Source organism: Crocodylus siamensis, chromosome 10, assembly GCF_052110815.1.
Source record: "Crocodylus siamensis isolate JL-2025a chromosome 10, ASM5211081v1, whole genome shotgun sequence".
Taxonomy (NCBI): domain Eukaryota; kingdom Metazoa; phylum Chordata; order Crocodylia; family Crocodylidae; genus Crocodylus; species Crocodylus siamensis.
Window position 1 is genome coordinate 47,062,876 of NC_143404.1, and position 144,179 is coordinate 47,207,054.

Consider the following 144,179-nt stretch of genomic DNA (forward strand, 5'->3'; position numbering starts at 1 on the left):
GGAGGGAGGGGGAAGGAGGGGGTCTGTTTGATGTGAGGGAAATAAAGACTTGGGCTGTGTGTAGACAAAATGAGAGGCATGTGCACGCAACACTAAATGCTAAATGCTTTTGCACCACTTTAATGGTGTTGGTTTTTGCATGTCTCAGCAGCATAATGTGCCTTAAATGACTTGGCATGCAGCAAATTAAAACTCCTTCAAGGAGCCAGCATGCTGCCTCTAGAGCCATGGAACAAAGCAGTGGGCTCCGTGAAGCTAAGGGGCTCTGGAGGAACCCATGCAGGAAGCCTGGCAGCATCCCGGGAAAGCAGGCTTCGCCCAAGAAAAGCAGCAAGCCTGATCTTTTTTTCCACCCCCCTGGAGCTTGGCTGCCTGCCTGAGCTGTGCGGGGGCCCGGTGCTTCCCTCTGGCTGCAGTACCTGCTGGGACTGCCCAAGCCAGGTGCCTGCAGGTGCGTGCTGCCTGTGGGGGGTCTACTGCTGCCACAGAGGGAAGCACTAGCTCCCCCCACAGTGCAGGGACCGCTCCACCCATCAGCAGCTTGCCCTCCCCTCCCTGCCAGAGAGGCAGGTAAGTCAGCAGGGTGTGTGCACAACATGGGGGTTTAATCAGCCCTAAATTGAAGAGGTGTTTTTTACAACCCACTGCTTCAATTTAGCGCCTTCATTTTGTCTACACGCACCCTTGTTCTTCTGACATGTGCTGCAGTGAGGGTGGTGCAGGGGGTGGGCAGGTGAGGTTGGGGGTCCATGGGCAGTAGTGCAGGTGAGCTAGAGTGGGGAGCACAAGAGAAGGTGGTCAGCCAGGGCCTCCTGCATCCAGTGCCCTGGCCTCCACTGGTGGGTGTGCAGCTGTCCTGGGACTTGGGCAGGGGGGCCTGCTGGGGCCAGCAATGCCAGCACCATGGCAAGCAGGAGCATGGGGCACTGGTTATTACTTTCAGGGGCAGGGGCTGAAGCGATCACGGTGCAGGGAGGCAGAGTGGGCAAGGAGAGACCTGCCGCATGCTGCCTCTGCTTGGCGTGCTGCTCCTGGGCAAGGAAGGGGCTTGCCAGAGAGCAGAGAGCGGGGCTGGCTTTTGAAGATGGTTGCTGGGTACCGGCAGCTGCAGATGGAACCTAGAGCTCCCCCTGCTAGTGGTAGGGGCCCATTGCAGGGCTTGGTGCAAATATGTCTAATCTCTGCATGTGCTGATGCCATCTTGAAAACCCTTACACTTGAGTAGCTTACACCAGAGTAAACATAGGCCAGAGTCAGTGCATGTGTAGATGTGATCAGTTAGTCTCAACCTGTACTTTCATCATCCAATAAGCAGTATAGGATTCTGCCCTGAGAGCTCAGAAAGAAATGCTCAATTCCATAGGCACTGAAGGCCCACAAACTTATATAAAAAGCCTTGCCCAATCTAACAGAATTTCCCAATAGACAGCTATAACTGTTTTGCAGAAATAATATAAAAAACTACAGAATTGACTGAAGAATGGGATAGAGTCTAACAATTTCCCCCCATCATATTGACGTTGACCACAGGGATGTCATTTTCTGTTGAGCTTTTAGTTGGTTAAAAAATCAAAAAAAGGTATGGAAGAAATTTTAATTCCTATGAAAGTCTCTAGTAGTTTCCCATAAGGGAAAGCATTTTCCTGTATAAGAATTTCTATAGGAGAATAAGCCCCTAACTTTGGAACTTGTATATTAGGGGAAAATTCCTTCCTGATCCATGCAGGTGGCAAGCTGAAGCCCTGAAATATGAGATTTTATTATAGTCCTTGTCTTACTGTATTCCATGTCAGTGTATGAGCAAAGTGAGGGTAATGCTTGTAATCTTGTCTCTACATGGTCCGTGAAGGAAGGGGATGAACCAGAGGGAACGCATTTACAGATTCCAAGGGCAGAAGATAAACCCTAGTTAAGGATCTTGGATAAGTTTACAGAGGGAATAGGATCACAGAAAGGGGAGTTCTAGCTTTCTAGTTAGGATGTATGTTGCATGGAGTTGTATTTGTGGTCCCCTTATTGCAGCACAGAGTAGATGGTACCTTGTTATCCCAGGCTTCCGGGCTTTGCTGGTCAAAATGTAGGGTCAGGAAGGAATTTTTTTCCCCATCCTGTTACTATATGTTTAGTTGGCGGTGATCCTGTCTTGGGCAAGGGTGGACTAGATGACTTCCCAAAGTCCATTCCAGTCCTACTTTTATATGACTCTTTGACTATATGACTCTCCAGCCCCTTCCCTTCCCCTCTGCACACAGAAGCCAACATTTTTTTCCTAGATGCTGGGTTAAATCAAATCTTCTAGAAAATCTCTCAAATCCTGTCTTAAAGACTCCAGGTGAAGGTGTCTTATATCAAGGTTGAATTTATTTAACTGCCAGCCTTGGGATTTAACTATGCCTTTGTCAGCACAGTTGAAAATCCCCTCACTGTGTATGAATAGCCTATAAGCAATGATGAAGTAACATTTCAAATGCTCTTTGAAAAAGTTTCTCTTTGATAAATTGAGCTCACTTTGTGAAGTTTATTTTTCAACAATTAGATCATTTTCTTGCCCCTCCTTTGAATTCTTTCTGATGCCTGTCTTGCACATGGACACCAGACTTGAGCAAGGTAAATGTAACCAGGTGGCAGGGATGGATCCAAGGTGGTGGGGGGAGAGGGTGTAGTGGTGCAGTTGCATCCTCCTTTGATCCCTTGTTCATCCAATGTTTAAAACCAACTGCCTGACAGTGGCACCAGCATTTCTAGTCAGGCAGTGCTCGGGGTGTCACTTGACTTTATGGCTTATTATTTTACAGTAATCTACCTGATCCCTCCTAAACTCTTCATTCCACCCAGGTTAATGACCCTCTCTTCTTTTTAATGTGCATGATGTTCTACCATTCAAGCTATCCCTTGTTCTGTAATTCTGCTCTTAGCTGCTCCTGGGAATGAAACTCCTTGTCTACAGTCCTGCAGACAATTTTTAACTCATTCCAATTAAGTTATATTTGTTTTTGTTTCAATCTTAAATTGACTAATACAGACCTAGGTCCCTGGCATATTAGTAAAGCTTCAAGTTTATTTTTAACTAGAGAAAAATATCTCTTGTTTTATAGGTGACAATGCACCTGACCATCTGCATCCCACTTTTCAAAATTCTAGATCAGCTTATGCCAGGCAGTTCTACTCATTATTGACATGTAGTCAACTGTTAAATTTTAGGTCAGTGATTAGATTTTCTTCATTGGAGTGAGGCCCAATATGGAGTTATCTTGTGTTGACTGCAAGCTTTTTAGTTTTAAGAAATGCTTATGTGTGATTTTTAGAAAATCTAAAGGGGGTTTTCTGCTGGCTGAATGAGATGTTAATCAAAGTCTCCAAGGTTGAAGTCACCCATGAAAACACTGCTTTTCCCCATACATGTTCTGGGCTGATGTGTGGCAGCCAATCACACTGCTGCCCCAGTAGTTCGCTGCCCTGGGACATGGAGCTGTTCCTGTTCCCTGACAGGCCAGGCTTGACTTTTGAACCAATTATGAATCTGAAAGCCATTTTCTGTTACTATCCTCCTACCCAAATGGATGTCCATTGGGATATCTTTAAAGGGAGGGCTACACAGCAGTACAAAATTTGCTTTACTTATCTTTCCTTATGCTCCACTGGTTTTTGTTCCTGAATACTATGGCTAGTGTTGTCTGATACAAATGTTGAACTATTCTTAAGCCTGTAGAAATGAGGGATTAGGGATCTATCTGATTGGATGGGGTTGATTTACATTTTTGATCCAAGAGGATCAAAAGTAGGTCCATATGCAAACAGATATGGGAACAAATTTACTAGTTAGTGTTCTTTTCCTTCAATCTTTATGCTGTTGGATGTGTACTAGAAGGTGTCCACAACACTGCTTCAGGTGTGGAGGCTCATCTGAGCTTGAAAGACATAGGTGTGCTCCAGGGTGGAGGGGTGGGTGCTTTAATTAGAGTGGCTCCGAGAGCTGCTATAATTAAAGTGCCTGCAGCATCACATGTATCCAGCATCTCATGCTTCAAAATGGTGGTGGGGGTTGCTTATTCAATGAGCTTTAGTTCAAGCATCCTTGCCACCATTTTGAAATGCAGGGGTGCTCAATATATATGATGTTGAGGCTGTGGGAGTGCACTAATTAGATGTTCCAGCAGACTCGCAGAAGACTCGATTAATTGAGTCTGCTCTATCATGTGTATAGATGATCCATGTGCCAACTTCATCTTTAGTGTAACAGCCTGGTGTCCAACACACAGTGGAGACATAGGCAGTAGAGCAGGCAGTGGCACACGTTCTCCCATGGCTGTTTCTACTGCCCATTCAACCCCTCCCTGACCTCTTGCTTGCTAGATGCACTATGGGACATGGGACTGTGCTGGGCTTTTGAGGCCAGGCAGGGGCTGCACATTGCTGTCAAAACAGGATCTAATAAGCTCCATCTCCATTTGGAATAGGCAGAATTCAAGCAAATCATTCCCATGTATGAATGTTTTTTGATCTGACTTAGCCCTGAGCCCAGTGATTAACCAGGGCTCTGGTGTTCCCAGAGTGGAGTTGACTATTAAAATATCAGAGTGTTGGCTACAAAGGACCAACTCACAGGATCATTATGAAATTCTAGTTTATTAGATGAATGCAAAAGTCAGATCATAAACCTTGGGGCTGATGCCCTCAAAAACACAAACATTCACATGCACACACACACTCACAGTAGCTAGCTATGAACACTAAGCACTGATATCAAGATATACCTATTCCCAAGTGCTGGAGTCCACCGTTGATGGCCAGTTGAGGCTTCTTTCAGTGGAATGTTGCTTCAGAACGGGGTTGCCAGCTGGTCCTTCTGGCTGAGTAGGCAGGGTGCTGGTCAGGTCAAAGAGGGCGCCATTGGGGGTCATTCTTCACTGCCTTTTATCCCTCTCTGGGAGACTTTGGTGACTTCTCAGTTTTCGGGCTTACCCGGTCCAGGGGTCATTGATCTCGTAGGACGTCCCCTTTGGTGGTTGCCAGATGGCAGCTGTCAGCCCCAGAGGTCATGTCCGCAGGTATGTGCAGTCTTGGGAGTCTGTTGATGAAATTTGATTAATTCACTGCTATGATGAATAGGGCTCTGGGAGTGGTTGACTGGGGTGGGTATTCAGTCTCAAGAGTAAGTCTTCTGCATTGATTAGTTCAAACTGGGACTTCTGTACCTTTAACAGTGAAGTTTTAGGGAGTTCCTGGCTCTGTATTGATCCTTTTCTCTTGTTAGTCTGTGGTTTCATGGGTGTTAATTGCTGCTCATTAACTTGTTATCCTGGCTAGCTATTGTGTTAAGCAGTCAATCATAATTCATTCAAGGACCTGCTCAATACAGAGAAGCCACTGTTTGATTCCCACCCTTGCTAACATTGTTACATGGTACAACTTTTAAACTTAAAGTACATTTGTTAAAAAGTTAAAAAGCATATAATACAAAACATAAAAGGGTAAAATGCCATGACACATACAACAAATAGACCAATTTTATACCCATAAAAGCATCTACAAACTATATTTTTATTACAAGTACACCTTATATTCTATAAAAATAATAATACAATAGAAGAAGAGGGAGGAAGGAAGAAAACTGAAAGCATCCCCAAAAGGGGACATATGCTGCAAAAGGGGCTTTTGCCATATGGAGGGCCTTCACATTGAGGAGGGGAGGGGCAGGCAAAAAAAAAAGGTTTCTTGTTACAAGAGGACCCTCAGAAGATATTTTGCCATCACTGGATTGGACCAGAATGCCAAGGTATCTATTATGCTTGAGGGGACAAGGAACATGAAAAGGTTAAGAGGTTTGGTCTGGATGCTTTGCTGACACAAACACAGCTGAACCCGTGTGGTCCAAGAATTGGGATGGGAAGTTCTCTGGCTTTTATTCTTTGTGCATTTTTTTCCTTCCTAGACTGCTACTTCTGGGGTCAAATTAATGGAGGGTCTGGTCTTTGATGCTTTATTAGCCAGTCAGAAACCTAAAAACAAGACTTAGCTTTACTTGGGACTCAAAACTGAGGTCAATTAGGTGACTTCAAACATTACAAACACACATTCCACAAGATAGAGGAGAAAGAAAGTGAATAACTTTTCCAAATTTTAACAAAATGTTTTGGTTCAATTCAGGGGAAAATGTTCGAGTCAGTTCTTACCTTGTCATTGGAGATTTGCAATCTACTCCAGTAATCAGATTGTACTATAACAGTCACAGTAACTGTGTGCTATTTGTTACCTTCTCGTGGAATATTGCCAGGGAGAAAAGGTATGGTTTAAGTAGAGTGTGTGTCCAGGAGAAGTTGAAACAGTTGATGTATATTTATCCCAGTACAGTGCTGCCTACTACACAGAATGTTCCATCTGTTTCCCTGACTTAGAATTAGTTTTTGATGGATTGGTGAAAAAAGAAAGGCCCCAAATCTACAATACTGTGAGATGTAGAGCATGGAGTGGAGTTGATTTAACATGCTTTGGACTTGCTAAGAGATTATTTGCTATGTGATGATAAAGCCCATTCCATTGCTGGAAATGGTGGACTTGGGAAGATTTGTCACTTTCCCAAAAGCAGACCTAGAAAATTTTCCTGGCATAAAAATAAGGGTATAAAACAAAGCAAAAGCCTTACAGCTTTCTAGGAGTGAGGGGTATTTCTCTTTGTTATTACTCTTCATTGCCATTCTTTCTGATCTCAATGGACAATTTGCTTGGCAAGGTCAGCTGCTATCTCCCTCTCCTTGTCAGATGTACAAGTGAAGTGAAAGTAAAGTTGCTTCCAGTGTGTTCAATGGCATTCAGAGGAACCCAGGCTCCAAGAAAGGCTAGAGGATAACCAAGGGGGAATCATGGCTGGATCAGACCCCAGCAAGGAGGCTAGGGAGAAGAACAGGACTCTGAAGTTGTATATGCTGACCCCCAGAATGCCAGTGTTGTCAGCTGCATGTAACCAATTCTTGGCAATATACAAAACAAAGCTACTGATTAAATCTGAAACTTGTTACACATAGATTTTTTCCCAATTCTAACTGAGTCCCCACCTGACTGTGTAGACATCAATGCCACAGTCGCCTAGCTTTCTGACACTGTCTCCCACCCCATTCTCATTAAAAAGCTAGGCAACTGTGGCATTGATGTCTACACAGTCAGGTGGGTCGCAGATTGGCTGAGGGGCCGCACCCAGAGAGTGGTGGTGGATGGGTCATATTTGACCTTGAGGGATGTGGGCAGTGGAGTCCCCTCAGGGCTCAGTCCTCAGGCCTGCACTATTCAATGTCTTTATTAGCAACTTGGATGAGGGGTGAAAAGCATCCTGTTTAAATTCACTGACAATACCAAGATTTGGGGCAAGGTGGGCATGCTAGAAGGGAGGGACAGGATACAGCTGGACCTGGACAGGTTATAGGTGTGGGCGAATGTGAATAGAATGGGATTCAATACTGACAAGTGCAGGGCTTAGGCAGCATACCTAAGCATACCTATAGGCTGGGGAACTCCCTTCTTGAAAGCACAATGGAAGAAAGAGATCTTGGAGTCATTATCGATTCCAAAATGAACCTGGGGTGCCAATGTGAGGACGCAGTCAGTAAGGCCAACTGCATCTTGTCATGCATCCACAGATGCATCACAAGTAGGGCCAAGGAGGTGATCCTCCCCCTCTATGTGACACTGGTCAAGTCACAGCTGGAGTACTTCATCTAGTTCTGGGTGCCATGCTTTAAGAGAGATGTGGCCAACATCAAGAGGGTTCAGAGGAGGGCCACTCACATGATTCGGGGACAGCAGGGCAGACCCTATGAGGAGAGGCTATGGGACCTGAACCTGTTTAGCCTTCACAAGAGAAGGCTGAGAGGGAACCTGGTGGCTATCTATAAACTTACCAGGGGGACTAGGAGACCCTGTTCCTCCAAGCACCTCCTGGAGTAACAAGGAATAACAGCCATAAGTTGTTTGAGAGTAGGTTTAGGCCGGACATTAGAAGGCACTGGCAAGTGGTGCTGGCTCCTACCTTGGGGGTCTTTAAGGGTGTCTTGTACTCCTCCTGATTGTAGTGCCATAACACAAATAATATGTAGTTAATATGTAGTTAATATGGCTAGGATCTGGAACCAACTTCCAAAGGAAGTGGTGCTGGCTCCTACGTTGGGGGTCTTTAAGGGTGTCTTGTACTCCTCCTGATTGTAGTGCCATAAGCACAAAGTCTCTCACCCAGTCACCCCCCTTACTAGAAAGGGGCACGAAAAAACAACATACCATCTGACGTCAACAATGATGGGGGGAGAGAAAGGGTGAAAGCTTTAAAAACCGTGCCCAGCCCAAACCCGGCCATTTTAGGACTCAATCAAACAATCCTGTCTGTCGTGGTCTGGCCAACCGTGACACTGCTTGTCCGCCACTGAATTTCCCGGCTTGACCCTTCCCCTGCGCATTGATCCGATTTACGATCCGTCGATGAAAAGAGAATTAGCAGTCTGCTTGTAACTTAAATAGCTGAAACAGAAAGTGTTTAATCAAGCTGCTGTGCCTACGAGTCTCCATCATCGGCGTGTAAGTAAACAAAAATAAAAGCTTCTTTACTACAACTCATAAATTTTGTACCCTAGCTTGCGGTCAACAGACTCCGTGACCCATAGCTAGAGAAAATCTTACTCCTTCTCTTAAAGGCAAAACAAACCTCTACACAGTGCCTCAGGTTTGAACTCTGCAGCGCACGACAAAGGGGAGGCTTGACAGTTACCTAGCTGGGGTCATATGAGCCCAGTATTCTCTCCTGCCCAGGGCAGGAGGTCAGACTTGTAGATCTACTTAGGTCCCTTCTGACCCTACATCTATGAATCTATGAGTTCCTTGTCCTCACTGAGCATTTATACATGTGCTCTGGGAGTGGAGGGAGAGGGGGCACTTTAATTAGAGTGACTCTAAGGGTGCCTATACATGTACAGAGAAGCTGCTCCAACATGCTGTAATTTCAGCACATCAGAGCATGATAATTACTGTGCTCCAGACTCCAGCATCTCATGTATTAGCATCCCCATGCTGAAAAATTCTGGCAGGGATGCTTTAATTAAAGCTTGTCAAATGAGCTTTATTTAAAGTGCTGCTCTAATTAAAATGCCTGGAACGTCTCATGTATCAGCACCTCTGCACTGAAAAATGCTGGCAGGGGAACTTTAACTAAAGATTGTCAAAGGAGTTTTATTTAAAGCACCCCTGCCACCATTTTTCAGCCTGGGCATGCTAATATACAAGATGCTGAAGTCTGCGGGAGTGCAGTAATTCCCATGTTCCTGGAGCATGCATATAAATGCCCTGAGAACCACTCTAATTAAAGTGCCTGGACTGTCTCATATATTAGCATTCCCGTGCTAAAAAATGGTGGCAGGGTGCTTTAATTAAAGCTTGTCAAATGAGCTTTAGTTAAAGCACCCCGTCATCATTTTTCAGTGCAGGGGTCCTAATGTAAAAGATATTGGAATCTGCTGGAGGGCAGTAATTACCATGTTCTAGCAGACTCAATTAATCAAGTAATTACAGCACATCAGAGCAGCCTCACTACATGTGTATAGGTGCTCATAAAGAATTACTTACATGTCGAGGGTAGGGCTGTTCAGAAATTTGTTGATTAGAAGAAAAAACTGAAAATAGAGGGTTTGATTAAATGAATATTTTTGCATAAATGTGTCAGCTTTCCTTGACTTTTATTTTATTTCTATTAAAAAAAAGAATAAGAAAATAAAAAATCAGACATTATTTTCAATTATGTCCAACATTCACCTTTCACACTCCAGCCAGATTTGATGCAGACCAAGCAAAAAAAATCTGGAAGCATCTTTTTAATGAAGAAGGCAGATTTCCACCCAAGAGCTTCCCCTTGCTTAATAAAATACTGAAGTAATTCTGTTCCAACTTTAAAAACAAAACAACCCATTTGACCTGAGATGAAGCAGTGGATTAATACTGGCCGAGAGCTTCCATCATAGCAATTCAAAGACTAATGTTTCACTGGCATGTATTTCTGCTTCAAATCCTGACTGTCATGCTGATATGGCAGCCACTGGGTTTTGAACAAATTCTACAGCTGATTTTGTCCCAAGGTGTCCCAAAGCCCATAGCAATGACACATTTCTTCCTCTGCCTTCAGTAGAAGAAGCCAACTTTTCAGCTACCACAATTACCTCATGAATATTCATACAAAGATTCAAAGGCCTGTTCCTGATATACACCAATTTCCTGTTCCTGTTCCTGTGCTTGTTGTAAATTCAGGATGGATTCTCTAAGGGCAGCCTATGGTGGTGTGAAAGTCCAAGTCAGAAAATGGAAGGGTTGCCTTTGGGATATAACCATGCGGGTAGTCACAGGTCAGATTAAAAACCATTCACACACAGGAAGGACTTGCTAGAATTCTGCCTATCCCAAATGAAGCTGCAGCTTGTTAGACCTTGTTCTGATAGCCCTGTGCTTCATAGGCAGAGTAATACCCAGACTTGGTGGGCAATGGCCCAGGGCCCTTCAGGAAATGCCACCATACCGTACGAGAGGCAGGCAGTCCAGCATGCATATGTGCATATGCAGGCCTGCTTCAGGCACACTGGTGGCCAGAAGCCAAGCAGAGAGCAGGAACAGGGAGCAGCTGCACAGCCCAGCAGAGAGGAACTCTCTGTGCATGGTGGTAAGTCTGGGCAGGGGAGCACACTGAAGCCCCCGCAGTGAGGGAATGGGCTGGGACAGGGCTGGAGCCATGGCATTACCCAGCTCCAACCAGGGCAGTGCATGCCTGGGGCAGGGAGGAGGACTGAGGCACTGGCAGGCAGGCAGTCCAGGAGTTCTGGAAAGTGTGAGGAGGGGCAGCTCCCTGTTGCTTTGTGCACCTCAGGCCAAGGGAGGCACGAAGGGGGGAAGTGCGTTCCCCATATTTGTGCATGGGGCAGAGGCAGGATGCCTTTAAAGCCTAAATTTAGGGCCCTGTGTTTTTTAAAAAATGTACATCTACATTTTTTTTAAACACAAAGCACTAAATTTAGGCTTTAAAAGCTCTGGGTAGCTAGGTAAGTGGCCTGAAGATTTTTCAAGTATGCCAAGCGGCCCATTCATGGAGCAGCCTAGCTTCAGATATGGAGCTTTTAACATAACATAATTTGCCCAACTGCCGGGCAGGGTAGGGAGGGGACCCAGGGCTCTGGCAAAGGCAGGAGGCAAACAGACCAGAACAAACTTTGCTCCAAACCCCACACCCACCCACAGCCCCCACAACTTCACAAATAACCACCCCTCCCCCCCACACACTTTAAAAATAGCCTCTCATGATTTACATACCAAATCTCTTGATTTTTAAGTGTTTGTCTCAAGATTTTTGACAGGGTGGGGTTGGAAATACTGCACTGATTTTATGTCCCTCCCCAACCTGATTGACATTTGGCATAGGTACATATTATACAGTTTTATAAGCTGCTGAGGGGGGCAGCTGTAGCCCCCCCCGGCACGGATGTTACCGGCTCTGATCAGCTGAGACTCCGGCACCCAGGAATTGCACCCGGGTCTCGGCCTCGGTGCTGCAGGGAGAAGAGAGTCAGTATTGCATCCTGGTGCCCAGACCCTATGGGGGGGGGGGTCCTGGACCTGCTCGAGGTTCACTAGGGACATGGAGGAGGTGGCCTGCTGTGGGGAGCATGGGGTAAGGACATTACCTGTACTGGCAGCTGGTGCCCTTGCTGAGCTGGCAGAGGCCTTCTTACCTGTCAACTTACTCCCTTGCGAGGTCAGTTGTTCTCATTCTCCTGCCACGTCTTGTTGTTATTGCTGGGATACAGTCCTTGCTGATGCTTCATGGGATCTTTCTCTGCTGATTTCTTCATGGGGCTCCAGCCTCCCCTTTACCCCACCCTTACCACATCCGTGGCTTGAATGGCTATCATTGTTAGGAGTCTCTCCCTTTACGGATGATCTCTTCTCACCCATGTCTCTCGCTGGCAGAGGAGAGTTGCTCCTATCCTGGCGGCTCTTCTTAAATTGCCTGAGGTCTCGGCCCCACATCCTGATGACTATGCTTATCACAGTGTGGCCTTAAAAACGTTTCTTTACACATTAACTGAAAACGCAATATAAAGTTCTACCATCCAGCCTTCCCTGAGATAGGCTCTGAGGTAATATATTCTTGTCATGGCTTCTACAGTCTTGCCCCTTAGGATGAATCACTGCCAATTAGCCAGTCTGATTCCCATCCCTGGTCAGCCACTGGACTGCCTCCAGGTCTCACCCTGTCTGTTCTTGCATCGCTGCCTGACTCCTGTCCCTACTCAGCCCTGAGAGGTACCTCTGAGTCCCAGTGTTGCCAATATTGATTTGGCCTTAAACACTTCCAGTATTCTCTGCTGGGTTGCTCTGTTCCTTCTTGTGATTCAATCTTTGCTGAGGCTCACAATGGGCTTAGTGCCCGGAGCGAGCCGTGCACATCTTCCTGGCCCCACCCCCCTCTGGCAGGTTTCTTCACTGCAAGCTGTATCTCTCCCCAGTTGTGTGCTGGCACCCTCCTCTCACCCATTTCTCCTGGGGCATATCTCCAACTCTACCCTCCTTCTGAGTCACTCTGAGCTTCCGCTTCCTGGCTCCCCACCTCCTCTCAAGGTTACTTGCTGCTTCTCCCCTTCTCCCCTGTCCTTGCCATTGCTAGTTCCCCAGTCCCACCTCCTCCCAGGCCCTGCCCCATTTTTCCCCTAACCCAGAGGTTCAGGCAGTTGCAAAACTGCTGTGCCAGAGATTGTTGTGTTGGTGTTGGTGCCTCTCTATCTGCTGGGTAAGGAGACAGAAAGGAAAAAAACCTTAGTTTCATAGTTTGTAGGGTCGGAAGAGACCTGAGCAGATCATCTAGTCCGACCCCCTGCCATGGCAGGAAAGAGTACTGGGGTCAAATGACCCCAGCAAGATGTTCATCTAACCTCCTCTTAAACACCCCCAGGGTAGGAGCCTGCACCACTTCTCTTGGAAGCTGGTTCCAGACCCTAGCCACCCTGACTGTGAAGTAGCGCCTCCTGATATCTAACCTAAACCTGCCCTCTGCCAGCTTGGGACCGTTATTCCTGGGCACTCCTGGCGGTGCTCGGGGAAACAGTGACTTCCCCAATGCCTGCTGATCCCCCCTGACTAGTTTATAACAGGCCACAAGATCCCCCCTCAGCCTTCTCTTTTGGAGGCTGAACAGGTTCAGGTCCCGCAGCCTCTCCTCATAGGGCCTGCCCTGTTGTCCCCTGATCATAGAAGCGGCCCTCCTCTGGACCCTCTCGATGCCGTCGACATCTCTCTTGAAGTGCGGCGCCCAGAACTGGATGCAGTACTCCAGCTGCGGCCTGACCAATGCCGCATAGAGGGGAAGGATCACCTCCTTGGACCTGCTCGAGATGCATCTGTGGATGCATGCTAAGGTGCGGTTGGCTTTCCTGACTGCCTCCCCACACTGCCAGCCCATGTTCATCTTGGAGTCAATGATGACCCCCAGATCCCTTTCCGCCTCCGTGCTGACAAGAGGGGAGTTCCCCAACCTGTAGGTATGGTGCCGGTTGTTCCTCCCGAGGTGCATCACCTTGCACTTGTCTGTGTTGAAACCCATCCTATTCTCATCCGCCCACCCTTGTAACCTGTCTAGGTCAGATTGTAGCCTGTTGCATCCTTCTAATGTTCCCACGTCCCCCCACATCTTAGTGTCATCAGCAAATTTGAACAGGGTGCTTTTTACCCCCTCGTCCAAATTGCTGATGAAGATGTTGAACAGTGCGGGCCTGAGGACCGAGCCCTGAGGAACCCCACTGCCCACGTCCTTCCAGGTTGAGAAGGACCCATCCACTACCACCCTCTGGGTGCGGCCCTCCAGCCAGTTGGCGACCCATTTGACTGTGTGGGTGTCTACACCACAGCCCCCCAGTTTCTTAATGAGAACAGGGTGAGAGACAGTGTCAAAAGCCTTCTGGAAGTCCAGGAAGACTATATCCACTGCTACCCCTGCATCTAGTCATCTGGTGATCTGATCATAAAAGGCCACCAGGTTGTTTGTTGTCTCTTCCCCTCTCACAACATCTGATACCAACAGGTGTACAACCTACTTTTGTTGGTTGTAACCCTCCTAAAATTGCATTCCTGCAGAACAGTTTGCCAAAGACTGGCTTTTTTCATACCTGAGAGATTTCTGACCATCCTTCATATCCCTCACCATTTTTAATTTCTTTTTTTTTTGCCTGATAAAGGATGTGTGTGTCTGAAAGACTGCAAATAATAACTTTTTTGAGACTATTTAGTTGGTCTAATAAAAGACATTGCTTCTACCCAAAGACTCCAGCTACAGGTCAACAACCCCCTCCCTCCACCTTCCTGGATCATCCAGAAAGAGCACAAAACACTTGCAGATGCTCCCTTTGTTAGAACAATGGGTGTTTGTACCCAAAAGCTTGCAAAAAAGAATTTTTTCAACTATTTCAGTTGGTCTAATAGAAGATAGCTTATAGTGGTGGTTTCACCAGTCTGAATGCATTTGCTATGTACTGAGCTCCAAGGAAAATAGAGAATGCCTTCTGGCTAGTTTGAGTCTTCTTTCAAGATGGCTTATCCCAGGAGCCAATATGCAAGAATGCCAATCTGTGAAAAAGCCACAAGATAATGGGTGAGAAGCAGGTAGGGGTGGAAGTAGGGAAATATTGACCTGCAGCTGGAGTCTTTGGCTAGAGGCACTATCTTTTATATTTAATATTTCAGAAATCATTTTAAAAAATTGAGATGTATTGTGTAGGCCTACTGCCTTATTTTAATTACAAGAATCTTGAACGGTATGCTTAGACTCATATTTGAGACTATCAGTATAGCCTGTATTTTTCTTGTAGTAGTTTACTGTAGTGTAGGTATAATGTGAAATGTGTATTTTAAAAAAATAGTCAAGCAAGAGTATACATAACCACTAAACTAAAATATCATTCCTTTCATGTTATTATATATTTATGGTGATCCCATGCATCTGAGTAATTTTCCTAAGGCAGTTTTTTTATTCAGCGGGGTTGGAGCAGGGCCAGCCGCAGCTGTATTGCTGGGCTGGAGAGGACGGAACCTCCAGGACCCCTGTGCCCACCCCACTAGGCCCTGCACAGCTGGAGTGGGGTGGGGTGGGGCATGGGACAGAGCCACGGCTCATCTGGGGAGCATGCGGAGGGTTGGTGGCTCCTGCTGCTGCAATCATTCTGGGGACCATGGGTGGTGCAGCTGCTCCCCCAACTGTAGCCTCCCTCCCAGCGTACCATGCTCCTCCACCAGGAAGAGCCCAGCACAGCCCCAGCCCCAGCCACAGCTGAAGCCTTCCCTGCCCCACACAGATTGGGGGCATGCACCCACTATGCCTCCTGGAGTGCATGTAGTAGCAGGAGCCCCTGGAGGAGCCACAGTCCCATTCCGCTGGTTGGTCAGTGCCTGCCCCACCCCTGCTGCAGCTGCTGGAAGCCTTTGGCCAGGATTCTTTGCAGCCTACTGCTGCCCCACATTTGGGGAGGGCTAAGCCCCATTAGCACCCCCCCTTCTGCCACCTATGCCCATAGTGCATCTGGCAAGTGGGAGTTGGGGGTGGGGGGGAATGGGGCAATAGTAGCAGCCCTGGGAGAGCCTGTGCCACTGCCTGCTTCACTATCTATGGTCACAGCAGAACAGCAGCAGCAGCAACTGCCATTCAAGTGAAGAATCCTCTCCCCGTCCTCCTGCCCCTCCCATGGTCCCATTGCTCTCCAGTGGTCAGCACCCCCACCCTGCTCCATTCTGAGAAGTTTTTTATGCTTCTGCATATAAGACCCTTAACCTCAGTTCCACTTTGGAATTTCCAGACATCAAATAATGGAGCCTCTCAATGCAAGTTTAAAGAAAAAGGATGTACATGGCAGAACCAAGGGAAACCGAGACACAAAAGTGAAGGGGTTGGTTCACAGTCAAAAAGTGAATGGGAAACAAGCCAGGAGAAGAGCTGAGTGCATATTTTTGGTTGAGGGGTGTATTTGGTAGCTGTGTTTTTCTGAGATAAAAAGAAAGGCAGAACTCTTTTCTCTTTGATGTGTAGGTAAGGCAGGATTCCTTCCCTGGTGGTTTCAGATGGCAGAAAGGTAGGGAGGTGTAACATTTTTTCTTGTTGTTCAACAATGAAGTTTAAATCCAAAATCAGCAAAAAGTCAGCATCTTCCCTTGTTTCAGGGATGTATTTGGTAGCCATGCTGGTCTGAGACAAAAAGATATGCAAAACTCTAGCATTCTTGGTTCAGAGATGACACCTTGTATTAGACCAACTAAGAAATGACACCACCAGGGAAGGAATCCTGCTTTATCTGCACATCAAGGAGCAACTCACAAAGACATTCTCATGGACCCAGAGGAACAGACTTCTACTTTCAGCTTCTTCTGTACAAAAATGAAGTTTATTTTCTACCTATGGGGAGTTTTTACTATCTTTAAATTTCCCTAAGCCTGAGGAAGGGCACATGCACCTGAAAGCTTGCAGAATTTTTTTTTTTAATTTCTTAATTGGTCTAATAAAAGGTATCATCTCTGAACCAAGAGTTCTAGAGTTTTGCATTTCTTTTTGCTTGAAACTTTTTTGGACATAAAATGCAGATACTGCATTTCACAGCAGTGATACTGAAACATTCTGAAATTTTATCTTGGTTTTGCTAAATTAGTATTAAAAATTTAAGTAATTTCAACAAGTTAAAATATTGCCAGCCAACAGTTTCTCAGCAGCAATGCTTCATTTTCTGAGTTGAAATGTTTTGACTTGAGATTACGAATTTTCTTCATAATCCAAGGCTGTGACAGAACTCCAACTGGTTACTAGTACCAAGGATAATAAAAAGTCCTTTTTTAGATATGTGGGGAGCCAGAGGAAAAGCAAGGGCAACATTGGACCCCCACTGAACCAGATGGGACAGCTGATGACCAATGCCCAGGAAAAAGCCAGCCTACAAAATGGGTACTTCGCATCAGTCTTTCACCAGTCCCATGGGACACCCCTGTCCACTGTGGGACAGGAAGGCCTAGGTGATGGAGATTCCTTTCCCTCCATCAATTCTGACCTCATAAAGGAACACTTTGAGAATCTGGATACCTTCAAGTCAGCCGGCCTTGACAATCTGCACCCCAGGGTACTCAAGGAGCTAGCGAGCATCATAGCCCAGACTCTGGCATGGATTTTTAAAAACTCTTGGTGCTCTGGTGTAGTGCCTGAAGACTGGAAGAAGGCCAATGTGGTGCGTATCTTCAAGAAAGGGAGGAAAGTGGATCCGGCTAACTACAGGCCCATCAGCCTGACTTCTATCTCGGGAAGGTCTTAGGAAAGATGTCCCACAGTTGGACATCAACATGGATGGTTGTTCCTCTGGGTAGCGGAGCATTTGCTGCTGTCACATCCAGCGCATCACAAGCTATGTTTCCCCAGTGCTGACATTCATTGGGTCATGCCCATGACAGCAGTTTAATTGCATTGCCATTTGAAAAGCAGCTTTCCTCTAGGTTCAGGTAGGAAATGCTGCTGGGATGATGGGGGTGGGGGCGGTGGGTCAGGAAATGCTATTTTATAGTAAATGTCCAAGTGTTGCCATATCTATCTAGGGATTTCTTGAGTCTAAAAAGGTTGAGAGCCACTGCTATACACCAAGCAAAGTTCTTCCCCTTCTGATCTTAGGGCTAGGGAAAGAAGTTACACATAAATTAGTTTAAGTGATCAGAAACTGTTTTAAACCATTAACAGAACATAAGTTCAATCCACATAAACCAGTTTCAAAACAGCTGAAACTGGTTTAAAATAAACCTGGTTTAATGTAGTATCAGACTTAACTGATTTGGGACAAACCAGTTTATGAAACTTCTGTTCCAGACCCCTTCCTGGTTTAAGTTAAATCAGAGTTTCCCAGCATCCCAGGATGCTTTTCAGCCCTGGGCTGGGCTGTCTGCTCTAGAGAGCAGGGCTGGCTCCACCCCTCTCCTCCCCAGCCAGAGCAATATCACTGCTCCAGCTAGCTGAGAAGGGGGTGGGGAACTACAGCTGGGGTCTGCCTGGCAGGGGCAGAGCAGTGTCTCTCAGGCTTCCCCCTGCCTGCCTGCCTCCCACCACTTGCTGCCACCTTCCTCCCCTCTCCTACAGCATGGACCCCAGTGGCATGGACCCCAGCCAGCATCTGGCCATGCCACCCCCATATTAGCTAATACTGAGAAGTGTTTATATGTGTGTATCTTCAATTTCACAGGAATGGAGGCAGACAGAACAGTGTCTGATTAGGCCTTTCTGGAACTAACCATCAGGTCAGCTGGGCATATTTGTCAGCCAGCCAGGGCTGCAGCTCTTCCTCCTTTCTTCCTGAGGAGAAGCCATAGTGGCTTGCAAATGGCTCGCAGATGCCTGCACCCTGCAGGTAAGAAGAGCTTGAACTAATGAGAGAGATGCTTTTGTTTTCTTTTGTTGTCAACAAGTTGTGTTGATAGACCAATAAGCTTTGTGTTCTGATAAGCTCCCTGCTGGTTTGCTTCAGAGTCATCAGGGTGCAGGCATCCCCTAACTGCATCTCCTACCCTGAAACCCTTATATCAAATGAAGCTTCACTATGCAGCGATTAATGCTAGTGATTTTTTCTAGGCGTCAATTACTGAGCCTGGTTAGAGCGCAGCTTCCTGGTCCCATAATCTGTTAATGCTCAACAGGGGACAGAGAGAGGTGTGAGAAGTTTCCTGGTTTGCAATGAATGGGACCTGTCAGTGGTGTCAGTGTGCGATTTAGGCAAATATGAAGCATTAGCCAGCAGGATAAGAAGGTGGCAGTAGATCTGCCTGTAGCAAACAAGTTTACACTGTCACAATGTCCTCATCAACTCTTTGGGAAGTGGCTGTGCACACCCCAAAGAACAAGACAGCAGAGGCACTTCTGAGAGGCTTCAGTGGCACTCATTTCCTGTCTACAACTGCAGACAGTATGAAGAAGCAGGGAGAGGGATATTGAAATGCTCATCCAGTGTCATCAACAGATGCATGCACTCCACATAAGCAGCTCCTCCTTCCCTCCACTTTGCTTCAGAGTTCTGGCTGGGGACCAGGGCCTGCCAACTCTCCCTGCCCTTTGAGTGGCAAGTAGCAAAGGCTGCTTCCTCCTCCTCCAGGCACACCCCGGCTGTGGACTGCGCAAGCTAGGGTGGGGGTTTAAACCTGTCCCTAACCATAGCAGCCTGTTAGGGCCTGGCTATGCCCCTCCTCAGCTCAGCACTGTGGAAGACAAGGGACTCTGATGCCCCCCAGCTTCTAGTCTGAGCCAATGCAAGCATATGCCTGCATTTCCTTTATCAAAAGTGAACATCTATCCACTTGCAAATCAGTTCAGTCTGTGCAGTTTAGACTGACTTGCAAAGATTTAATCAATTCAGGCTCAGGCTTGTTAAATGTCTGTACTTAGCTTAGAAGTGCCAGAGATGCCATGAAGTCCACTAGAGACTGTGGACAATGTCTGACCACCAACAATGGCTGACGTGCACTGGCAGAGCTATATAGGGAGAGCCTCCAGACTGGGAGAACAAGGAATGTTTCAGGTGGCATTGAACTGCATTGACAGGGTTACAGAAATCCTGGGACTGAAATAGTGTAGGGCCTTCAGGTCAGAACTGAAGATAGGGCCCCAAACTGAGTAACGCCTGATTCAACCTAGTGGTTTTTATCTGTCACTTACAATTGCTAAAATTTTCCTTCCATCAAAAATGCACTTTATATGTATTGAAGCAGCTGAATCGCTGGCCTAATTCTTTTGCATCTTCACCCCTCCCAAATCATACTACATGTCTTTACCCCTTGCAGATATACAGCTGTGAGGGGACTAAAGCATGTAAGTCAGGATACATGTGTTACATAGAGAAGTGGTGGATAGATAAATAAATGGAGAGAAGATGGCAATGAAAAAATTGTTTGCAATTGACTGTTTAATGACTTCATAAAGTTATCAACTTGCTGGCAGCTCCTGGCAGTTTATTTTAAAAAGAGAAACTTTAATATTTAGCCCCAAACTCAGCAGCACTAGAAACTCCAAACTCAATAAGCTGCAGAGGGACTGAAAATAAGTTTAGTTTGAATTAAATCGGACCTTCTCGTGTAACATAACCCCCCCCAGTTTCTTTTTTTTCCTCTTTCTTTCTCTTATATAGCTAGCTAGCTAGCTAGATATGCATTCCCTCCCCTCCCCCAACTATTTCTGACTTTTCCTCTCTCTCTCTATTCCCTATAGACAAGCATAAGGGAGCTCAGACTTAGGATAAGCTTTAACATTTTTATTTTAGTAGCAAGTTTTTGGTTTTGGATATCCACTGTTTTATATGGTATAAAAATAGGTTTGTATAAAAATAGGTTTGTATAATATACAAATATAATTGTACAATATACAAACCTAATATTGTATAAAATTAGTTTTGTATTGATTTTTACTGTTGTATATTGTATTATTATCATTTTCATATTGATTTTTATTGTTTCATATGGATATTGTATGGTTTAGGCCTGTATGTGTAAGTGGACTAAAGTAACGACAAGTTTCCATTTTGTATGTCAAATCTTCATCTTCTATCCTCTGCCTGGGCATCCTCTGTGTTGCAACTGTATGATTCATGTACCCCTCCCATGTAAATTGCTTCCTGGATGAATGAGAGTGATTGGGAATGATTGCAATACAATGGTAGCAGGGCTCTACTGAATGGCCTGTAATGACTGGGCCATCACCTTGCATCGATTCATCTGGGAACCATGGACCTCACCCAGGAACAGAGACAAGAACCCAGCATTTGAAAGACAAAAGACCCCGCAGAACCAGCAACTCTACCATTGTACCCTACCATTACAGACACCCGAAACTGCACATCCCTGCATGGAGCACGCATGCTCAGTATGCCAGGGGCTGACCCTTGCCTGGGCAAGCCTCCTGTCACTAACGTCACACAAGGTCTGCCCCTATAAAAAGAGGCAGTGAAGATAGACCCAGCAGGAATGTCATTTCCTTCCAGACCAGACCAGCTTCATGTCACCTATCCACCCCAGAGGCCCTGCTGGCAAGCCCTCTGGACAACACTGAACTGAAGGAGACCCTGACTGGCCATCGAGGATCAACGTCCAGCCTGGGATAGGTAGATATTACCTGCACACCTCCTCCTATAATTTGGACTCTCTTTATCTCTGTCTGTCTCTCTCCTCCTGGACTTTAGTGGACTTCAGCCCCTGTACCAGGCCTCTCTAACCCCTGCTGCCATTGTGTGTGTGTGTGCGCATGCAAGGAAACCAGTAAGACATTGTGTCACCATCTCCCCTGTTCAATAAAACCACTGTCATTTGCAAACCCGAGTTGGGTCATGTTTTACTTAATTCCAGTCCCTTCCCTATATTAAATTACAGTCTCATTCTCTCTCTCTCTCAGCTCCAGCCCCCCCTTTTGCTAGTTTCCTGATCTCCTCCCAATTCCGTCTCCTCTTTTCTGCCACCTCTCAGCCTCTCCTTGATTTCCTGCTGTGCCTGCTGCCTTTCAGCCTTCCGTGCCATCTACTGCCTTTTCCCTGTGACTTTCTGCTGCCTCTCTCTGTTTTTCTGTTGCCCCTGCCGCCTTTCAGTCTCTCCACCGCTTTTCCTGTGCTTTTCTCCTCTCCCTGTGCTCCCCACACTCCTACTGCCTTTTCCCCGTGACTTTCTGCTGCCTTTTTCTACTTTCCCACTGTCCTGCTGCCTTTCAGTCTCTCCTGCAGCTTTTCCTGTGATTTTCTTCTGTCTGTCTCTCTGTTTTCAGGCTTCCTTCACCTTTTGTACTCCTCCCCCCCCATGCAGCTTACCAGCTCCTCATAGCTGTCCTGCAGTTTTCTCCAGCAGCTGGAGCCTTTCTCTAGCTCCCAGAACCTACTGCCGCTCCCTGCAGCTTCTCTAGCTGCCCCAGAGCCATCCTCTGGCTCCCCACACCCAGAGCCCCTCTTCAACACCCACACTTTCCCTTAGTCCTATTTTCCCTCTCCCCACCTACCTTTTCAGCTCCCCTGTAGCTCTGGCTCTGGTCCCAGCCTCTGTGCCAGCATCGGTTTTTGTTCTGCAGGCTTTGGGCATTGTATTTTAATCAATTAAGATCAATTAACCTAAAGTTACTCCCTAGCCTCAGTTCTTCAGCCCAGGTCCCTCTAGTCTACTGGTTCTAATCCAGTCCCGGTAACTTTCACTCCCAGCAACTTTCACTCCCTACACTTCTACTTTCTTACCTTAACCTTTCCCCAGGAATCCCAAGTACGCCAAGCACATACATACATACATACACACACATCACAACACCCAACTTAGGAACTCACCTGTGTGTATGTGTAGGTGGGTGGTATGTGTGTGAATTAGTGAATACACATATATATACATATATAGATATCATTGTGTGTGTGTGGTATATGAATTAATAATCCACATATGTGTATTGGATGTGCAGGTGTTGGTAACTGATTCTCTCTAAATTTGGTGTGTGTACTGTGTAAGGGCTTAAACTGGTGATAGGTGTGCATGAACCTAGACTGGTTATTTTGGATGTGTGTGTATCTGAGTTGCTAGTGTGAGTGTGTATGCCTAGTGGGGGTGTATGCACCTAGGGAGTGTATGTATGCTTAATTGATTTTCATGTGTGCATGTGCAATTGTACATCACACCCTCCTGTCTAACAGCACAATACTGACATCCTGAGCATTGGCCTGACCCCTCAGGGCAACACTCCTGCACCTTTCCCTTTCTCTAAATATTTGATAACTTGTTATCCCAGAATCTCAATGGTAGGGTAATGTTCTGCTGTCCTGTATAAACCATAACTCAGGTATCTAAATTAAGGCTGGAGAGTTCTATTGTAACTCAAAAAGAATACAAATTTGGTTTGACCTGGACCCAGCATTCTTTTCTTGTCCTATAAAAAAATACTGCTGCAGCCTTTGTAGCAGGAGTGGGCAATTATTTTGGCTGGAGGGCTGCTTAATGAGTCTTGGTGAGCTGTCCAGCCACATGGGTATCCCCACTCCTTGACAGTTGCCCTGCCCCCTAGTTGCCATAATGGGACCAGAAGTCCTGTCCCTTGCCCCCCAAAAATACTTATTTTGGGATGGGGGTTTGCCATCTTAGAACTAGAAAAAAAACAACCAAATCATACACTAAAAGTGGAACACCTACTAAAACATATTTTATTTTTATTATAAAAATAGTTGTCATTGTGATACGGCAACAAGTCTACCCCATCACAGAACTCTGGGGGAGTGAAGGGAAACAGAGAACTTATCTTGGCAATGAGCCCAAGGAGAGAAAGGGGCAGGGATACCTGGATGGAGGAGAGAAGGACATGGATGGAAACAAAAACAAAGAGCTGCGTGCATGGGGAGAGCAAGGGGAGAGTGCTGGCTGCCAGAGATGCAGGAAACAGCTGGAAGGATTTAAAGGGGAATGGAGCCCGGAATTAGATCCTGAAAGAAGACAAAATAAACCCAGAGGAAATATGGATAGATTATAAGAGAGAGACAAAAGATGAAAGAGAGAAGGGAACAGAAGGAGAGTCCTAGAGAGAGACTTACCTGGGAAGCTGATGTGAGGTGATGATGGAGACCTCCAAGTTGGTGAGTCCAGTACCAGGGGATGTCTGGTTCCTTCCCAGGGACCTAAAAGAGAAAGAAATAAGAGTGGATGAGGATTAAGAAAAGGAAGAGGACCCCACATTTTGATATCAGTAGAAAATACAAAGTGGCACAGGATTGCCATCTGTTTGGGACACAAGCGGAGGAGAATGGGGCAAGCAACCAAAGAAGTGAGAGTTCCCAAAGAGTGTTACCTCTCAGCTCCGTGTTCTTGGGGAACCCTGACACAGGACGCAGACTGTCTGACTTACAAAGAATCTCCCCCCTTCCCCTCCTCTACCTAAACAAAAACTGATTAAGATTAGAAACACACCTAAAACCCTCCAGATAAGGGTGACAAGAGTGAAACAACTGCCCTAGGTCTCATTTGCATCCGAGATGGAACCAGATGACAACACATTTACATGGGAGATGGAGAATAGAAAGCCCGAAGCAGAGACTGGAGTGAATTCTGGGATCAGAGAAGCAGGGGAGCACTGCATGATGGGGAATCTGTGCTCCAAATGCTAATCAATCCACGCACCCAGATCAGCATTTATCAGACCAGTTCTAATCTGGATTTACAAAGGACTTCCTCCCCCCTACCCCACACCTTGAAGCAGAAGTAAAGTTTAATAGGCATCTCAGGCCATACATTCCCCGGTCCCACTATGGGAGGCCTATGTAAACTTAATTGGCTAAAACTCAGTTGCCAGGTTAGGGAATGCTGAGGCAAGAGACCGAGTCAGAGCGGGTATGGGCAACATTTGAACAATGGTCAAGGGTTCATCACAGCATACAGCCCATTGGAGCCCTGACCACAAGTGTTGTCATACGTTTCCCGGGATGACTGGTGGAAGTCCCCCACCCTGCAAAGGTTATGAACACTCCGATAATTACTTTAAGTCTGTTAAAAGACTATAGTAAGATATGGAAAAGTCTCGCTAAGTTGAGGCTTGTTCACAGCAAGTAAAAATCCAAAACTCTGATGCTGCAAGCTATCTATTGTTTCTGAAGAAACCAGGAGATATCCTATCTGCTATCCATAGGAATTTCAAGCTGGCTCCCAAGTGTCTGGTTACTCCCTAACCTTATGTGTTTCCTGATTATCAAGCAGTTTCCTGAGATGTTCCAAACCAGATAACCCCTTGTTAATAGAAAAGATAATTATTTACACTATTAAGAATGCTTGAAAGAAGCTGAACTAAGGGTATAAAAATCTGTAAAAAAAGCAGCAATGTGTGTGCTGACACCATCCACTGTTCTTCCTGAGATGCTGAAGGAAACAGATCATCTCCCTTCAAGGATCATGCTATGAGCTTTACCTTCCATCAAACAACCTGAGTGCCTTGGACTGGTGAGATACCAGTGCTCTCTTTCTCTTTTCTCTTTTCTCTCTAGGCATACAATTCTGAACCTGAACTGTATTAGTTAAGCTTGAGCTAAGTTTCCCCAAATACTTAGTGAAACCAGGGTAATACTGTAGCTGTTTGTGTTTGTTTTTCCTTTGCATGTCTATTACTACTAGTGCCATTATATATTTTATCTACTTAGCAATAAATAACTTTTATAGTCAAACTGGTAGTAACTGGGTATATTTTCTTTCTCTACTTCTCTTTCCCCATTTGCTCTGCAGCAATGCTTCTTTTACCTAAGCTAAAGATCCCTGTGAAGCCCCAGAAATACTGTGGGGTCTGCTCATCAAAAAGGCTAAAGATTAGGACGTGCTGAGTTTGAAACACATAAGGGGATCAGCTTGTACAGGCTGATTGACCCAGTTTGACTCAGACGTGCCCTAATGAACTGAATGCTGGCCCATGAGGGTGTCAGCTGGACACCCAGCCAGATTCAGAGGTATTCCGTTTAACCGTGTGCTTGTGTCTGACTGCAGTTTATTGTTGCTCCGATGAACTGATTCTTGGCATATGAGGATATCAGCCTGTCCATGCTGATCAAACCAGCCGTGTCAGACGTGTCACGTTAATCTGTGTGTTTGTGTGTGTGTGACTGATTTGATGACTTGAGGAACCCAGCCCCATTGAAACTGAGTCCTGCAAGATAGCTCTATTGGGGGTGAGGACTTGCAGAAGGGAGAGATACAGCTCTGTATAGAAACACAAGTAATACAAGCAGCACATTGACATAATTACCAAGACCCTAGAAATGTATCCATAATAAATGAGCACACCCCAAAGTAATGGGAAATCTTGTAACAAGAGAGAGTGAATCCAAGATGCTAGTTGTCTAAGAGAGACATAATAACTGTACGTAAGAGTTATTTGGCTGAATCGCAGACACGATATCTTCTTCGTCTCTCAGAACTTTGTTTATTTCCCTACCTTATTACATCAAAGTCATGGCAGGAAAGAAATAAAGGAAATTAAACAGTTCATATTAAAAAAAGAGACTGTGATTTATTTTCTGGGTATAGCTCAACTGGCACAGTCACGATTTGTGGTTGTGTACTGTATATAGAAGGGATTGCATAGTAACTAAAGATAAAGCCTCTTTTATATTGTGTGTGTGAGGTTTGGGGTGTGTGTATATGGTGGGGCTTGGGGGAGCGTATGTATGGTGTGGGGTGTATGGGTGTATGGTGGAGAATGTGGGGGTGTGTGGGGGCATAGGATATGTTGAGGTGTGTGTATATGTTGGTGGGAGTTATGGGGGGAAGGGTGTGGGTGTGTGAAGGAGGGTGGGAGGCATGGGGACTTCCCACACACTCCCTGATATGGCTTGCAGCCCCCAATTGTTGTCAGCAGCAGCAGACAGGGGTCCTTAGGGAGCTTGTGCCTGCTGTGGGTGCTAGCATCTGGTGGGGCACAGCTCCAGCCGGTGCTGAGCATAGTGGATGCGGAGCGCAGCCTACCCAGCCACCTCTATCATGTGGGAGAAGCCCTGTGCAGGGAAGCAGGGGATGGGGCTCTCTCCATTCCCAGCAGAGTCTGTGGACCTGCACAGCAGGGGGCAGGGAAGGCAGCTGGCTCAGCATAGCACTTCCCCAAGTGCAGGAGCTGTAGGCACGTGGCCCTCATGATACAGGCAGCAGCAGGAGCCAGCTGGGAACTGCAAGGGCGGGGCTGGCTCCTGCTTTGTTCTGTGGTCCTGGTGTTGCAGCTGGGAAACGTGGTGTGACATGGAGCCAGCTGGGCCAGCTGGGCATCTTCTGGCATCTTACGGTTCCTGGCTACAATGCCAGGACTGCATAATGCAGCAGGAGCCAGCCTGGCCCTCGCAGTTCCCAGCTGGATCCTGCTGCCACCACCCCTGACCTTCAGTGGCAGTGGGAGGGCCCCGCACTCGTACCCACCCACTATCACTTTCCCCCCTGGGGCCTGCCACTTCTACCTTTCCCCTACTGCTTCCCTTTCTTCCCCACCCGGCACCTCTACTACCTCCCTGCCTGCCCACCCACTGCTCCCCACTCCCTGCCAGCCCCTCAGGCAGCGTGCAGTTCCTAGCTACATATCTAGGACCACACAGTGCAGCAGGAGCCAGCTGAGACCTGTGTGGTGCCAGCTGGGCTGGGCTGGCTCCTGCTGCACCGGCTATCCTCTCCTTCCCTCTACCCGTTCTTATCTGAGTCTCCACTCTTGGGTGGAGGGAGGTGGGAAACAGCCTCAGGGTTGCCAGACCAGATGCCTCTGCTAGGCAGAAGCTTCTGGCTTGGGGGCTGGGGGGGTAGGGCCAGGTGGGCCTTGCTGCTGCTGTGGCTAGGGCCTGCCAGCATCTCCTCCTGGGTCCTGCGGCTGCTGGTGCCTTGTCATCTTTGACAGGCAGCCACGGGAAGGTAACTAATTTTCTAATGTTTTAGGGGCTCTGCAGGTAAGACAGAATGGCCTGGTGGGCTGGATCTGGCCTACAGGCCATATTTTGCCCACCCCTGCTTTGTAATGTGGCAAGGCTCCCTGTCTTTCTACTGGTAGAACGTAGTGACGAATGTCAGGTGTTGGAACAACAATAGGGAGGCTGACTTAAGCATTGCAGGGAGATAATGCTAATTTTTCACAAGGTGGCAGGATTACTTAGTGATTAGATTGAGACTGGCTATTTTACATATACACCAGAGTGCATCAGGAGGAGGAAGCTGGATTGAATGGAGCAGAGTTACACCAGCATAAAACTAACATAGATGTTAGAGCAGTATCCAGATCCTGGGAGTGTAGGACTCTTGACAGGAACATTCTTCTGGTGTCACCCATGTGGAACCAGTGGGATTACTCCAGGTATTTACTCAACAACTCTGACACTCACCTGTAGGGTGACTCTGGTTAAATCTATAAAGTGGAGCCAAAAATGCCTGCCTCCCAGGGCATTGATTTTTTTGCTTCAAATGCAAGTACAATGGAGGTGAACCCTTCTTTTACTCCCACTAGTTTTACACTGATGTAAATCTGCAAGTTTCTCAAGAATCATTGTTGATTTATGCTGCTGTTGTAATAAGAGTAGACTCAAGAGTCTGTTACATAGATTCTAGTGTACATCCCTACTGTAAATTCAGATGAAGTCCATGAATTATGCTCCCTTTATTCTTATACTGAGCTAGCAGAGATCTGAATCTGGCCCAGTGGCCACATGAGAACAGGGCTTGAGTAAATTTTCTACTTTGTTTTGTTCTTTTCTTATCCTCAGTTGCATGCCCTCTCCCTCTGATTAAGATGGATCATTTTCTTTGTCAGTTATCTACTGTGCATAAATTAAATCACTTTTAATATAATTTAATCTTTTTAGAGTTCTACTGTATTGCTTGTTATTATTGTTAATCTTCCTGGTCTTTGCTCATCTAATTATCTTATTCTGTACTTCACCCTCTAGGCTTTGCAGAACCTTTGGAAACAGGGATTTTATGGTATGCCTCAGTGTAAGAGGGGAAAGTGGGGACACTGACTGCTTTTCTTTGGGAGTCAGATGCTCAGCCTTGTCCCTCTGGTGGCTGTGAGAGTGGCCTGTCCAGAATGGGAGAGCTTCTGATTTGAATGCATGTTGCTATATTTAAGAAAAAATCAGCACCCTGGCCATGGGGATTGCTGGTGTTCACATTGCCCTGGTTAGAAAAACAGCAATTGTTTGTTGATTGATTTTGCCATCTTGCTGCAGTTCCAAGGAGCAGTTGTGGGTCACAATTTATTATGATTAATTCAGGAGCAATATACATAATTGCATTTATGGAGTGCTTTTTTTCAAAGCATCTCAAAGTGCTTTATAAGGGCTAGGCAGGCTCACAACCCTCTGAGGAAGTCCCTACTATAATCAGCCCTTTTTTTTTTTTTACAGCTCAGGCATAGAGACACACAAGGAGACAGATACTAGTAGCTTGTTTATCTTTGGAACACCAAGCTCCCATGGTTATCTGAATAATAAAGGCAGTGGTCACATAGCTGGCAGGCAGCCATACTTGTTTCTGAGGCTGCAGTCTGAGCACATTTTCTCCTGCATACTGTGACCCCCCATTTTGGCACCTGTCTTTTACTTGACCATTAGATTCCATTGCAGTACACTCAGACTTCATTTCCTAGCCTGATTTTTGCTTTCATTTACATCAGTCATCAATTACATCTGTTCTTTTACCCTGCTGAAGTTGCCAAGCTCTGACTGAGAGCAGGATTTGGCTCTGCCTGGTGCTTTGCTGAAGCCCAAATGCAGCCTGTAATCTGTAATCAGTTTTCTCCGATGCACTCCTTGTAAGCTAGCCTGTTAGGAGGCCATTACATCTATTCCATTACCTTTTGTATATGGGCTAGTATCTCTATTCTGATAACATTATGGTCATTTAGACTATAAATGGGATGGTCATTTAGACTATAAATGGGTATTTACGCAGCATGCTGAATTTGCTCTTGATTGCTAAATGGATAGTTTGTTGAGCTCTTAATAAGCACAAGGAAACAAGACTGCTCCCACTAGGAACAGCGACAAGCTCTGTTGTTGTCAGGTGTGCCTGGCACTGGGTGTAACCCATTGGTTAGGTCTTTTGTTAACAGTCTGTGAGCATATTACTATGATACCCCAATTTATCTGGCAATTATTTTTCCTGTTGTCATTTGCTATAGCTGATGAACCACCAAGGTTTCTTTAAACCCTCCTCCCAGATGCTTTAGTAAGTACCAAGTTAAACTAGCATCAGCAAGAAGTGTAATCCTGGGCATGACACTACCTGTGCCCTCACCTGAATAATGGGATCCTGAGGTACCCGGTAGCCAGTGGCCCCACTCAGCTCCCTGGGTAGCTGCTGCAGGGTCCCCAAGCAGAGAGCCCCCCTTACAATCAAACAACCTTGTAGACCATTATTAAACTATTTACAAGATTTAATTATGTAGCAGCATTAAAAATGGATCCACCTGCAGAGGGACAGAGTGCAGAGAGACAGAGTTTGTCTCACAAGGGACACCGTTTATCTTGAGGGTGAGTAAAGCTGTTTTGCAGATAGGCCTCTTGGAAGTGGGAGGGGTGATGTAACCCCAGCAGGGTTTGAATGAGACACGTTAGCAAAAGCCCAGGAAAAGTCCTGGCCTGGGATTGATTGGGAGGCATGGTTAAAAGAGGGGAACAGTTTTCTTGGGGGGGGGGGGGGCAGTGAGAGACAGGCTGGAGACCAGAGAACGGCTCTCCCAAGGCCGCCCCTCCGAGACCCCCTGGCAGAGCCCTGCAGAAGTAGCAGCAGAGGCTGCACTGAGAGTGCTGCACTGTGTCCATTCTCCCTCCCTTCCCCTCCAAGCCTTCAGGGGCAGGACAAGGGCGGAGCTGCCTGTGAGGAGACTCTGAGCCTGGGAAGACCCTTCTCAAGCCCCTATGTGGCTGGGTGAGCACAGAAGGGGAGGGGGATGCAGGGCCAGGGGGGAAACTGCTTGAGACTGCCCTGGTTTTTCCTCTGAGTGAGGCGGCCCTGGGGATGGGCTAGACCTCAGAGGGTTGTTTCAGCCCCGCATAGGCATAGGATAGTTTAAGGGACAGCATTTTTGCCAGCGGGGGGGGGCTTCTCATCCTTCTTTTGGTTTGGTATCAAGGGGGGAACTCTCGTTATATCAGAACAATGGATAAGTTGTTCCCTGAATGGCATTTTCAGCAGGTCGAATGCGACATTGAATATGTGAATATTATGTAATACCTGACACTGTATTGGTATTAATTTTTGTGATGCTTCAGGTGGGATCCTGGTTTCACAATGTGTTTAATAGTGCCTGGTTTTTTTTTCCCTCTGATAAAATGGCTAAAGGGCTCCAACAGTGGGTGAGGGAACTTGGAATTATATAAGAAGCAAGTTAAATGATTTCTACATGGGGGTGTTCAGTAAGTCAAAAGTGGTATTGTTTCTTCTGTGAATGTTATGCAATTTTGTGAAAGTGAGTATGTATCAACCTTGTGAAACCTCAAGTGGGTTTGGTTTCCTTGTTGCTTTTCTTCATGTGTTTGATAGTGTCAGTTTTTCTAATAAAATGTTTCAAAAAAAAAAAAAAGGCCCTGGGGAGGGGCAGGCTCAGGTGCTAGGAGGAGCCCTGGGCTAGAGGCACAGACTGCTCCAGCCACCAGAAGCCCCCGGCCGGGCTTAGGGAGGGGCTGCATTTGTCAGGTGCTGTGAGGCTGTGCTGGGCAGGGGGAACTTCATAGTTTCATAGTTTCATAGTAGCTAGAGTCGGAAGGGACCTAGGTAGATCATCTAGTCCGACCCCCTGCCTTAGCAGGAAAGAGCACCGGGGTCAGATGACCCCGGCAAGGTGCTCATCTAACTTCCTTTTAAAAATCCCCAGGCTAGGAGCCTGCACCACTTCCCCTGGAAGCTGGTTCCAGGCCCTAGCCACCCTGACTGTGAAGTAGCGCCTCCTAATATCTAATCTAAACTTACCCTCCGCCAGTTTGTGACCGTTATTCCTGGTCACTCCTGGCAGCGCACGGGGGAACAGGGACTCCCCCAATACCTGCTGATCCCCCCTGACCAGTTTGTAGCAGGCCACAAGGTCCCCCCTTAGCCTTCTCTTGTGGAGGCTAAACAGGTTCAGGTCCCGTAGCCTATCCTCATAAGGCCTGCCCTGCTGACCCCTGATCATACGAGTGGCCCTCCTCTGAACTCTTTCCATATTGTCCACGTCCCTCTTGAAGTGTGGCGCCCAGAACTGGACGCAGTACTCCAGCTGCGGCCTGACCAGTGCCGCATAGAGGGGGAGGATCACCTCCCTGGACCTGCTCGAGATGCATCTGTGGATGCATGACAGGGTACGATTGGCCTTCTTGACTGCCTCCCCACACTGCCGGCCCATGTTCATCGTGGAGTCAATGACGACTCCAAGATCCTTTTCCGTCTCCGTGCTGGCAAGAGGGGAGTTCCCCAACCTGTAAGTGTGGTGCCGGTTCTTCCTCCCCATGTGCAACACCTTGCACTTATCAGTGTTAAACCCCATCCTATTCTCATCCGCCCACCGTTGCAACCTGTCAAGGTCAGCTTGTAGCCTATTGCACCCTTCTAGTGCACCCACATCTTAGTATCATCAGCAAACTTGAACAGGGTGCTTTCTACCCCCTCATCCAAGTCACTGATGAAGATGTTGAACAGTGCGGGCCCGAGGACCGAGCCCTGCGGAACCCCACTGCCCACATCCTTCCAGGTCGAGAAGAACCCATCCACTACCACCCTCTGGGTGCGGCCCTCCAACCAGTTGGCGACCCATTTGACCGTGTGGGCATCGACACCACAGTCTCCCAGCTTTTTGATGAGGACAGGGTGAGAGACAGTGTCGAAAGCCTTCCGGAAGTCCAAAAAGACTACATCCACAGCAACCCCTGCGTCTAATGATTTGGTGACCTGATCGTAAAAGGCCACCAGGTTGGTCTGACAAGACCTGCCACTGATAAACCCATGTTGGTTGCCCCTGAGCATGCATTCCCCCGCAAGGCCCTCCTGGATGTGTGCCAGGATAATTTTTTCAAAGAGCTTACCCGGGATTGAGGTCAGACTAACTGGCCTGTAATTTCCCGGGTCCTCTTTTTTTCCCTTTTTGAAGATAGGGACCACATTGGCCCTCTTCCAGTCCTCCGGCAACTCGCCAGAGCACCACGAGTGCTCATAGAGCCGTGCCAGGGGTCCCGCAATGACCTCAGCCAGTTCCTGTAGAACCCTAGGGTGAAGATCGTCCGGACCAGCGGACTTGAACTGTTACAACCTAAAGCCCAGACACTGCTCTTGGCTGAGCCAGGGGAGGGGTCTGGGCAGGAATCAGTTCTCTTGCAGGGACCGCAGGGGAGGAACCACTGCCTGCTGCACTGAGACCCTTGGAGCTCTTGCAAGAGACACCAGCACCAGGGACTGCCCACAGATCCTGTGCCAGGGGCACAGGTGCAGTCCTGCTCCCTGAGACACCCTGCAAAGGTCTGTCTAAATAAGTTCTTGATGGTTTATTAGTTGGAGTATCAATGTATTTATTTATTGGTTCCTTATTTATCATGGGTAATCTGTATACCTTCCCCTACTGTAATGTGTATCCAAGAAGCATTAACCCTTAAGCCATCATCACCAGGCCTGTTCCCAGTGAATATCGCGCTCTTGTTCCCCACAGGTGCTGCCTCCAGTACAACTTGATGAGACTCTTGATGTGTTCTTAGCTGAGGTAGTACCCTTCCCCCATCAGGAGAAACCACCCAGCATGGGCCCCATAATGGGGTCCACGGGGTCCTCAGGCTCCAACTGACGTCAGGCAACCCCAGTACCTAGGCCTAGCCCTTCGGAATAGCCCTCCTCAGACTCACTATTGGGCTTGTGCCAGTGGCCTCATGGCTTTCCTGCTTTGCATGACGAATCCACCTCCATGTGGTACTTCTCTGTGGAGACTCATGAACCCCTTCTCTTGCCAATGGGGTTCCCACCAACTCCCCTACCAGAAGGAGCAAGTTCCAGTGCACAGTCTTTTCTGGGGCAAAGCACTAGGTGTTGGCTCCACTGATCCTTCTGTTTGTTCCTCCGGGTACCTTACATATTAAAGAGAGTGTAGCTAAACCACTCTGGCTGAGGGTCCCCTTGTAGGTGATAGGGAGTTGTCTGTGATTTCTGGATGCCAGCCATCTGGAAAATTTCTCTTAATAGGTGACTTTCAAAGTCTCAGTCGTGATCTGAGTGCTCAGGAAGCCATACACCACAAAGTACTTTTCCCATAGAACCTTTGCCACAGTTGTGGTCCTTTGGTCCCTGGTGGGTTAGGCCTGGGCATAGCTGGCAAAATGATCTGTACATTGATGATGTTTTTGCAATCAGTTTCAATAGTTAGAAAGTCAACACACACCAACTCCTAGGGCTTTGAATTTCAGATGGTGTGTAGGTAAGCTATTCTAGTCGGTAGAATTTTCTACTGCACACAGCACGCACAAGTTTCACATTTCCTTCAGACATTTCTGGCCATCCCAGGCCAATAAAATTGGTCCCAAACCAATGATAGTATTCACTCGACCCCAAGATACCTGCAATGCTCTCAGTTCCAGTGCCTGGTATTCATGGGGTACCACTAGTTGCTTTTGAGTGCTCCCATCAGGGGCAGTTACTACTCAGTACAGCACTCCTTCTATGACCTTTAGTCAGGGTAATTTACGAAGGAGGTTATGGCCACCAAGTGTTTTAAGCTTGAATTGCTTTGACAGGTTCCTCCCTTTACTTTTTTCTAAAATTTCTTATACGTCAGAGTCTGCTTCTTGAACTCACTGCCATCTCACAGCATTGAGTTGTAGCAGCAGCAATTGATCTAGAGTCACAAAACCCACTGTGGCCCATGGGACATCGTCTGGTGGCAGGCCCAGCACTTCTGCTGCATATTCGGTAGACTCTCTGCCATAGACATTCTTCTTTCCTCTAAACCACAGATGCTCTGCACCTCATCCACTGTTACCATTTCTCCTACCTGCTTATGGGGTTGTCACAATAAGACATCAGCAGCTATGTGTTTCTTCCCAGCTCTATAATGCATGCTGAAGAAGTAGCTGGCCAAGCTGTTACCCAGCAGTACCCTGTTGCATCCAGCTTGGCAATTGTGAGCGCATAAGTTAGTGGATAGTTATCAGTCCAAACTTCAAACTGGGTTCCATACAGATAGTCCTTGAATTTGTCAATCATCACCCACTTGAGTACAAGAAACTCTAGCTTATGTGTTGGGTACTGTCTACTAGACCTTGGCTAGCAGAAGCAATGGGTTTTAACTTTCCTTGGTGCTCTTGGTATAGCACAGCCCACAACCCCTCAAGGCTGGCATCCATATGCAATACAAATGGCCACTGTGGGTCTGCACATATTAATACCAGGACATGCGTCAAACTCTGGATGAGGGCCCTGAAAGCCCACTCACACTTCTCATCCCATCACGGTCCAAATAACTCTAATGGGCCCTGTCAACCCAGGGACCTGCCTGTTCTTCCTTTAGGCGAAGCTCCTTTGCCATGGATCTGGCTCTTTTTCATCTGTTAGCCCTGAGTGAGGTCATTTAGGGGTTTTGCCAATCTGGCATAGTTCTGAACAAATCATCTCTTTTTCAGTAAACCCCAAGAATCACTTAAGTCCCTGCAAGATTTTTGGCTTTGGCCATGTTGTCATGGCAGTGATCCTATTGGGGTCTGTACTGACTTCCTCCTGGGACATTATATGTCCAATATCATTCACTGAAGTCTGGGAAAATTGGTACTTGTCTGGGGTAAGCTTAAGCCCAGCATCTTGCAATCCATCCAGGATTGTTAACAGTTGTTCTTCATGCTCCTCTAACGTCTTCCCAAATACTATGAGGTCATCCAGGTATACCAATACGTGGGTCATGTTCATGTCTCCCACTACTGCTGAAATGTAGTAGTGGCACCAGAGATTAACTGCTGAAATGTAGCAGGGGCACCAGAGTCCCCAGGGGCATCCGCTGCTACTTCTGCAGGGCAGCCCTTCCTATTCCTTCAGGTGGGCCCATTTTTAATGCTGCTAGAGAAGCAACAAGGTGACTTCTAAGAATTAGCCCATAAGATAGTAGTCCATTTGTGACCCCTAACAGGGGTCACTCTCATGTCTCAGTTTCACCTCCATAGAATGGAGTTAATAATACAGGTCTCATTTACAGGGTGGTTTGAAGCACATCTCTAAGTAATCGCAGAAATCCCACACTGAAAGGTTCTAGATCCATGCAAGGTGTTAATGAGTGCCTACTTGCCAGTATAGTAGCAGTGCTTTGTTTTGAAATAGCACCTTCCATGGGGAACTCACAATCCTGTTTAGGCATTCATAAATCTAGATTCCCAGCATTCCTGAGAGGGAGGTATATGCTGTATTTTCTTGCACGATGCACATCCCCAAATAAGACAAACCTTGTTTTTGGAAATCAGAATGAAGAAGAAAAATATTTTTCAGTGTAATGCCTGAAAGCTAACTGCATGCAGCAGCTCACTTGCCCTCTACCAGCTCAATGGCTCTTCAGGCAAAAGCTACAGAATTAATTCTTTCATAACCTTTGCTGAACTACCATTAGCTTTTGACTGCCATTTTGGCAGCCATTATAGCTCAGCATCTCCACACTTCTATTCTAGTGAAGAAAAATCAGTTTTCTTACTTAAGACATGCACTCCACTTTTGAAGAGTTAATTTCTGAGAAAGGGGTACATTTGTTATGTGAATAAATATGGTATGGGCAGCATGACACCACAGTCCCATGAGGATGGCTTGAGATTACTTCTGATTCACCCTGAGACACTGGCAGTGATCCCTTTTCAGTAGATGTCCCAAGGTATCTAGGTGCCAAAAGAGAAATAAAAGTACTAGTATGCACCTATGTACTTTTCTAGCCCCCCTCTATGCTTTTGTTTCCCCATCTATAAAATGAGGATAATGGTATCTTTTGAAAGAAAAGTTTAAGCAAAATTCAATTTTAAATGTTTACATATGGGGGAACAAAAACACATGGGTGACTGACCCGAGATGACAAACGGGCAGAGCTTGGGGGAACCCAACTTAATGGTGTGAGTACTAGATAGTTCTTCCTTCATATATCAGTCTAATTCATTATCAACTATCTCTGTGGCAGCCACTTCATTACTGACCATGATTTTTTCTCCCTTAGAGATAGATTTGGATTGTTATCTTAAATGTAAAGACAAGGAAGAGAGAGTGTTTATTATTGCTGCTTGTTATTTGTAGGACTTTAGTGTTAAGGACACCCATTCATGAACCAGGGTCCTATTGTATAGGTTCTATGCAAACATAGAGCTTACCCATGGTCTCTGGTCCAAACAGTTTACAGTCTAAGACAGAGATCAGCAACCTATGGCCAGAGGCTAGATCTATTTGATCCAGACCTCATAAGTGGGGCTTCAGTGGCATTTGGTGGAGGGGGCTTTGGATGTAAGTGCTCTTCCCATGCCACAGGAGAGACAAGTGCCAGCAGCAACCAGATTTTGGTGTTGCCCTGTGGGGTCAGGCCAACTCTCAGGATCTCAATATCGCATTGTTAGACAGGAGGGTGTAACACAATTGCACATATACGAACACACAAATCAGTTAGGTGCAAACATACAAACTACCAACTCAGGAACACACACATCCAAACCAGCTTAGGCACATGCATACCTATCACTAATTCAAGCACATACACCCCAAAAGTTAGACAAAAATCAGTTGTCCATATCTGCACATTCAGTACACATACACAGATCACTAATTTGTATATCATGCACACAATGACACACACACACACACACACACACAATCCACCTACACATACAGACAGGTAAGTTCCTAACTTGGATGGTACAGTGTATATGTGTGTGCTTGGGGTAACTGGGATACTTGGGGGAAGGCTAAGGTGAGAGAGAGAGAGTTAAAGTGTTGGGAGTGAAAGTTGCAGACCGGGATTACAACTGATGGACTAGAGAGAAGCTAGTTGAGGAACTGAGGCTTGGGTTTACTTAAGATCAAGTGGCTCCAGGGTTACTTGAGGTCACTGGTTCAAGGGGAAAAAAAAATGTCTGGTGGCAAGGAGGAGATAGCCAGGAAATAAACTGAGGCAGAGACCTGGTTGTTCAGGGGAAAAGGGAGTGGGGATAAGACAGTGGCAAAGAAACAGGGGGTTTGGAGTCAGAGAGGAGCTCGGGACACGTGTTGGAGGTGGCAGTGAGCCAGAAGCAGGAGAGGGAGAAATGAGACAGGAGTTAGAGGGCCAAGGAGCAGAGATTGGAGCAGGGCCAAACCATAGTAAAGCACAACCGAACTGGGGGTCCAAATAACAGGTTTATTAAACAGACAACATGCTACACAGCCCCATGAAGTTATTGGTTCACACACAGACACGCACTCACAATGGCAGTAAGAGAAAGAGACTCAGTGGAAGGGTTGGAGTCTAGGTAGGAAAGAGAAGCGGAGTCCAAGTCCTTGGTTGAAGTGGGGGGGAGGGTGATAGCTAACCTATCCAGGCCGGAAAGAGGTCTTTGTCCAGTAGGTGTTGTCCAGAGGGGGGTTGCCGGTGGGGCCTCTGGGTGGATAGGTGGTGCGGCATGGTGCTGGTCCAGATGGAGAGGGCATCCCAAGGAGTCAGTCTTCACTACCCCTTTTTACGGGGCAGACTACAGGGATGGCCTGTCCAGGCAATGTCAGTCCTATTCCAGAGGGTTCCAGGTGTTCTAACTGAGCATGTACAGCTTGGCACAATGGTGGGTTGTCTCATCTTTTGTTTCTTGAATGCTAAGGGTAGTTCCAAGGGATGGGTTATTGGTCCAGGTATTGGTGTTGTTGGTTTAGTCATTCAGAGGGAGCTATTTTTAGACCTACTGCCATTGTCTCTCAAGCACCCTCATTCATCCCCATTCATTCAGGAACCAAGTTAACATAGAAGGGGTAGTATGAGTCATAGGTTACACAACTGGGCGTGGGGATAAGATGGAGGCTTGACATTACAAGATGGAAACTTGACATGACTTATGCTAACTTACATATATAGGCCTAAAACAGTAATCACACAATATAAAAGCAGTAAAAAATCAATAGAAATATAATAATTACCACTTATAAAACAGTGGATATGTATATCAAAATAGCAGAGCACTTATTTGCAGAGGGGAGAGAAATAAAGCATACTACTTAAAATAAAATGTTAAAGCTTGTCCTACATCTTAGCTTTCATATACTTATCAATAGGGAATAGAGAGACAAAGTCAGAAATGGTTGGGGAAGGGGAGGGAATGCATTTTAAAAGAAAAAAAAGAAAAACTGGGGGTTTTGCTACACTGGAACCCACTTGCCCCTCTGCCTCTGACCTAGGGTAGGTAATTCTGGCCCACAGCTGAAAAAGGTTGCCTATTCCTTGCCTAAGAAACAGATGGAGACAGACAGACAAGGAAAGAAGGCAATAATGCTTGTGTCTCAATTGCTGTTTAAGGTTAACACTGAGAGTAACTCAACCAACCAAAGCTGCATGAGCCATCCTTCTATGCTTATACTATGACCTGTAGATCATACAAAAATTGTCCAAACTGGGCTTCTAATTTTCCAAGCATAGCTTTTCCAGAAATAAGTATGCAGATTTTGGGCTTGTCTCCACAAGCGGGAACATGAATTTCCCATGGGACAACTAACAGTGACACATATTTGTGCCACTGCTAGTTGTCCCTGGGCTTGTGCTTGCATGTGCATTCTGGCACATGGCAGATTGCCCTGGGTGGAATGGGTAAGGCTGGCCAACAGTCACAGTGTGGCTTTGCCTAGCCAGGCTCCAGTTTTGGGTGGCTCATGCTACAGTCACATGCACTGCCCCACTTTTTTCTGCCACAGATTATTTAGATACCGGGATTTCCTGGTATCTAATTTTGCCACTGCACTGCAGATATTCAGCACAGCAAACATTTCTGCTTGTGGAGGCATAGCTTGCTTGTCTATTGTTCTGCGTCTGGCTCCAATTACAGGCAAGAAAGACAGGAACTGGGATTCAAAGGAACAAGAGTCAGGATCAGGGAAGTCACGACTGCTGATGGAGAACTTCCTGTGCTGCTTGTAGCCTGCAGCCCCCAGGTGAGTTCCAAACACACTGCAGACAGAGGTACACTTGGAGGAGTCGTGCAGTGTGTTACCAGATTTGCCCATTACTTTGGGGTGTGCTCGTTTATTAGGGCTAGGGTCTTGGTAATTCTATAAATGTGCTGCTTGTGTTACTGGTGTTTCTATACGGAGCTGTATCTCTCCCCCTGCAAGCCCTCACCCCCAATGGAGCTATCTTGCAGGACTCAGTTCAGTGGGGCTGGGTTCCTCCAGTCCCCAAATCAGTCATACACACAAACATACACAGATTAACCACACACAGATTTACGTGACACACCTGACCTGGCTGGGTTGATCAGCATGGACAGGCTGACACCCTCATATGCCAAGAATCAGTTCATCAGAGCAACAATAACTACAGTCAGACACAAGCACACAGTTAAACAGAATACCTCTGAATCCGGCTGGGTGTCCAGCTGACACCCTCATGGGCCAGCATTCAGTTCATTAGGGCACGTCTTAGTCAAACTGGGTTAATCAGCCTGTACAAGCTGATCCCCTTATGTGTTTCAAACTCAGCACATCCCAATCTTTTAGCCTCTTGATGAGCAGACCCCACAGTATTTCTGGGCTACACAGGGATCTTTAGCTTAGGTAAAAGGAGCATTGCTGCAGAGCAAGTCGAGGAAAGAGAAGTAAAGAAGGAAAAATATACCCAATTACCACCAGTTTGACTATAAAAGTTATTTATTGCTAAGTAGATAAAATATATAATGACACTAGTAGTAATAGACATGCAAAGGAAACACAAACACAAACAGCTACAGTATTACCCCAGTTTCCCTAAGTATTTGGGGAAACTTAGCTCAAGCTTAACTAATACAGTTCAAGTTCAGAAATCTACACTTAGAGAGAGAGCTGGGATCTCACCAGTCCAAAGCACTCAGGTTGCAAAGCTGACAGGTCAAAGTTCTCAGCACAATCCTTGAAGGGAGATGATTTTCCTCCTGCTGCCTCTTGAGAAGAAAGCGGGTGGTGTCAGCACACACACTGCTGCTTCTTTTACAGATTTTTATACCGTGTGGCGGCCCAGTAGGGGGTGCTCCTGCGTTGATCCGCCCACCTCCCTGCGCCCCGACCACCTTCCAGACTCTGAATGCCTCCCTAGGGGCGCCTTATGCTTGGCCAACCCCTCTCCTGGAGCACACTCATTAGTCTGGGGGTAACGTGGATGCCACCACCCCAAGAAGGGACTGTCTTGGCCCTGTGTCCTCGGGGAAACACAGGCCTAATAGTCCGATAGGTACTTGACCCAGTACAGGCACTTGGGGCACTTCCCCAAGTCAAGGGGGCAAAAAGTAAAGTCTCCCCTAGTCCACAGACCTAAGGGGTCTCTTAGGCGTAATTTAGACCCACCCCTCAATAAGTCTCCCACACCAGTCAAAAAGGAGAACTTTATTGATTATAGGGGGTAGGGTAAACTAGGGTACAGGGTTGAGCAATATCTTAGAAATGCTAGAGAGCAAACCGTGTGGCTGAGGTAGCCTTTTGATTACGCATCTGTGTTACTGCCAGCTAAATATCTAATCTGATTGAGTAGCTTACTCACAAGCATCTTCCAGAGTTCTCCAGTTTCCTCTCTGGAGTCTTGGGGTGAGAGAGAGAGCTAGGTCCAGATGGTAAGGCTTCTCTGTCTCCCCTGCTTTGCTGCTGCTCCCTCTCCCAACCTATATAGCCCCTGTGACCTCATTCACTTGGTCCAGTGGAGGTCAGCCCCAGTTGGCTCTCAGCCAACCAATTTGAAATACATCACCTGTTACCAGGCAGATTCCCAGCTCCCCAGGTAGAAACCCCCCACTCAGGTAATTGATGCAAGTCACGTAGGCAGAGGGAGCAGGTTTCCCCCCTCCCTCAGGAATGCAGCCAGCTCAGGTTACCTAAAGAGACAGGCTGAGGTGTGACTCCTCTGTGCTGGCCCATCTAATTACAGAGTCACAGGGCAGAGATTTTGGGGAGAAATCAAGGTGGCTTTCTGCCACATACCCCCAGTTCAGCTTCTTTCAAGCATTCTCAGTAGTGTAAATCAAATTGTCTTTTCTATTGACAAGGGGTTATCTGATTGGAACACCTCAGGAAACTGATTGATACTCAGCAAACACTTACTTGGAGCCAGCTTGACATTCCTATGGATAGCAGATATACTGATGGGATATCTCCTGGTTTCTTCAGAAACAATAGATAGCTTGCAGCATCAGGGTTTTGGATTTTTACTTGCTGTGAACAAGCCTCAGCTTAGCATGACTTTTCCAGATCTTACTATAGTCTTTTAACAGGCTTAAGGCACTTCTTAGAGTGTTCATAACCTGTTGTGGAGAGGACTTCCACCAGTCGTCTCAGGAAAAGTATGACAACACTTGTGGTCAGGGCTCCAACAGGCTGGACGCTGTAATGAACCCTTTACCATTGTTCAAATGTTGCCCATACCCCCCTCTGACTCAGTCTATTGCCTCAGCATTCCCTAACCTGGCAACCGAGTTTTAGCCAATTAAGTTTACATAGGCCTCCCATAGTGGGACTGGGGAATGCATGGCCCGAGATGCCTAGTAAACTTACTTTTGCTTAGAGGTGTGTGTGTGGGGGGGAGGAAAAGTCCTTTGTAAATCCAGATTAGAACTGGTCTGATAAATGCTGAGCTGGGTGTGAGGGCTGATTAGCATTTGGAACACAGCTTCCCCATCATGCAGTGCTCCCCTGTTCCTCTGATCCCAGAATTCACTGCAGTCTCTGCTTCAGGCTTTCTGTTCTCCATCTCTCATGTAAATAAATGGTCATCTGTTCCCATCTCAGATGCAAATGAGACCTAGGGCAGTTGTTTCACTTTTGTCACCCTTACCTGGAGGGTTTTAGGTGTGTCTCTCACTGCATCTTAATCAGTTTCTGTTTAGGTGGGGGGGGGGCAATTCTTTGTGAGTCAAACAGTCTGTGTCCTGTGTCAGGGTTCCCCAAGAACATGGAGCTGACAGGTAACAAGTGTGAGAGCAACCCAGGACTAAGAAGTCATCAAAGTCTAGCCTATTAGTCAGCATTACACACAGTAGCCTCAGCACACCAGCAGTTTAACCATCATCAAGTGTTTGTAGGCATCATGACCAAGGAGAGTTTTAAGATAGGGTCTAAGTGAGATTATGAGGTGCCTCTGGAGGTGTTTAGAGACAGCTTATCCCATGTGTTGGTTTGACACATCTATGGGGTCTTCAGCAGTAGCTGCTCAGATAATATTTGCCTGTGTGTTACACTGAAGGAGAACAGGTCCCAGAATCCCGGATGCCTTCCATGCTGTATCAAAAGAAAGACAGACTTTTTCTTCACCCTTTGTTTCAATACATAGGGACAGCCAGATTCCAGTCTTACATAGGCAGTCATAGCTAGCCCAGGACTATTGAGGGGGCAGAAAGATAAGGTCACATTATCTAAGTATCTACTCATATGAATACATTGAAACAATTTACCCAGGGACCTTGTGGAGTCTCTGTTATTTGGGTTTTATGGTATGAAACTGGATGTCTGCCTACAAGGTATGTGGTAAATCAACCAGAAGTGATAGGCTTGATGGAGGAATCACTGACTGAAATTTTCTGGCCAGTGCTAGGCAAATTTTGTACTGCCTCTCTCACCATTTTGCCTTCAAATTTATTAATTCAATTCTTGCACTTGCAGAAAAAACAAGAGCAAGAAAAATAAAAATAAATAAAGTGCCTGCTGTACATGTACTTTATAATTTATTCAAGCTTCATTTGCATACAATCTACATATTTAATCAGCTCATTTAAAGCTATCCAATTGAGATGGGTTACACTATTCAACAGCTTGTGCTTACAGTTATGGAAATTAGGTATTATGTGGAGAATATTTGGCCATAGAAGAAAATTCTGTTCAGCACAGCAGTGTGTGGCAATACATACTAATTAAGACAAATGTAATTACTCAGGCTGCAACTCATGCTTAACAAATTAAAAACAAAACACAGAAAACATGAACAGAAAGAAAAATAGAATAGTGTGTTTGAAAGACTCAGAGTTCCTGGCAATAGGAGGGGCATTTTTCAGGTTAGTGGTACATGAAAATAACCTGGCTAAAGATGCAGCACACCAAACCCAGGCCATAGATCACTGAATTCCGTCTAAGATATTTATAGCCTGTTTTGGAATTGGTCCCAAGAGCTAAACTCTCCTTCATCCTGATTACTCCTTGAAAGAGTAAAAGTTGCAACTATACTTACAGGGAAAACCAAATACATGTATAGTATATTTGCTTACGCTTCTCCAAAAAACAATGGACTAAGCACTTGGGGCTGTAGAAAGAATACAGATGAACTAGAATTTCAAAAGTCTTTCAGAGACTAAAGAAGTGACATTTTGCAAAGGACTAAGAACAGGAAGTAAATCAACCTTCTGATTAAATGGGAAAGAACACCTGTTTTCCCCTGGAAACAATGCTGAGCTAATGAGCTAAACACTATTCTGTGCCCAAGGAGGTCTGGAGAGCTCAAACATCCTGCAAATAAAATGAAGGAATATATATATATATATATTTTATGCAGGGAGAAAAAAAATATTCTCTATAATATTTAGTATTATAGTAAGGCCAAAATTGTATCCTCTGTTGGCCTTTACTCCACCTCCATCCTTTTTCCTACTCTAAAGCAGCTGCCTTCCAGGTTACCAATAGGGCTGTGTGAAATTTTGGCACCCGTTTCATTTCATAGGTGTTTCAGACTGTTTTGGCACCCAAAACACTGAATCTGAAACAAAATGGAAGGCTCTGAAACATCTCCAAAACGAAACGAAGCCATCTAAAATGTTTCAGAAATGTTTCAGATGTTTCAGATGTTTCAGAGCTGGGACTGCAGGGAAACAGAAATTAAGAAGAGGGATGGGGAAGAGGGGCGTGAAGGGCTGTTCTGATATTGACATCTGTAGCTGGCCAGTGTCTGCAATCTGTCCCTGAGGTACTTTCCAATCCCAGTGCTCTGGGAGAGGGACAGCAGCCTGCTGTTATTCCATGTGCAGATCCGGGGGCCCGTGCCCCACAGCAGGGCTTCAGGGCTATGCCAGACTCTTCCCAGGGGGTGCAGGCCCCCAGATGTGTGTGCAGGATGACAGCATGCTGCTGCTGCCAGCTGGGGCCAGCACCTGAGTCTATTCAGCTCAGCCCTCTCTGAGCACAGCCAGGGGAGCCCTGGAAGAAGCCCCCATGGCTGCCCTGTCTGGCCCAGCCTCCTGGCACTTTAAAAAAAAAAAAAGCCCCACACTCACTGACTGTAGCAGGGGCTGTGGGGACTCTGAGGTGTCCTGGCACAGCCCCCCCATGCAGTCCCCACTCTCTGATTGCCCCCAGTCCCACACCTGATGCCCTGCCACCCCTGCATAGCCCCAGCACGTTAAAAAAAAAAGCAAAAAAGCCCCGCACTCACTGAATGAGCCAGTGGCAATTGGGACATCTGGGTACTCATGGCAGAGCCCTCCATGCAGCACAGGGCAGTCCCTGTCACACTGCACAGGTGCAGCATGGCTTAGTATCTAGCTGGCCTGTGACACCTGTGCAGCAGCTGCCCCTGTTGCAGGTGCAGTGTGGCTTAGTAGGGCGCTGCATGCTGTCTCAGAGCTGGGGCAGCTCCACGTGTCAGCCAGAGCCTGGCGGTACTCAGTCCCAGTGGTCTCAGCTCTGGAACAGCGTGCAGTGCCCCACTGAGCCACACTGCACCTGCAACAGGGGCAGCTGCTGCACAGGTGTCACAGGCCAGCTAGGTGCTGTGACTGTGTCAGCTGTTAGGCTGCTGGGTTCGGGATCAAGGAGGTGAGTTGGGAGTGAAGTAAAGGCAAATTTACTTATAGCTTAGCATACAACAGTTAACAGAAAGGTTAATGTGACGAACAGATAATACAGTAATAAATAGTTAATAATAACAACAGATAGACAGAATGACGAAGAGTACCCACATGGGGTTGGCAACTTATTGGCAGTTCCTCTATGCCAGGTGCACGCCAAGTTGTTCCAGCAAAGTCAGGCATCCCCAATCAACGCTGTCTGAGGGGTCACTGGGAAGGTCCCTTGGTCAGGATCCGGTCGTCACTCATACTGGGAGTCTGGGGTCCAGGCTTGGTACAGCGATGGTCCTTTTGTCCTGTCCTTCTAACTGGTTACTTGACATGCATGTTCCTTTATGCCTTATCTTATGCTAATCTGTTTGCTTTAGAGCCACTCATAATCTTACCCTATAGCTGTTATCCTATGGGATCAAAAGGTGTTAGAAACTATCATGAAAGGTTACTGCCCAAACTCAGGTTCACCACATTATGCCACATTACTTTGAGGTTTGAAATTATCATTACTCTGCCCAAGCTCAACCCCTTGGTTTTTTATTCCTTGGATTCCTAGGAATGTGCTATTAATATTATGTGGTCAGATCTTGTTATGGCTGACCTTTAAAAAATCTGTTAGATCAGCTAATCTTGTAGTTTGCTGATTTTTGGGGCCCATGATCAGTGCAAACACTTAGATTCAACACTTTGGTTAAACTGTGACAGACAAATTCCACTTGCAGGTTGCAAACTTGCAAGCTTTGCATTAGCTATTCTTAGCTGCTAAATAATTGCCTGTATGTCTCCAAAAGCATATATTTATTGCTTATGATAGTAACCCCTCTGGTTCTGGCTACCACACATGGGTGCAGGCGGGGGAGGGCATCCCTGCTGCCCCCCACTGCCTTGCACTGTGTGGGAGGCCTCTGCCATGAACAGCCAGAGGCCCCAGTCATTGCTTCTGTAGCTGGTAAGTTCAGGGATTTTTTTTTTTTTAAGTGTCAGGACTAGGCTGGGGCCAGCTGGGCAGAGGATGGGGCTGGGCAGGGCAGCCATGGGGGCTTCTCCCATGGCTCCCCTTGCCCAGGGAAAGGCAGGCATAGCTGGAGGAGCCCCAGGAGAACCTGCAGCTGCCTGGCTGTGCCTGCCTCTCCGCAGCTGATCTGAATCTCTGAAACAGTGTCAAAATTCCACAACAGATTTGGCCAAACTGAAACAGAGCAGTGACCTCAAACACCCAAACAAATCACTGTCTTCTGAAATGGCTGAATCCAAAATTGAAATGATACATCTCGAGCAGGTCCACAGATGCATCTCGAGCAGGTCCAGGGAGGTGATCCTCCCCCTCTATGCGGCACTGGTCAGGCCGCAGCTGGAGTACTGCGTCCAGTTCTGGGCGCCACACTTCAAGAGGGACGTGGACGATATGGAAAGAGTCCAGAGGAAGGCCACTCGTATGATCTGGGGTCAGCAGGGCAGGCCTTATGAGGAGAGGCTATGGGCCCTGAACCTGTTTAGCCTCCACAAGAGAAGGTTAAGGGGGGACCTTGTGGCCTGCTACAAACTGGTCAGGGGGGATCAGCAGGTATTGGGGGAGTCCCTGTTCCCCCGTGCGCTGCCAGGAGTGACCAGGAATAACGGTCACAAGCTGGCGGAGGGTAGGTTTAGATTAGATATTAGGAGGCCTACTTCACAGTCAGGGCGGCTAGGGCCTGGAACCGGCTTCCAGGGGAAGTGGTGCAGGCTCCTAGCCTGGGGATTTTTAAAAGGAAGTTAGATGAGCACCTTGCCAGGGTCATCTGACCCCGGTGCTCTTTCCTGCCAAGGCAGGGGGTCGGACTAGATGATCTACCTAGGTCCCTTCCGACTCTAGCTACTATGAAACTCTGAAACTATAGCCATTTTGCACAACCCTAGCTACCAACCACTGATTTTATACTGAAGCAATGTTAAATATTTCACATTAATTTCATTTTTTTTTCACCAGGTGTTTCTGGCTTGAGTAAGGGAATCTGGGGAGCAGAGACCATGGGCCTTCTGCCAGTGATGGTCCAAATGTGATAGCAGGCATTGGTGACATTGAACAGTCAATGTCAGCAAATACATGAAAACCCAATTTTTCTCTCATCCTGCATCTAAATTTGCTGGACGTTTCAGACTGGAAGATGAAACAACATTCACAGGTACCTGGTAGAAGGCAAAGTATCTATGGAAAGGAAATATGTTGGCACCTCATAACTGATCAGCAAAATAGTGACTGGAGAATGGGGAGGCTTCAAGAAACTTTGCCTTGTCCAGGAACTCATGGACCAGCAGTACCAAGAGACTTTTAAAGTACAATGGAACTTAAAATGTAGGTTACCTCCAACAAACCTCTCATCTAGCACCAGTGTAACAAAAACTCACAGGAGTGTACATGGAGATATTTTTATGCCTTGTGTGTACCTGCAGCTTCAGACATCATTAGGCTCATTGTAATAATCTCTGCTTTGCATACAAACAACATTGTGTGCTGGAATAAATTAGAGTGCATGTTTTGATTTTGCCCCTGGTTGGAATACATCTTGGACATCATGTGTCAGAAGGGGAAGTAGAGAAAAGGGGGATGGGGTGATAGCATTTCCTCCTCACTCAAATGAAGTAAATCCTTCCTATTCAGACTCAACTCAGATGTTTCTCCAGTGTGGTTGTTGACTCTTTGTTGAGGATGATATCAAGCTGAGGTAGTTGGGAAATTGATGAAACATCCCTTTTTCTTGTAGAAAAATATCTGTTCAGCAAACCAACATCTTTTTGTAGAAACACATTAACTGTGACAACATTTTTGTCAGGAAGGCTTCTCAGATCCAGGGAGGAATTTCTGGAAAGTGAGAGCTCTTTTTCAGAATAAGCAATAGCCCAGTAGCTAGGAGTGTTATCTTGCAGGTGAGGGCCCTAGCTAACATAGTGGAAGTGGGTCTTGAGGAGAAGTGGGTTCTAGTCTACCTCAAGAGGGCAGTCTCTCTGTAACGGGCACTGGGGAAGAATGTGAAGAGAAGTTTGTGCCCTGAGATTGAGTTGATTAGACCCATGGTCAGAAAAACAGAAAGAGATGGGGGTGAAGGCCCTTGAAGGGGAGAACAAGAAGCCTGAATTCCATGTAGTGTGACAGAAGGATCCAGTGGTGAGTGAAATGGCCAGAATGATGGGCAGGCAAGATAATCATAGCAGCTGTGCTCTGTTTGACATGATGTATGGCCAGCTGGGTGGTAGGGAGTTTGGTGAGGAGGAGGTGAGCAGTGAAGGTTTGGGCTGTCAAGGGTAGGTCTGTCTGTGTGGACAGGAAGAAAAAGGAAACTCTTAGAGATGTCCTGGCAGACGAAGCAGTAAGACAAGGCAGCAGCTCTCATGTGTGGCAACAGGGATAAAAATGAATGACATAGGAAGGCAGAAATAATGGTGTAAAAGCTGGGGGTGATCTCCCAAAGAGCTGGAGGGGACAAGGCAGTAGTAATACGGGAGCTTCAGTCCCTTGGCTCTGTGGGGGTGACAGAAAAGGTGGCTTTTTCTACATTAAGTGTATTTTAAATGGACTCTGATCATTATCTTAATGGAGAAAGTGGAGGTGCTTTATGGTAAACTTGCTGGATTTTTGTGCTATTAATAAAATGGGTTTTGGATTTAATGCAGGCCTCATTAAAATTCTCATTGTCTTTACGGATGTCCATAAACTTATTAGGTGAAGTCAACCTCTTGTAAAATCTTTAGTTAAATCTCTCTAGACTCTGTGGTAAATCAGGTTTTCATTGTTGTCAGAAAGAAGCTTCAGATAAAAGCTTAATGCAGGACATTAATTGGACAGGTAATGATGAGCAGTGGGACTAAGCTACCCATTTTACACACTCACCTGCACCCAGAACCTACAAACATCTACATGCATGAGTAACTTTATATATGAGAGTAGTCCTATTGACTTCAGTGGTTCCACTAGCCAGTGTGAGCAGTTACAGGATGGTAGCAGAGATGGGGGTAAGTGGCCCAAGTGTTCTCCCAGGGCACATGATTCATGCTGTCTGTATTACTTGGTCACTAGACTGAATAAATTAATTAATTTATCACAATAAAATGCCCCAAATGTCCAGACTTCATTTTATTATCTGATTGCAGAGAGGGGTCCCTTTTTTCAGAAGGGTGCCTTTGTTAGAAGGGTGAGCAATTGAAAGTGGTACAGAGGAAGGAACAGAACATTTCCAGTTCTGCCTCTTAATTCCTATGTGACTCAGAACCAGTCATTATGCCTCTTAGTGCCTCACTCCATCCATAAAATAGGGGCAAAGATGCATAATCTTTTTACAAAGGTTGCTGAGGTCTATGGCTGGAAAGCATCTATGTAAATGTTAAGAATTAGGATTATAATATAATTTAGGCACAACATTTAACTTTTGGTAAAAAGAAATGAGTTTTTGGAAACCCTAAGAGGAGCAAAAATGCTTTCACATTTTACATAAATTTCAGTGAAACTACTTTTGTCAAGAGTTAAAACATTTCCCATGGTCTCAGAAAAGTAGTCACAGGGATATGTGCAGTCAGCTGAAGAGGCGGAGGAAACTGATCAGCAAGAAAAACGAAACTGATCCATCTTATCAGAGGCATTTTTGGCCAGTTCTGTGCCATAGGTGGTGCATAGTGCATGGGCAGCAGCTTGAGGTTCACTGGGAAGAGCTAGACTGGGAATTCTTAAGTCAGCTTATGGAGGTAGTTAGGTCAAAGGACATGGTCATCACGGGTGACCTGAACTTTCCAGACATCTGCTGGGAAGAGCAGTCAGCCAGGTCTGACTGCTCATGTAGGTTCCTAGCCAAGATACAACCTAGGAGGTGCACAGCCCCACAAGGGGAGATGCCTTGTTGGACCTGGTCCTGCCCATGGATGATGACCTGGGGAGGCATCTGTGGGTGCTCTACCACCTGGGCGACAGCCATCATTGCCTGCTGGAATTCACCATCCAGTGCAAGGTGGCAAAGGCCTGCAGCAAGGCAGCAGCCCTGGACTTCAGGAGGGCGGACTTCAATGAGGTAAGGAGAATAGCTGGGGAGGTCCTGGAAGGGAGAGGAGTCAGGTGTCCAAGAAGAGTGGTCGTTCCTTAAGGAGATGATCCTCCAAGCCCAAAGGGAGGATAAAAGGGTGCAAGAGGGCGCAAAAGCCCCCATGGCTCACCAAAAGCATACAGGAACATCTAGCTAAAAAGGAGGCATACACCCAATGGAAGGGCGGGGAGCATTTCCAGGGAGGACTATACCTTGGTTGCTCGGGGCTGTAGGTGAGCATTCAGAAAGGCCAAGGCGGAGATGGAACTGGGACTAGCTATCCGGATCAAGGACAAGAAGTCCTTTTTTAAATACACAGGGGGTAAAAAGAAGGTACCGGGTAAAATGGGCCCTCTGCAGGACACGCTAAGAAATCTGGTTGTTGCACCAGATGACAAAGCTAACCTATTTAACAATTTCTTTGCCTCCATTTTTCTGAGCAGTGACTGGGTCACCCCGCCCCACTGGAACCGCTGTAGGCCCCAGGGGAGGCGCACCCAGGGGCAAACAACATGGGTTCATTAGAGGCAGGTCCTGTCAGCCCAACCTGGTGGCCTCCTATGACCAGGTCACAAAATCCTTAGATGTAGGTGTAGCAGTGGACGTAGTATTTCTGGACTACGTGGGGAGTGGGGTTCCACAGGGCTCGGTCCTCAGGCCTGCACTGTTCAACATCATCAGCAACTTGGACAAGGGGATAAAAAACACCCTGTTCAAATTAGCAGATGACACTAAGATGCGGGGGGAAGTGGGCAAGCTGGAAGGGAGGAATAGGCTACAATCAGACCTAGACAGGATACAGGGGTGGGCGGATGAGAATAGGATGCATTTTAACACTGACAAGTGAAAGGTACTTCACCTGGGGAGGAAGAACCAGCAGCATACTGACAGCCTGGGGAACTTCTTTCTAATCAGTGTAGAGGCAGAAAAGGATCTTGGTATCATTATTGATGCCAAAATGAACATGGGCTGACAGTGTGGGGACACAATCAGGAAGGCCAACTGCACCTTGTCATGCATCCACAGATGCATCTCAAAGCAGGTCCAAGGCGGTAATCCTCCCCCTCTATGTGACACTGGTCAGGCCGCAGTTGGAGTACTGCATGCAGTTCTGGGTGCCGCACTTCAGAAGGGATGTGGACAACATGGAGAGGGTCCAGAGAAGGGCCACTCGCATGATCAAGGGGCAGCAGGGCAGGCCCTATGAGGAGAGGCTCAGGGACCTGAACCTGTTCAGCCTCCACAAGAGAAGGCTGAGGGGGGACCTAGTGGCCGTTTACAAACTAGTCAGAGGGGACCAGCAGGCATTGGGGGAGTCTCTTCCCCTGAGCACTACCAGGAGTGTCTGGAAATAATGGTCACAAGCTGGCAGAGGGTAGATTCAGACTAGACATTAGGAGGCGGTACTTCACAGTCAGGGTGGCTAGGATGTGGAACCAACTTCCAAGAGAAGTGGTGCTGGCTCCTACCCTGGGGGGTCTTTAAGAGTAGGCTAGACAAATGCCTTGCTGGGGTCGTTTGACCCCAGTACTCTTTCCTGCCATGGCAGGAGGTTGTACTTGATGATCTACTCAGGTCCCTTCTGACCCTACCAACTATGAAACTATGAAACTGTCGCTTCCTTTCCCCACCCTGGCATGTATGTCAAGAAGGCATTTAAAAAAACCCAATTCTAATGGAAAAAATAGGAGACAAGAAAACTAAGTCTCTGACACCTTTACTCCACAGCATCCTGTTTCTGCTGGCCACTGCCCCTGCACTATGTGCCACTGCCACCCTAGTGTCACCTGCCCCATCACTGCTGTTCTGTCCTCCCTGCTGTTAGACCTGCAGGAGAGGCTCCCTGCTGGGCTCCAGGATCCCCTGCAAGAGGGTACAGCCAGCAGGAGAGGTTCCCTGCTTGGCTCCAGCAGAAAGCTGTGCAGAGACCTGAAAGGTTCCCAGCTCTGCTTCCAGTTTCTCCAGCAAGAGACAGGACAGCTCAATGTGAGGCAGGGGCTTCCAGAAGATCAAAAGCCCCAGGGCTGGTGGCTGTGTGATAGAGCTTCTGTCTACCATGTGGGTGATCTGAGCTCAAGTTTGGGCTGGGTCATGTAGGGCTGAGTGAAGCGACAGTTGAGAAGTTCTTGTTGGAGTGGAGGTCATTGTGTTTTCCCTCTTTCCCCCCTCCAGGTACCTATGCCTTGTATCTCTTGTTATTTGGTGTTTTGTATTTTGTGTATTTTATATTTTGTCAATCAGTATTGTTTATTGTGTTGTTTGCATTTTATATTTTGTTAAACCTGTCTCTTCTTAACTGGATGAATTTATCTACAAATGTTGAATGCCTAACCTTTATTGAATCCCGTCCCCTAAGAGTATTGTAGTGTCCCCTATACTCCCTGTGTCCCCACCACTGTGTCTCTCATTAAAAAGTGTATGGTTAAGTCCCCATTGGTGATTTGGCTCTGCTTGATAGGGTAGGAGGGTCTTTACACCTCCCACAGTGCTTGGGAACCTGCTCCGATCCCTTGAATTGGTGGGGTACATCTTGCAGTACCACTCAGGTTACACACACAACAAGAGAGGGACAGGGCACACAGGGCAATGGGTTGTGTAGAAACATGAAACCAATAGCAATAGGATAACCCTTAGTCAGTGTACCCTGGGTGACCGGGGGAGGGAGGGTCTCACAGCAGCCAATCAGTGAAAGGGGGGAGGGGGCGGGTCCCCTGCATGCCCACAGCAGCAAAACCAGAACCAAAGAGTGCTAGTGGCCCTGCCCCCTGCTTCTCCGCACCACTGCTGCATACCCCGTGGGGCCTTCTCAAGTACTTCCAGGGGTGGCGTACCCCTGGTTGACAACCCCTGGGATAACTTGTTCAAGTTCTTCCAATATTTAGCAGGAGAAAATTCCCTGGTGTGAACTCAAGGCTTCCAAGGGAGCTTGGTTTGGGAATGAGGATCTTTATGTGGTCATGATTTTACAAGGAGCTCTGTCAAGGTGCCATAATGTAGCTGTGTGGAGAATGTTGCAGTTTGGGAAACTTAAGTGCTAAATCTTATCTCATTTTTATATACTAAAGTGATGCAGTTTGGGTTCTATTTGCCCTTGTAGAGCTGTGTTTGCCCTGCTTTCCCCTAGTAAGCCAGCTCAGAAAACTGCACTTTGGCCATGTCGGCTCCAGGGCAGACTAGAATCATTTGGGCACATGCACTTGGACCGGAAAGTCCATAAACTTTACTCAGAAAAAAGCCATGACTAGTGATGGTTGAAGAGGGGAAGCAGTGAGCTCCTACTTTTTAGCCCAATGGCCTATAATGCAGTGGTTGGTAATCTTTTCAGGCTGCAGGATGGGATGATCCAGCTTGGGTCTGAGGTATGTGGGTAGGTGGGTGCTGGGAACCCACTGGTACTGCTGCCTGGGAAAGCCTCCGTTACCAAAGACTACTGAAGCCTGACCTCTATAGGTCAGATCCAGTGTCTCCATGGGCTGAATCTGGCCCACATACCACGGTTTGCCTACCCCTGGCTCAGTGGTTAGAGCATTAGTCCAGGGAGCAGAAGATACAGTTTCTAGGCTTCCCCTCGGTGAATGGGTATTTGAACCTGCATCTCCCATTTCCCAGCAAAGGACTATAAGCACTAGGCAATACCCAGACCATTGAGTACCTGGGGGCACATCTACACAAGACCCTTTACTTAGCTAATCCCTGTAAATACAGGGACTAGATTAACTGCACAGTGGGTGCATCTACATATGCATTTACTGCACAGTAAGCAGTTTTTAGGCTGGCATCTACATATGCAGGAGTTACTGCGCAGTAACACTGTGTGTGAACTGACTTGGAACTAAAGTGTTACTGCCCAGCATAAGTCACCATAGTTACTGAGCAGTACAGGTGTGGGATGGAGTTGCTCTCTGCTCACCCTGTATCCTGGTGCTGTGTGGCTTCTGGCTTCTTACAGGAGCTGGGAGATGAGCAGTACTGGGACTGGGAAGCTCTCTGCTTCCTTGCTCAGCCAGGGGCTCACTGGTGTTGGTACTAGATTTATGGCACAAGTACCTTGTTCTGGGTGGACCCAAACCCTTAGACCAACTATGACCTCTCCATTCAATAACAGGAAATTTCTATTGATACACGGTGATAGCAGTTAAGAATAATGCAAACAATTCTATATCTACCAGTCCTAGGGCTGTCAGAGAGGGAAGGTACGTCTGGCCAATATATGAGCTTCACCCTGAGGTTTCATAGTTTCTAGGGTCAGAAGGGACCTGAGCAGATCATCTAGTCCAACCCCCTGCCATGGCAGGAAATAATACTGGGGTAAAACGACCCCAGCAAGATGTTCATCCAACCTCCTCTTAAAAACCCCAAGGGTAGGAGCCAGCACCACTTCTCTTGGAAGTTGGTTCCAGATCCTAGCCGCCCTGACCGTGAAGTAGTGACTCCTGATATCTAACCTAAACCTGCCCTCTGCCAGCTTGTGACCATTATTCCTGGTCACTCCTGGTAGTGCACAGGGGAATAGTGATTCCCCCAATGCCTGCTGATCCCCCCTGACTAATTTATAACAGGTCACTAGATCCCCCCTCAGCCTTCTCTTGCAGAGGCTGAACAGGTTCAGGTCCCATAGCTTCTCCTCATAGGGCCTGCCCTGCTGTCCCCTGATCATACAAGTGGCCCTTCTCTGGACCCTCTCCATGCTGTCCACATCCCTCTTGAAGTGCGCCGCCCAGAACTGGATGCAGTACTCCAGCTGCGGTCTAACCAGTGCCGCATAGAGGGGGAGGATCACCTCTTTGGACCTACTCGAGATGCATCTGTGGATGTATGACAAGGTACAGTTGGCCTTCCTGACTGCCTCCCCACACTGCCGGCCCATGTTCATCTTGGAGTCAATGATGACTCCAAGTTTCTTTTCTGCCTCCGTGCTGACAAGAGGGGAGTTCCCCAACCGGTAAGTATGGTGCTGGTTGTTCCTCCCCAGGTGCATCACCTTGCACTTGTCTGTGTTGAATCCCATCCTATTCACATCCGCCCACCCTTGTAGCCTGTCTAGGTCTGATTGTAGCCTGTTGCATCCTTCCAGTGTGCCCACATCCCCCCACATCTTAGTGTCATCAGCAAATTTGAACAGGGTGCATTTTACCCCCTTGTCCAAATCACTGATGAAGATGTTGAACAGTGCGGGCCCTGTGGAACCCCACTGCCCACGTCCTTCCAGGTTGAGAAGGACGCATCCACTACCACCCTCTGGGTGCGGCCCTCCAGGCAGTTGGTTACCCAATTGACTGTGTGGGCATTGACACCACAGTCCCCCAGTTTCTTAATGAGAACAGGGTGAGAGACAGTGTCAAATGCCTTCCAGAAGTCCAGGAAGACTATATCCACTGCTACCCCTGCATCTAATGATCTGTTAATCTGATCATAGAAGGCCACCAGGTTGGTCTGACAGGACCTGCCACTGATGAACCCATGTTGGTTGCCCCTAAGCATGCAGTCCACTGCTGGCCCCTCATGGGTGTGTGCCAGCATAATTTTCTCAAACAGCTTGCCTAGGATCGAGGTAAGACTAACTGGCCTATAGTTTCCTGGGTCGTCCTTCCTCCCCTTTTTGAAGATGGGAACCACGTTGGCCCTCTTCCAGTCCTCTGGGACCACACCAGAGCACCATGGGTGCTCATAAAGCCGTGCCGGGGTCCTCCAATGACCTCGGCCAATTCCTTAGGACTCTGGGGTGGAGATCGTCCGGGCTGGCTGACTTGAACATGTCCAGCCTCTCCAGAAGCCCCCTAACTAGTTCCACGCTAACCTTTGGCCCAGGTATGCCTCCCCTGGGGTCCGAGGGGGGCCCAGCAGGGAGGTGGCTGTTCTGGTCCCTACGTAGGAAGACAGAGGCAAAGAAATCATTAAACATGTTAGCTTTGTCATCTGGTGTGATGACCAAATTTCCCAACGTGTCCTGCAAGGGCCCCACGTTACTCGGGACCTTCTTTTTGCCCCCTATGTATTTAAAAAAGGACTTCTTATTGTCCTTAATCTGAGAAGCTAGTCCTAATTCCATCTTTGCCTTGGCCTTCCTAACTGCTCCCCTACAACCCCAAGCAACTGCAGAATAGTCATCCCTGGTGATGACCCCTTCTTTCCATTGGGTATATGCCTCCTTTTTAGCAAGGAGACATTCCTGGATGCTTTTAGTGAGCCATGGAGGCTTGTGTGCTTTCCTGCTCCCTTTGATCCTCGTTGGGATTACTTTCCTTTGGGCTTGGAGGATTGCCTCCTTAAGGAGCAACCACTCTCCTTTAGGTTCTTTCTTTACTGTCAGGTGTCAGCAGCCTGGAGGTCAAGGGCTGAGGCCCACTACTTTCTCCTCCCCCCCCACCCATGGGGTGGGTGAGACAGGCTGGTGGTATGCCCTCTGTCCATAGTAGCCACAGGTTCCCCTCTTGGGGACCATTTGCTGCTCTGAAATCCCTCCTTTTGTATCCTTTGTCCCCTCTGATGACTCTTCATTCCTGGGCATTGTTCATTGGTTTCTCTGTAGTCATCATAATGTCCATGTTCTGTCCTGTCAGCACATTCCTTTGTTTCAACAAGCCCATCACATGTACACACCTTAATTTGGTTATTTACCCATCTCTTAATTTGGTCTGTATACCAAAATGAAAAATTCCAAGGCTTCTGTAGTTGAGCACTGTGACTCAGTGCCAGTGCTGCAGAATCCCTTGTCTTTGTTTGGGTACATTGTTCATGTTATGGAACAGTGTGGTACATGTCTTCAGTTCCCCAGTCTGTGTGTCTGCTGGCTTCAGACACAGTGTGCCTTGATGGAAATTTTGTTATAAACAAGCTTTTAGAAATCAATTAATCATTGCCATTTCCCTGGACCATTTTTCTAATGCAATATCTACTTTACCTACAAGCCAATTCTCAAAATCAAACCTCTAAATATCATTTTCTAGCCATCAACCAGCATGGGGAAGCTGCCCATGAACCCGCTTCCAGGTGGGGATTCCCTGCCCAGCAGCAGGCTGGCTAGGACCTGTCCCATTCCTGAGACAGCTGCTGGGGAGCTCCTGGCTGGTCAGGGAATCCTCACCCAGATGGGGGCTCATCTGCAGCTGCTCCAGAAGTGATAGAGTTCCCAGTGAGCCCCCTACTGGGTGGGGAATCCCCAATGGGTACAGGGCTTGCTGACAGCTATGTGTCCTAATGTATATGGGGCTGGAAGAGCTCTGCCAGCTGCAGTGGCAGCTGTCTCCTGGCCCCATGCACATCAGTACCACTCCTGATGCGCATGGGGCCAGAAGGCAGCTGCTGCAGCAGCTGGCAGAGCTCTTCTGGCCCCATGTGCATCAGGACTGGATTCTGTGCCCCTGCCAGCCCCTGAGCTAGCACCCTGGGGGATCCTGGAGCTCTCTCTGGATGCTGCAAGTGGGTAGAGCAGGGCAGGAGCAGCCATGTACTGGGCTGCTCATGTTGGGAGGTGTAGATGCACTTCCAGGGAAGGCTTACTGCACTGTATTTTGCTGTGCAGTAAGCCTTTATTACATTAATAGCACATATAGATGTGTGCAGGAGGAGAATATGTAGGGCCAAAAGGAGGAGAGCAAGCTCAAATGGATTGGTGTCTAGGCTTTGACCTTTGTCTCCAGCAGGGTGGAAACTACCATGTTGTTGCTTATCCCTTTTAACTACTGTATATTAAATGCAAGGTGCAGAGAAGCATTTAAAGATGTGAGCAAGAACTCAAGAACTCAATCCAACTCACTCAGCCATTATCCTGGTTCATGGCCCTATAGATCTTTCTCTTGGCTTTAAGAGGAGGACTTGAAAGTGCTCTGGGCAGTGCCTAGCCCATGGCCTAGCACTTAGCTAGACAGTAGATCTAGGTAAGGAGCCTTAGGACTGGGGTCTCTTGCTTTCTGGGTAAGTGCTGTAACCACTAGACTATGAGTTTTAAAGCCAGGAGGGCTCCCCTCTTTCCTTTTTTGATTTCTGGCAAGTACACATGCTTCTGGGCAAACCTGTTCCAGCACAGAGGGAATAGAATCTGAAAGTCATATAAGTGCCAAAAATTGCACTTAGACATGAAAAAGTGAAATGGAAGTTGGCTCTAACTGTTTGCAGATTCAAGTTCCACAACCAGTATGGCTAAAATAAGGATTAGCCTGAAACTTTGTGTTTCCGCCCCAATCAAACTAAGCTTTTTTTTTAAAGGGTAGACAGCTATAATTTTTGGTACCTTCATTTGTTTTTTTCCCTCCTTTTCATAATTTTATCTGGACTAAGATTCTGAAAAATGTGGAGAGCTTCATTTCCCATCCAGCTGTAGATACAAGAAGAGAGCCCTGAAATGGTTGAGTGCTTGTCTCCTGTAATACCTTTACACTTTATTTTAAAGAAACACTGGGTTAATTATAAGTTTAAGAAATAGTTATTCAGTAATTTTTAGATTGTTATAAAATCCAATAGATCAGGAGGGCGCTTATCTTCTTGGTTTACAGCTATACCTGGGTGAACACTGGAAATTTAATATTTTTGAAGCCTGATTTTAGTCTAAATTAGTAAAAAAATACTTTAAAAATTGTGGTAAACTGGAAGCTCACTGGACCTTCCATCTGCTCAGTGAAATTGACATCAGTTGAATGTCAGTTTTACTGAGCAGATGTAGGAGGCTCCCAGAGCCCTCAAGGTAGGTACTCTGTCAGGTCCAGTTCCCTGGCCTTAGGGTACATGCACTATGAAGCTAAACAGGGGTTGCTGAGAACACAGCTTTGGATTCAGTGAAAGGTCTTCAGGCCAGATAGATATGTTGAGCCTAAGTATTCTGTTCAATCTAGCAATCTGTGACAAAACTTTAAGCAGAGAGTTTCTGAATGGCTCACCTTACAATCATCTATAATATATAAAGTCAATGTAACATGCTTGTGACAGCTCTGAATAATTTATTAACCCTTTCCAAACCATTTAGTGTAGTGTTAATATAAAGTGTGACTTTATCCTATTTATGCTTTCCTATCTGCTGTCACTGCCCCAGTTCCTGGGCAAGGTTCAAAACAATATTGAAGTCAATGGATCCCAGGATGTTGACCCAAGGCAGTAATGGTGTAAATTATGGTAGGTAAATGCATGCTCAGATGAAAGTTCTTACTGGTAGAGAATACATTTATTTTTGTGGTTTCCACTCACAAGAGGGTATGTGCACTGGGATGGTAAAAAGCGAGATTAATGAGGGAGACATTAAGAATTAAAACAATAAAAGTCTGTGCAGTAAGTAGGGCAACCATGAAATGGGCTTCCTAGGGGAGATAATATCCAATCCCAATTAACTTCCTAATAAATCCATAGTGATTAATGCTATTACGGAGGAAATACTATTATTATACATAAATTGAATATAGCTACTTAAAGAAATGCAGAATTAGTCACATTTGGTTTTTATTTAACTAATTAGTTGGGGTTTTAAACAGGATCATGATTCAACTGCATTAAAAGTGAACTTTCCGCTCTGTGTTTGGAAAGCTTTTGAGGCCCATATAGTTCTCTTTGTCAGGAAAAGAGAAAGAAAACCCTTGTTTGGCCATTGATCATTGTCACAGAGAAGTCTGGGTCTGCTGAGAACCCTACTAGGGCTATGGGAAGAGGGCAGCTGGGCAGCCTGACTCCTGAGAAGAACAGGCTTCAGTACCAATTTTGAGTAGAGTGAACCACCAACACCAACTACTGAACCACCGACGCCATCTCCTGAATTACCTGGTAGCCTCCTATTAGAGTGTGGACTTGGTCTAGACATAGCTACTTAGCAGGTTCTGACAGGCTCCCTACTGGAGCTATTTGTAAGAATGCAACTCTCATTTCAGAATCTGGACATACCAGTCCTGATCCTTGGCTGTGTTAGGGGAGATTTGCACTGTTGCCGCAAATTTAAAAACAACCTTACAACCACATCTGCTAGCAAAAGAGAAACTTCAAATAGCCTGTAGCCAGCATGATGGCCTCTACATTACAACCCAACATCTTTATATTACTGTCCAAACTACATTACTACCTGACACCTGTCCATGCACCTTGTAGTGGTGGAAAGGCTTGTGCACCTCAAAGATCTTCAGAGATATGTCTCCCAGACTTTCACACTTCTGGCAGGATCCTCATGGTGAACTGGCCTGAGGGGAGATCACAGACAAGCCACACTCCACCCCAAGTCCTTAATGGAGAATCAGATGGAAGAAGATGTCAGGATCACAAGAGTGGCAAAAACAAAAGAAGGCTGCAGCAAGATGGAGATCTCCTGGGTTCTCCCTGGCCACTGGGCCCAGATCACCTTGTCAAGATCATGTGCTTGCTGTTTCTGTGCAGCAGCTTCCGCATGTTAAACAAAGCCATGCACAAGCTTCTACCACAGGAAAAAACATGCTGTCCTGTATAAACCTTCAAAAGCCCAGCATGATGTACCAGTAAGGACAGAGAGGACTAGTGAATCCAGGAGTCTCTAGCCACAAACTTGCACACAGGTGGCAGTAGCCTGATGGTTGTCTTGCACCTGGGTTGTGATAGGGGTGCAATTTTGGCAGTAGCTACCATGACTGAGCAGTTCTATTCAGGATCCCCTCTGCTCACCCCATATATGGAAGGGGCTAGTAAAGGTACCCTATACTTAGGCTGTCTTATCTGCTCCTGGCTGGATAACTGCATGTAGCTGGATCACTCTTCCTGTGGTCAAAACAGGATAAGAAGACAATTCCCTCCCTCTAAGCACTGGCACCTTTTCAACTACATACTTGTTAGAGCTCATGATGGAATGGATGTCCATATCACGTGAGCCAAGTGAGGAACCTATGACTACTGGACAGATCACTGTCTTGTCAGATCCATTCTGAATGTCCAACTTCTTCCAAAATATTGAAAACAGCCAAAAGCAATATGAAAGACTCTCAGTAGCAAATCTCTTCAAGACCCAAAGGTCTGTAAGGATCTCCAACAGTGTCTGTATGGGAATCTCTCTCTTCTGTCCACAAATGAAGGCAACATTGATGAATTCTGGAAGGGGTTTATAGCTGCTATCCATGCGATGTGTGCTGAATTCATTGGCTATACCACTCATCAGCACCAAAACTGGTTCAATGAGAGTGACACTGAGATCCAAGCTCTCCTTGACTGGAAACAAAGGGCTCATTCTGCTTGGAAAGATGCATCAGCTCCTCAAAGCTGAAGCTCATAGGAGGATCTGAAAAATTGAAAATCAGTGGTGGCAAGATAAAGCCAAGGACATTCAGCTCCATGCTGACAAACATGACATACATAGCTTTTTCCAGGAATGAAGGTAGTCTAGTTTTCCATAGTCCTACTCTCTTGCAAACACATCCTGGCTCAATGCTCCTCAAAGACAATGAATCTATCCAATCTAGATGGAAAGAGTACTTTGAGGCACTCCTGAACTGTGAGTCAACTGTGATGGATATTGCCATTGAATCTATCCCCCAATACCCTGAAAAGGGATCCCTTGCCAACCCTCCTATTCTAGAAGCAGTCTGGCATGCCATCAAGGAAACCAATAATAACAAGGCTACTGGATTAGATGACATACCCCTCTGAAATCGACAAGGCTGGCAATAAGAAACTTATACTGAGACTCTACAAAATTATCCTAGGTATTTGGAACAAGGAAGAGACCTCAGGGGACCTGAGGGATGCTAATATTATGACTATCTTCAAGACAGGAGATAAGTGTCTCTGTATATGGGAACTATTGAAGCACCACCTTCCTTTCCAAAGCAGGGAAAATCCTCTCCTGCATCCTCCGGAACGATCTTCTACATCTTGCTGAGGAAGTGCTGCTGGAATCGCAGTGTGGTTTCAGATTATCTTGTGGGGCAATTGATATTATTTTTGTTGTCTCTGCTAGGTCCAAGGAATGTGTTCATAGATTCATAGATGTAGGGTCAGAAGGGACCTTGTAGATCTTCTAGTCTGACCCCCTGCCTTGGGCAGGAGAGAAAACTGGGCTCAAAGGACCCCAGCTAAGTAAATGTCAAGCCTCTTCTTAAAGACCCCCAAGGTAGGAGCCAGCACTACTTCCCTTGGAAATTGGTTCCAGGTCCTAGCCACCCTGACTGTGAAGTAGTGCCTTCTAATGTCTAATCTAAACCTAATCTCTAACAACTTATGGCCGTTATTCCTTGTTACTCCAGGAGACGCTCGGGGGAACAAGGTCCCCCCTAGTAAGTTTATAGAAGGCCACCAGGTCCCCCCTCAGCCTTCTCTTGTGAAGGCTGAACAGGTTAAGGTCCTTGCAGGGTCTGCCCTGCTGTCCCTGGATCATGCAAGTGGCCCTCCTTTGGACTCCCTCAATGATGTCCACATACCTCTTGAAGTGCGGCGCCCAGAACTGGATACAGTACTCAAGCTGCGGCCTGACCAGTGTCACATAGAGGGGGAGGATCACCTCCTTAGCCCTACTTGTGATGCATCTGTGGATGCACGACAAGGTATGATTAGCCCTCTTGACCGTGTCCTTGCATTGTCAGCCCATGTTCATCTTGAAGTCAATACTGACTCCAAGATCTCTTTCTGCCACCACGCTTTTGAGAAGGGAGTTCCCCAGCCTATAGGTATGCTGCTGGTTCCTACTGCTAAGTGCAGCACCTTGCACTTGTCAGTGTTAAATCCCACCCTATTTTCATTTGCCCGCCCCTGTAACCTGTCCAGGTCCCACTGTAATCTGTCCTTCCCTTCTAGTGTGCCCACCTAACCTCAAATCTTGGTGTTGTCTGTGAATTTAAATAGGGTGCTTTTCACCCTGTCATCCAAGTCACAAATAAAGAAATGCTAAGGAAAGATGCACATCCCTGCAAGCTGATGTTGGTGACCAGGTTGGATGACTAGAGACCCTCTGGGTTAAAATCTGTGGGGAACATGGCACAGGGGACACAACAGTGGGAGTCTACTACATACCTCCCACCCAAAGTCAAGAGCTTGACCAATAGTTCACCCAGGAACTGGCTGAGGCCACACAATCTAGGACCATGGTTGTCATGCATGACTTCAATTATCCATCCATCTCATGGGAAGATAAATCAGCAATATCTGGGTGGTTGCAAAGCTTCCTATCATGTGTGGCAGGCCTCTACCTGACTCAAGAAGTCTACAGGCCAACAAGAGGTAAAGCGCTGCTTGACCTAGTATTGGCTACTGAGGATGACCTATACAGTGACTTAGTGATCGATGGGAAGCTGGGTGACAGCCACCACGACCTGATCACATTCACCATCCACTGTAAAGCTGGCAAGTCAGTCAGCAACACTGAAGTCCTTGACTTCAGGAAAGCTGACTTCGACAAGCTCAGGAGGCTTGACAGTGAGGCCCTAAGGGACCACAACCCCAGGGGAGGGGAGTTCAAGAAGAGTGGTTGCTCCTCAAGGGAGCGATCCTCAATGCGCAAGCTAATTCAATTCCAGCATCAAGGACAATAAAATTAGCTTCAAGCATCAAGGACAATAAAAAGTCCTTTTTCAGAGATATGGGGAGCCGGAGGAAAAGCAAGGGTAACATTGGACCGCTGCTGAACCAGATGGGGCAACTGACAACTGATGCCCAGGAAAAAGCCAACCTATTAAATGGGTACTTTGCATTGGTTTTTCATCAGTCCCATGGGATGCCCATGCCTACTACGGGACAGGGAGGTCCAGGTAGGGGAGATCCCCTGCCCTCCATCAATGCTGACCTCATGAAGGAACTCCTTGAGAGGATGGATTCCTTTAAGTCAGCCAGCCTTGGCAATCTACACCCCAGGGTACTCAAGGAGCGGGCGAGCATCATAGCCCAGCCTCTGGCATGGATCTTTGAAAACCCCTGGAGCTCTGGTGTAGTGCCCGAAGACTGGAAGAAGGCCAATGTGGTACGTATCTTGAAGAAAGGGAGGAAAGTGGATCCGGTTAACTATTAGCCTGACTTCTATCCTGGGGAAGATCTTAGAAAAGTTTATTAAAGAGGCCATCCTTAATGGACTGGCTGACACCAACATCCTGATGGATAGCCAGCACGGATTTGTTGCAGGTAGGTCTTGCTTTACTAATTTCATTTCCTTGTATGACCAGGTGACCTAACACCTGGACAAGGGAGAAGAGATTGATGTCATATGTCTTGACTTCAAACAAGCCTTCAATCTGGTATCCCATGATCACCTCTTGGCAAAACTGGCCAACTGTGGCCTTGGGTCCACCATGATCCGCTGGCTGGGAAATTGGCTCTGTGGTCAGACCCAGAGGGTAGTAATTGATAGAGGACAATCATCATGGTGTCCTGCGACCAGTGGGTTCCCCAAGGCTCTGTCTTTGGACCCATATTGTTCAAAATCTTCATTAACGATGTGGACATTGGAGTCAGAAGCAGACTGGCCAGGTTCGCCGATGACACCAAACTCTGGAGTAAAGCATCCACACCTGAAGACAGGGGCGGGATCCAGGCTGACCTGGACAGGCTCAGCAAATGGGCAGATGAGAACCTAATGGTGTTTAACACTGAAAAATGCAAGGTTCTCCACCTTGGGAGGAAAAACCTACAGCATTCCTATAGGCTTGGCAGTACTACACTGGCTAGCACTGTGGAAAAAAGAGACTTGGGGGTCATCATTGACCACAAGATGAACATGAGCCTGCAATGTGATGCTGCAGCTAGTAAAGCAACCAAAACGCTGGCTTGCATCCATAGATGCTTCTCAAGCAAATCCCGGGATGTCATTCTCCTGTTGTACTCAGCCTTGGTGAGGCTGCAGCTGGAGTACTGCATCCAGTTTTGGGCTCCAGAATTCAAAAAGGATGTGGAGTAGCTTGAGAGAGTCCAGAGGAGAGCCACGTGCATGATCAGAGGTCAGGAAAACAGACCTTATGACAACAGGCTGAGAGCCATGGGGCTCTTTAGCCTGGAAAAGCACAGGCTCAGGGGTGATCTGATGGCCACCTATAAGTTTATCACGGGTGACCACCAGTATCTCGGGGATTGTTTGTTCACCAGAGCGCCCCAAGGGATGATGAGGTCGAACAGTCACAAACTCCTGCAAGACCGTTTCAGGCTGGACATAAGGAAGAATTTCTTTACTGTCCAAGCCCCCAAGGTCTGGAACAGCCTGCCATCAGAGGTGGTTGAAGCACCTACATTGAACACTTTCGTAAATTGGATGCTTATCTTGCTGGGAATCTGTGACCCCAGCTGACTTCCTGCCCTTGGGGTGGGGGGGCTGGACTTGATGATCTTTCGAGGTCCCTTCCAGCCCTAATGTCTATGAAATCTATTAAATCTTTAGAAACTTTTAAGACAGACCTATGCAAACAATATATGGACTTTAAATTAACTGTTAGTGAGAAAATGAAAACTGGGGCAATAAAGACCTTTGAAGACAGTCACCCACATACTACAACAGGAACAATTTATTGAACTGTTGTTACTTGTTGACATCTGGGCCACTTTCCAGGCACCGGGTACAGATTGTGAGAGAGGGTTTAGCCTCATGAATGCAATAAAAACAAAGTCTAGAAATCATTTAGAAATTGATCATCTGGACAAGCTGATGCGAATTAAATTTCATTTAGTCTCAGGAAAGACTGTTAACCTGGACACTATGTATTCTGTTTGGAAAACAGAAAAAAGTAGATGGGAGTAACTCTGGTAAATAAAGGTTATAGTATCATCTTTTGTTGTTATACTGTGTTATTTTGTGGGATGGACCAAAGTGGTGATGTAAAAATCAGGGTTCGTTTCTTTGGAGGCTCATAAAGAATGATCCTTTAGGCACACATTGTTGGTAATACAAAAGGTATATATTTACAAATAGGGTCAGAGAGAGAAGACAAAAGACCACATTCTCTGCCCGCGGGGAACACTTCTCAGCAGGCTTTTATCCCCTCTCTCCTGAGCACGTGTACAGAAGCAGGAACTCTTACAACTCATTTCCGGTTCATACAAACATATATGAAATGACGTCACGTCATACATCGCATGTGCATTATAATTAACTACTTAAGTATGCGGGGCGGATAGGCTTATATGTATTAGCTAATTGCGCTTGCTCAGAAAGTACTTTAGGTTACAAGAAGTTCAAACCCAAGGACAAGATGGCAATTACTCTTATCTAGCCTGAGAAATGTAGGGGGCATGAAAGGAAGTGTGATTTAGTGTAACAAAGAGATAGTAAATTTGCAGAACAAAGAGAGAGTGATACCTTAATACAAAGAGCCCTTAGTAGCTTTTTTTTTCAATCTCCCCCCCGCCCTTCTTCCACCAGGGAGACAGGGAGAGCTGGCAGCTGTGCTGTTCTAACAACACTATTGATAATGCATTTTTAATAATATTTCTAACAATATCCCCCCTCAAGATGCTTTCTGCTCTTTACTTCATTTAGGCAAGTCAAGATAATTACGAGGAATTTTTCTGAGGACCATGACTTTTGCTACAGTCTGTGCTTTCAAAGGGACTGCTGCGACCTGCATTCCTTCTACTGTGGTGGTTATCAATCTAGTGAGACAAGGAAAAAGGCAAGGGATAAAAATCAAACCAGTCAGAGCACACAAAAGCACAAATCCTACTTTTTTCCACCAGGGTCCTCCAAATAATTGAAACCACCAGTCCTTATTCCATGTCATTTCCCACGTTTGTATTGGTACATGGGCTATTTTCCTAATCTCTTTGGCAATCTCTAAGACCGCTTTTCCGTTGTCGTCTATTTGGAGGCAACAATTAGAAAGGTTGAGCTTTCCGCAGACTCCGCCATCCTCTGCAAGTAAATAGTCTAAGGCCTTCCAATTTTGATATATGGCTGCTCTCATCTGAGAACTCTGTCGGGCCAATAACTCGAGAGCAGTGGCAGTCTGGTTAGTAATTATTTCCAAGACTGCCTGCAACCGGATGATTCTATTTAGCATATATATTGGTGTCCGGTACCCCCAACTCCCATCATTAGCCCATGTAGCTGGTCCATAATACTCAATAATCCTCTGAGGAGGCCACTCATCCTCCTTCCACTTTTGGGAGCCACCCTGTGTCAAACTTACATCAATACTTCTCTTGGCCCTTTTCCAATCATCATACAAAGAGACTCCCAGCTTATTTCCAACCTCAGACGGTAACAAAAAGAAAGCTGGTACAATTACTCCCATATAGCAAGTTCCTGTCCACCCTTGTGGTAGTATTGTATAGGCCCGTCGTCCGCAAATCCAATAGTATCCTCTTAAAGCCCTATTTTCTCTATTAGTGGCATTTGAAGGGGCCCAACCATAGGGCATCTCAGGAAACCCCAAGCCTCCTTCTGGACCCAAAGGACCAGCGACTGCGTGGCCTCCTTTCATGGAACATTCCCATAGCCCATCCTGGTTCTTGTCTGTACAATCTGTCCGATCATCACTTCGATTTGTGGCACTCCAATACTTATTAAACCACACAATTGTTCCATTAGGGTGCTGCCACACTAGCCGATTATACCCTGGGCTATTAGGATAATAAAGCCGTTCTAATTTTGTAAGGTTCATCCACCTTACTTTTAAAGTCCATATGCAACGGCTGTGTCCCAACCTTTTTCCTGTAGCATTATTACTGATGCAATACTCTCCCAATGCCACTTGGGAAAGTTCCCAACTGTGGTTCTCATCCCATTTTTGACTAGTACTCTTAACATCTGCCTTACTACTTACTAGCCACTTCGGGGCCAAAGGAAAAGCCCTCCAAGGCCACTGGCCTCCGGCCTCTCGGAGCCCCCCACAGGCCCAGCAGTTGGTAAGATTAAAAGTGCCTGCAATTCTTTCCATCATGTCAACATACGAATTTGTCCTTGGGGAAACAATTGGGGAAAGCGGGGGCATAGGCCAGCGGCTAAGGCTACGCAATCCTGCTTCTTTCATTATGCGGATAACAACAAGGCACATTAAAATTCCCACCATATTTTCCCTTTTATGAGATCAAACACAGCCTAAATGTTTCCCTTTTACCTTCTTGTCTAATTTTCTGAGCTCTGATTAAGCCGTCTCAGGCGCACTTGGAGATCACCAGTAGGTTCACAGCTCCACTTGCTGGCTTCTTGTTCGGAAGACAACTCAGCTTCCGGAGTGAGCTCGTCTTGGGAGTTGATGTCCTCTGACGCTCGTGGATGTCATTTCACACGGGTATGGTGTATCCAACGGTCATGGCCAGCAATCTTTACAGCGGTGTGGGTTGTTAGAAGTACCTGGAATGGGCCACTCCACTTCTCAGTCAAGGGTTCCTTTTTCCACCGCTGCACCAAGACCCAGTCTCCCGGGGAGAAGTCATGTACCGGTACGTCTAAAGGCAGGCGCTGAAAGGAGGCTGCATACCTGTGAAGAGAAGACAAGACAGACTGCAAAGCAATAACATACATATGAAGTTCACTATTACCTAATTCAAAAGTTACATTCTCTCGCGTCCCAGGGGGTAAGACTCGAGGGGGCTTGCCAAACATAATTTCATATGGGGTCAATTTGAGGCCCCGTCGGGGAGTGTTTCGAATGCAAGTAAGAACTAGCGGCAATGCTTGAGGCCACTTAAGGTGTGTCTCAATACAGATTTTGGTGAGCAGAGTCTTTAAAGTCCTATTCATGCGTTCCACTTGTCCTGAACTCTGTGGTCTCCATGGTGTGTGTAGTTTCCAAGTAACCTTGAGAGTTTGCGTGATTTCTTGAACCACTTTTCCCACGAAGTGTTGTCCTTGATCCGACTCAATGGACTCAGGCAGGGAATACCGGGGAATGATCTCCTGCAACAAATACTTCACTACTGTAGCCGCAGTGGCAGTCCTGGTGGGCCAGGCCTCGACCCAACCAGAGAGCTGGTCTACCATGACAAGTAAAAACCCGTGATGTCCGGACCGTGGGAGCTCGGCAAAATCAATCTGCCATGCCTGTCCAGGGTACGCCGCCCAGGGTCTACCTCCCATTGGCACAGGGGGTTTCCTTCGAGGGTTTACTTTCTGGCATGTGATGCACTTGGTAGCAATGCGCTGAGCTTCTACATATAGCCCTGGGGCTACTGCTTGGCAGACCACTAGATCACCCATGGCCAAGCCTCCCATATGGGTTCTTGCATGGAGCTGTTGCAGCACCTCCCGAAGCAATGGCCTGGGTATCATGACTTTCCCTCCTGGTACTATCCACCACCCCTGGGAATTCTTTTCTGCACAAGCTTTCTGTGCAAATTTATCTTCTTCAGGGGAATACTGTGGGACTAAATCCTGGACATATGGCCATATGGCATGGGACATGGCCTGCTTGGATACCTCCTCCGCTTCTCCCCCAATAAATGCAGCTTCCTTTGCTGCTGCATCAGCCTTTGCATTTCCAAGCTTATGCTTTTCCTCAGCAGCCTTCCCATGGGCCCACACATGAATGACTGCAACCTCTTTAGGCTGGTGGAGTGCCTCTAGTAGCTTGATAATCTGGGGGCCATTAGCAATCTTATTCCCAGAGGCCGTAATGAAACCCCTTTCTTTCCACAATAGTCCGTGCACATGGACTGTAGAAAAAGCATAGCGAGAGTCAGTGTATATATTAACCTGCTGGTCTGTCCCCAGCTGTAATGCTCGGGTGAGCGCAGTGAGTTCCGTGGCCTGTGCCGACCATGAGCTCGGCAATGACTCCCTCCATACTACCTTATCCAAGGTTACCACTGCACATCCTGTTCATCTTTTTCCATCGATGACAGAGCTGGAGCCGTCTACGAAGTATTCAACATCTGGGTCCTCAATTGGGTCCTCAGCAAGATCAGGTCGCACCTGCGTAGTTTGATTCAGGACCTCAAGGCAGTCATGCATTGGTTTCCCTGACTCCGGCAGCAAGGTTGCAGGGTTTAAGGCTGTAGTATGTTTGAAAGTAAGTCCTGGGTTAGAGAGCAAAAATATCTCATACCGTGATTGTCTGGAGGGGTTAAGAAATTTCCCTCCCTCAGTCCCTAGGATCTGCGGAACTCCATGAGGAGTGAGTATTTCCATATCTGCACCCATGACTATCTTCTGGGCCTCTTCAACAACCACTGCTGTGGCTGCCACAGGCCGAAGACAGGCTGGCCACCCGAGTGCAACTGGATCTAGAACCTTTGAGTAATATCCCATGGGTCTCCAGGTCGGGCCCGATGGCTGTGTCAGCACTCCTGATGCAACCCCTCGATTCTCATGAACATACAGTCGATATGGCTTTTTACTGTTTGGGATGGCCAGGGCAGGGGGCTGGGTTAATGCTGCCTTCAGCAGATCAAAGGCATGCTGCATTTCTTTATTCCATTTCCATTTAGTGAGACTCTCCTTAGTCAGGGATTCATACAGTGGTCTAGCCTTCCCACCGTAATCTGGTATCCATAGTCGACAGAACCCAGTTAGCCCTAGAAATGCCCGCAGCTCCTTGGGTGACTTAGGTGGGGTTAGACCTTGGATTGCCTGTATGCGATCTGCACTCAGGGCTCTGACTCCTTTTGAGAGCTTATATCCCAAAAATGTGACTTCAGGCTGACATATTTGGGCTTTCTCTCTAGAGACTTTATATCCTTTTCCCCCCAGAGTGTTTAGGAGTGACCTGGTGGCTTCCTCGCAGAGCTGCAAGTTTGGGCTTGCAACTAGCAGGTCATCCACATACTGAAGGAGAGTCACTGCGGGGTGTGATCCCTTCCACTCCTCCAAGTCCTTCTGAAGGGCAAGTCCGAAAATATGGGGGGCTGCTACGAATCCTTGTGGGAGAACTGTCCACATGAGTTGGGCTTTATGGAAGGTGTCTGGATCCTCCCATTCAAAAGCAAACAATTTTTGACTCTCTCGGTGAAGGGGAATAGAGAAGAAAGCATCTTTCAAATCTAGCGCTGAAAATATTTCAGCTTCCCCCGATACTTGTGTCAAGATCGTGTGAGGGTTTGGGACTACAGGATGGTCTGAAAGGACCTTCTTATTTACTGCCCGTACGTCTTGGACTAGTCTGTATGAGACCCCATCTGCCTTCGGCACTCCAAGGATGGGGGTGTTATAGGGTGAGGACCCTTCCACTAGCCATCCGCACCTCTTGTATTTCTCTATTAACGGCTTGAGTCCAGCTCTGGCCGCTCGGTTGAGTGGGTACTGCTTTACCCGAATGGGCCCCTCCCCATCCTTGAGTACGATCCTTACTGGGGAGACGGACTTAGCTCGCGCAGGGGTTCCATCAGCCCATACCGAGGGGTCTACTCCAGTCATGTAATCTTCTGGACTTACTGCAGGGCTTCGGTCCTCCAGGAGAGCCATCTGATAGTTCGAGCTCTGCTTGACAGGTAGCTGGACCACCATCTGATCGTCTCTGAAAAAGATCTCAGCTTGCAATTTTGTGAGTAAGTCCCGCCCAAGGAGTGCAACTGGGCAACTTGGAGAATACACAAAGGAGTGCTCGAGCAAATGGTCCCCCACTTTGGTGAGGAGTGGTTTACAAACAGGGAGTCGGGATTGCGTTCCCTCAATCCCTTCTACAAGTACATGCTGTTCACTAGTTCCTGCACAGGGGTTTTTTTCTGGAATCATTGAAAATGTAGCCCCAGTATCCACCAAGGCTTCAAAGTTTTTGCCACCAACCCTAATGGTTACCATGGGATCTTCTCGGGCTCCAACCCGAAGGGTAGTGGTCTTAGATCCCTGTCCCCTTCATTCTGTGTCCTCACCCTTGTCTTCTGCCCGCATGAGGTGACCTCTCGGTTCCCTCTCTCTCTTCTCCTTCAACTTCGGGCATTCCCTCTTCCAGTGTCCTTTCTCTTTGCAATAAGCACAAACATCTGCTCCCACTCTTTCTCCTTTCCCCTTCTGTATCCCAGCCTTTCCAGGGTTACCTCCAGTTATAGCAGCTGCTAGTGCTGCCATCTGTCGCTGAGCCTTTTTATCCTCCTTGCGCTCCTGCACTTGCTCACGATTCCCATACACCTTATATGCAATTTCCACCAGCTCTGAAATCGGTTTCCCAGCACCTCCCTCAGTTTTCTGTAACTTCTTACGGATATCAGCAGCAGACTGACCAATAAACATAAGATTTACCATGCGTTGATTATCTGGGGCTTCTGGATCCAGATCCGAAAACCTGCGAAACGCCTCATACAGCCTCCCAAGGAAAGCTGAGGGATCCTCCTCTCTTCCCTGTCTCACTTCATACAACTTAGACAGATTGGTAACCCGAGGCACTGCCTTTCCCATTGCTTCCACTATAATTCCCAGATACCATGCACTCAGCTCTCTGCCCTCTGCAGTATGATTATCCCATCTCGGCTCTTCTACAGGGCAGGTATCATGCAGAGTACGACCAGCAGCACCCTCTGACTCAACTCTGGCTGCCGCAATACGTTCCGCTGTACCCAACACTAATCTCCTCTCCTCCGGGGTTAGGAGGGTCTGGAGCATCATCTGGACATCAGCCCAAGTGGGTCGATGAGTCTGCCCAATAGATCGAAACAGGTCCCTCATCTTTTCAGGGTCTTCACGAAAAGAGGGGCTCTGATTCTTCCAGTTTAATAAATCTGAAGTACTAAATGGGGTGTAGACAAAAGTTGCAGTGCCTCCTTCCCCAATAACCTCTCGCATCGGGCAGTTCAGCACCGGCTGTGACTCTACAGGCTTTCGCAAATAATAACCCTTATTCCCCGATTCAGATGAGGCACTTGGCTGAGGCTCACGCTCTAACTCATTAGGTATGCTTTGGTACGTCGGTGGTGGTCTCTCTAAGGGAGGGGGCGGTGGTGCAGAAGGACTGGATCCCGAGGAGGCGTCTGACTCATCTTCGCTACCTGACAGGGCAACCGGAGCGCGGGTCCGGTACTCAGCCAATTCAGAATCTTCCCCCCGCATTAGACTCAGGGAGTACAGGCGGCCCCCCCCGAGTCTTTTCCTTAACAATCATCACATGAGACTTTGCTAAGGAATTCTTAATCCAAGGTGGCTGATTTTGAACCACCCACAACCAACAATCAATATAAGGAAACTGATTCCAATACCCATTCTGCATAACAATTTCATGAATAGCTATCACTTCTTTTAGCACAAAGGATCCTTTTGGGGTCCAGTGGACCCCAAATGTTGGCCACTCAAGTTGACAAAACTTAATTAAATCACCTTTTTTCATTTTTACTCCGTAATCGGCCGGCTTTGCAAATTTATTAAAATGACATAATAAGAACCTTAGAGGGGTATCCATGTCGTTTTCTACACGGGAGCTAGCTGTACCCATTTTGCCCACAAGAGTGCGCCCAAGGCACACCAAATACCAAAAGACCTCTATAACAGGAGGTTTTACGATGACAACTGAGCCAGAAGTTCCCCAGATCGTTTACCCCCCCGTTTTGGATCCAGAACCAAATTGGGCAAAAGGGAATTCGTATACTCACTCAGATACCCCAGAGATCTCGATCCAAATCCCAAAATGTGTACCTGAAGACTGCAAAAACAAAATTTGCATAGGAGCCCTTAGTGTTCCGGATGTCCCGACTCACGTCTCAAACCCCCCTCCGGGCGAGCCAAAAAGGGCTTGGTGCGCACGCCCCGTGGTGGCAGAGACGATGCGCCATTGGACTCCGGAGTCATCCAAAGAAGCCCCACGTTGGGCGCCAATTATGATGTAAAAATCACGGTTCGTTTCTTTGGAGGCTCATAAAGAATGATCCTTTAGGCACACATTGTTGGTAATACAAAAGGTATATATTTGCAAATAGGGTCAGAGAGAGAAGACAAAAGACCACATTCTCTGCCCGCGGGGAACACTTCTCAGCAGGCTTTTATCCCCTCTCTCCTGAGCACGTGTACAGAAGCAGGAACTCTTACAACTCATTTCCGGTTCATACAAACATATATGAAATGACGTCACGTCATACATCGCATGTGCATTATAATTAACTACTTAAGTATGCGGGGCGGATAGGCTTATATGTATTAGCTAATTGCGCTTGCTCAGAAAGTACTTTAGGTTACAAGAAGTTCAAACCCAAGGACAAGATGGCAATTACTCTTATCTAGCCTGAGAAATGTAGGGGGCATGAAAGGAAGTGTGATTTAGTGTAACAAAGAGATAGTAAATTTGCAGAACAAAGAGAGAGTGATACCTTAATACAAAGAGCCCTTAGTAGCTTTTTTTTTCAATCTCCCCCCCGCCCTTCTTCCACCAGGGAGACAGGGAGAGCTGGCAGCTGTGCTGTTCTAACAACACTATTGATAATGCATTTTTAATAATATTTCTAACAGTGGCAAGAGGCAAAAGCGAGAGGCAGGACCAATTCAGGAACAGGCCGAAGAGGTACGTTCACAGACTGAAGGGGTGTGCTCACGGATTGCTGCACCTTAAAGGGAACATTGCAAGTAGATATATTCCTCTTTGGTGGCTACCCTTTGCTTCCACAGTTTGTATGCCTCTTTTTTCACCGCTATGCTTTCCTGGCTTTCCTTTTTCAGCTAAGAGGGTTCTTGGCCCCTTTATGCGCCTTGATGTGCAGTGGGATAGTCCCCTTCTGTGGCCTTAAGATTGTTCCCTTGAGAAATGACCACCCTTCTTGTACTCCCATTTCACCAATGCTTCTGTTCCTCAGTACCTCACTTACTAATTTCCTGTGTGAGCATGTTCTTCTTCTAGGAAGCACAGTAAGATGTTACAGCTTTGTCTTCCCTTGTTTCAGTGTCAATCTCGCCGGGATAACTTAGTGAAGGCTACATGTGCTTTGGGTTAGGGATTGTCTTTTTGTTCCCTGTGTGTGTACAATGCCCAGCAGCATAGGAGTTGTGTCTATTACTAATTCTGAAGTGGCAGCTTTGGAGCCATGACCCCACATTGCTCCCTGTTGCAGACTCCGAAATGCAGTCCACTGGCAGGGTTTAGATTTCTATCATGGCCTATCCTGCCACTGACCTGACAGACAGAGACATGCACCCTTCCCGCAATCAGCATTGCCTTTTTCACAGGGTTTGATTTTTTTCCCCCTCATCTCATTTGGTAGAAGTGTTTCTTCTTCGACTGGATAAAGAAAAATTGAAAGCTTTAAAGAGGCCTTATTAAGCAATGTAGTTGTTTTGCTCGTAACTTTATGGAGTTTATGTGATATGAAATCATGATTGCTGGTTGTCTACAAAGATTAACAAGCAAGTGATAAATGTTTAATGTACCAACTGGATTTAAATGGGAGCAGCAGGGATGCATGAATCCAGATTTCTAAAACACTCAGCAGGGTTTAGATCTAAATCATATTTTACTTTACATACATAAGGAGCAGGTATCACTGCAGTTTTGGGCACTTATGCACAGTCTGGGAAACAATTTTCCCGTGCTACAGAAATGCATTGCCTTCCACATACACCTGTTGGAAATAAAACATAGGAGAAAGAGAGCTGTCCTACCTTTAAACCAAATGACCTAGTGATTAGGGCACTTCACCAGGCAGCAGGAGACCAGCATTCACATGCACCGTGGTTGGATCACTCACTGAGGATGTGGGAGACATGGGCTCAGTTTCCTTTTGTGCTTGACAGTAATTGAACCTATGCCCTAAGCATTGAGCTACAGTGGATTCCATGGCACCGCCCAGACCCTGCCTAGCACTGCCCACTGCAAATCTGGATGATTGACAGTGAGGCCATTCTGGGTTTATCCCCAGTGATTGTTCTTAGGCATGACAGGAACCCAGGGCTCCAGAGAAGTCTTAAAGGCACATCCCTGAGAGCCCTCACCAGTGACCTTCTGGGTTCAGTGCATACCTGCAGGTGAAGACAGGAGGGGGAACAGGCGAGGTGTGCCCTGGTGTAGACAAGCCCTAAGCATCTTTGAAGACATGGACCTTACTAGCATAATCTCAGTGAAAGGCCGGGAGGCTTAGGCTTCTAAAGGCCTAAATCATTTTTGAAAGTCTTCTAAGCTGTGGGATGCACACTGACCCAAGTGTAGATTGAAACTATCTTCTCCTTTCCCCCAGGCCATAAAGTAGCTAATATCAATTTCCAAAACCAAATTTCTTCCCATTCCCTCTCCCCTTGCTGAGATAAATGAATCCTGATGATGCCAGAGGGCTCCTTTCAGTGGTTTCAAATTAACTTGTATTTAAAATTCAAATTCAAATACAATTGTAATTGATTTAATTAAAATTGTTTTCTCATTAGAGCTGAATAATAGGATTTTAACAATGGAAATAACAGAATATGACTGGCTTCCCAGGATGCACGTCAGCATCATGTCAGAGGAAAATGAGAAATAAATCATGATACTGTCAGGGACTCTAACTCCGACTTCCCAGGTCCGTTGTCTGACTGCAAGAGACAGGCAACACCAGCAAGGTCTTATTTCAAGCTCTTTATTGAAGTGTGCACACAACAACAAAGAGCAGCCCATCTCCTCCAAGAACCAGCCACCCTTTTGATGACAAGTAAGTAAGTTTATATTGACAGTTTTGCGTCACAGATTCTCCACTTAATTGACTCAATCCCCATGGTTAGTTAGAAACTTCTAGTGTGCATGCCTAGCTACACAATAAGAGGCTTTGAGTAGTTCTTATGTGTAAGCATCTTCCTTATTAAGCACGCAACTTTTCTTTTCAGCACTGTTACTTATGCTAGTGAGTTCAAGGTAGGTTCAGTTTGTACCATCCCTGTTTATCAGCTCATATTCCAATTGTCATAGTGCATACAGAGAGCTCATGATTATCTTGTTTGTGGCCTCTCAGCAGTATTTTTCCATTTTAAATCTATATGGTGGTTTACTAGCACACAGGCAGCAAGCTCAGCCCATCTTGTGGGCCTTTGGACCCGCTCTCAAACAGCCTATCTATCAATACCAAGAGTCTAGGAACAGTTCTGGTGCTGCAAGCTTCTTCCTGGCTTTGTTTAAAAGTCACTGATGAGTTGGAGTTTCATCCTCCTCTGCACCTAAGTAAGCAAAGTTGGCAAATCCCCAGGGGGATTCCTTCTCAGTGGTTATTTAAGGGGCAGTGTCACTCATAGGACAATGGACTCGGTGGAAGCTTTTCTGCCAGTTGTCCATGGGACTGAGGATCCAGTTGGAAAGACCTGTATATGGCAGCATCATCCACCCACACAAATCTTTCAAGGCTTAGGTGGGCTCAGGTCACTAGGGAGTGATTCTGTGAATTGTGGCTAGTCCTGAAGGGCTGGAGGGAATGTGGACAATTCTGTCCTCTGTGGATCCTAGAGAAAGGCTGTTTTGGAGAATAAACTGCTTGCACTTCCATTAGAAAGTATAAATCACAATCCTTCTTAAGAATAGACTCACCAGGTAAGATTTCAAGGCACACAGGAGATGCCTACATAGGTAATAGCATATTCCATCATATTGCGTAGTACCTGGCTAGGTTCATTAAAGGTTTCCTTTCTCTGTGGGTTGGCCAATGAGTGAGACAGGATGCACAGCTAGATGTGTCTTTGGACTATCCCTCACTTGTTATAAAACTTCCTTTCCCTATTCCCAAGGGTTTGTTAGAGAGCATGTGCAGCTGATTTGAATTTATTATAGGGTGAAGATCACATTTTACTTTGGAGCCCTCTTTTATACGTCATCTTTCTGTACAACCTTGAACCTCTGCTTGACTTGCAAAGCAAGGCGTCATGCAGGCTAACTGGCTTCTGGAAAAACAGATACTATTACTAACTATTTACCACCTGGATTTTAGCATTTTCTTTACAATGGAGTCATGTTACAAGGCTAAGAATGGCCTCAACAGTGTCTATCTGTCACTCCATGAGTGGGGAGGAACCACATAGAAATCCAATCTCCAGTGCAGTTGGAGAAATCCCCTTCCTGTGGGCATGGCAAGGCAGCCAAATTATTACCAGCTCTAACCAGCTGTAGAATACTGTCCCTGCCAATTAGCACATAAAAGGTGTGAGATCTTTTATTTCTGCAAAGATCTAAGATAATAAATCACTTCCACTTTGCTCCTTGTGACCTGGAACCTCTGCTAATCCTATGAAGTGAGGCGTCCCACAGGTCAGTTGGCTTCCAAGAGGCTGTTATTATTATTTACCATTTATCACCTCTATTTTAGTAGTGTCTTGGAGCTTCCTGTCATGAACCAGGACTTTGTTTTTCCAGGTATTTTATGAATGCAGAAAAAAGAGGGCCTTCCCCAGGAAGCTTAACGTTTTTAGAGCTCAAAACAAACCAAGTAGAGATTGTAAAAATGGGATCCCTCTGAATCCTTTGTATTAGATTCATGTAGCCATTTGGGACACAGCTTACTAGGTAAGTGGCTGCCCCCATAGCATATCTGTATGAAGAGGTGTAATAGGCAACTTCTCTGCCCTGGGCAGCAGCAACTCATGGGCAATGTGGGCTGCTGCACTGCTAGTGGCAGTGGCAAGGCCAGCTCTGGCAGGGGCTATTTTTATGCCTGTTCTTCCTCACAAAGGTAGGGCTGCTGCCCCAGTCACCTCACTTCACAGCTTATATATATTTACATTTGTGGTGCCCAGCTCAGGTGGTCTTGACCCACTTTCTTTGTCATATATCTAGCTCAGGCTTTTTCCTGGGTTTCATTTGTGGCATATGATACCACATGACATTCTCCTCCTTTATTTATTTAATTCAACATCAAGGGGGACACTTTCAAGACAGCCTACATCAGTAGGTTCAGTTTTAGCATGTAACACTTAAACACTCTTTTTATACCTGCTCTTAGATCACAGAAAAACACCTGAGCACTTGTTCCTCTAACTGCCTTATTGTAGGCTCAGACCAATTAATGAGGGACAGGGATGTAGCTTATGCCCACTACTTTAACTGGGTTGAATAAACAAGATGTAAATTATGACAGTGTGGGTGTGTCTACACGTGCATTAAGGCATGTTTTCTAATGCACATTATATTCAGTACCAGTTGGCATTTTTACATGTGCTATGGGACGTAGCTCCGGTTGCTTTAGTTGGTGAGCTGCGCTTATTAAAAGCACCCGTGTGTCATATGTATCAGCGTCCCCACACTGAAAAAATTGTGGCAGAGCACTTTGAACTAAAGATCATTGAACATGTTTTATTTCAAAGCACCCCACCACCATTTTTTCAGCGTGGCAATGCATGGGGACACTGATGCATGTGACATGGAAGGCTGTGGGAGTGCATCAATTTCCATGCTCCAGCAGACTTGATTAATTGAGTCTGCTTTGACACAGTGGATTTCCAGCACATCAGATCAGGCTCCCTGCACATCTGTAGGAGTCCTCCAGTGTGAGGCACTAAAGAAATGAGCCATTAGGCTGCTTTCATGTGAAGTAATGAATGCACATGGTTTTTAAGTGATGCTTAATGCACAGTAGCCCATTTGATTGTGCATTAGCGTAATCACACTTATCATGTGGCATTTTAATGCACAGTAAAATAGGCTACTTCACCTTAAAGCATACGTGTGGATGTGCCCTATATGTTGCAATTTTTTTGCTCATTGTTTTCCGCTCTTAATTATTTCAGTGTTTAGATTATTTCAGTGAAAGATGTCATGAAAAACACGTTAGGTTTGGGTAGGTTAGATGAACAGATCAACAGAAGCTGAGACTCAGATCTTCTGAAAATTCATTCTTTACTATTTATTGCATTTCTAATCCCCTCATCCACTCACTACTCATTCTCATCATCTCAGGATGCGGAAAACCTTTAAATACTCCTAAAACTTTTAATAATGATCTATCCATTAAAATGACTTGGGGTTAATGAGTTATTATAGAATAAGTTGGTGAGCCCCACAAGTATTAATTTATAATATTTATTAGCTGATGTATTTGCTTCTATTACAAAACTCTTATAAGCTGCAGTACATAAAATGATTTATATGTCTCTGCAACACATTGCAGCACAGTCTAGAATAATTAAAATGCAATTACGGTTAATCATTTATCAATTATTACTGAAGTCTTTAGGCAGTTAAATGTTGCCTTGTTTGAAGTGTTGGCAAATTTTCTTTTGAAGCATTTGCTGTGTCAACAAAAACATTAAATCACTTAATTCACCCTGCCAATGCATGTTGAAATGATAAACCTTCTTGTCATCATTAAGATAGTAACTTGAATTAGCTAACTCCAGTTCAGACTAGACTAGATTAGACTGTACCTGCCTCTTTCTCAGATCAAAGAAAGTATCTCTTGTGCTCAAAAGCTTGTCCAACAACTTCCTGAAACTATACACTTGGTGCAATAACAGTTATAATAAAAAACCCCTCGGTTTTTGTAGGCTGCTCTAGACATCTTATAACAGCCTCATCACAGGCCTCTACCTCCTTCAGAGTTCATGCAGGCCTTACAGACATTATACAGCCTGAATGTTTTCAAAATTAGGTGGGCACAATGGTCAACTTTCAACTTAGAGACTACCTAGGTTATTCTAGAATGAAGGAACATATGAATATAGGATGGAACAGCATTCCAGGATGACTCCACATGTGAAGAAATCTTATTCTGGACTATAACATACATACATACATATTGTTGAAGTAGATCAATCCAGGCCTCTTAACTTGACTAAGAAAAAAAGAGTGAAGAAAAAAAATGGTGATGCTCTTCTGCTTATTATGACTGCATGCACAGTTTTTTTGGAACAAATGTTCTTCCTTTCCTAAAAACAAAAAAGGTGATAACAGTTTTCAAAACAAAACATGTTGCTGAGTAAGCAGCCGTTATGATTTACCCCTGACTTTCTTTTCAAGGATGCTTTGTTTAAACAATTTTAGGTATAAAAAGGTATGTTAACTTGTGTGGGGGGGAGTTCTGTTTAGATCTCCTCCCTATGATCATATGGTATAGTCACCAATAAACTCAGACTTAGTCTGTGAATTCTAATACCAAATACAACGCAAAGTTTGATTTCTTCCGCATGAATATAGGATGGAACAGCTTTCCAGGATAGCTCCACGTGTGAAAAAATCTTATTCTGGAATATAACATACATACATACAGACATATATAAATTCCTTTTTACCTTTTGGAAGCAACTGAAATGAAACCAGAAGAAAGTGCGATAGCAATTACAGGATACTTCCATGTGCAGACAACCCACTGTTTATGTGCATCTGTCATTTGTGTATTTACCTGTGAACCTGATCAGTTACTCAGTGGACACATGCAGATACAGACAGTCCTTCTTTTTCTTCACCACCATCCACCTAATTTATAGCCATGATAATATAAAATGACACTATGTAAAGTGAGTAGGAATTTCTGCCTAGTTGACACAGATGTAAATAGCCACCTGAAATGAAAGGGTAAAAATCAGACTTCAGTACTTGGATAAATGGTTGGAACCTCTCACCACTGCCTGGGCTTTCCTGGCTTGTCTCAGCCAGGGAGAAACTTTTCCCAGTGACACACTACAGAGCCATACCTTTCCTCCCAAGCTTATCTTAAGTGCAATCTCTCCAGCTTTTATATTTAAGCAGAAAACTTTAACCTAAAAAAGACTGGGTATTGTGGCCCAGAGCTGGTTGTCATCCCATGAGCCCCACCAATGTATTGCTCCCTGTGTGTGAGTACAGATATCAGAGGGTATAATAACAGATCTGCATCTGGTATCAGTAGAGATCGCACTTTTATCCAGAGCCAGATTTCTGTTCACGTAGTCCGAACGCTCCTGACAGGAACATAGGACTTGAGGGGACCTTTTGGGTTCTTTGAATCATCACAGAGTCCTGTTCAAAAATTTATCAAGCAGGGAGCTGTAGTACAACTTCACTTGGCAACTCTGCCTGCAAGTGCCAGGGGTTCATACTGCATGAGCTTGCTGGGCAACTCAAAGAATATAAAATATGTTGCTTGACATCCCAGGAGCAGGTGGCTATGGTGGCCTGAGAATAATTATTTCACTTTTTATTAGGAGTGTACTGATAAAAATTTGGGGGCTGGTCCCGATGGCCAATTTTTAAGGAGCCATGCCAGCTGATACCAATCCGATTCTGATATGCAGCTGGGCAGCTTGGAGACAAGCATTTGACTGGTAAGTCTGGTGTGGGGGAAAGGGTGTGGGGGGGGGCAGATCGAGGCCCCCATTGTGAGGGAGGGAGGGAGAGGGCTGGGGCAGGTGCTTCTCAACCAGGGTGGGGCAGGGCACAGGACAGAGGTGCAAGCAGCTTGTCCAGGGGGTGCAGGGAGGGGACTATTGGGGAGGCTGCAGTCACCCCAAAATTTGTTGTAGTCCCCCCATTGCCCCCTCCCAGCACTGCTGTTGCCTGCCCTGAGTGAAGCCCCGGCCCAACCCACACCAGAATGAGCCCAGCGCAGCCCCTGGCCCCAGCTCACAGTGGCAGCCCACCTCACACCCTGTGCAGATCTGGGGGCACAGGCATATGCCCCCCATGCCCTCCTGGGGTGCACACAGTGGCAGGAGCCACCTGCCCATGTTCCCCAGATGAGCTGCTCGCAGCTCTGTTCTATGCCCTGCCCCACCTTGTCCCAGCTGAGCAGCACCTACCCCTGCCTCACCCTCCGCTCCACTCTCTCTCTCACTGAGGGGGCCTCCATCTGCCCCCTCCCCCAATTTATTGGGGCATTTATTGGCCACATCAGGCAAAAAAAGCTGAGGTCCAGTACTATCAATTTTCCCTATACTGTTGCTGATCTGATATGGGACCGATGTATACCGATGTATATCTCACTTTTGAAAGTTAGGGTTACTCTTCTAAATTCTAAATACATTTTATCTTAACTGTCCAAACTGCCAGTAAAGCTTAGCATCTGGGCTGAAATTCTGGCCGCAGTTTTGGGCCGTGGGTGCTTGTATGTCTGGCCTTGAATTCTTTGAAGAATGGCCCTTGAATACAAAATTGCATGCAAAAAATAGCATTGTGGAATGCCCTGCTGGGTAAATACCTCTGCTTTAGATACCGTCTGACTTGCTTTGCTGTTTCTCACTGTGTCTCCTGTTAATGACTATGGACTATGGGCCTGATTCTCTTTTTACTTACTCCAAATTAAAGCAGCAATGACTCCTTTGGGAGCAGTGAAGTGTCAGTAGTGTAAATAAGAGTGCAGCCAAGCCCTTTAAACCTTAACACCACTGATTATTAGACCAGGTCTCTATCTAGCTCAGGTGTCAACTGCAGTGATAGGTTCCTGTGTTTTTGGGATAGCCTTAATTTGGTTTGCTGTGACTTTTAGGAGTGCTGTAATTGTCTCTTTGTTTCAATTGCAGACAAAGCAAGTACATAAAGCAAAGATTTGGAATTTATCTTCTTTTTTAGCAAGTCCTTGTCCTTTTGGAAGCCAATAGGAGCTTATCAGCAGTATACAGCTTATGGCTAGCCTATCATGTTCGGCCACAATGAACAAAGGTATAGTATGGACTTGGGTGGAGATACATCATTATTGGCACAATTAAAAGCATTCCAGTAAGCCACTGTTTGACTCTTTTCCAGCCCTCTGACAAATTTCCTTTTTAGCCCAGTCCCACACCTATGTTCCTTCCCATCCAGGGTCTCCTCCAGTTCTAGCTGTTGTGATCAGATCTAGTTGAGCTCTGTAGTGGGTTGCTCTGCCTAACCTCTGTTTAACAGTGCACAAGCAGGCTGCAGTTCCTGCAGTCTGGTTCATTGTCTGGAATTATGTGACCATTGTTTGAGCTCACAAGGATCATTGCGATATTAGCTGTGGGAGACTTAGTGTTGGAGTCTGGAGTTTAGTGTGTTGCTCAGAAGTCACTAACAGCCACAGAGGCTGACAGAGATCTGCTTCTTTTAATGTCCAGAGATTAACTTTTTATATAACATTAGCCTCTGCAACACAAATAAGTTTGTGAGGCTTATGGGTAGAATGACCACATGTCCTGGTTTGGCCTGGACAGTCCTGGATTGTGAAGACCAGTCCTGGATGGTTGGTGAAAATTAAAATGAGAATCCCGGAGTTGCAGGGGCATGGGGTGCAGTCCGGCAGGGAGGTGGAGCAGTGTAGTGCACCAAGCAGCTCCGCTTCCCCACTAGATTGTGCCCATGCCCCGACCCATTGGCCTCTGCCATTGTCTGCAGCAGTGCCACTAACTTGGGATGGGGGGAGCAGTGTCCTGGATGTCCCAGATTTCCTTATGGCAGATCTTACGGCAGGTGTTCCAGATTCCCTACTCATGACAGATCTTCTTAAAGATGCAGTTCCCCACAACTGCCCATTTCTGAACAGCTCAGTGGGCAGCTCAGTCACATGGCATTGTTTCTGTTCTGACTGGATGAACTAACTTCTATTAATCACTTTATCAGGCAGGGATAGAAAGCTTTTTGAGTGCAGTCCTCTGGAGGGGAACTGAAGCCCTGTTTTACCCAAGTCTGTGGCACCCCAGCCTCAGGTCTGAACACTCAGGACAGCAAATACTCTGTGCCTACTTATTTCTCCTCAGGAGCTGATGGCCAGGGAAAACTGGGGAATGGGCAGAGACTTGTCAGTTCATCTCCCCATAATTCACTGTCCAGAGCAGTAGAGTCAGTGTAGAGAGGTCACTGTTTAGAGATGGCACCATTTACTATTGCTCTGGACCACCAGAAATGTTCTCCCTCAAGATTGGGCAGGAATAGGAGAGGAAGTGTGACTCTGGGGGGCTTCTCTGAGATCCTGTGCTTCGCAGAGAAAATCGTGGGCTTTGTTTTTTTGTTTGTCTCCAATGGATCTGTGCCTAATTGATGCCAGTGAAGGATATGAATCAGGCCCTAGGCATCAGGATTTTGGAATGGGAAGTGACCAGTGCTGCAGGGATAGCTGTATACCTGCTCTCAGCCTGTCCCCAGGGTGGGAAGGTCATGCTGCAAGGACAGCAGCCAGGGATCTTTTAAGTCCCTGAATCAAGTAAGCAACTCACCACGCCCCTCATCCTGCTCTTGGCACCTACCCTTTGCCTCCATTCTCAATGGCATGTCCCCTCTATTCACATTCTTCCCCTCTCCCTCTCTACTTATGCTTCTGAATGCAGGAAGGACTCACCAGCTGTTGCTGCTCTCCTGACTGTTCCTGTCCTGATCTAGCCAGGACTGTGGGGAGCAGCTGCTCAGGGAGGTAGGCTCAGCTGGGGACAGTGGCAATGGTGGGCAGGGTTCACCTTCCTGCACCTACTCCTAGATCAGGCAGGGCAGAGGAACCTGCCTACCACCACTGCTGTCTCTGGCTGAGTCCAACTCCCTGTTCAGTAATTCCTGCAGCTCTGGGTAATGTGGGGCAGTAGCAGCTCTGAGATTCCTCCCACCCCCAGGTCAGCCAAAGACAGCATAGAGGCAGGTGGGTCTCCCCTTTCTATATCCAGAGGTTTAAGTAGGGGTGTGGGGGGAAGAAGGGAGATGCTGCTGAAAACAGGAGAAGGAAGGGGGTGCCAGGAGTGGGGTGAGGGATTCTTGCTTGCTTTGGGGGCTTAAAACAAATCCCTGGTGGCTGCCCCCATGGTGTGATCCAGACTCTTAAGAGGACCTGGCCATATGAATTTGTGGGGAACTATAGCCACTGAGTTACTCTGTGGAAAGTATAGCCACTGAATTACATTGTGGATACACCCTCACTCTCACTTATCTTACAGGTTGAGGGAAACACCCTGCATAATCACTATTTAATAATGTGAGACTTGTGTCTGCTGAGTGTGAGGGAAAGGGCTCTTGCTTGGAGGTGAATGATAGAGAGACTGGCTATGTATAACACTGCTCGGGACGAGGCACCCTTCAGTGAAGTGTTCCTGCGAACAGTTAAGCATCCTGCTTTGTGGTTACATGTTTTGGAGCTGGTCCTGCTGCTTGCTAGTGATATAAATCTCAGAACAGAACTTCAATCTCACTGCTGCCTATTTGGTCCTATTATACCACTCTGGGTTTATTTTCTGCCTTGAACTTTCATTTGCTGACTTTCCATACTCTCAGTAGGGCCTACAACTCAATCCTGTCCTCTGCTCCTTTCCAGTTAACCTGGCTCAGAACACAAGGTCTTTCTTCACCTTTGGTTCTACTTCGCATGCTTAGTACATTACCCCAAGGATAGCACATCCTACTAGGATGGAAATGCACTTGTTCCATCTGCATTAGGACACATCATAGCCCCATGAGATCCACTGTAGAGGCTAATTCTTCTTCTTCCTTATTTCTTGAGCTACTTAATACAGTTTGTTGCACAGTAAACATTACATCCATTCTGTTAATAGCTGGATCACAGAGGGTGGAAGTCTGTACTGAGGAATGTACAAGAGGACGTAAGCACTTAAGCCCAGTCTAGTTCCCACTTGAAGTACATATGCCCAAAACTGTGATCCACTTAACTGGTTCCCTACCATGGAGGTGCTTCATGTTTGCTAAGTCCCTTCATTTTTTTTACATGAAAGGTCTATTCCTTGTTTTCCCAGACACATCTCAGTCTTGACAAGGCTGAACAGCTCAGCAGTTAGCTCATATACAAACTCCATCAAGATCCACAAACTTCAGGTTGATGTATTTGCATAAATGGAGATGAATAAGATGGTGATGTATGCCTAAAATTTATCCCCCAGGGATTTTCCTTGCACACATGTCTGTCACTCATCACGGGCAGGTTTCCCTACAAGAACCCTGTCATAGTGGCGGGCCAGTAGGGGTCACTCCTGCCACACACCTCATTGCACCTGACCACCTTCCAGGCTCCGAGTGCCTCTCTAGGGGTGCATCCCACACCAGGACCACAAAATCAGCCATTGTCTTCTTGGGTTGTGGGTGGATATTTTGGAATATTTTCCGGAAATAATCCGGTCCTAACTTGAACCTTGAAGACACAGCCTTTTTAAAGGCATCATGGTCATCAGCTGCATCCGAGGGCAGGCTGTTCAGAACCACTGCCATGTTGCCTTCTACCAGAGCAGCCATGTGCATCATGAACTCTTCCTCGGGCACCTTCCACCGTCAGGCTTGCCTTTCAAAGATGCTGAGGAATACGTCAGGATCATCTCTGACTCGGTAGCAGCAGAAGGCTGGGAAGTTCAGTTTGGGGTGTCCCGTGGGCACTAGTGGAGGGCCTGTATCTACCCCATTGGGCTGTAGATGGAGTACCTCTAGTCTGTGCTTGTGCTTGGCTTCTGCCTCTTGGGCCTCTGCCTCCATCCTTTTCAACTGTAGCTGTACCTTCTCACGCTCATACTGGGCTTCCAGCTCCATCTTTTTCAACTCTAGCTCATACCTGAGCTTGCTCTGTTGCTCCTCAGTTTCTAGCCACATCTGGTACCTCCAGTGTTCCTCTGTAGAGGGTGATCCCTTGGAGGACTGCAGACTTGGCGTGTGGGGATGTGATTCTGGGGGGGGCTCAGGAGTTGGTGTGTGTGAAGAGGGCTCTGTGGCTGACTCATGGTTGCACAGAAGTTTAATCAGCTCTTCCTTCCTTAGCCCCTTCTTCACTTGAAGGCCTCTCCCTTTTGCCAGTTCTTTTAGTTCGGGCACGGTCAATTGGACATACTCGTCCACCATCCTGGCTATCTACACTATCCAGTTGACCTGATGCCAAATTAGAAATTGTTTGCTGTAGGGATTTCAGTGACTCTATTACTCTTCCTAAATTATGTCTCTAATACAGCAGGGTATTCATATCCCACCTCTCCCACCACATATGGTGGGCCAGTAGGGGGCGCTTCTGCGTTGAGCCACCCAACTCCCTGCACCCAACCACCTCCCAGGCTAGCAAGTGTGCTCCAGGAAGGGGGTCAGCCAGATGTGAGGCACCCCTAGGGAGGCACTCAGAGCCTGGAAGGTGGTCGGGCTCAGAGAGGTGGGTGGCTCAACGCAGGAGCACCCCCTGCTGGCCCGCCACAGTCATCATACCCAGTGTTTCTTCAGAGCATTTGTCTTTCCATAGAAACTACTGCCCATGAGTGTGGCTGTGTATGTGTCTGTGTACACTGGCTTTGCAGCCTCTGCTGTGTTCTGCCCTTCTTATCGCAAAACTTATCTATGCAGTCACATGGACTACTAGCAGGTATTTTAATTAATCCTAATTTTCATTCACAGTTTAAATGAACTACAATATGAACACAGTTTGATTTGATTTAGGTGAACTATGCTTTTATGGGAATTCAATTACACAATTTTTTTCACATTGAACATGATGTATTTTGATAATACAGTAGTTTCAGTACTAATGAGATGCATTTTAACTGCTGTGAGGACTGTATTTTTCCTTGCATTTAGTACATAGGATGCACATTTATTACAGTTTCAAGAATGGAAAAAAACAGAGTTAGTACCTAGATTTTACTCCTGTTAATAGTGGTATCCTTGTGTTGCTGACACTGGGCATAACCCTGGGTAACTCAGAGGGATGGAAGACCACGAGTGTCGATGAAGTCCTTCTGCTCCAGGCTCAGATGAGCCAAAGCCCCCCCTTGCCCAACCTTTGCAACCCTTTCTCTCTGGTGCCTGCAAATCTCCTGTCCTTCTGGAAAGCAGGCGAGCTAAAACTGTTATCTGTGGAATGCAAGGACACCGCTCGGAGGGAAAAGGGAGGAGGCAGGAGGGAGACGGGGGGCTAGCGGGAGAAAAACACTGACAGTGAAACTGACCGGGGTATAAAGATCTCGCTGTTGCAAGGTTAGGTGTGCAGGATTTGAGACAATACAGTCTCCCTGTGCCTTTTACTTGAGCTCAAATAAACTCTGTCTGCTTCTCCCCCAGTGTGTTTATTTGGCGCGACGCACACCGGGCAACGAACCCAATTGTTGCCTCCCTCGGGCACCTTGTGCCGGCAACACTTGCCGTGCCAGTAACATTAAAGATTCATTTTTAAGTCACATTTGCCAAACAACTTGGTTGCGATAGCTGGAAGAAAACAATTTAGGTTTACTTCTGCTACTCATTCAGTGATATAAAATAGTTATTTTACCAGGGAAACATGCAGGTTATAAACAAATAACACTCAGAAGTTCTTTATAATAAATGCGTTTATTGAAGTTATTGCTCAAGACATGATAAAACTATGGGCAGACTGAAAAATAAGCCTACATTTATTTCTGAACTGTAACCAGTCCCAAGTTTTGGGGTGCTAAAATTTCCAATGTAGAACTGTACACATAATTATTGTGCCTAAAAAGAAGCCCAGAAACTGAAGATCTGGCTTGAAATGGGTCTGGTTTTCCTCTGTGTGGGAGTTAAAAGTTATTTAGGAAGAAGTCATTTAATTTGAAGTATTCTTTGTGGATTTTTTTTATATGAAAGAACGACTTCCTCTTCCACCACAAATATTTGTCACTGTTAAATAAGGCAAATTTGACAAGTACAATAGGTTCCTCTCTACAAAAATAACAGCTGTTCATTGGGTGGTACCATACCAGTGGCAGAGCATCTTTAATTCTGGGGGTGATAGTTTCACAGTTTCATAGTTTCCGCCTCCGTGCTGACAAGAGGGGAGTTCCCTAACCTGTAGGTATGGTGCCGGTTGTTCCTCCCGAGGTGCATCACCTTGCGCTTGTCTGTGTTGAAACCCATCCTATTCTCGTCCGCCCACCCTTGTAACCTGTCTAGGTCTAATTGTAGCCTGTTGCATCCTTCCAGTGTGCCCACATCCCCCCACAGCTTAGTGTCATCAGCAAATTTGAACAGGTTGATTTTTACCCCCTCATCCAAATCACTGATGAAGATGTTGAACAGTGCGGGCCCGAGGACTGAGCCCTGTGGAACCCCACTGCCCACGTCCTTCCAGGTTGAGAAGGACCCATTCACTACCACCCTCTGGGTGCGGCCCACCAGCCAGTTGGCGACCCATTTGACTGTGTGGGTGTCTACACCACAGCCCCCCAGTTTCTTAACGAGAACGGGGTGAGAGACAGTGTCAAAAGCCTTCCGGAAGTCCAGGAAGACTATGTCCGCTGCTACCCCTGCCTCTAATGATCTGGTGATCTGATCATAAAAGGCCATCAGGTTGGTCTGACAGGACCTGCCACTGATGAACCCATGTTGGTTGCCCCTAAGCATGCAGTCCCCTGCTGGCCTGTCCTGGATATGTGCCAGCATAATTTTCTCGAACAGCTTGCCTAGGATTGAGGTAAGACTAACTGGCCTATAGTTTCCTGGGTCCTCCTTCCTCCCTTTTTTGAAGATGGGGACCATGTTGGCCCTCTTCCAGCCCTCCGGTACCTCACCAGAGCACCATGAGTGCTCGTAAAGTTGTGCCAGGGGACTTGCAATGACCTCAGCCAATTCCTTTAGAACTTTAGGGTGGAGATCGTCCGGACCGGCTGACTTGAATACGTCTAACCCCTCCAGAAGCTCCCTAACTAAATCCTTGCTAACGCGTGGCCCAGGTGTGCCACTCCTGGGGTCCGAGGGGGCCCAGCAGGGAGGTGGCTGTTCTGGTCCCTACTTAGGAAGACGGAGGCAAAGAAATCGTTAAACATGTTAACTTTGCCATCTGGTGTGACGACCAAGTTTCCCATGGCGTGCTGCAAGGGCCCTACATTACCCGGGACCTTCTTTTTACCCTCTACATATTTAAAAAAGGACTTCTTATTGTCCTTAATCTGGGAAGCTAGTCCCAGTTCCATCTCTGCCTTGGCCTTCCTAACTACCCCCCTACATCCCCGAGCAACTACAGAATAGTCCTCCCTGGTGATGACCCCTTCTTTCCATTGGGTGTAAGCCTCCTTTTTAGCAAGGAGACATTCCCGGATGCTTTTGGTGAGCTCCCTTTTATCCTCATTGGGATTACCTTCCTTTGGGCTTGGAGGATCATCTCCTTAAGGAGCGACCACTCTCCTTGGACACCTGGATCCCCTCCCCTCTGGGACCTCAGCGCTTCTCCAACTATCCTCCTTAGCTTGTTGAAGTCTGCCCTCCTAAAATCTAGGGCCGCTGCCTTACTGCATGCCTTTGCCACCTTGCGCTGGATAGTGAATTCCAGCAGGCGATGATCGCTGTCACCCAGGTGGTCGAGCACCCGCAGCCCCCTCACCAGGTCATCACCTGTGGCCAGCACTAGGTCCAACAAGGCATCCCCCTGGTGGGGCTGTGCACCTCCTGGGTTAGATGGAGGTCCTGCACTCTGGCCAAGAACCTACGTGAGCGTTCAGACCTGGCTGACTGTTCTTCCCAGCAGATGTCTGGGAAATTCAGGTCCCCCATGACTACCACATCTTTAGCCTTCACTGCCTCTGTGAATTCCTGGTCAAGCTCTTCTCCCTGGTTGGGAGATCTGTAGTAGACTCCCACCATTATGTCCCTTTCCCCTCGACTGCCTTGTACTCTAACCCAAAGCACTTCAGCGTGCCCCTCATAGTTTCATAGTTTCATAGTAGCTAGAATCGGAAGGGACCTAGGAAGATCATCTAGTCCAACCCCCTGCCTTGGCAGGAAAGAGCACCGGGGTCAGATGACTGACTCCTTGCTAATTAACAAGGATGTGTATTCCTCCTTAATATAGAGCGCCACGCCCCCACCTCTCTTTCCTATCCTGTCCCTCCTGTACAGCCTATAGCCCTTGACATTCACTGCCCAGTCATGCGTTGCGTCCCACCACGTTTCCGTAATCCCCACTATGTCTAGGCTGGTGTCAGCCAGCAGGAGGGTGAGTTCCTCCTGCTTGTTGCCCACACTATAAGCATTTGTGTAGAGGCATTTGAGGCCTCCTGTGGGTGTGTGTACTGACCCCCTAGTCCCAGCGTTACCCTGGCCCCTCTCTCTTACCTGTTTGTTCACTTCGCTCGTTGGTCAGGGCTGGGCTGTAGTTGTGGGTGCTGTTTGGTCTGGCAGTCTGATGTTTCCTCCGCCCTTATCTTCCCTTTCCCCTGACAAGCCTAGTTTAAAGCCCGCCGGAGGAGGTCCGCAAACCTAGAAGAGAACATACGCTTACCTTTAGGGGAAAGGTGGAGCCCGTCCCACCCCAGCATGTCTCTCATCGGTGATGTGCCGGTCGTGGCTGAGGAAGCCTAAGCCCTCCTCGAAGCACCATTCCTGTAGCCGCAAGTTGGTCTCCACGATGCACGTTTCATGCCGTCCGCCTCATCCACTCACTGGCAGGATAGAAGAGAAAACCACCTGTGCGCCCATTTCCTTCAGCACACACCCCAGAGAGTGGTAGTCCTCCATTAGGCAATCAGGGCTCCTCCTGGCTGCATCGTTAGTGCCCAGATGGATGTTGAGGTGTCCTTTAAATAGTCCATTCCTAGAGGGACAATGTGCAGGTATCATGCCAGTCTCATGAGCTTGCCCAGAAGAAACTTGTGTGGGTGGAGTGAAGATGGGTTATAACTCTTTTATACTAAGACAGCTACAGCTCAAGACTAGTTCAGAAAAATTGCCCTCCAGTAAGAACCAGGGAGGGGCCTATCAGGAAGTTTCAGAATGGAGAAAGACCTCTTCCCTGTCACCTTAGACCCAAAATCTTTTTAACATCAGTTGTGTGAAAAGGGAAGGTGCCTGAATGAGGCAAAAGGAAGAGATGTTAACAGACCAGAAGCCTGATCAGTTGGCAAGCCCAAGATAACCTGTACCTAGCAGAACTGTGTGGACACATACTCAGATAGACTCAGTGTTCAGGGGCTGAGAGCTGGAAGGTAGGGATGTGTGAAATTTCACTGGCCGTTTCATTTCTACAGTGTTTCAAATAATTTTGAGGTCAAAACAGCAAAATTGGAATGAAAAAACACTGTCAAAATAGCCTCAAAACAAAACAAGGCTAGTTGAAATGTTTCAAAAGTCAAAATGTTTCGACCATAGGCTGGGGATGGGAAGTTAGTCCAGCTGGGCTAACTTCCCCTCCCTGGCACATGATCCAGCAGGGCAAGGGAAGTCAGTTCAGCTGGGTTGACTCCTCATCCCCCATCTCTGGCACTAGATTGTGTCAGGGGTGGGAGGCAGCCCAGCTTGGCTGCTTCTCATCCCCAGGGCTAGATTGTGCCCGGGGCAGTGAGGCAGTCCAGCTGGGCTGCTTTCCCATTCCCCCCTGTGCTAGATCACATTGGGGGTGGGAGGCAGCTCCTGCCCCGGCATGATCTAGTGCAGTGGAATGGGAAAGCACCCCAGCTGGGCTGCCTTGCTACCCCCGGCATGATTTAGCTCTGGGGATGGGAAAGCAGCCCAGCTGGGCTGTCTCCTGCCTTGGCACCATCTAGCTGGGGTGACTTCCCATCCCCAGTGAAATATCAAAACAACTTTTCCATTTTGATGGAATGGAACAGATGTTTCAAATCTAAATGAAATTTGAAATGGAACGCTGTTCTGTTGAACTGTTGAAACTCAAGGCAAAATGGACCAGTGCTGTTTTGCACAGCCCTACTGTAAGGCAACAGAGAATCAGGTTCCAGCAGGAGGCAGGGGGGTATTCTCCAAGGAACCATGGAGGGAGAAATTAGAGGACTCTGTTGATCCAGGAGGGAGCTCTGCACCATAATGCTCTTGCTGGAGAAGATGGGAGCTGAGGCTAAAGGACACACTTTGGCTAAGTGCAGACAGTCAAAAAGCCCAAAGCTGAATTGATTCAATCTTTGCAGGTTAGTCTAAGGTGTGTAGATTGAACTGAAAAGCAAAAGCAAGTGAGCAGAGATTCACTTTTGATTCTGGAAATGCAGCTACATGCCTGCAGTGGCTCAGGCCAGAAGCCGGTAGGGGGAGGGGTGTGTGCTAGAGCATACCTCCCTGCTGGCTGAAGCAGACAGCTTGGGCCAAGGCTATCCTGCCCACTCTGTGAAGTGTGTGGGGGGAGGTGCACTGCATCTTGGGATGCTGGGAGACTGTGAGTTAACTTGAATGTGGAAGGGATCTAGGACAGAAGTCCAATAAAGCTATTTAACTTAAATCAGTTAAGTCTGAAATTACATCCATCCTGGTTTATCTTAAGCCAGTTTCAGGCATTTTGAAAGCAGTTTATGTGCACTGAACTTCAGTTGTGTTAGATTTGAACTGGTTTCCAATCACTTATACTGGCTTATGTGTAATCTATGTCCCTCGCCTTTATGACAGACCTGGCACAATACTTTAAGAGATAGATGGTGCAGACTACCACTCACCTGCCCTCCTTTTCCCCCAGTGGAGAGGGTTACGGCTTCTACAGTCACCTGACTTGACTGCTACTTATGGTGTAAAGGACACTGGGGATAATCACTGACTTATTCCAGAATGATCCTGAGAAATGCTGAGGAGCCACAAGTAAATACAATGCACATCCCCCAGTGTTCCCCTACTGGTGGGTGGGCCACACAGATGGTTAGTTGTGGCCACAGTGAGCAGAGGTGGCCCTCGCAGCATAGGGCATATTTCAGTGTATTAAATCCTAAAACCCAAGCTTTGATTTCCTCTCCTGCTGACCATGCAGAAGCACAGAAGCACTTTTAAGTGCTTTTTTATTGTCTATGGATGTGCTTTCATGGTGCTAATGGCCCTGTCATTATAGATCAGCTTTGCTCCTTTTACTTGTGTATGTCCACAGCAACACTGTACAGTATAAGCCCATCCTCACAGGTATATAATAAGTTACTCCATCCTCATTTTCCCTTCCTGGATCTTTTCTGGGTGCCAGATCCTGCAATGTCATGGCAAATCTCACACTGTGTGGTGCTTTTCATTTGGGAATTATGAATTTTAGCCCCAGGGCAAGAAAAATGAATTTAAAATGTAGTAATGCATATTTTAAATATATATCAAAGAAACCCACAGACCAACGTACATACCGGCATAGAACCAGCAACCACCCTAAACACACGAAGAAAGCTGTAATATACAGCTAAGCCCTTTGATACCACCAAATTCACACTGAGGTGAACACCCATGATCATCACCTCACAAATCTCAAAAAGGCTTTCACTCAACAAGGACACTCCTCCAGAGAGATAGATCATACTTTTGAAAGAGCCACCTGGATACCATGTGAAAACCCCCATGAATCACACACCACTGGTTCATCAATGACCTGGATGATGGGGTGAAAAGCCCATTGGCCAAGCTCATAGATAACACCAAGATGTGGGATTGTGTGGACACACCCACAGATAGGCTGCAGATACAAGCAGACCTAGAGAGGCTGGAATGTTGGGCAGAATGGACCTAGATGAGGTTCAACATACAGAAATGCAAAGTGGGAAGGAAGAATACTCAGCACACCTACAGTTTGGGCATCACTAACCTGACCAGCACTAAAAATGAAAGGGATTTGGTGTAACAATAGACCCCAGCATGAATATGAGTTGGCAATGTGATATAGTAGCCACTAGGGCCAATAAAACTCTGTCACGCATTAATTGATGCATCTCCAATAAATCTAAAGAAGTGATTCTCCCACTTTACTCAACATTGGTGCAGCTGCAGCTAGAGTATTGCATCCAGTTCTGGGTGCTGCACTTCAACAAGGACATGTTAAAGCTCAAGAGGGTCCAGAGAAGGTTCACCTGCATGATGAAGGACTTGCATGGAGAGCCATATGAAGAGAGGCTGAGGGATCTTGGACTCTTAAGCCTAAAGAAAAGAAGGCTGAGAGGGGACCTGATTGCAGCTTACTGCTACTTCAGAGGTGTACGTCAGGGGCTCGGTGAATGACTGTTCACCAGGGTGCCCTGGGGAAAATTAGAAACAACAGCCATAAACTCCTGGAAGATAGTTTTAGGCTGAACATTAGGAAAAAACTTCTTTAAAACTAGGGTGTCCAGACTATGGAACAAGTTCCCCCCACAGGTGGTGCAATCATCTACCTTAGAGGTCTTCAAGAAAAGAATGGATGGTCTTTCCTGCTCATGCAGGGGGCTGGGCCTGATGATCCTTTGGGGTCCCTTCCAGCCCTATGATTCTCTATGATTCTATGATTCTGTGTTTATGACATATCACTAAGGCTGTGCAAAACTTCAGGTGGTGATTCGATTCAGAGGAGATTTGGCCTGATTCGGTGGCCAGATCTCCAAATCTGAACTGAATCAGGGGACCAATAAAAAGGTCCAAATTGATTCAAAGCCCTCCAAATCAATTTGGAAAAGACTCGGACAGCTTTGATAATTCGGGCAATCCCTGTCTGCTGCAGCAGGGAGCTGGACCTGGACTCGGAGCTGGGAAGTAGGGGGCAGGGGAAAGGAGGCTGGAGGAAGGGGAAGGGGACCGTCCCCTGTCTAATCCCCCAGCCAGCCACAGATTTCTCTCCACCCGCTCCCCCAACCCCCACCCCAAGGCTGCCCCACCTACCCCAGCTCCTGGTGCTTTAAAAAAAGAGCCCCCACTCACCGGAGATTCCAGGTGGGGGGTGATCCTTGCTGCCCCCTGCCACACACTGCATGGCGGGGCTCTGCTATGAGCCCCCTGATCCTCCCAGCTGCCCCAGCCACCCCTCCATGGCTGCCCTGCCCACCCCATCTCCAGCCCTTTAAGAAAATCCAAAAGCCACCTCCAAAACCCCCAGGGTCACAGGCTCCTGCAGTGGCCTTGGGGCTTCATGAGGCTTGTGCAGAGCCTCCCATGCAGTGTGGGGTAGTGGCAGGCAGCAGGGATCACCCCCCTGCCGAGCACCACCCAGTGAGTTTGGGGTTTTTTTTGTTTTTTCCTTAAAGGGCCAGAGCTGGGGTGAGTTGGGCAGCCATGGGGGCGGGGCAGGGCTGGGAGAGTGAGGGGGTCAGAGGACTCGTGCAGAGCCCCCCCATGCAGTATTGGGCAGTGGGGGGCAGCGGGGATTGCCCTCTGCTGGGCAGCACCCAGTGAATCAGGACTTTTTTGTTTGAAGGGGCAGTTAGGGCAGCCATTGCTGGGGATGGGAGAATGGGCGGGGGGTGGGCCTGTGTGATTCAGAGATTCCACAGCAGCTGAATCTCCAAATCAGATGCGGCCAAATTGATTCAGGACAGTGATTTAGGTTTTGGGATTTGGGAATTTAGGAAAGACAGTAATAGTAAAGCCAGAGGCTAGTATGAATTCAAGGAAGCCAGTCAGTGAAGATGCGAATTGAGGAGTCAGGGAGTGAGAGACAGGCTGTGAGGTGCGGGGAGGGGAATGAATGTATCTGGTAAATAGTGGAGAGGTACCTGGGGAGTCAGATGTTAGGCAGGTTATAATGTGTCATAAATCCAATGTCTATATTTAGTCCATGATTTTTTCTATCCAGGAGGTGGATGAAGTGAAGTTCTTAGGCTCATCTCTGAATGGTGTTTTGTAAATTCCCTTTGAGGATTAGAACTGAGAGATTGGCAAGAGGGTGGTTTTCTTGTGAGAAATGTACCCCCACAGATAATTAGGTATTCTTGTCTTTGATAGATTTCCAGTGTGCGCTCATTCTGGTATACAGTTGTTGTTTGGTCCATCAAGGCATTTGGCACATTGGATGAGAGATATTACATTTATGGAAGTGCATCTGTAAAATCCAGGAATGCTGATGGTTATGTTGTGGGGAGTAGTAATAGTGGGGGGTGGTAGAGGTATGTTGCAGATTTTGCAGTTCTTATCAGGGCATTTGGTGTGTTTTGGGCCATAGAAAGTTCGCTTCTGGTGGTGAGGTTAGCAAGGTTCGGTGATTGTTTGAAGGCTAGGATGGGCAGTTGTGGGAAGATCTCTTTAAGAATTGGGTCTTCTGCTAGTATGGGTTACAATTGTTTGAGGATGTTCCATATAGGTGCCAGGGAGGAGTGATATGTAGGCCTGTGTAAAGTGGCTCGTAGTTGCTTCGGATACGGCTGATTCGGGGGACAGTGATTTGATTCAGTGATTCAAATCCTGAATTGGGAAATTGAGGGTTTTAGACAGATGGTCCTCTTTCGCCGTGCCCTTCCTGTGCCCTGCTTTATGGATCATTTCCCCATTTTCCTCTTGCAGATGTGTGCAGGGCCAGGTGACATCTGGTGTATTTCTGGGTCCCAATCTTGAATGTTAGACAGGACTGCTCTTAGATCAGGAATTAGTAACCTTTTCAAAGGGGTGGGCTGAAATAACACAGCTGCATCCAAGGTGGACCAGCATGACCAGCCATTGCTCCTGTCCACCATTGCCAGCAACATGCATGTGACACAGTGCAGAAGCCCCCTACTGCCAAAACACTGCTGTATTTCCCTGCTGCTGAAACACTGCCATTATCCAGGCTTTGTGGGCTGGAAGAAATACCTTGTCAGGCTGGATCTGGCACAGAGGCCATAGGTTACCAACCCCTGTCAGACTTCAAAACCAATGGCATAATTAGAATCAGAAGAATTAGGACCAGCTCTCAGGGGGAGATGCACAGGTGCAAGCCCACCATGCTCCCTAGAGCAGATGACCCCAGCAGACCCCTCCAGTGGACTCCTGACCTCAACCCCCAGTGTGGAGCCAGGAGGTAAGTGGGGCCTGTGGTGGGAAGACACTAGTTAGGAGTCGGGGCAGCTGAGAGGAGCTGAGGAGGGCCATGCTCCCCCTCCCCCCTTGCTTCCCACTCAGCCCAGCCCTCTAGGGAGTTGTGTGAACATATTGCACAAACAGGCGTGTTCTGGTCCTCAGTGCATGAGTTAGCATGGGAGTTCGCACAAGAGCGTGAGCAGGAGGGGCATGAGGCTCTAGGCAGTGAGCCTGAAGAGAAGGGTCAGCACAGAAGTAGCTTGGACTACTACTACATGTGCAGTGGTGGTGATGCATCACACTCCGAAGATCCCCTCCACATCTGGGACCCCCGCCTTCTGGTACCACGTTTTGGCCTCTACTCTACTCAGACAGGGCCCCTGGCGCTTGGCTGTGGGGCTGCCTGGAAAGTCTTCAGGCTCCTGGGTTTAAGAGCAGTGACACCTCCCCTTGTGAGGTTTGCTCCACATCGGAATCTCTGGAATGCCAGATAGAGGAGCTCCAGGCTGGGGTGCAGAGGCTGCATGCCATCAGGGCTGGTAAAGAGGAGATCAACTCTTACTACCAGACCCTTCATCTGATGGCTGGCAGGGCAAGGGTAGACAAGAGAAGCTCCCATGAAGTCCAGCTAAGGAATTCCTGGATGAAGGTTGTCTCAGGCCTCAAGGCATGCTACACCAGGGTCACCACCCTCCTGGAACTTCACAATGGATACAAACTCCTTGCAGCACTGTAGCAAAACCTCCAGTTTTTCTTTATATATATATATACACACACACACATATACACACATATTCCCTTCCCTTCTCCAATTATTTCTGGCTCAGACTTAGGATAAGCTTTAACATTTTTATTTTGGTAGTAAGTGTTTGGTTTTGGATATCCACTGTTTTATATTGTATTATTATTAGGTTTGTATAGATTCTTACTATTGTATATTGTATTGTTATCATTTGTGTATTGATTTTTATTGTTTCATATGGATATTGTATGGTTTAGGCCTGTGTTTGTAAGTGAACAAAAGTAATGTCAAGTTTCCATTTTGTATATCAAGTCTCCATCTTGTGTCCTCTGCCCGGGCATCTCCTGTGTCGCAACTTTATGAGTCACGTACCCCTTCCATGTAAATTGGTTCTTGGATGAACGAGAGTGATTGGGAATGATTGGAATACAATGGTAGCAGGCCTCTACTGAATGACCTGTAACAACTGGGCCATCACCTCACATTGATTCATCCAGGAACCACGGACCTCACCCAGGAACAGAGACAAGAACCCAGCATTTGAAAGACAAAAGACCCTGCAGAACCAGCAACTCTACCTTTGTATCCAACAATTACAGACACCCAAAACTGCACATCCCTGCATGGAGCACACATGCTCAGTATGCCAGGGGCTGACCCTTGCCTGGGCATGCCTCCTGTCACTAGGGTCACACAAGGTCTGCCCCTATAAAAAGGGGCAGTGAAGACAGACCCAATGGGACGCCCTCTCCACCTGGACCACCACCATGCCATACCACCTATCCACCCAGAGGCCCTACCAGCAACTCCGCTCTGGACAACACCTACTGGACAAGGACCCCTTTCCAGCCTGGATAGGTAGCTATCACCCCGCACCCCCGCTTCAGCCAAGGACTTGGACTCTGCTTCTTTTCCCTACCTGGACTCCAGCCCTTCCATTGAGTTTCTTTCTTCTGCTGCCATTGTGAGTGCATGTGTGTGTGTGTGTGAACCAATAACTTCATGGGGCTGTGTAGTGTGTTGTCTGTGTAATAAAACTATTATTTGGACCCCCAGTTGGGTTGTGCTTTACTATGGTTTGGCCCTGCTCCAATCTCTGCTCCTTGCCCCTCTAAATTCTGTCTCATTTCTCCCTCTCCTGCTTCTGGCTCACTGCCACCTCTAACACCTATCCTGAGCTCCTCTCTGCTTCCAAACCCCCTGTTTCTTTGCCACTGTCTTATCCCCACTGCCTTTCTCTTTTCCCCTGAGCAACCAGGTTTCTGCCTCAGTTTCTTTCCTGTCTGTCTCCTCCTTGCCACCATTTATCTGCCCCCTGCAATATCTCAGCTGTCTGCCTCAGTTTCCAGCCCCAGTCTACCTTAAGTAGAACCCAAGCCTCAGTTCCTCAGCCAGATTCTCTGTAATCACTAGTTCTAATCCTGGTTCTGGCAACTTTCACTCTCTACACTTTAACGCTCTCTCATCTGAACCTTCCCCCAAGTATCCCAGGAACTGCAAGCGCACACATACACACTGCACCATCCAAGTTAGGAACTTACCTGTGTGTATGTGTAGGTGGGTTGTCTGTCTGTGAACTGGTGTGTGTGTGTATATATATGGCATTGTGTGCATGATATATAAATTAGTAATCTGCGTCTAACTTTTGGGGTGTATAGTGTATGTGTTTGAATTGGTGATAGGTACCTCAATCCCGGGTAAGCTCTTTGAAAAAATTATCCTGGCACACATCCAGGAGGGCCTTGCGGGGGAATGCATGCTCTCTCTCACCTGAACCTTCCCCCAAGTATCCAAAGTAGCTCAAGCACACACATATACACTGTACCATCCAAGTTAGGAACTTATCTGTGTGTATGTGCAGGTGGGTTGTGTGTGTGTGTATATATATATGTCATTGTGTGCACAATATATGCATTAGTGATCTGTGTCTAACTTTTGGGGTGTATAGTGTATGCGCTTGAATTGGTGACAGGTATGCATGTGCCTAGGCTGGTTTACATGTGCATGTGCCTGAGCTGGTAGTTTGTGTGTGTATGCACCTAATTGATTTGTGTGTTTGTATATGTACAATTGTGTCATACCCTCCTGTCTAACAGTGCAATAATGAGATCCTGAGAGTTGGCTTGACCCCAAAGGGCTACAGCACCAGTAGAGCCAGCTGAGCCATCAGCTCCAGCACTGGAGGAAAAAAGGCAACTTGCAACCATCCCAAGGAAGAAATGCAGAATGATCATCATGGACAACTCTCTCTTGAGGGGGACAGAGGGAGAGATCTGCCACCCTGACTGCTCGGCCTGTGAGGTCTGCTGCCTCCCAGGAGCCCATATGCAGAATGTAGCTGAGAGGATCCTGAAATGTGTTCAGCCCTCTGATCTCTACCCCATGCTCCTCATCCATGTGAGCACAAATGACATGGCTTGGAGCAATTGCAACCAGGTTATGAGTGACTACAGGGCTCTGGGAGTGGGGCTCAAAGGGTTTTGGGGCACAGGTAGTTTTTTCTTCAATCCTCCCAATTACAGGTCATGGGCACAGGAGGAAAAGACATATTGATGAAGTCAACAGAAGACTGTGGCACTGGAGCCATCATAAAGGCTTCGGCTTCTTCGACCATAGCCTGCACTTCAGAAGTGGAGGCATCTGTCTGTTGGGAAGAAACAACCTCCACCTCACTCCAATGGGGAAGAAGCTCTTCTCAGCCAGAATGGCTGACCTACACAACAGGGCTTTAAACTAAGCTTGCTGGGGGATGGTTGATAACTACCAATGCAAGCCCACTAAGTGCCAACTGTAGAATCAGTAGGTCACTGGCACCATAACCAAAAGAGATTTGGGGGTCATGATTGACCACAAGATGAACAGGAGCCACCAATGTAATACCACAGCTGGCAAAGTGATCAAAACACTGGCTTGCATCCACTGATACATCTCAAGCAAGACCCAGGAAGTCATCCTCTCACTTTACTTGGCCTTGGTGAGGCTACAGCTGGAATACTGCATCCAGTTCTGGGCTACACACTTTAGAAAGGATGTGACTAAGCTTGAGAGAGTCCAGAGGAGAGCAACATGCATGCTTAAAGGACAAAAGACTAGGCCTTATGAGGAGAGGCTGAGAGGCATGGGGGTCTTCAGCCCAGAGAAGTGAAGGCTCAGGGGTGACTTGGTGGCGACCTATAAGTATATAAGGAGTGTGCATCAGGAAGTGAGAGAATGTTTGTTCACCAGAGCACTCCAAGAGAAGACAAGGTCTAACAGTCACAAACTCTGGGAAGACCATTTTAGGCTGGACGTAAGAAAAAATATCTTTACTGTCCGAGCCCCTGGAGCCTGGAAGAGACTCTCCACAGAAGTGGTGCAAACACCTACTCTGGACACTTTAAAGAAACACTTGGATGCCTATCTTGATGGGATCACTTGACCCCACCTGATTTCCTGCCCCTTGGGCAGGGAGCTGGACTTGACGATCTTGTGAGGTCCAGCCCTAATGTCTAAGCAATCTATGAATTTTATGCTCTATGTCAAACACTGCACCTCCTGCTACACCAGATATTTATAGGAGGATATATGATGTCTGGATCAGGGCATAAACATCCTCTTATTCCAATCACACTGCAGAGGAACTGCCCTGAGCCTGGTGCTGCAGATAGGGCAAGGGTGACTCTGTCTTAGATCTAGGGTTGTGCTCAGTCTTACCCTGACAAACACCTGATTGTCAGCCCTGGCCCCAGACAGCTCTGAACCATATCCAGGCCTCATGAATTTTGAAGTGCTGGGTCTTGAAGGGCCTCCTAGGCTCTCAGAGGCTTCCAGATATAGGTGTTTAAGCTTCTGGTTGAGGGCAAGCCCCTCTGGTCCTTCTGCTGGAAGCTTTGGGGCAGCTTGGGCTGGCTGGAGACCTGGAGACTCAGAGACCAGGGCTGTTCAGGGCTGATTTTGACAGTCATCTGATTGTTAGGCATTGGTCAAGGAGGACAGCCCCAGTGTGTGGACATGCTACATGTTCAATTTTAGGCACCAGACCACCCAGTCATATAAATGTACTATGTTATATGTGGAACATTTTTGTAGGTGGTTTGGCATTATGTGGTGCCTTAAATTAGATGCATGTGTAACACTCTTCCCATTTATGGTGTGATTAACACATCAATCATGCCATAAGTGTACATGTGCCAGGTTATATAAATATTACAGTATAGTGTAATATAGAGAATTCATTTCAATCTCTGTAAACATCAAGCAAACTATGCTGATATAGTATACTGACACAGTATGTATATATAAAAAACCTACAATGATACAGCCACATATAAATAGGTAGGATCAGGTTCTTCCCTCCTGTGCCCCTACTTTGCTTCAGTTCAGTTATGGAAATGGGATTGTGAAGCCAACAGACCTGGTCAGATAAAGATTTTCTATAATGTAAGGTAATTCATAGATTGTTAGGGGCTGGAAAGGACCTTGCAGATCATCAGGTCCAGCCCCTCCCTACTCTAGACAGGAAGAGAACTGGGGTCATGTGACCCCAGCAAGGTGACTGTCCAGTCTCCTCTTGAAAACCTTCAGGGTAGGTGACTGCACCACCTCTGGAAGGAGTCTATTCTACAGTCTGGACACCCTGACTGTGAAGGAGTTTTTCCTGGTATTAAGTGTGAAGTGGCCTTCCAGGAGTTTATATCCATTGGTCTTGGTCTTCCCCAGGGGTGCCCTAGTGAAGGTAGGCTCTTTCAGGGTAGCCCGGAGCAGCCTGATTGGCTGAGCTGGTCCAGAGTGGCTTGATTGGCTGTGGGGCTGGGGTGGACATTTCAAACCATGACTCTTAAAAGCCACGGTTCACACAGGCCCCTGGCAGTTGGGGTTTGAGTCAGAGGGGGTACATGTGTGCCAACAGCACATGTGTACCCAATTGACTTACCAGGCAGTGAAGCCAGCAGAGGCAGCAGCAGCAGAGTGGTGAGAAAGGTAAGAGGGGCAGGGGAAAATGCAGCTGAAGAGGATCCAGAGATTAAGCCCCCCAGAGCCTCTTAGCTGACCATGCTGGGAGCCGCACTCCTGAGCCACATGCTAACAGAGCACACAAACAGACATGCTCTGTGGGGGCGTGCTGGCATTTGAGCTGGCATTAGTGCAGGGCAGACAGCAGGGGGGACCAGTGACTCTCCAGGGCAAAGCACGTGTGGGGAACTTGATGGGGGTGGTGACTTGGAGAGCAGCCAGGGACCCTGCCCCGATGTTGCCCACTGCCCAGGGTGCCTCTGAGTCCTCCACCCAGACGGAGCCTTGGGGTGGGGCGGTGGCACCTGGGCCCCCTGCATGCAGGGGCTGCCTGGTGGGTCCTCAGAGGCCCAGGGGCAGGGGGTAGGCCAGGGATCCCCCCACCTGTCCCACATGTGCCAGGGTTGAGGCACTGGAGGGGAAGGTGGCTTTACTCCAGGCAGAGGTGAGCAGGTTGAGGGGGATCAGGGCAATTGAGGAGGAGATTGGCGGGTAATTCCTTTCTCTGCAGAGCCAGACACCAGGCAGAGGAGTGGACTGTAGAAGCCCTGAAGCTGATATGGAAGGATGGACAACAGTCACCTCCAGGGCCAGGCCACTCGCCACAGAAATGGATTCATTGGTGCAGTTGGGGAACAGATATGAAGCCCTAGCTGCACTGGAGGAGAGTGCGGTGGAGGAGATGGCATGGGAAGACCCCCAATCCATCCCTGAGCAAGCTGAGGGCCAGACAAGCTACTGGAGGAAGAGGAGATGTGTCATTGTAGTGGGCGACTCCCTGCTGAGAGAAGCAGAGGGAAACATCTGCCACCCAGATCCCATGGTGCGTGAGGTGTGTTGCCTGCCAGGGGCCAAGATCCAGGATGTCACAACAAGGATTCCTGACCTTATCTGGCCCTTGGACTACTACCCCATGGTCCTCATCCATGTGGGAACCAATGACATGGCCAGGAGTAGTCCTGACCATGTCATGGGTGACTACAGGGCTCTGGGGGCCAGGCTTAGGAAGACAGGGGCGCAGGTGGTCTTCTCGTCCATCTTCCCGGTTAGAGGTTGCAGTAGGTATCACAGTGCCTGCATTAGACAAGTCAACCTGTGACTCAGGAGTTGCTGCCATTGTGCAGGATTTGGCTTCCTGGACCACAACCCACACTTCCTGGCAAGGGACTTCCTGGGGCATGATGGACTTCACCTCTCAGCGAAAGGTAAAAGTCTTTTCTCCAACAGGTTGGCTGATCTCCTATGTTGGGCTTTAAATTAGCTCAGATGGGGGAAGGGGAGGCAGAAGAAGGAGAACATCAGGAACCTGCAATCAATGGGACATCCAGCAGTATAGAACAGGTAAGCAATAAGCAGGTAAGCAATAAGGGGCCCATTGGGCATCAGAGCTGGGAGCAACAAAAGCACCAGTCACAGGGCTCAAGTGCCTATACACTAACGTTAGGAGCATAGGGATCAAGAAGGATGAACTAGCACTCCTGCTTGCAGAAAACACAACTTAGTGGGGTTAACAGAAACATGGTGGGACTCTACCCACAACTGGGTGGTACACATTGAGGGCTATAAGCTGTTCAGAAAATATAGAGTAGGGAGGAGACGGGGAGGGGTTGCGCTCTATGTCAAGGAGTGTTATACATTGGCCGTTATCAAAATGGAATTGGAGGAGGAGAAAGTAGAATGATTGTGGGTTAGGATACATGGAGGTCAGGGGTAAAGGAATTTGGTGGTAGGGATCTGCTACAGACCCCCACATCAAGGGGAAGAACTAGATTTGGAACTCCCGAGGCATCTCTTGGAGAACATAAAAACTAGAGAAGCGGTAGTCATGGGGGACCTAAACTATTCCCACCATTCATGCAGGTTCCTATCCTGTGTACAGGATCTCCACCTGATGCAGGAAGTACATGATCCCACTAGGGGGAATGCTGTGCTGGACCTGGTATTGGCAACGGGGGATGATATGATAGGGGACCTACAGATCAGTGGTCATCGGGGGGACAGTGTCCACCAAATAATAGAATTCACCGTAAGGCATAGACTGGTAAAGGTAACCAGTACGGTGGAAGTGATAGACATTAAGAAGCTTGACTTCAGCAAGCTCAGGCATTTAGTCAATGATTCACTGTAGAGTAAGAGATTTGGTGAGATGGAAGCCCAGGAAGGGTGGCTGTGCCTTAAGGAGGCAATCCTTTGGGCACAGAGGGAGACGATCCCGATGCAGGGGAAAAGGGGGAAAGGGGCCAAGAGGCTTCCTTGGCTGACTAGAGAAATCCAGAGCAGCCTAAAGGCAAAAAGGGGGGCATATAAGCAGTGGAAACAGGAATAAATTACTAAATAGGAGTATGCCTCCTCAGCTCGCAATTGTAGGAAGGCAGTTAGAAAGGCCAAAGCTACCATGGAGCTGAGGATGGCATCCCAAGTTAAGGATAACAAAAAATTGTTTTTCAGATATATAAGGAGTAAAAGGAAGGCCCAGGGTGGTACAGGACCACTACTGATGGGCAAAAGCAATTGGTGACAGACAGGAGGGACAAGGCTGAACTCCTCAATGAGTTTGTTGCCTCAGTGTTCCTAAACGAGGGGCAAAACAAGTCTCACAATGGGATTGTAGAGAGACAACAGCTGGGCACCAAACTACCAAGTGTTGACCCTGAGATGGTGCAGAGTCACTTGGAAGGACTGGATGCGTTTAAGTCATCAGGTCCGGATGAGCTCCATCTGAGGGTACTGAAAACACTGGCTGATGTCATTGCACAGCCACTGCCAAGAATATTTGAGCATTCATGATGCATGGGCCAGTTCCCGGAGGGCTGGAAAAGGGCCAGTGTGGTCCCTATTTTCAAGAAGGGGAGGAAGGAGGATCCAGGCAACTACAGGCCAGTCAGTCTCACCTTCATCCTTGGTAAAGTCTTTGAAAAGATTATTAAGGCTCATATATGTGAGAGCCCAGCAGGAAAAATTATGCTGAGGAGAAAGCATGGGTTCATAGCAGGTAGACCATGCCTGACTAATCTAGTCTCCTTTTATGACCGGGTTACAAAGCACCTGGACGCAGAAGTAGGGGTAGATATCATTTACTTAGACTTTAGGAAGGCCTTTGATATGATATCCCACCCCATACTGGTGAAAAAATTAAGAGGCGGTGACTTGGATGATTACACAGTCCAAAGGGTGGCAAATTGGGTAGAGGGTCAAACCCAGAGAGTGGTGGTGGACGGTTCGGTATCAACCTGGAAGGATGTGGGCAGTGGGGTCCCGCAGGGCTTGGTCCTTGGACCAATACTCTTCAATGTCTTCATCAGTCACTTGGATGAGGGAGTGAAGTGTACTCTGTCCAAGTCTGTGGATGATACAAAACTATGGGGAGAAGAGGACACACTGGAGAGCAGGGAACAACTACAGACAGACCTGGACAGGTTGGACAAATGGGCAGAAAACAATAGAATCCGATTTAACAAGGAGAAATGCAAAGTGCTGCACCTAGGGAGGAAAAATGTCCAGCACACCTACTGCCTAGGAAATGACCTGCTCGGCAGCATGGTAGTGGTAAGGGATCTCGGAGTCCTAGTGGACTCCAAGATGAACGTGAGTTGTCAGTGTGACAAAGTCATCTGCAAAGCTAACGGCACTTTATCATGCATCAGCAGATGCATGACAAACAGAACCAAGGAGGTGATACTTCCCCTCTATCGGGCACTGGTCAGACCACAGTTTGAATAGTGTGTTGTTTTGGCTGCCACACTTTAAGAGGGATGTGGATAACCTGGAGAGGGTCCAGAGAAGGGCCACTCATATGGTTAAGGGCTTGCAGGCCAAGCCCTACGAGGAGAGACTAGGGCACCTGGACCTCTTCAGCCTCCACAAGAGAAGGTTGAGAGGCGACCTTGTGGCTGCCTATAAATTCAGCATGGGGGCGCAGAAGGGAATTGGTGAGGCTCTATTCACCAAGGCATCCCTGGGGGTTACAAGAATAATGGCCATAAGCTAGCAGAGAGCAGATTTAGACTGGACATTAGGAAGAACCCCTTCACAGTTAGAGTGGCCAAAATCTGGAATGGGTTCCCAAGGGAAGTGGTACTCTCCCTTACCCTGGGGGTCTTCAAGAGGAGGTTAGATGGGCATCTGGCTGGGGTCATCTGACCCCAGAACTCTTTCCTGCCTATGCAGGGGTCAGACTTAATGATCTGTTGAGGTCCCTTCCAACCCTAACATCTATGAATCTTTGAATCTATGAAGAGTTGTTCACTGAGCTCCTGATACACTCCTCTGATATAGAAGTAAGCCACTATCAAGTCACCTCTCAACCTCCTCTTCTTTATATGAGATGCATCAGTTGATGCATGCCAGTGTGTTGTTTGCCCTGCTGGCCACTGTATCACGCTGACAGCTCATGTTCATGCAGTGGTCAATCATTACTCCTAGGTTCCTTTCAGCTGTGCTGTAGGTCTGTCTGTCACCTCTGAGCCTGTATGTATGTTGAGGGTTATTTGCCCCCAGATGGAGACCTTATACTTGGAAGTGCTAAATTTCATCTGGTTCTGGTCTGCCCAACTCTCTAGCCTGTTCGGGTCCAGCAACCTATCTTCTGGCATGGCCACACTGCCCCATAACTTGGTGCCATCCATGAACTTGGCCAGTGAGCTTTTCACTCCCCCATCCAAATCATTGATAAAGATGCTGAAAAGCACCAGTCGAAGCACAGACCCCTGAGGGACACCACTGGACACTTCATGCCAAGATGACACAGATCCATTCATGAGAACTCTCTGAGTCCTACCCTATAGCCAGGTTTCCATGCACTGAACCTTTGAGCAGTTGAGCCCACAACCTTCCAATTTTCCCACAAGGATATTGTGGGATACTACATCAAAAGACTTTTTGAAGTCTAGGTATTTAATGTCTACCTTGTCTCCCACGTCCAGGTGGTGACAGACCTGGTCATAGAAGGAGATGAGATTGGTCAGACAAGATCCACCCATGACAAAGCCATGCAGGCTGTCATTCAGAATCTTACCTTTCGCGAGCATATTGCACATAAATTCTTTAATGAGCCTTTCCAGGATTTTTCCTGGGATAGAGTTTAGGCTGATTGGTCTGTAGTTGCCTGGGTCCTCCCTCTTCCCCTTCTTAAAGATGGGTACAATGTTGGCCCTTTTCCATTCCTCAGGGATCTCCCTTGTGTGCCATGAATTCTGAAAAAGCTTTGCCAGGAGTTTCATGATGACCTCAGCCAGCTCCTTCAGCACTCTTGGATGCAGTTCATCTGGTCCCACTGACTTATAAATGTCTAGGTTTTCTAGCTGGTATTGCACTCACAGTGGGTAGGCTGTCAGTCTCATCATGCTCCCTATGAGCCTTATCTTGCTTGACTTTCCCCACGATCCTGTGAAATATTGAAGCAAAGGGGGCATTCAGGAGTTCAGTTTTTCCTGAACATCAATTACCAGCTGTCCTGAGGTGTTAAGTAGGAGTCCCACACTTCTTTTTGTTTTCCTTCTACTGCCTACATACCTAAAGAAGGACTTCTTATTGTCCTTGACTCCTGTGGCTAATCTAAACTCAGTTGCCACCTTGGCTTTTCTGATCGTTTCCTTACAAGTGCTGGTCACGAAAGTATAGTCCTCCTTGAGGACCATCCCTAGATTCTACTGTGCATATATCTCTTTTTTCTTTTTTAAGAGGACTACAATGTCCCTATTAAGCCTGGAAGGCTTCCCAGCCCTCCTGCTACCTTTCCTCTTTGCAGGAATGGTGTTCTTTTGTGCTTTGAGGATCATGTCCTTGAGCAACGACCACTCTTCAAGCACCCCATTTGCTTTTCCTTTCTGGTCCCTCATTGCCTCCCCTACTAATGCTCTGAGCCTGTTGAAGTCAGCATTCTTGCAGTCCAGGACTTCAATCCTGCTGATTGATTTGTCAACCTTGCAGCGGATGGTGAACCCGATTAGTTCATAGTTGCTGTCCCTGAGGTTACCCACAGATCCCTGAATGCACAATCCTCTCCTGGCTGCTTGTTTTGGGGCCATGTGAGCATGTGGACAAATGAAGCTGACTGGGTAATACCCAACCACTGTAGTCAAGAGCATTCTAAAAGCTGCTGTAAATTACAGTAATATAGAATATGTGAGACCAAAAAAATATATAACCCATTCCTCCTTTGTATAATCCTTCTCCTTCGCAGCTATTGGGTTCAGAAAGGAAACCATGTCCTAAAAGAGCCTAAACATTTGTAAGCAGAATAAAGTATAATAATTTGGGAAGGAGGGTAGAAGTTGTCATACATATTGCAGTCACATTTAATAAAAGATCGATGAAATGTGTTGCAGCATGTTGTATAAATCATTTTGTGACCTTCAGTTAATGCCAAAACATCACCTGCAAAATACTTTGAAATAATTTGTAACTTGTTATAATACATCTTGGAAATTGTGATTAAAATATTTCTGTTAATCATTCATGTCATTAGTAAAGAATTTATTCATGTTCCCTATACTTAAAGTGTTCCCTTCACAGCAATGGAAAATGCATAACACTTCCCCATACCAAACAACTGCAGAATGCCACATTGTTCCAGAGAACTGACATTAAAGAAGTTAACAAATAAACAAGTCTTTCCTCAGCTCAGCTAGGCAATTAGAATCTTGTGCATTTTGCTTCAGGAAATGGCTCAACAGATGAAGATATATTTGCTCCTGAAACTCTCTGATTATTGGGCATAGTTAAAAATTTAAAATCATACACATAGGGGAAAAAGCCTTATCATTTTATTAAGTTTCCCTAAGGAGCTGCATTACATTGCATTCTCTTGGAGGATGTCTGCACAACATTTGATGATGGAATTATTGGGCATTGTATACAGTGAAGAATCCAGTCTGGGGGAGACTGGAGTTAGATGCATCTCAGAGAATGTTTTTTTAAATGTCTTTAAAAACAAACATTACCTATTTGGCTCAAACATCTAGGTTTCTTTGGTCATCATCAGGGATCTGGGTGTTCTGTTTGCCATGGAAAAAGGCATACTTTCTCCTTTAAAGGAGAAAAATGCAGGAAACTGTGGGTTTCCCCTTGCAGGCTGGCAGCATTCCAGCCTGAAAGGAGCTGCTTGAGGCTGGGTAGAGCTGGGGGGGGGGGCGGTGATTGGAGATGGGGAGTGGTGGTGTGCCACATGCATGGGCATGGGCATGCGCACACACATGGCTGGAGTAGGAATGGGACAGTGCACAAGGCACAAAGCTTTCTCTCCTGGCAGGCTATGGACTGAGCTGCCATTTCTGTGGGGGCTATGGACTGAGCCACCCTGTACCATGGAGCCCACCCACTGCTTTGGCACCTTCTGCCTGCTCCCGTGCCTGCCAGCAGATATGCACAGAGAGGTAGTGGTGGGGAGGCACAGAGTGGAGGGAGAGTGATGGGTGTTGTGTGTGGTAGTTACAGGCTTTGGCATGGACCTCGTGCTGCAGATTGACATACAATCTGAGCTCTGGCTGTGGTGCGGGTGTGGCAGGTCTTGGGGCCACCTAATGCAAGCAAAGCCTTCTTCTTACAAGATACTGTGCCCACTCCATGCCCCCCGCCCCTTCCAGCCCAGGGAATTAGGCTCATCTTTGTCAAGCTCCTTCCCCCCCTCACAAATGCACCCCAAACCTGATTTCTCTGCTTTCTCCTGCTGCCAGGCTCTCCCTCATTCCCATCCATCTGCCTAGCATCACCCCCGCCCCCACCACTTCTTTTTTTTTGTTTTTGGTTGTGTTGCTGATAGATGTGAAAAAAAAATAACAGTGCTTTACCAGAAAAGGAAGTGCATTTGCTTGCCCTGGCTCCCCAGCTTCTGTATTAGATAACAGCACCAAAAAGCCCCACTGAAGTGTGCAATCGATACAGACATTGGGTGAGGTGGGTCCAACTAACATGATGCCTCTTTTGGGCAAGTGCTACGCTTAGTGCGGGGACACACCAAGTTGAAAGTAAAGCGCTGTTTGTTTTTTAACATCTGTAAGCCAACGTCTGTGTTGGTAAGTGGTGGGAGGCAGTGATGAATAATGCCACAACCCATGTGCCCCTCCAAGGTGGCCAGGCAACGTGGATCCTGCCCTTGCTAAGGCACAGCTCCTGCAAAGTTTTTCTCCATTCCCAGCATAGACTGGGTTGGATCAGGAAGAGAAGTGAGGCATGGCCTCCAAGAAGGGCACTGCTAGGGCAAGGAGAGGCAGGGGGCTATGGGTGGGAGTGAAGGGGACTAGAAGGGCTGGGGCGGGGGTGAGCTGCTCTAGGTTGGGAGTGAAGGGTATAAGCATGGCAGAGGTAGGGGGAAGGGCAGGGAACTGGTTTGGGAATAAGGGGAAACAGCAGGGCTGGGGGTGCTGCGGTTTGGGAGTGAGGGGCAATGGCGTGGGCAAGGGTAGGGTCCAGCATATCAGGGCTGCTCAGTGCCACAAAGCCATGGTGAGGACAGTCACAGCTTGACCCCTCTCCTAGTGAGCAAAGGGGGAAGAGGGAGCTCTTATTTTCCATGGTATAAAAACCAAAATCAAATGCCAAAACATATAGGTATATACAATATATTATATTATGGTGATTGGTAGTCTTCCAAATGGCTTTAAAATTATAAATACAACAAAAAAACATTATGTTCAACTGATACCTATGTACCTGGGCCTTACTCAATTTATAAAGCCCTTCTCTAAATTAAGGAATGTTAGTGGGGCAGGAGCACTGGGGAGGCGTGGCTGCTCAGCTGGGTGCAGCTTTCCTCCTCCCCTATAAAGCAGAGCCAGGACTTGGATTGGAACTTAACTATGTACAATTTAATAAGAGATAAGAAAGTTAAAATAGGACATATATACAGAGGATATAGGAACCAGAGGCAGCATATGTACAAATCAATGGAAATACTCTATATACAGGTGAGGGAACAGGTAATCAGAAAAGGGAGTCTCAGCAAACATAATGCATTCTTATACTTTAATAGGGTGCAAGGTTTACAAAGCATGAGGCACAGAGCCCCAGGAAGAGAAAAGGGCAGCAAGCTGCACTAGTGTAACATTAGTGACCTGGGGCAGAGGGCTCCCCAGAAAGGGAAATGGGAGTAACCCTATGTCCCTGGAGCACCCTATAACCTTACTTAAATAACCCAGTGGGTGGGGCCTTAACCCCTAACCTCTCTCCCTTGCCTCCTTCAGAGGGTTCCTGGTGGTTTGCCCCGACAAAAGGGCCCCCTCTACTGTGGAAATTCCCTTCTCAGGCAACTCACATTCCTGGGACCCACAGAAGATCTTGTCACACCAGTGAAGTGTTTCCTCCCTTTTCTGGGCCTCAGTCACTTCATGGGGCTCTCTCAGCCAGCCTGATCATGGACTTGTGCACCGATGGCCCTGCCTCGTGCAAGGTGTGGGAGACCTGAGCCGCTTTGTCCAGCATCGGGGTCTTCATAGATTTCATAGACATTCGGGCTGGAAGGGATCCCAGAGGATCATCGAGTCCAGCCCCCTGCCCTAAGGGCAGGAAGTCAGCAGGGATCATAGGAACCTAGCAAGATAAGCATCCAAATGTGTCTTGAAGGTGTTCAAAGTGGGTGCTTGAACCGTCTCCAGTGGCAGTCTATTCCAAACCTTGGGGGCTCAGACAGTAAAGAAGTTCTTCCTTACGTCCAGTCTGAATCGGTTGCAGCAGAGTTTGTTCAATCTTGTCATCCCTTGAGACGCTTTGATGAACAGATGTTCCCCCAGATCCTGATGAGCAGCCCTGATAAACTTACAGGTGGCCACCAGATCACCCCTGAGCCTGCACTTTTCTAGGCTGAAGGGTCCCATACCTCTCAGCCTCTCATCATAAGGTCTGTTTTCCTGACCTCTGATCATGCATGTGGCTCTCCTCTGCACTCTTTCAAGCTTCTCCACATCCTTTTTGAATTGTGGAGCCTGACACTGGACACAGTTCTCCAGCTGCTGCCTCACCAAGGCTGAGAACAACAGGAGAATGACATCCCAGGATTTGCTTGAGAGGCATCTATGGACGCAAGCCAGCGTTTTGCTTGCTTTACTAGCTGTAGCATCACATTGAAGCCTCATGTTCATCTTGTGGTCAATTATGACCCCCAAGTCCCTTTCATCTGTAGTGCTAACCAGCATAGCACTGCCGAGCCTATAAGCATGCTACTGGTTTTTCCTCTCAAGCTGGAGAACCTTGCATTTTTTGGTGTTGAACACCATCAGATTCTCATCTGCCCATTTCATGAGCCTGTCAAGATCTCATCTGGATCACCCTCCTGTCCTCAGGTGTGGATGCTTTACCTCAGAGTTTGGTGTCATCAGCAAACTTGGCCAGTCCCGTTCTGACACCAATGTTCACATCATTGATGAAGATTTTAAACAGTATAGGCCCTAGGACAGAACTTGAGGGACCCCACTGGTGACCGCACACCACGATGATTGGCTTCCATCAATGACCACCCTCTGGGTCCTACCGTGGAGCCAATTCCCCAGCCAGCGTATCGTGGTGAGGTCGAGGTCGTGGTTAGCCAGTTTTGCCAAGAGGTGAATAGGGGATACCAGATTGAGGCTTTTTTAAAGTCAAGTCTTGGTCTGCTCCTGGACCCTCTGTGCTGACCATCTATCTGTGCATGGTGTGCCCAGCCTCATTCTGGGGTTGGGGACTCAAGCCACCACCTGCAGCTCCAGGGTCTTGGTCCACTCCCAAGCCCTTCATGCACTGATCTGTGCACTGCATGCCTGGCCTCATGCTGGGGTTAAGGACCCGAACTGCTGCCTGCAGCTCCAGGGCCTTGGTCCAATCCTGGACTGTCCATGCACTGGCTGTGCATTGATGCCACACCCCCTCATGCAGAAGGTGGAAGAGTTGGCCGCTTGCCTTTCCTCATCCAGTGAGTCTCTTCAGGCTTGTCTGGGGCAACTGCTTTACCCCACTGGCCAGCTCAGTCAGCTCTTCTTAGCCTTCTTCTCTGTCCCTCATCACAGCCACCCATGTGCCAGACTTGCTGCCTTTTTATACTCTTCAGAGCCTCTGTCCTCAGATTGCAAATGGAACAATCAGAGAGAGAGGGGGCTAGTCCCCTCTTTGGTCCAGCTCTTCACTGCGCCCCTGGGTAGGGGCAAGGTAAGCCTCTCCCCTTGCCTTTTCTGTTTGGTGGGGAGTGCCCCACCAATCACTTTAAACCTCTCCAAAGCTGGAGTCCTGGGCTGCCATCTGCAAGACCGCACACCTATATGTACATAGTAGCATTTTATTTTAATTGTGGAAAAATGCAGATTTGAGGGTTTTAATCAGAGAATTTTGGATTTTTATTAGAGAATTTGCAATTTTTTTAACAGAGAAAACCAGGATCCCTGTTCATTAGCTATGGTAAGAGCTAAAGGAGGGCATGAACTCACAGATTTGTTTTTCCTTTAATGCATACGCACTTGCTCATTATACATGAGTGACTATTTGGTCAATCAGTCACTATGATCAGATTTTCAAATTGATCTGGATACTGAGAAATGTTGTTAAGCCATTGTTGACTTAACTGACCGTTCAGTTGCTTACGTGATTGACTTTGGAAGGGCTAATTGCACGCATAATCAGCACACTTTGTAACATGATTCATCCCAAGCATTCAAAAAAATTACAAGTCAAGCTCCCAAGGAAGCATGAGAGTCACTGAAAAATGATGTTATGCCTAGGTTCTACTATATAGAACTCATGGAATCATAAAAAATGAGTGTTGAATGAGACCTCAGGAGGTCATCCAGTCTAACCCCCTGCTCAAAGTAGGACCTTCCCCAACTACATCATCCCACCCAAAGCTTTGTCTAGCTGAGTCTTAAAGACCTCCAAGGATGAAGAGTCCACAACCTCTCTGGGTAACCAGTTTCAGTGTTTTACTAACCTCCTAGTGAGAAAATTCTTCTTAATATCTAACTTAAACTTCCCTTGCTACAACCTGAGACTCTTTGTTCTGTCAACTGCCACCACTGAGAACAGTCTAACTCCATCCTCTTTGGAACCACTCTTCAAGTAGGTGAAGGCTCTCCTGTGTATTTTCCACTAGGGCATTTTGTGCATTGGATGAAATATATTGCATTTCTGGAGGTACAGCTGTAAGATATCAGATAACAAATACCTAATACAAGATATCAGATTTACCCAAAGAACTTTGTCTTCCTGCAGGCCTCTGTGACAGGGCAACAAGTCTGCCCCTTCACAGAACTCTGGGGGAGTGAAGAGAGACAGAGAACTTACCTTTGCAATGAGTCCGAGGGGAGAAAGGGGCAGGCATACCTGGATCGAGGGGAGAGGGACCCAGATGAAACCAAAAACAAAGACCGGCATGTGTGGAGGGAGTGAGGGGAGGGCTGTGAGAGAGACAGGAGATGGCCAGAAAGATTTAAAGGGGAATGGAGACTGGAATTAGTTCCTGAAAAGAGACATCCTCAGGTATTCGACTCACCAATTCAGAGGTGAGAAGAAAGAAACCCAGAAGAAATATGGAGAGACTACAAGAGAGAGATGACAGATGGCAGAAAGAATGGAACAGAAGAAGAGTCCTGGAGAGAGTCTTACCGGGAAGCTGAAGTGAGGTGACAACAAAGACCTCTGAGTTGGTGAGTTGAATACCTGAGGACATCTGGTACCATCTCAGGGACAGGAATTAACCAGTTTATATTAAAATGAGAGATTATGATTTATTTTGCAGGTGTAGCCTAACTCTCACAGCCTCATTGAAAATTTAGCCCAGGTAGTTGTGGTTAAAGGTCACCAGATGAACTGATCTTGAAACCTAAGCAGTTCCTTGAAGTCCTAAGAGCCAAAGATACAAACTAAGGCATTGTGATAGAGCATTTGGCAAATAATAAATCATAGAAATCAGATGTGGATCAGGGTTCCATTTAGGCACATTCTCATTAGAAATTGTTACATCAGGAGATGGAGCTACTTCTGCCACTCAGAGCAATAGAAAAGTTTCTTCCACAATACAAGTGAGAAGTTTTTATTCCAAGACCTCCATAAAGCAGGGAAAAATGCTGAGTGGTGCTTGATTCTGGACGTGAGCAGGCGTGATGATGTCATCCAATGCTTCAGATTCAGAATGCTGATCCTAGCTTTCATAGTTCCACCAGTAAATCTGTAAGATTACTTTGTGGCACTTGGACTGCATGGTATACACATTTACATCTTCATGCAACCAGCACACAGCCAGTATTTAGAGTTTAAGGTGGAACAGAACCAGGAACAATATGAAGTCCTGCCTTTCAGTCTGTCTACTTCACTGTGATGTGATGACTAAGGTCCAATTTCCTGTTTTGAATAAAAAAGGTCAGGTGATTAAGCTAGAGCTCTCACATCAAGATGGGTGCTGTAAACACTTGGATCTTGGCTAATCTGAGGTTTTTCTTTCTGTTTATTCATGAATAAACATAGAAAATCCCAGTGTAATGCCAGAACAAGACTTTTTGTCCAATCTAAAAAAAAATCCTAGGCTGGGAGTGAATTTGTTTTTCATAATGAATAACTGTTCTAGCTCTAGGTCTGAGTGTCGCATTATGAAAAAAGTGGCTGGTCTCTGATCTGTGTGGATGACTTTTTGGTTTTCATTAATTTTTATTTTTGCATTAACTGCACTAACAGACTCTGGCTGGACAATAATGTGGAAATTGCAGAATGTGACATAATGCTGCTCTCGTTGCATTTCACTAAAAGTACTAAAATCTAACAAGAAACTTGGCTTGAAAAGATTTCCAGCCCAGTTTTAAACACACAAGGGGAAAGAAGATAGCACAAACATAGAGAAGTAGCCAGGCTTTTTGGGGCATTTTTTCAAAGTGAAACATATCTTCAAAAGCTTGTTGGTTCAACCATTGCATATTTGACTACACAACTTTTTCCTACTCCACTTCCTGAAAGCAAATGGCAATTTATTCCATTGTCATGCTGGAATAGTGTGTAGTTCTATGCTTCTCTAGATGGATGGTCAACAGGGAACAGTCTATCTTCATGTAATTTTAAACATCTTTCAGCTAAATAGGGGATCCAAATGCAAAATCCAACACTCAGGGACTTCCCATAGATTTGTGACTCTCCTTGGAGGACTAGGGCCCATAAACTAGCGGATGGATTACAACAAGATGTACATATTGTATTTTCATCTGTGGCAGATATAACTTTGCTCTGATATTGTTCGTGTTATTTAGGGGGAATCTGAACCTATTTTGGCTCATCCTATCAATCTGAAAGTTCCAAAGAAGATGCCAGAAATAATTCTGAGCATGAAATAAACTGCAACAGATTTGGAGAGGCAACTGAATGCCATTTGACACTGGTAAAAGTGGTATTTCCAGACCTCTCCAATGGGTTATTTATAGAGGGAGGGAAGTGCCTGTTCAGTTTGGAACAGAGTTGAGGCAAATGGGGAAATGATCTGTTTATCTTGGCCTGACAATGGAGGGCCATATTCAAGCTCCTTTACATCAGTGTAAAGCTGGAGCTTCCACTGAAGCTGTCATGCTGACAGGAAAGACAATATAATTTAAGTATAAATTCTAGGGCAAAATTCCATAACTCAAGAAGATTCTTAACTATGTGGCCAACTGTCCACCTATGTTACCACTTTTGTGGGATGCAGCAGGGATTCAGCAAGGAAAGGGCCAGCAGTGACCTAGACATTTGTTAACTCCTTTAAATAAGGCATACATGGTGTTTAGCTGTTTCATGGGATTTGTACAGGTGTAACACACTGCCCAATGTGTCTTACATGCCTTCCTTGTGCCCAAATCACTGAGAATTTGAGCCTGTTACAGCTCCTACTACATAGGTTCACTAGGCTCATACTGTTCAACTCAAGTGGCTTGATCTGGAGGTCCCTGATTCAGAGTCCTTTATGTGTTGGCCAAACAGCACTTGGGGTGTCTTTACAGTGCAGGGGTGGGGGCTTTAATTAGAATGGCTCCGAGATCCACTCTAAAGTGCCTGCAGCATCTCATGTATTCAGAGTCCCATGCCTCAGAATGTTGGTGTGGGCATTTTAATTAAAGCTGGTTAGACGAGCTTTAGTTAAAGAGTCCCCACCACCATTTTGAAGCACGGGGATGCTGAATACATGAGACATCAAGGCTGCTGGAGGATGCTAAATAGCACACTCCAGCAGACTCCATTAATTGAGTCTGCTCCAATGTGCTGTAATTACTGTGCACTGGTGCAGCATCCCCACACATCTAAAGTCACCCATGCTGACCAGAAGGCCACTGTCCCTCTTCCTGGGTGTGAATTTCACTCATACTTGGGGCTACATCTAATACAAGGCAAATACAGCTAAATACAATAGAGCCAAACTGGGCTGCAGGCAAAAATATAAACTAGGAAACATAACGAATTCCTAATATCACACTTCTGGGATTCAGATATGTACCACCTTTTGCTTGCTTTTTGTACCCTAAAATTGTCACAGCTTCTAACTAGAGGGAGATATTCAATAAAACATATTCCCCCTCAGAATCCTTAGTAATTCAAATCCTGAATATAGTGACCCATGCAACTTGAGGGGGGAACACAGGTTGCAGGAGGGCAGCTTTTGGAGAAGGCATGTGTAGTACATCTAGTTTATGCATGACTTGAATCCCAGCTGCTTTCACACTACCTCTGTAAATAGCTCTCAATAAAGAGCCAGTATAATTTTAGAAAATACAGAGTTCTCATATGTTATTACCTAGTTTGTGATACATGAGACACTGTAGGGGTTGTTCTTTTATTAAAATACCTACCAACATCTTTTATTCAGTGGAGCTGTGGATTAATTCATTCTTATTACTTTCTAGAGGGAATAACTGTATGACACCAACATTCAACATATAAGAAAAGCCAAAACAGGAAGAATTGTTCACTAATAAAAAGCCAGTGGTTTCTAGTTGGTTTCATATAAAAACCCTATGTTATAAGAACTCTAAGATTGCAGTCAAGCACTCTAAAGTTTGCAGATGGCACCCAGCTGGGGGTGGGTATAGTAGATATGTTGGAGGGTAGGGCTATGATTCAGAGAGATCTGAAAAAATGGGGTATTGGACCAAAATAATCTCATGAGATTCAGTAAGGAGAAGTGCAAAGTCCTGCACTTAGGATGGAACAATCCTATGCATCAATACAGGCTGGGGACTGACTGGCTAAGCAGCAGGTCTGCAGAAAAGGACCTAGGGGTTATAGTAGACAATATACAGAATAGGAGTCAACAGTGGGCACATCTACATGTTCATTAATGGGCCTTAGTTACTGCACATTTAGTTTAATTTTTGCCTAATGAAATAGTAAGTAAATGTTCAGAACTAAACTTACTGCACAGTAGCACTGGCTTACAGTTATATTGTGATGCTTACTGTGCATTAACCTAATAACACTGTACAGTAGTGTATTAGCATGGTTTTTCACTGCCATGCTACTGCAGTGTTATTAGGCTAATTTTCAGTAAGCATCTCATGTAGATGCATCCAGTGTGCCCTTGTTGCATAGAAGGTTAACAGCATACCTTACATGATGAGGGCTGCATCAGTAGGTGCATTGCCAGCAGATTGAAGGATGTGATTCTTCTCCTGTATTCAGCACTAATGAAGCTATATCTGGGACAAATTGGAGAGAGTCCATCAGAGGGAAACAAAAATGGTGAGGAGGCTGAGGCACATGACTTATGAGGAGAGGCTGAGGGAACTGCACTTAATTAGTCTTCAGAAGGAAGACTCAGGGAGTGGGGTGGGGATTTAATAGCAGCCTTCAACTATGAGGTTCCAAAGAGGATGGAGCTAGACTGTTCTCAGTGGTGGCAGAGGACAGAACAAGAAGTCATGATCTCAAGTTGCAGCAAGAAAAGTCTAGGTTAGACACTAGGAAAAAACATTTTCACTAGCTAGAACAGGCTACCCAAAGAGGCTGTGGAATCTTCATCCTTGGAGATTTTTAAGAATCTGCTAGACACATCCTTGGCTGGGATGAACTAGCTGGGGATGGTCCTGCTTTGGACTGGATGACCTCCTGAGGTCCTGCCAATGCTAGTTTTCTATGATTCTATGATTCTAAGTTAGGAAGACAAGAATGTCCAAATCAGGATCTGGTGTCTTTGTGCTCCCCAGTATAAAAATAGGGGGATGCAGTCTGAACCTTTTGTTGTAGTCTGAAAAAACTAAATTCAGATGAAAAATGAGAGAGAGGGGTACAATACAGCAGGGATACAAACTGCATGACCCATTGACTGGATCCAGTCAATGGGGTTGTTTCATCTGGCCTGCTAATTTACTGGTGGGCCAAAAAATTTGAACTTGTGGCTATCAGTGCAACAGGGCTTGTAGCAGAATCCCTGTCACCTGGTCCACAGGGGTAGGGAGGTGAACACAAACTGTGCTTCACCCTTCCACCATCACTTGAACTGCCTCAGTTATGTCAAGGAGCTGCTTGCCCCACTGCTGCTGTCACTTGCCCTACCTCTGATGCCATTGCCACAGCCCCTACTGCCACTGATGCTGCCTCCACTCCTGCCACTACCTACATTGCTGGCCACTGCTTGCCCCACGGATCTGGTCTGTGAGGGGCCTCATTGTTCATACCTGGCCCATAGTCTAAGGGTGACATTAACACCTCCCTGCAATAGAGTAGAGAAGGACCATGTTTGGGACATCCAACTCACTTAGTCACTCATCTAGTCCCATGATAAAGGAATGGCAATCATTTGGTTTAGGGCACTGAACTGAGGCTCAGGAGATCTAGGCTAATTTCCAGTTATGTCAAAGACTCTCAGATGAGTCGGTAGGGGGGATGTTTTCCAAGCTGTCCATCATCCAGTCAGATGGACACTTTTAAAAGAGCTTATTCCTCAGTGGACTTGTCTGTGCCACTGCAGCAGCCTGCGCTGGCAAGGAGAGAGCTCAGTATGCCCTAACCACTTGAGTTTGTAGGTACTTTCCAGACCTGGAGGAAGAGGCCACAGCAGCTTTACTGGTGACCTTCTGGGTTTGGAGTGTGGCAGAGGACTGAACAGGGTGGGGCGTGGGTGGGGCATGCTGTGCCCCTCCCTGTGAGGGGCTCTTGGAGCAGTATAGATAAGATGAAGGTGCACTCATGATACTAGCACTTCTCAGAGCTGACTACTCATTCCGGTGCTGCCACTGGAGGTGAGCTCTTTTTTAAATCTGCCCTTCAGGTTTTCTGTGCGTTAAAGTTCCCCATCTGTGAAATGGAGATAGCAATGCTTTCTTTTTCCCCCCACCCTTTGACCTGGTCTACAAGATTTACTAACAAAGGTATGTTAGCTAGATGTGTGATTCTGCCCCTTCCCCCTGATCCAGCATAAGTATGCCAGTAATAGCTTTAGTGGAAACAGGGTTCTATCGGTATGAAGGTGCTTATACTGGTATAAATTGTGTTAGTCAATGCAGCCAGAGGGCGCTATACAAATATTATTATTTAATTCCAGCACCATCTTCTTGCATTTCACACACCCCTGAATAAAACACACACCTTGTTTTTGGAAGGCAGAATGAAGAAAAATGGTCTTTCCTTGAAAAGAAGTATTGTAGTAAGTATAGTTCTTTGGGTAGATGTGGTATCTTTTAATAGACAAACTGAATAGGTGGAAAGAAGTTATTTGCAAGCTTTTGGGCACAAACATCCTTTTTCAGGCATTAGGAGACTCTTTGCCGGTCAGTTGAGGGCCCAGTCCTAGTCAGCAGCGCTTGCAAAGCTGGCTAAGGGCTCATGTAGCTCAAGAAAAAGGACTGGGCAGTTCATCTCCAACAAGATCAGTTCCTTAGCTGGTCTAGTAGGTGCAGCTGTCTGCTCACCTTGTCCAGCTTCAGATGAGCAAAGGGGGTAGGCAGGTTTGCTCAGCCAGTGGCACCTGGTACATCAGCATAAGGCCTGATCCTGCTGGAGCTGAATTGCCCAGCCTCTCTACTCCAGCTCCCTGGGTTCTAAGCTGACACAGCAGACAGAAGCTGCTGGCTGGCCCTTCAGCTCAAAGAGGGTCCCACAAAAGCTTCCTCTCTGCTCCCCTTATCTCCTTGTTTAAGAAATATGCTTCTATTTCCATGGCTATTTTTTAGGAAAAGGTGTGTGTTGTTGGCCCCTCTACACATTACAGGTATTGTGCAATTAACTGGTTAATTATACAATTACCTTAAGACCAGTTACACATGCAAAGCACTTATCACATCCAGCTATAAAGTTAGCCCTCCATCCAGCTATAAAGTTAGACCTCCAAAATGTGTACTAATTTTCTAGCTGGTGGCTATCAAGCTTTAATTTGCATATGTACCATAGTCTCCCCTGTGGCCAGGAGCCCTGTCAGCTGACAGAGCTCCCAGCTGCAGGGGTACACTATGCCCAAAGTGAACCCCAAAGCTCTGCAGCTGCTCTTATCCCTAGGGCTCAGGGATGTGTGAAACCCCAGGCCCTGGGGATCCAGGCAGCCATGATCCCCAGGGTTAAGGGGTTTCATGACCTCCTGAACACTAGGGATCATGGCTGCCTGGATCCCCAGGGCCTGGGGGGTTCATGAGTCCCTGGGCCCTAGGCACTGTGGCAGCTGCAATCCCCACAGCACAGGGTTTTCACACATGCCCAAGCCCTGGGGATTGTGGCCGCTGCAATTCCCCTAAACTTTGGGGAAGTTTATACCTTTGACTCTGGGACAACATGGCTACCACAATCCCTCAACCCCAGGGGTGCATGGGGCTTCTAGCCGTGGGAGCTTGCTTCTGCCTGGGTTTGGGCTTCCCCTGCACTGGCAATAAGGCATGATAGGATCTAATGAGTGATCCCACAATCATGCCTCCTGCCATGCATGTACATTACATCCTATCACACCTTTACCAGCATGTATAGAGAGGGGCATATTCAAGTCAATATGGTACAACTACATCCACAATACAGAGTTTTACTGGCTTAATCATAGTAATATAATTTGATTGGTGAAACCCTCCAAAGGATTTTAGGGCCTCTGTCCAGAGCTCCCTCTAAGCTGTGTGGCGTGTACAGCCTCTTTAGATTGTAAACAACTTGAGTCATGGTCTCACTTTTTGTACAACGGCTAGCAGAGCAGGACTCTGATCTCACGTTGAGTTTTTAGGGGGTGCCTTAATATCCCTAATAATTGATTTCTTTGTGCTCATCTTGAGAGTATGTGTTCCCCCCTCTAGTGCAGACTTATCAGGGTGATGAAAGGCACACATCATGTAAGCAACTGCTATTCTTTTTTCCCAAGGTTAACTGATGTTCTCAATCTATTTACTGATTCTTTTGTGGGAGGGGGGAAAGGAAGGGGGTGTCAAAATATTTATGAATAATTTATTGTATGAACTTTTGATTTCTCATATAAATGATTTGTGAATATACTCGTCCAGCTCTACAGATAGATGAGTAATATCCATCTAATAAATTATTCATCTTTCTTTTTTTCCCTTGCAAGCATCAGATGAATTCCTTGTGATTTATATTTGTTCATTATTCATCTGACTGTAAGAAACAGGTATGTTAGAAAAGGGTTAAGGGGTAAATCTTTTTCAACTGAAGTCAGTGACAAACTTCTCCCTGGAGTCAGTGGATGTGGGATTAGATCATGATGTATTAAAGAACTATTAGATAATTGATTACATTGTCATGGTAAATATAGCTCAGTCAAAACAAACCAACCACTGTGCTTTGGAGGAATATAATCCACTGATGGATTCCACAAGAGCAAAGACTGAGCCAACAAAACCTTTGAATGGGATTATAGCCTCACCATTTAAGATGTGTTGGCTTTTACACTATTTTACAGAGTATGTGGATCTGAGCCTAAAATCCACTCTCCACCTAGGAGGTATCATTGCAATCTGCAGATTACCGAATGCAAAAATCAGTATGACTGCAACACTAAGGTCATGCTGGTAAATCAGAAAACAGGAGGAAATACAAAAGTCAGGCTCTGGGAGAAGCATTTGCTGATCCAACCTGTACCCTCTGAATGCATTATGGCAGTGGTAGCCAGTCTTTTTGGCAGGTCTGCCACAAAATAGCCTTGGACCCTCCCCAGGTGCCACTTTGAGCCCCTGCCACTGCCCATTCTGCTACTCTCCTTTCTGCTCCCTACCCTTTTTGCCACTGTGCTGCCTGTCTCTTCCCTGGTCTGCCCTGTGCCAGACACAGAGGCTGCCCATGTCTCTTGTGGCACTCATACCACAGGTTGGCCACCCCTGTTTTAGGGTATGCTTTGTTTTTTATGGTGAAGAAACTAATAAATTAAGCTATACAGTGAAACAAGCATGGCAAGCAGTGGGCTTAATTCTGTTAGAAATATTATTAAAAATGCATTATCAATAATATTGTTAAAACAGCTGTTAGCTCCCATTAATAGTCAGAATAAGCACGGCTGCCAGCTCCTCTTGTCTCCCTGGTGTAAGAAGGAGGGGGTTGGAGGGAAGGATACTAAGGGCTCTTTGTACTAAGGTATCACTCTCTCTTTGTTTTGCAAATTTACTATCTCTTTGTTACAGTAAAGCATATACTCCTCAGCTTTTCTCATGCAGATAAGAGTAAATCGCAATTCTAGCCTTGAAGGCAGGAGAGGTTTGAACTTTTGTAAACTGAAGTGCTTTCTGGGCAAGCGCAATAAGCTAATACATATTAAGCCTATCTGCCCCGCATACTTAAGTAGTTAATTATAATACACATGCGATGTATGATGTGACGTATTCACATACATATTTGTATGAACCGGAAATGAGTTGTAAGAGTTCCTGCTTCTGTACACGTGCTCAGGAGAGAGGGGATAAAAGCCTGCTAAGAAGTGTTCCCCGGGGGCAGAGTGATTGATCTTTTGTCTTCTCTCTCTGACCCTATTTGCAAATATATACCTTTTGTATCACCAACAATGTGTGCCTAAAGGATCATTATTCATTGAGCCTCCAAAGAAACGAACCGTGATTTTTACATCAATTCCGTGACGCAGCCATAGTCAATGGAATCACATGGGCGTCAGATCAATAGAAGAGAGGGGAGAACCAGGCCCAAACAGGCTCAAATGGTGCATAGGCCCTGGTTTACTCCCTTTACAACTTAAACTGTTACCAGCAGGTCCGGATCTTTACCACCAGTTCCACATCCTCTGTGATTCCCTAGTGATACCAAGGAGACAGAGGACTGTCCTACTGGGATTTCTCTGACCTAGACACATGGGTGCCTCTATTTCACTTGTTTCTTCTCCAGTCACAGGTATTCTGGATGGTATAGAGGTAGAACTAGGTTAAGAGATGGTGTGGCTGGAGTATGCTGTACATTAGCAATCCCCAAGCATAATATTGTTCCTTATTATGGGGCTATTACAGCTGGCATAGTTTAGAATGGCAGGTAGCCCACTTCAGCTCCCAGTCAATCCCAGGATCAGGGGAGCGGTAAGATGTCACAGAGATACATTTTCTTGCCCCATCACACTAGGAGCTGTACTAGCATAGCTCAGCCAGACTTGTGGATCTGGTCCTAATAGAGCTGTAACAGGATGACTGAGTGCCCCCAGGCAGTAGTAGTGCATGGGGCATTATCACTGGCTGTGCTGTCAGTGGCATGGCAGCAGCTGGTCCAGCAGTGTAGCTACTGTTATTATTTTTGTCCCACCCCCAAAGTCAGTATTTAGGGCTGGTGCTCCAGGTGCCTCCCTTCATTATGTGGCTGAGCCCTAAATCTGTCCTGTAACCATCTGAGTATTCTCACTGGAACTTTAATGTTTGCACTTGCTCACTTCAAGTGATTTGAACTCTATATGGTATCCCCTTAGATTCTGACGTTTCATTTTCTTGCTAAAAAATAAAAGAAAGGGGAAAAAAGAATGGAGCTTAATAAATACAGAATATATAACTGATCTCAGCAAAGCATTTCTATATGCTTAGAGGTTTGAAAGGGTGCACATAGGTCCACATTTTTCAGCAAGGTCTGTAAGTACCTGTTTTGTGGAATGGGGGCTAAACTGTCTGACTGGACTTTCAGAATCTTATCGCCCTATAAGTTTGATAGATGTTTCAGCTAAAATTTTTGGGTGCCATTTGCTATATCATCTTATAGCATGGGTAAAAGGAGAAAACATATTACAGTAAACTCTCTGGTAACTGGCACCTTACAAGCTGGCATGCTCTATTAACCGGCATGCCGGCTTATAAGGAAAAGTGAAACTGGAAGTGCCCACTGTGGCACTTCCAGTTTCTCTGAGCCCCCATGGCCCAGGACAAAGCAGCCTGCACTGCCAAGCCCCCACGGCCCAGGGGCATAACAGGCTGCATGGGGCTATGCAGGTCCCACCTCCCTGTCCTGCGGGTCCTGCAGGGCCCGCAGAAGGGGCAGCAATGCAGCAGGAGGGGCAGAGGGATGCCTCAGACACAGCGGGAGAAGCAGCAGCTGGAGCCGCTTAATTAACTGGCGTATTTTGTTATGCAGCATTCCCCATTCCTGGGGGATGCCGGATAACAGAGCTTTTACCGTACATAAATAGCAGACTGAATTTAGGGACAGATATTTCACTATTAATAATACAGTTATTTTTTAATTTTTGAGACATCAGTATATACAAATGCACAAATCAGCACTATATATTGCATTTGTACTCTAGTAAAGAGCTTTTGACAGTGTAGATAGAAGTAAATTTTGGGAGAAATTGATAAATTATGGGATTGACCCTTCTCTTTTGTATTTGTTGATAGACTACTATAAAGATACATGGGCCTTAGGTAGGACTTAAAGGGTGAACTTACACCAAAAATTCATATACAAAAAGGGGTTAGACAAAGATGCATTTTTTGGCCCCTTTGTTATTTAATCTTTATATGAATGATATTATTGGAAATATGCAGGATGCGTATTTTCATTCCGCAAAACTATTAGCAACCCCGATCCCTATTTTAATGTATGCAGATGACACTGTTATACTGTCAAGAACTCTTATTGGATTACAGAGATCAATTACAAGTTTTGAACATCTTTGGGGACAAAATAACTTAAAGATAAATGATGATAAGTCCAAAATAAGTATTAGGGAAGTCTTTTGATGAAATATCCATGGAATATGGGGGGAACTAAACTTGAAGTTGTCAAAACCTATAGGTATTTGGGTGTGTTATTCACAGCTTTTCCATCATGAAAACATCATATTCAGCCAGTTAAAACTAAGGCAGCCACATCGGCTGTGGCTATAAAGAAAGGTTATGAAACCACAGCAGGACTATCAGTCCAAGCTTCTATATCAGCATATAAAGCCAAAGTTACCTCTCAGATCTTGTATGGCACTGAAGTATGGGGTTATGCCGCAAGTAATGATGCAGATATACCTCACAACAAGTTTCTTAGTGCTCTTCTGGCTTTTTCTCCCTCAACTCCTGCATGTTTTTTGAGATTAGAGACAGGAATGGATTCTATTTTAACTAATACGGTTATTAGAATGGTGGGATTTTGGTTTAAAATCCTGCCCCTTTTACAATCTTGTCTGCTTAAATTATGCTACATAGAAGATATTAATAATCCCCTGGTTAGCTTTTCTTTCCTATACTTCTGCACTTTTTGGGATGGGATACTATCTCAAAGATAAAGAAAGATTTTTCTCCCCCAAAGAAAAGGTTTGGGTTTTCCAGAGGATACGAGATACTGCCAGGCAGAATGATTTTGCAGTGGCTAGGGCTACTTGTATTTGCCCTTTTATATATACTCTTTGGAAAATAGATTGGCTGTCAGGGGGAAGGTATTTACAGCTGGATCTCAATAATAAATGGAGATCCTTTTTGACTAGACTCAGGACTGAACAGATGTCCACAGCTGTTCTGGTTGGAGATGGATTTTCCATTCCAAGGGCTAAAAGATGTTTCCCAGTATATCTAGGAGTTGTGGAAGATACTGTCCTCTATGTATTAGAACATTCTTTATATAATATCATAAGGAGAAACTGTTTATTACTGTACTTGCAGAAACTGATACACTTCTCAAACAGAGAGAAAAGAATCTGGCTTTTACAGCAATCAGATCCAAATGTAAACCGTCTTGCAATTTTCGCTTACAAGGCTGAAGCTATTAGAGTTAAATACCGATATGAGTGATACTTTTTAACATTAGACTTGATTTTATTGTCTTAATTGTGGATCTATGTACAACAATATTATAGATTCATGCCTTGATTTACTACTATAATTATATTAATAAAGTTTTTATGTTGGTGGGCTCTATGTTAGTATAATATTTATAGTTTGGTTACTTTGTTCCAACTTATTTATATTATCGTCGTATGTGTGTTATGTTTTTTTTAGGGAGCATGGCATTTAGCCACAATCCTTAATAAAACTTAATTGAATGGAAGTAACTGGACTCTGTGGTTTATATCTCACAGAAGTGCGTGGTAAGGGAGAAAGATGAGTCTAATTTGGCTGCTGTTTGCCTGGAGGCAGCTTATGCCAATGCAGGGATAGCTGGTCAGTGGAGCACTGGCTTATGTTGCAATGGCTGTATCTTTTCAACAGAAAAAGTTGTGTAATTTTTAAATGAAAGGTTCTAACTCACATACTAGTGTATATTGAAGCAAACGATTGTGTTAAGATCTAAGAATCATGGGAATTGTAGTTTTTCTCATGTCCACAGTTTTCCTGGAGGTAAAAGCACATTTTTGGCATGTTTGTGACTTCATTGCTCATCAGTGACTCACTCGCAACCTCCCATTTTCAATTACTCCAACAACAATAAGAACAGCCCTCAAGTCCATGTATGCAGGAAGATTTTATAGTGAGGACATCACAGTGATGCTGTCCATGAGAAGGGACTTTGTTTGGCTGTGCTCAAACAAAACCCTGACAGAGTCCACTGAGCATGCTCAGAGGTTATCTTCCATTTACCTATTATTTAAAACTGTATCCTAATCTTAGGACAGCTCTAGCTTCATGTTTTAAAATGTTAGCTATTTTTGTTCTATTCCAATTCAGAAAAGCATGGGGTTTTTTTGTTTGTTTTTTTAAATTAAAGTTCCTTAGGTAACTCAAAATGACCCAAAATTTTAAAAAGGCCATCTTCAGGCAAAGGTCACATGAAGAATGGTTCACCTTAAGAAGTGAATGATTTGGAAAGTTACAAGCATATGAAAAGAGGGGATAATAATGGAATTTGTTTTGTAATCTTAACTCTTGTGTTCTGTAACAGGCAGTTGCTTTTAATAACAGGATGATCTACATGGCATGCTTGCAGACAGCCTTAGAACACAAGGCTTTGATTTCATTTACAATATCTAACATGGCATGCTCAGCTGAATGATCAAATACAGACATAAGTATCAAGATATAGTTGTAAGGAAAAAAATGGTAACTGAGGAAAAAATGTAACAGAGCAGATGAAAGGAAATCCATCCTCCGCAGACAGGGGTGAGCCAGGCAGCACTGGTAATTCTGTAATTCTTCATTTAGCATTTTCCAGCCTAAATGCACAGTAGGGCCATTCAAAGTCTCTGGCCTGCAAGCTAGACTCCAGTGAAATATTTCAAATAGAAATCAGCAAATGTTTTTCAGCAGTAAGGGCTTTAAGACACAAGTGTGCGACTCAGTAGCCACTAGAGCCTGAGTTATTGAGCCCTCAGAAGTGACAAAACTATTGAACTTTGCAGCATGCTTGGAAGAAAGTGCTGCAGGCTCTTGAAGCTGGATGTTAAACCAGCTTCAGAGTATAGAAGATAGACAGTAAGCAGTTGCATCTATGTCTACTATAGGAATTTGAAGTTTACCAAAAAGTGCCATAATTATAAAAATCGCACCATTTAAAATGGTGCGAAATAGAAAAAAAAAAAGTAGTTTTGCACAACGTTATAATTTATTTTTTCAGACCGACTTACACCAGTTTACCAAGTAGTTGTCTGGTGAGTGGACTACAGTTAAAATCTGTTGTGTAGCCAGGCTTTTAACTGTATTCTTGCAACTAAATCCTGTCATGTCAACTTATTTAATTCACTTACATTTCTCTTCATGCATCTTATTCATGTTATGAATTAACATCCATCTTTTTCCTGTGTGTACAGTGCCAAGCAAAATAAGAGCCCCAGGCAGAGACTACATCCTAGGTGCTTTTGCAGTTCATAGGATTAATACTAATAATACTACTACTTGCAATTCATTTTACAACCAGGCCTCCTGACTTATTTGTTTTTTCTCATCTTGTGAGAGTCTTTATTAGGAAAAGAAAGTGCTGTGAGTCACTTACATGAAGAACTGTGACTAAAACATGGGTGTTGAACTTTCCAAAGTTGGCAGAGAAAGGCCATCCCCTGGCACCCTTTTGGATTGGACTGCAGGCCCTGCCTTCCCACTCAGTGACCTCCAGGCAGGAGGGGATGGGACCTCAAGTATAAACACAGGGGTTTGTTTAGGGACTGATAGGACTGGCAGTGGTAAGATGGCAATTAAATATTCATAACAGGGGAATCATCAAATAATGTGTTCAAATACCATAATGGCACAGGGTTTACAAACAATAAGGTGAAGGGGTTACAACATGGAATCAGAGGAAGGAATGGAACAGTATTCAGCAGTGGTGCAACTGCTGTGCCCCAGGAAGAAATGACCTCCCCCGGGGGAAAAAAAGAATACCCCAATACTCCAGAAGATACCCTTTAACCCTGCTTAAATTACACAGTTGGCTGGGCCTCAACCCAGGAGCTCCCTTTTCAATCAGAGACTTCTCCTCCGCTGCCTGCCAGAAGGGAGGGCCCTCTTCTCTTGAGGGAATCCTCTTCCAGGCAACTCACACCTCCCTAGGACTTGGTGAAGCTATACTCATCTCCTGGGGGGGGGGGGGGGAGGGGGAGGGCTGTTCTCCCTTGGCAGGGTGGGGGTGGGAGGGAAGGGGAAGCCTTAGCTGCCTTGGGGGGCTCTCCTGGTCTGTCAGCCCGCTCTTGGCCCGGTGCACCAAAACAGCCCTGTCCCTGCCTCATGCAGAATTGGAGACCTGCACTGTTTGTGCAGTCACTGGGTCCCTGAAGCTCTATGTCCCTGTGCACGGTCTTGTGCACCAATGGCCCTGTTCCTGCTTTGTGCGGGATTGGAGACTTGCGCTGCCTTGCACAGCAGCTAGAGTCCCGTCCACTCCCAGACTCTCCATATGCTGGCTTGTGCACTGGGTTGGGGACCCATGCTGCCTGGTGCAGTGCCCAAAATCCTGTCCTCTCCTGGACCCTCGATGCACCAGCCTGTGCACTGCTGCCATAATCCCTTGATGGCGGGGCTGGGGATGAAGCCACTTACTGCTCCCCATCTAGTGAGGCATCTGCCAGGTGCTTCTGGGGCAACTGCTCTGCCCCACTGGTCACCTCAACTAACTCTTCACATCCCTTTTTGCTGTCCCTTGTCAAAGCCACCCGTGTCCCAAGCATGCTGACTTTTTATCCTCTCTGGAGGCTCTGCCCCCAGATTGAGAATTGACTAATCAGAAAGCAGAGGGGTTAGTTCCCCTGCTGGTCCACCTTTTTGTATCACCCTTGGGTGGGGGGTGGGGCAAGCCTCCCCCTTCTCTTACCTGATTGGAGGGGAGGGAGAAATACCCAACCAATCACTCTGAGCTCCTCTAAAGGAGGTGAGGCTGCTGCCAGCAAGCCTTCCACAACAAGTAAACAAACATTTAAAACCATATGTACACCATACCCAAAAACCCCCATAAAAGCCACAATACATAAGCACTCCAATAAGAAAACACTAATCAAAAATACAAAGTTCCATCTCATGTGCTACACACCCACTTCAAAAGCAGACCCCAAAATATACACAACAGGTAAAGCCAACTTAAATCCTTATACAGAGCCAATTACAAGTCATATGACCCCCAGATATAAAATTTCTGTTTATACAGAAATTTATATCTTATTTCAAGTTAAAGCAAAATAGATCCCATTGATGAGTCATATAATCCCAAGATGTACACATTTTAATAAAAAAAAACATATACAATATCAAAGCTAAATGGACCCCCTGGTTAAGTCATACAACCGCAACAATGTTTTTTCGAAATCAAACAGACACTCATCTGTACTTCACATAACCGCACAATACGATAATGCTATTTACAATCTTATGCATACACAAAAAAACCCCCTCCAAACAAACAACCCCCCCCCACCTCTGTCTATATCTCTTATAATAATTTCTTTACCACCCATAATTTTCCCATGACCTTTATAATATAGACCATTTTCCACCCAATCTTATAAGACCACCTTATAGTACCACCCCATCTCCCCCCTTTCTTCCTCATCCAATCCCTGTCAGATCAAACAGATGGGTCCAGTTTACATGTTTTCACACCTTATGCTGTTCCCTTTCCTGCTCTCCTTGCCACTTCCTGTCCCATATGACCCCTCATCTCATGATATCCAAACTGCAGACATTCCTTCACCAAAAAGAATAATCCCTTTGTGACCATAAACCCCTCACCTTACACAAATCTATCTTTATACCCATCAACACTACCCACACCACCCCTTCCACCATTCCCAAAAGTAACCCATCTCCCCACCTTACATCACCCAAGAACCTCCTCACTCTTCCCCACACCTTAGCATAAAAACATTCCCAAAACACATGATAGACTGTTTCTTCCCCACAACACGTCTTCCATGGGCATTCCACAGATCTTACTAAACCCCACTGATGCTGGTCTCCCTTACCATTAATATCCTCCTTACTGCTTTCCATGCTAAACTCCCTGTACTCTGCCCTCCACCTTTCATCCACCACCCCCTTCCATACCTCCCAATCTGTGCCCAAGTTAAATCCCCTACATCCGTTAGCCCATCCTGCCCTTTAATTAACTGAAATATATTCCTCACCGTTTGCAGCCCTTCCGATCCCAACACCCCTGACCCATGCACTCAGATGAAAGCCCTAATCTTCATGTAATGCAAGGAGGGTTTCCATGCCCACAACCCTGTCCAACATGTTCCAAATAATCCTAGTCATCTCAATATTTTCCCTCCCCAAAAACAACAAAACCTCCTTGCTTTCTCTCCCTCCTCCTTTGCCTCCCATACCACTACTGAAAAACCTCTACCTCAGGTAGCCCCCATCCTCCCCAACACCCCTGCCTTATACAGTCCCCCCCTTGCTATTCTCCGTTCTCCCTCTCCCCCAAAAAAATACACACACTTTTCTCTGTAGCCACTGTGCCTACAGCCATTATGGTGGATACACCCTCTCCATGAATGAAGTCATTGGTAATAAACACCCACTGTACCAATTCCACCTTCCCTGAAAAGGATAATCCCCAAGTGCTTCACAAACCCACCAGCCATCAGACTTGCACCCCTTGTTCTTCCCATGCCCCTTCCCCTTATATCAAAATAAAACCCAACACCTTTAAGTTATCTCTAACCACCTGTAATCCATATTGCTCTACATCCTTCCACTCCCCTACTACTAACAAAACCCTTTTGCCCTTATTAATCTGTGTCCCTGATGCTTCCCCATACTTGGCAGAGCATTTTAATACCCATTCTAGTGACACACTATTCCTTAGTACTATTGTCATGTCACTCATATGTATCAGACATTTAACTACCCCTCCCCCTGGCACTGTCACTCCTTTAATCAACTCATTTCTCCTGACTCTGTGCTAGGGGATCTATCCCTCCTACAGACAGGGAATGTTTTTCTCAGCATCCCTGGGTAGCTCCCCTTGACAAGAGCTCCTTCCCTTGTAGCAGCCAGGGAGAGACTCCTCTGTTAGCCCCAGCCTTGGGCTTATATGCTCCCAGGGCCCTGTCTACATCTTGTCAGGTGACTTCCTGGACTGCCAATTGCCTCATTCCCCTGTTATTCCAGCAACTGGCAGCTGTTGCCCCCTGCCTAGCCTGCAGAGCTCCCTGGCTGGGCTGCTTTGCCTCTTAAAAGGAAGAGAGAGTGACTGCTGCTTCTACTTCTTTTAATCAGGATTCAGTGGACAGTCAGTCATTCTAATATATGATCTAAAAGTAGAAAAAGAATACAAGTTATGCATTGTGTAAAAGTTGGTTCAGCAGGTACTGTAGGTAAGCTGGGATAGCATAAAATGAAGAACTGTTCACTGGCATGACATTTCAAATTAAAAAGAAAGAGAACCAGTACACTATACTGATGCATATCATCTCAATTCCCTTCATGTATGAAGTCAATTTAAAAAACAAAAAAACCCAACCATGTAAGAGCAGGCTAACAGTCTGCCGTCACACTGTGATAAGAGGCTTGCCTTAACTGCTGTTCCATATTGTGGTGCATGTCACTGAAGGCCTCCTTTATTCTTTCAATTAGAGTTTTCTTGCACAAAGGAGCTCTCCCTGATGCAGTTTTAATGAGGTCAATAAACACTGCTTGTTCCACAATAGAAAATGTTGTTGCTGCCTCAACAACATATCACACTATTGCTTTCTCAAGTCTGTCACTGTTGGTTCTGGAAGACTGTTGCTGGTCAATTCTTTGCTTTATTGCCATTTTAGGTGATTGAGGACTGTTTTCATCATTACATATTTGAGTTCTGTTGGATTTCTTCCCCTTCTTTGCTGCCTCATTAACAGCTGTCAGATGATTGATGTCAAAGATCAAAGTCTTTGATTTCAGATGTCGATGGCAAAAGGTCAGAGGCTAACACAGCAAACTCTGTAATTGTAGTCTATCCCTCTTTACTAACAGTGCTGTATGCACACACCCTTGTTTGTGCCTCATCCAAACCACTCGAACTCCCTACACAAGAGAAACTAACCTTGAAAAAGAAGATATCGTACCTATGGTAACGAGATAAAAATGAAACTCCAAATTGGCTGACTTTAATGAAATTGTAAAATGAAAATAATGTGCTATGCTTGCCCTCTTGTGACCAAATAGGCTCAGCACCACCCATGCAAAAAGATAGCCCCTCCTTTCCTGAAACCTGAGCGGACAAAGAAGACAGCCTGTTAATTGTTCATGCCTGGCATGTAGTAATTGGCCACCTTGCCAAATATAACTTTGAAAGAACTTCCGCCCAAAGAGGAGAACCCGGTGCATCCCCAGAAGACACAGTTTGTAAATTGGCCATTTACAAACATCTCCCCACCTCCGACCCTTTTCTTGGCGTAAACCCATTTTTGCCGGCTCATATATCTTTCTCATCAAGAGCTCTCGGTAGTCTGCAGACCGTGACAGCTTGTGTGAATCGCTCAGAACCTGTAACAAGCAAGCCTCTTACCCACCCTATAAATGCTGGGTAACATGATATGTGCATGCTGTAACTGAACAAATCAACTCTTCTGCCTACGCTGCAACCATCAGTAGCGTAAGTAAAATAAATCCTTTTGTGTAACCAATATGCTTTAAATCACCTGACTCCTACTCGCCGTTAACACCCACCTGTCTGATCACCGATCCCTTTTGCGCCAAGCCAGTTGTGCCGACCAAGGCTCGCAGGTCAAGGGTACACCGGTCCTTTGGACATGACAATTGAGATGTTTCAGCTGAAGAATTCAAAAATTGCAAATTATAATACAAACACCAGAGTATGTAAAGTGAAATAGCAACTTTGCATACTACAATGGGTATAATTTGCAATGTGAAATAGATAGACTCACTTTTACATGAATCTGCCAATATGAGCTAGATGTTTGGGGGCAGCTGATCTTTGTTGTCTTTGGACAGCACAAAACACATTCAAGTTTTTCACCCCACTGGAGGGGTGGGGTGAACTCAAAAGGGCACTTTGATATACTTAAACCCCCCCCCCCCCCACAAGAAAACAACACACATTCATTTCAGTAAAGAAATATTATGATACATGTTGTAACAGGAGGGCATCCTAGGGGTCACTGTGCTCTCCCCCAGTGCCCTCTTTACTATGCCAAGTTAGGCAAAAGCCACTCAAGTATCACCCACCAGATCTTTGATGTTAATGTATAATAGGAGGCTGCCTTTCTGTCCTCTTGGACACAGTTATCCTGTTGTACACTGGCCCAGTTCTGTAATGGGTGATTCGGTGTGCCCTAGCTTTATGGGCGGCTCCAACCGCCCCTTTACCATGCCCCAAGCTTCATAGATGGAACTGATGTTCTTTGGTCTTGCACTGCCCCCTCTCTGGGGCTGGGATTTCTGCTCTCCCGTGGGTCCTTTATGAGGACTCCTACAACCCCTAATAGCCTCAAGCAAACCTTCAGTCAAACAGCAAACAAAACACCAGCCCCTGGGCTATAACAAATTCATGCCGCTCAGCTAAAACATCTTTCAAGCCACCCCAAGGGTGCTCCATCTCTCACCAGGATCAAGCTGCTTGTGCATTCAAGCCTCTTCCCTTTACTTGATCAGACAGCACTCCTTCTCCCTTGGCTACCAGCAATGAACTGTCTACCTGGCCTCAGCCCTGTGGTTTAAATGGGAATCAGGCCCTGCCCCTTCCAGTCAGCTGACTGCTGTCAGGTGTTGGTCACTAACTCCCTCTGGCTGTCCTAACAATTGGCACCTGAGTAGTTATCCCAGCTCTACAAGTATCAGGCACCTTAGTGCCCTGCTACACATGTATTTTAATATAAAATGTTTGTTATTTAAGGAAACAACACTAATCTGAAAATGTCCAGAATTCTGAAAGAATTTGTATCACAAAATCCTACTGGGTATACATCTGTGATAGGCTTATGAACTTGTAAATTAAGGCTAGCATATTTACTTTCATATCTTATGAGGCCTGTAAATTTAGGAGAAGCAGCAATGGCTCCCACTCTTACTGGGATCAATGTCTCTGCTTGCTTGTTCTTGTTCCCTCTCCTGCAGCCAATTGGTTGGCCTGTTGACTTCTGCAAATGTACAGCATGAACTAAAGAACTCTGGGACTTGTAGTTCTTAAGAGACCATAGCTCATAGGAAGGAACATTACTCTGTCTCTCAAACAAGAAGTCCTAGAGCACGGCTAGGCAATGTTTTTTGGCTGGAGTGCTGAAACCCTCTACAATGCCTACCTTGGAAGGTGATGGAATGCCGGTATGCCAGAAAAACAAAATGAGGGTAGGGGGCACATGCTTGTGCCCCTTGCCCCCCCATAGCCCTGCCCCCCAGCCCTACTGCCCCTTGCCCTCCACCCAAACCCCTTGTCTCTCAGCCCAGGCTCTGTGGCTGGCAGCAGATACCCAGAGCCAGGGCCAGCTGCAGCTGGGAGGCTCCAAACACAATGCAGTGATAGTGACCACAAGCTGATCACCTTCACCACCCACTGTAAAGCTGGCAAGTCAGTCAGCAATACAGAAGTCCTTGACTTCAGGAAAGCTGACTCTGACAAGCTCAGGAGGCTTGTCAGTGAGACCCTAAGGGACTGCAACCCAAAGTGGAGGGGAGTTCAGGATGAGTGGTTGCTCCTCAAGTGAGTGATCCTGGATGCATAAGCAAAGTTTATCCCATCTCTGGAGAAAGGCAGCAAAAGGTCACAGCAGCCCCTTTGGCTCTGCAGGGAACTAATGAACATCCTGTGTGTGAAAAGAAAGACCTACAAAGGATGGAGGACTGGATCCACATCCAAGGAGGAATATTCTGCACTGTTCCGGACCTGCAGGGAGTGAACCAGAAAAGCCAAGGCTGTGACTGAACTCCAACTAGCTACAAGTATCAAGGACAGTAAAAAGTCTTTTTTAGATATGTGGGGAGCCTCAGAAAAAGCAAGGGAAACATTAGACCCCTGCCAAACCAGATGGAACAAATGACAACTGATGCCCAGGAAAAACCACCTTGCTAAATGGGTACTTTGCATCATTTTTTCACCATTCCCATTACAGGATGGGAACCCCTGGCTGAGGGTGATTCCTTACCCTCCATCAATGCTGATTTTGTGAAGAAACACCTCAAGTCAGCCAGCCCTGACAGTTTACACCCCAGGGTACTCAAGGAGCTGGCTAGCATCATTGTTCAGCACCTGGCATGGATCTTTGAGAACTCCTGGCACTCTGGTGCAGTGCCCGAAGACTGGAAGAAGGTCAGTGTGGTGCCTATCTCCAAGAAAGGGAGGAAACTGGATCCCACAAACTACAGGCCCATCAGCCTGACCTCTATGCTGGAGAAGGTCTTGGAAAAGATTGTCAAAGAGGCCATCCTTAACAGAATGGTTGTTGGCAACCTCCTGAGGGATAGCCAGCATGGGTTTATTGTGGGTAGGTGTTGCTTGACCCATCTTATTTCCTTTTATGACCAGGTGGCCTATCACCTGGACAAGGGAGAAGAGATTGATGTTGTATATCTTGACTTTAAAAAAGCCTTTGATCTGGTACCCCATGATCACCTCTTAGCAACACTGGCCAACTGTGGCCTCAGCTTCACTATGATATGCTGGCTGGGGAATTGGCTCCATGGTCAGACCCAGAGGGTGGTGGTAAATTGAAGTCAATCGTTGTGGTGCACTGCGACCAGTGGGGTCCCTCAAGGCTCTGTCCTTGGGCCAACACTATTCAACATCTTCATTAATGATGTGGACATCGGTATCAGAAGCGGACTGGTCAAATTTGCTGAAGACACCAAACTTTGGGGCAAAGCATCCACACCCGAAGATAGGCGGATGATCCAGGCTGACCTTGACAGGCTCAGGAAATGGGCGGATGAGAACCTGATGGTGTTTAACACTGAAAAATGCAAGGTTCTCCATGTTGAGAAGAAAAACACACAGCATGCTTATAGGCTCAGTGCTACTCTGGCTAGCAGTGCTACTCTGGCTAGCACTACAGACAAAAAGGACCTGGGGGTCATGATTAACCCCAAGATGAACATGAGCCTTCAGTTAGATGCTCCTGCTAGTAAAGTGAGCAAAACGCTGGCTTCCATCCACAGATGCTTCTCTAGCAAATCCCAGAATGCCATTCTCCTGCTATACTTGGCCTTAGTGAGGCTGCAGAAGGAGTACTGCATCCAGTTTTGAGCTCCACAATTCAAAAGGGATGTGGAGAAGCTTGAGAGAGTGCAAAGGAGAGTCACGTGCATGATCAAAGGTCAGGAAAACAGACTTTATGATGAGAGGCTGAGAGCTGTGGGACTCTTCAGCCTGGAAAAGTGCAGGCTCAGGGGTAATCTGGTGGCCACCTATTAGTTTATCAGGGATGCTCACTGGGATCTGGGGGAACATCTGTTTACCAGAACGCCCTAAGGGATGACAAGGTCAAACAGTCACAAACTCCTCCATGACTGTTTCCGGCTGTGCATAAGGAAGAACTTCTTTACTGTCCAAGACCCGAAGGTCTGGAATAGACTGCTGCCAGAGGTGGTTGAAGCTCCTACTTTGAATGCCTTCAAGAGAAATTTGAATGTTTATCTTGCTGGGATACTATGACCCCTGCTGACTTCAGGGACCTGGACTCAATGATCTTCTGAGGTCTTTTCCAGCCCAAGTGTCTATGAAACCTATGAATAAGGGGGCAGGGCTGCAGCCACCCCAAGATTCACTCTAACCCTCCCCCAGTGCCGCTGCCACCCACCTTAAATGCAGCCTGGCCCACCCCCCTGCCAGGAAGAGCCTGGCACCACCCTGGCCCCAGCCTTCAGCAGCAGCCCATCTTTACCCCATGTGCAGATCTGTGGGCACATGCCCCCCATGCCCTCCTGGGATGCATGCAGTGGTGAGAGCCACTGCCCGTCCCTGCACCCCAGATGAGCTGCGATGCTGTCTCATGCCCAGCCTTGCCCCAGCTGAACAGCACCTGCTCCTGCCCCACTGCCTCTCTCACTGCAGGAGCCTTGATCTGTCCTACCCTCCAGTGTATCTGCTACTGCTGTCAGCTTGGTGTCATCTGCAAACTTGCTGAAGGTGTACTCCATCCCATCTTACAGGTCATGAGCAGATTACTTCCAGCTCAGGCCACCCAGAGAACCTCATGGGTATTTGTTAGTGAACCTGTATGTGGGAGCAGGTACAGAAACTTCTTGCCTGGAGGATGGACTGAAGTCTTATTTGTAGAGCCAAGTTTACCCACTGCCAGCTGTCTGGATCCAAGGGTTTCATCAGTCTTTATGAGTCTTTTCAGGTTCACAACTGTATTTTGGCAGGAATAATTCATCTTGTGCAGCTGCTTGGGATGGTAATGGAAACAGGAAAGGAAGAATTGCAGTGTTCACTTTAGACAGCGGTAGGGAGCTATTTTCTTTGATTGTTTTCCATTTACCATACTCCCTGCACCTGAGTAGCTAGCTAGCTTCCTTAGGATATATCAAAATAGCAAAAGCCTCTGAGAAACATAGATTTACTGGAGCAGTGATGGATGAGATTTGATGTGTGGTGTTAGCACAATATTCTATTATATCACTGTCACCTTTTTACAGTTATGCTTACCTTTGTGCATCAGAAATCACTGAAGGCTAGGCTGTCATGGTGCTTGCTTTAGAAGCTGGCTTCCCCTTCTGCTCTAGTTGCCCCTGCTCAGATTGGAACTGGTGGGCGTGGTGTGAAGAGCAGGGTCTTCTGTTTTTTGGATATTCCCCATTCCTGCTACTAATCCCTAATTCATTGGTCAGAATAGGACACATGGTACACAGGAGGCTAGTGAGGCATCAACCTGTTCTAGAGGGAAGTCACTCACTTCTTGACACTTGGAGCAAGAGGGCAGAAAAGAAGTGTTGTGAAGCAAAGACTCTGACCGTGTCTCTGTGCTGCTCTCAGAAGCACTGGTATGAGAGCCACCATATCCAGGCACTTCTACTTGGCATGCACCAAATACCAGATGAGCAATTCTGATATCTTAAAGCAACTCTAACCGCAGGCCCAGAGCCACTTTTGGGCTGTGAATCTTGAGGATGAAGCATATTGTATGCAGTGTGGGAGCAAGTGAGTAGGATGTGTTTATCATCAACATGGAGGAGGTAAAGACAAGCTGTTGATCACCACTGCTTCAGGGCACAGAAACTATGCACCACCCTTTTCTCACAACAGGTTTCCCACAATCAGCCAGCCATTCTCTTACCAAAGCTTGATGTGCTTGGTAACTTTTCTGTTTTATTTTGTAATATTCACTGCTGGTATTTTCCTCTGGAAAATGCTGCCCAAGGAAAAGCACTCCACCTAGCAAGAACCATTGCTTCCAGTCAGAAGAATGTGGGGCACTAAAGGACTCACCTATTGCATATACCATAAGCTATGTTCTGCAGAGGCACTGCACTGCAACTGGTTTTGGCATGAGGATCTGATTGAAAGGCACCAGGCATGAAGATCTTGCTACCAGATCTTTTTTGGTTTCCCTACACAGGAAGCACAGACCACTGACAGACTGTTTATTGGCTACATTCATTATGCATACCAAACAGTCCCTGGGAGACCCTGGGAGAGCCACTGGGACTCCCCTGAATATTATTCACTTATTGACCACTTAAATCTGTTTCAATCTCCATGGCTCCCTGGGGTACAGTATGAATCTGATAAGGGTCCAGATTCTAATGGAAGAGTGGCACTATACTGGAGAGTCCAGGTACATAGATGGCAATGGACAGACATTCGTTTGCTCCATGTGCCTGGCAGGTTAGGTAGTAGTGAGTACTCCAAGTAAGTATCACCTGGGCAAATTAAGCAGCACGGCTTCTCCAGTGTAGAGAGATATTCCTGGTGGTCAGCTCTCCTCAGGTAAATGAGGAAGAGTAGCAGAAACAATACTGGTTCATACACTTACACTTGTTGGGTATCAATACCATTCATTTTCCAGCAGGCTCTTAAAAGATCCAGTTTCTGGAATAAGAAGACTGCATTAAGCACAGATCTTCAAAGAGACAGTTTGTCAAAGGTATTTAGGTGCCTAAGTCCCATCAATGGGATAGGATAATGGGAATTAGGCATTATACCTTTCAGGACCTGAATCACACTAGCAAGTCACTCCTTATTATCATAAGATAGCTGTGGAGCCATGTTCAGGACAGAGGACTATCTGCAACAAGCCTCCAGGCACAGCTGTTATGACTAAGCAGACAGGTAGGCACAAAAGTTGCTGTGTAATGCTTTTGTTTCATCTATCTCATCTGCTTGGTGAGTGTGAGGTTTTGCATCCAATTGTAGTTTTACAAAGGTATAGCCCTCCAGCCAATTTAAAGATTAATTTTCAATTAAGATTTTTATTACCAGTTTATTTTAATGGTGATCCCAACTCTCGCCTGCCACATCTTGATAGAAGAATATGTTTCCGGTAGGGGTGGCATTGTAACACCACTATATATAAATAGCATCTGATAACGTTAATTTATCTTCCAGCACTGAACTCCGGAAATCCTCTTCTAAAGTTAAGTAAATTCCATCACTCTCATTCTAAAAACTCACAGCGATACATTGTTTTTGGTTAATTGTCCTTTATGGTTTTTATTACATAACACAAATTATTATGTTTTTCTTTTTCTTGTAGTTTCAAATCTTCTCTTCCAGTTTCTTCCAGACAATCTTCCAACTCAGACAGTACAAAGTCCTATATGTATCAGAATTAAGGTCAACAACAAAATAAAACTAGTTCCCAGCTATCTCCTTCTGGAACTGAAATCTTTTTAAATCAGTAAAGTTTAATAAATTTCACATCACCTTTGTTCCTGTTGTTTGCTTGATTAAAAAAAAACAATTAAAAGAAGAGCTTTACTTGTTTCCGTGGGGTTCTTGCTTTCCTCCTGAATTTTTCTGGTCTTCTTAACTCTCTTCCCCTGATGAGTCCTCAACCGGATTCAATCTCTGCCCCTTGTAATTCTTCTTAATCACTCATCGTGCCACTTGCCAGCTCTCCCTCACTCCAGCTGTCACGCTCCTTTTCTCCCTGTCCACTCCATGCCACGTC

The 144,179-nt window shown here is 46.5% G+C and overlaps 1 pseudogene; it reads right to left on the reverse strand.

Annotated features, from left to right (window-relative positions):
• Positions 1-11,497: 11,497 nt before the first annotated feature.
• On the reverse strand, positions 11,498-87,906 carry LOC149856551 (uncharacterized; annotated as a pseudogene).
• Between the last annotated feature and the right edge of the window lie 56,273 nt (positions 87,907-144,179).